At 37.3% G+C, this 102,711-nt stretch overlaps 8 protein-coding genes and 1 long non-coding RNA gene across 14 annotated transcripts; 6 read left to right on the top strand and 3 right to left on the bottom strand.

Moving 5' to 3' along the window:
- Positions 1 to 310: 310 nt before the first annotated feature.
- phkg2 (phosphorylase kinase, gamma 2 (testis)) lies at positions 311 to 6,531 on the top strand. Its single transcript, XM_084134227.1, has 10 exons — positions 311 to 507; positions 1,439 to 1,542; positions 1,619 to 1,794; positions 1,880 to 1,934; positions 2,012 to 2,077; positions 2,173 to 2,336; positions 2,423 to 2,513; positions 2,606 to 2,759; positions 4,879 to 5,004; positions 5,561 to 6,531. Exons 2-10 carry the CDS (start codon positions 1,448 to 1,450, stop codon positions 5,804 to 5,806), a joined length of 1,173 nt encoding a protein of 390 aa, XP_083990353.1. The 5' UTR covers positions 311 to 507; positions 1,439 to 1,447; the 3' UTR covers positions 5,807 to 6,531.
- A 69-nt stretch (positions 6,532 to 6,600) lies between these two features.
- Positions 6,601 to 14,606, bottom strand: cfap119 (cilia and flagella associated protein 119; the record flags this gene model as incomplete). Its single annotated transcript, XM_084134228.1, has 9 exons — positions 14,456 to 14,606; positions 14,314 to 14,348; positions 14,128 to 14,193; positions 13,276 to 13,442; positions 13,089 to 13,159; positions 11,628 to 11,744; positions 11,446 to 11,521; positions 11,133 to 11,249; positions 6,601 to 6,761 (listed from the first exon to the last, which is right to left on the bottom strand). Exons 1-9 carry the CDS (start codon positions 14,474 to 14,476, stop codon positions 6,601 to 6,603), a joined length of 831 nt encoding a protein of 276 aa, XP_083990354.1. The 5' UTR covers positions 14,477 to 14,606.
- A 415-nt stretch (positions 14,607 to 15,021) lies between these two features.
- On the top strand, positions 15,022 to 31,796 carry rnf40 (ring finger protein 40). 2 transcript variants are annotated; one of them, XM_084135776.1, is made up of 20 exons: positions 15,022 to 15,047; positions 15,978 to 16,121; positions 17,283 to 17,450; positions 17,602 to 17,920; positions 20,461 to 20,658; positions 20,786 to 20,907; positions 21,458 to 21,604; positions 21,938 to 22,012; positions 23,614 to 23,733; positions 23,813 to 23,992; positions 24,085 to 24,220; positions 24,517 to 24,638; positions 26,745 to 27,007; positions 27,395 to 27,512; positions 27,622 to 27,771; positions 27,891 to 28,103; positions 28,678 to 28,803; positions 28,935 to 29,075; positions 29,175 to 29,276; positions 30,306 to 31,796. In XM_084135776.1, exons 2-20 carry the CDS (start codon positions 15,984 to 15,986, stop codon positions 30,480 to 30,482), a joined length of 3,015 nt encoding a protein of 1,004 aa, XP_083991902.1. In that variant the 5' UTR covers positions 15,022 to 15,047; positions 15,978 to 15,983; the 3' UTR covers positions 30,483 to 31,796. The 2 variants fall into 2 exon arrangements, with proteins under 2 accessions (XP_083991902.1, XP_083991901.1); XM_084135775.1 differs by having other exon boundaries at positions 27,622 to 27,774.
- A 1,292-nt stretch (positions 31,797 to 33,088) lies between these two features.
- On the top strand, positions 33,089 to 38,116 carry LOC311096369. The gene is made up of 5 exons (XR_014609015.1): positions 33,089 to 33,347; positions 35,513 to 35,626; positions 36,160 to 36,297; positions 36,393 to 36,445; positions 36,523 to 38,116. It is a non-coding gene; the product is annotated as an uncharacterized lncRNA (long non-coding RNA).
- A 1,277-nt stretch (positions 38,117 to 39,393) lies between these two features.
- On the bottom strand, positions 39,394 to 47,632 carry znf646 (zinc finger protein 646). 2 transcript variants are annotated; one of them, XM_084135451.1, is made up of 4 exons: positions 47,494 to 47,632; positions 42,116 to 44,932; positions 40,911 to 41,999; positions 39,394 to 40,812 (listed from the first exon to the last, which is right to left on the bottom strand). In XM_084135451.1, exons 2-4 carry the CDS (start codon positions 44,725 to 44,727, stop codon positions 39,912 to 39,914), a joined length of 4,602 nt encoding a protein of 1,533 aa, XP_083991577.1. In that variant the 5' UTR covers positions 44,728 to 44,932; positions 47,494 to 47,632; the 3' UTR covers positions 39,394 to 39,911. The 2 variants fall into 2 exon arrangements, with proteins under 2 accessions (XP_083991577.1, XP_083991576.1); XM_084135450.1 differs by lacking the exon at positions 47,494 to 47,632 and adding an exon at positions 46,887 to 47,038.
- On the top strand, positions 47,593 to 53,999 carry znf668 (zinc finger protein 668). 2 transcript variants are annotated; one of them, XM_084135452.1, is made up of 3 exons: positions 47,593 to 47,733; positions 48,638 to 51,917; positions 52,047 to 53,999. In XM_084135452.1, the coding sequence occupies exon 2, from the start codon at positions 48,648 to 48,650 to the stop codon at positions 50,592 to 50,594; it is 1,947 nt and encodes a 648-aa protein (XP_083991578.1). In that variant the 5' UTR covers positions 47,593 to 47,733; positions 48,638 to 48,647; the 3' UTR covers positions 50,595 to 51,917; positions 52,047 to 53,999. The 2 variants fall into 2 exon arrangements, with proteins under 2 accessions (XP_083991578.1, XP_083991579.1); XM_084135453.1 differs by having other exon boundaries at positions 47,595 to 47,733; positions 48,647 to 51,917.
- Positions 54,000 to 56,102: 2,103 nt separating this feature from the next.
- Positions 56,103 to 62,259, bottom strand: cd37 (CD37 molecule). Of its 3 annotated transcripts, XM_084134965.1 has the most exons (9): positions 62,052 to 62,259; positions 61,389 to 61,456; positions 61,149 to 61,212; positions 60,918 to 61,045; positions 60,602 to 60,676; positions 60,292 to 60,393; positions 58,545 to 58,709; positions 58,373 to 58,456; positions 56,103 to 56,867 (listed from the first exon to the last, which is right to left on the bottom strand). In XM_084134965.1, exons 2-9 carry the CDS (start codon positions 61,452 to 61,454, stop codon positions 56,796 to 56,798), a joined length of 756 nt encoding a protein of 251 aa, XP_083991091.1. In that variant the 5' UTR covers positions 61,455 to 61,456; positions 62,052 to 62,259; the 3' UTR covers positions 56,103 to 56,795. The 3 variants fall into 3 exon arrangements, with proteins under 3 accessions (XP_083991091.1, XP_083991090.1, XP_083991092.1); XM_084134964.1 differs by lacking the exon at positions 56,103 to 56,867 and having other exon boundaries at positions 58,136 to 58,456; positions 62,052 to 62,171; XM_084134966.1 differs by lacking the exons at positions 56,103 to 56,867; positions 60,292 to 60,393 and having other exon boundaries at positions 58,136 to 58,456; positions 62,052 to 62,179.
- Positions 62,260 to 63,065: 806 nt separating this feature from the next.
- On the top strand, positions 63,066 to 64,402 carry gall (galanin-like). The gene is made up of 6 exons (XM_084134164.1): positions 63,066 to 63,166; positions 63,472 to 63,555; positions 63,638 to 63,692; positions 63,790 to 63,879; positions 64,073 to 64,126; positions 64,223 to 64,402. Exons 2-6 carry the CDS (start codon positions 63,472 to 63,474, stop codon positions 64,279 to 64,281), a joined length of 342 nt encoding a protein of 113 aa, XP_083990290.1. The 5' UTR covers positions 63,066 to 63,166; the 3' UTR covers positions 64,282 to 64,402.
- Positions 64,403 to 67,709: 3,307 nt separating this feature from the next.
- valopb (vertebrate ancient long opsin b) lies at positions 67,710 to 75,606 on the top strand. Its single transcript, XM_084135138.1, has 5 exons — positions 67,710 to 68,786; positions 69,379 to 69,589; positions 70,411 to 70,528; positions 70,717 to 70,956; positions 73,802 to 75,606. Exons 1-5 carry the CDS (start codon positions 68,417 to 68,419, stop codon positions 74,060 to 74,062), a joined length of 1,200 nt encoding a protein of 399 aa, XP_083991264.1. The 5' UTR covers positions 67,710 to 68,416; the 3' UTR covers positions 74,063 to 75,606.
- Positions 75,607 to 102,711: the final 27,105 nt, after the last annotated feature.

The raw sequence follows: 102,711 nt of genomic DNA, 5'->3' as shown, positions 1-102,711 counted from the left end.
AAACCGTCGCCACGGATTGTTTTTTTTTTTTTCCCTACAGGTGACTTCCCGGTCTCCGTAGTACGGACTGGAGTGTGATTTTCTACACATATTTTTCAAAATTACTATTCATTTTCGTATGTAAAACATTATTATTATTATTTTTAAACAGTTTTTAATTATGATATATATAAATTATGATATATATCATAAACTTACTTTTCGTAAAAAAAACGGGGGAAAAATAAATAACATTTTTAGTAAAATAGTCTGTGCCGTTACCCGCTCCGTCCTGTAGGTGGCAGTGATAAAAACCGAGTGTACTGCAGCTGTCATTTACAAGGCAGAGAAGTGGGTGTCGACGGTGTTGTTGATATTGCCCACTGCCGACTGCCCAGGAGCGCTATAAAAGTTCTCAACAGTGATATGGCAGTATTGTCAACCGCTTCAAGTACATGTCTTCAGCCGGACAGTTGAAAACACAGAACCGTCAGATAACTGCATTTCGGCTGATTTGTGGAAGTGGTTGTGAGTACATTCTGTTTTTCAGGGTTGGGACAAGACAGCATACGAGGTCAATGATCGCAACGGCTCGTTTCTCAGAACAGTTAGACTGTTTGTCTTGCTCAATTATTACTGAAGTTAGCTGTTATTTCACATGTATGTTTGTATTACGCTGATTTATTATTTGCATTTTGATGCATTCATTATTAAAAAACTAGGGAAGTGATTTTTATAATTTACTTTTTGATGCATGAATTTACTAAATCACTAAGGAAGTGATTGTATTTTGCTTCAAAACAAGAATATAAATATTCAGAATATATTTTTAAACGATGTATTTTGATAGGGGTACTCATTTGTCCGCTGTAGTCGACACCATTCATTTAGGGTTGAAATGTAAACGTATATTAACCAGTAAGAAACTAGTACAACTAGTAAGAAAGCATGTCCGTTGTAATAATTAACTTGCAACATTTATTTTGAACATGTAAAATAGCATGCTATAATTAATCATGATCGATCCTGAAAAAAAAAGATTGCAGATTGTATCTATAGGAATTTCACACATACACAACCCCCCACCACACATGCACGTGCACACGTCCCCCTTGTGTACGTGCTGTTTCCTGCATGTCCATATTTCTTTATTTGCACAAAATATAATAATAATAATAATACACTTTATTCTATAAAGCACCTTTAAAAGCAGCTTCTCAAAGCACTGGAGGCGCACGCAGTATTGTTAATCTAAAACATTTTTATTTTTAAAAGATATTTATACATTATACTTACAAATACTGGTAAAATATTTGAAATACCAATACTTCTACTACTATTAGTATTAATAATACTTTATTATTATGATTATTTTTAAATAATGATTTTAACAGCCACAGTAGAGCTTAATTCTTTCTACCTTCTCTTCACTCAAGGTAAATAAACATGTCTGTTTTAGGTTATCAGTATGACTCGCGATATCATTCTTGGAGATGAGCTGCCTGACTGGGTTGGGGCAAAAGAGTTTTATCAGAAATATGATCCCAAAGAGGTGATTGGCAGGTGAGTATTTGTACTATTCAGCAAGTGTTTTAATGTAATTCATTGAGATGTCTTTACTAAACTGTCCCGTGTGCAGAGGTGTGAGCAGTGTGGTGCGCAGATGTGTCCACAAACACACAGGACAGGAGTTTGCAGTGAAGATCATTGAGATCACCGCAGAGAAAATGACAGAACAGCAGTTAGAGGAGGTGAAGAGCTCCACGCTGAAGGAGATCCATGTGCTTACTGTGGTGAAGGGCCACCCGTCCATCAGTGAGTCTGACTGCTACTGCTAATGTTTGAAATGATGTGTTCAGCCCTTTCTGAGTAGTAACTGGCCTTATTTGTGCTTTTTCAGTCACACTTATTGATTCTTATGAGTCAACAACCTTCATATTTTTGGTATTCGACCTGTAAGTATATTATATATTATTGTATTTTATTTACATTGAAAATTCCAAACAAAATTCACACACAACTTTTCGTACAGCATGAGGAGAGGAGAACTATTTGATTACTTGACTGAAAAAGTCACTTTAAGTGAAAAAGAAACCAGGTGAGTTTTTTTTTTCTCAAATCTTGTTTAAAGTTTCTATGGTTGCAAATTTTTCTTCTCGTACTATATTTTGGTTGCAAATGTTCTTATTTTAGGAGTATGATGCGTGCTCTTCTGGAGGCTGTCCAGTATCTACATTCTCGAAATATTGTACATCGTGACCTCAAACCTGAAAATGTGCTGCTAGACAACCAGGGACACATCAAACTTTCGGACTTTGGCTTTTCGGTCCAGCTGGGGCCTAATGAAAGACTAAGAGGTGAGAAAATCAACACTGTCCTTTAACAGCGACAAATCGCATCAAACACTGTTTGAACAATGGGCTTTGTCAATTTCCCTTGTTAGAGTTGTGCGGAACACCAGGATATCTGGCACCAGAGATTCTGAAATGCTCCATGGATGAGACGCATGAGGGATACGGGAAAGAGGTTGACCTGTGAGTAAATAACACTCATATTCTGTTATTAAACCTTTCTTTTGGGTCACAAAAGCATTGTGGATGGTTCATCGTCCCATGTTTTCCCACAGGTGGGCTTGTGGTGTGATCCTGTTCACCCTTCTTGCTGGGTCTCCACCGTTCTGGCATCGCAAACAGCTGCTGATGCTGAGAATGATCATGGAAGGCCGGTACCAGTTTAGTTCTCCAGAGTGGGATGACCGGTCTGACACCATCAAAGACTTGGTGAGATGCTTTGCATTGTCTTAAGGCCAGTTCACACCAAGGACGATGACTATAAAGATATCCACAACTTTCCTGCGAGTTTAGCCTAACGCTTAATGAAGCTAGCACACAAGGGATACTCGCATACTGTCTATGGATACTCGCGTCGCGGTACAAACGGGTGAAACTGATTACTGACAAGTAGTAATGCTGACAGATTAAGCAATGGCTCCTTGTGGCTCAACGTGTACCTTTGTCGGGTACACAAACAACACGCGAAAATTGAAGGATTTTATGAATGGGACCTGTTTCCGACATAAACGGACCCTCTACGCAGAAAGAGTGTTTCTTGTACTTAGAAAAAACTGCAGTACAACTGTATATATATATTTTTTTTTAAGTGGTATGTTTATTGTTTTCAATAATTTGAAAATTAATTCGAGAATTAACTTGAATGTGCAGCAATTGTACAAATAGAGAGTATGTAGGCCTACTATATTTGTTGTAGCCATTAAATAAGACCATTTAGTTTCATATTTGTTCAAATATTATAATGTTATTTTTTCCATCTATGTTGATTATGAAAAGTGAACACCATGATAGGATGCATTGGGAGACATAGAGTGGGTCAGACATGATTAAACTTAATTTTCTTCATTAAGTTTTGTTTTGTAGAAAACCTTTCTTTAAAGTCCACATGAAATCAAAATTGACCATATTTACTTTGTTTGCCTAAATTGATCGTTTTGTGGTGAACAATTCATCCATGCAAGTCAATCCACACAAAAAAAAATTTTGGCTTCGTAATCTTTAATCAAAATCTGAAAATGCCCCTCCCCTCTGCATTGGAGGACCTTCCCTGATGACGTAGGTTTGAGGACTTGGGTTGGGAAACGCTTAACCACTCCCCTCAAACCGTTAGTCTGTTATGAGCGAGAGATGGAGAGGAGGAGCGCTAGAGTAAAACCCTGCCCTCTGTTCAATATTCCTTTTCACTGGGAAATGCATCACAACACTGGAGAAAAGTCGTTTGCAACTTCCGGTTCACGCGGACTTTAAAGTGAATTTCGTTTTGTATAAATTCTATCTTAATTTTAATAATTTTTTCATCAATCAATTGCCTGGATTTAATCAGTAAGAAGCAAATATAGCAGACAATATAAATCATGACATGGAGGCGCCAGCGCCGCGGTCACTTGCATTGCACGTGAACAGGAGCGCATCTCATCATAAATTAGCCGAAACTCAGACATGAGAAATATAGCCTATCTAAAGAAAGCTTTAAATGTCTTTTAAACGAAACAATTCAAAATGAAATGAAATAGGCTCTACTCTCTGATTATGTAATCCAAGATGTGCATTTCTCTCTAGGCTATAGGCGCGTTCACTACGGAGATGCCATTATCTGGCGGCGCCCCTGGTTATAACGGCCCACGTATTAAAAATGGTTGGGTCTAAATCGGGCTCGGACTCATAATTACAGTTAATGTGTTGGGCCGGGCTGGGCTCAGACACAACGGGCTCAGGTAGGATCGGGCTTGATTTTTATTTTTTTTAGCCCGATCTAAGCTCTATTCTCATTACCCAAGCAAGTTGTTTGGGCTTGTTGGGGCTCTCTGATAGCAGTATCTTCAGGCTAACGTAAACCGGAAGTTCGTTACCGGCTTGTTCTACGTTGCCATAGCGATCATGGGAAAGGTCAGAGTTTGGGAAAATTGTGAATAGTTCAAAAAATTCAATCTAAATATAAAAGAATAGCCCACACCACAACTATAATGATAATAACACTGTGAAACGATATCGTTGGAATCATTTTCAGAGTGATTTTTTTTTTTTTTTTCTTCCAGCTGATGTATGATAAAAATATTGACAGTCAAATCAGAATCCATCCTGCTTTAAAGAGCTCAAGCATTTAAATATATAAATACATTTTAAATGCATAAATAAATGCATAAATAAATAAATACATTAGAATAAACTGAATGATATTGTCTGCTGGTGTGGATGCTAATATAGTTATCTTTATAGTTATCGTTCTTGGTGTGAATGGGCCTTTAGCATACAAGGCTTACTGTCAATATTGAGAAATGTACCCATGTGTGCGTTACACTCTTTGCTTAATAAGTTGAAATTCCCTTAGATCTCAAGGCTTTTAGTGCTGGAACCCACACTTCGCCTCACGGCCGAGCAAGCTTTAGCTCATCCTTTTTTCCGTCAGTACCAAAAGGAGGATGTGCGGATCTTTAGCCCCAGGAAGACATTTAAGGTGTGTTTTTTTTTTTTTTTTAGAAATCATTCTAATATGTTGGTTTGCTGCTCAGGAAAGGTTTCTTATTACTATTATCAATGTTGAAAACAGTTGTGCTGCTTAATATTTTTGTTGAAGCCACGATACATTTTTGGGGGGATTCTTTGAAGAATACAAAGTTCAAAAGAACAATATTTATTTGAAATAGAAAGCATTTAGAACATTATAAATGTATTTACTGTCACTTTTGATCAATCCTTGCTGAATTAAAATATTAATTTCTTTAAAACAAAATTACTGACCCCAAACTTTTTAACTGTAGTGTATGTTCATTTATTTATTTTTTTTCTGTTTTTTTTTTTTTTTTTTTTTTTGGTTGTAAGAATTCCAAATGAGAGCATACAGTCTGGCATATATAGTATGTATTTTTAAAAATTGTGTCCACTTGTCATTACAAAGAAAAAAAAAAAAGACCTAAATTTTAAAATAGCTATCTTTTTTGTGGACAACAGTATAATTATACTATACAAGTATAATTCCAATTGTAATTCAAAACTGTTCTTTGCATCTTCAGGCCCTGATCTTGACGGTGTTAGCTTGTATACGAATGCAGTGCTGCTACTACCGAGCCAGACCATTAACAAAGGAGCTCCTAGCAAGAGACCCTTATTCCATCCGCGGTGTGCGCAAGCTCATTGACGGCTGTGCTTTCCGCATATATGGACACTGGGTCAAGAAAGGGGAGCAACAGAATCGAGCTGCTCTGTTCCAGAACACTGCTAAAATCATTCTACTGGGCCTTGAAGACTTTGAAAACTAAAGGTCATATTTTTGTTTCTAAAGATGTCCCTCATCTGTCCATTTACAGTTTTATTGTTTGTTGTTTGTTTGTTTTTATGTGGTTATAGCCTGCCTGTCAAAAAGGCACACAAAACACAGAAGTTTGATTTTTATAGATGATTTTTTTTGTCTTCAAAGAGGGATGGTGCTTTTTGATTTTAACAGCATTTTAACCTCATTTTAACCACTCACTGTGGATTTTATTTTTTAAATGTATGGGCGGTGGTATCTTCTAATATTGCTTATTATATGGACCAGCTTGATATGAAGAGATAACGTTTTTTTTAAAAATGACTAGGATTTACAATTAACTATCAGATTGGACAGAGCTTGTTTCCTAGTCAAGCTCTTTAGCCTTTGTCTGTTATTGACACAAAGCAGATTGTATATTTGAATTTATTATTACTGTTATGCTTCGAAAACAATTCCAGGTTGTTCAAGCCTAAACCATAGATGGACAGGGAACATTTAACAGAATTTTAAGACTTTCAATACAAAGGATAACATACTTGAAACATTGCATTACTACTGAGAGTTGTTTTAAAATCCTTACAAAATTGTCTGTACAGGTTTTATTCCTTTTTAACCTCTACATATGTTTTACCACTTGTTTCTTTTTATCACAGTTGACTAGACATTATCCATTCATCATCAAGGTACTGTAGTAATTCTAAACAGGTATACATAAATTAATAATATGATTAATGTATTTTGTGCGTTTTTACTTTTTGAAAGGAGTGGTTTCAAAACTAAAGATGTGGAACATATTTTTTTTTACTTCTTAACTTGAATCTTGGCCTCCAGTTTACTAATGGTATCATTAAGTTGATCAGCACTGTCCTGCAGACGTTGTTGTAGCTGATCAGTCAAGCGCATCACTTCATCCCTCACTTCTTTTTGAACTATGGACCTGAGCTCAGACTTTGAAGAAGAACCTTGTGGGGGAAAAAAAAACATACATAAACATATACTTTTATTTTATTTTTGGTATGCAGTGAGTATTACATATTAGAGCATGCAGTCTGGCATAAATACATAATCTCTATTTTTTTTTAAAAATACTGTGTATATATATATATATATATATATATATATATATATATATATATATATATATATATATATAACATATAATGTATATATACACATTAGGGCTGTGAAATGATTAATCGTGATTAATCGCATCCAAAATAAAAGTTTGTGTTCACATAATATATGAGTGTGTACTGTGCATAATTATTTTGTATATATAAATACACACACATGCATGTATATATTTAAGAAATATTTGCTTAAATATACTGTATATATAACTTGTATTATATATAAATATAAATATTTTATGTATAAATAAAAAAAAAATCTTAAATATATACATGCATGTGTGTGTATTTATATATACAAAATAATTATGCACAGTACACACATATATTATGTGAACACAAACTTTTATTTTGGATGTGATTAATCGTTTCACAGCCCTAATATATATATATATATGTATATATATATATATATATATATATATATATGTATATGTATATGAAGAGTTCAGATGCAAAAGCCTCTAAGTGCCATCTGAAATTTGCTTCTAGAATGATCATTTTTATCAAGCTCGTACATTTCAGTTCAATAATTTCACTTAAATGGCAATGCAAATTACCTATTAATTGTCATTTAAGTGAAATTACTTAAATATACAAGCTTTATAAAACTCTTCATATATACAGTGAGGAAAATAAGTATTTGAACACCCTGCTATTTTGCAAGTTCTCCCACTAAGAAATCATGGAGGGGTCTGAAATTGTCATTGTAGGTGCATGTCCACTGTGAGAGACATAATCTAAAAAAAAAAATCCAGAAATCACAATGTATGATTTTTTAACTATTTATTTGTATGATACAGCTGCAAATAAGTATTTGAACACCTGAGAAAATCAATGTTAATATTTGGTACAGTAGCCTTTGTTTGCAATTACAGAGGTCAAACGTTTCCTGTAGTTTTTCACCAGGTTTGCACACACTGCAGGAGGGATTTTGGCCCACTCCTCCACACAGATCTTCTCTAGATCAGTCAGGTTTCTGGGCTGTCGCTGAGAAACACGGAGTTTGAGCTCCCTCCAAAGATTCTCTATTGGGTTTAGGTCTGGAGACTGGCTAGGCCACGCCAGAACCTTGATATGCTTCTTACAGAGCCACTCCTTGGTTATCCTGGCTGTGTGCTTCGGGTCATTGTCATGTTGGAAGACCCAGCCTCGACCCATCTTCAATGCTCTAACTGAGGGAAGGAGGTTGTTCCCCAAAATCTCGCAATACATGGCCCCGGTCATCCTCTCCTTAATACAGTGCAGTCGCCCTGTCCCATGTGCAGAAAAACACCCCCAAAGCATGATGCTACCACCCCCATGCTTCACATTAGGGATGGTGTTCTTGGGATGGTACTCATCATTCTTCTTCCTCCAAACACGTTTAGTGGAATTATGACCAAAAAGTTCTATTTTGGTCTCATCTGACCACATGACTTTCTCCCATGACTCCTCTGGATCATCCAAATGGTCATTGGCAAACTTAAGACGGGCCTTGACATGTGCTGGTTTAAGCAGGGGAAACTTCCGTGCCATGCATGATTTCAAACCATGACGTCTTAGTGTATTACCAACAGTAACCTTGGAAACGGTGGTCCCAGCTCTTTTCAGGTCATTGACCAGCTCCTCCCGTGTAGTTCTGGGCTGATTTCTCACCTTTCTTAGGATCATTGAGACCCCACGAGGTGAGATCTTGCATGGAGCCCCAGTCCGAGGGAGATTGACAGTCATGTTTAGCTTCTTCCATTTTCTAATGATTGCTCCAACAGTGGACCTTTTTTCACCAAGCTGCTTGGCAATTTCCCCGTAGCCCTTTCCAGCCTTGTGGAGGTGTACAATTTTGTCTCTAGTGTCTTTGGACCAGTGGCGATTTGTTTAAGACTGCAAGGGATGCTCGGCTTCCCCTATAATGTCAAAAAAATTAACGGTCAAATATGTACTATTGTATTAACATTTTATTGACTAAAATGCGTTAGAAAACGTTCGTCTCAAAGACGAGTTCGTTCAGAATCAGTTACATACAGCAGGTCTGCTGACTCGATTTCCTTCTCATACATTCCCGTAGCGTCACAGCCAGTGCATTTCCCTGTTGAAGCCCAGCTTCCATTGACTTCTATGGGGCTGCTTCAAACAGTTTTTTTCAGCGCTTCGAAACTAGACGGTGATTGGATAAATGCTGCGATTATGTCCCGCCCATGGAAGCTCAGCTTCTCTGGGGGTGAACGGGGAGTGGGCTGGCCTGGACTCCGGGCTTCCGCGTGATGATTGGAGGGTCTGTCGAAAGGCTGTGTCTCCTTTTGATTGACAGCGATTTCATACAATAAAAAGTCGCTGATGTTGAAGCTGTTCGAGCTCAGTCCCATCGCGGATTTTTCAAAGACAAACTGCTGCAACCTATTTCTTGGTATTTGCTTGTCGAAATTGCTAGCCAATTTTCAATAATGGTGTGTTTAATGAGCTCCAGTAATCCGCAGTGATGGGCAACGGCAAACTCAGTTTATTCATCAGATTGTGTAAGCATTGTGTAAGTAACTTTAACTTTAAGCTAACTATATTCTTCTCCCAGTTCACCGGCCACTTACTTTCATGTATTTCGGGAGAAGTGGATGAATTCACGTGCTGTAAATCCAACAGATCCGATTCTCTGAACAGTGGCACAAACTAACGCGATCGTTTTAAAGGTGTTTAAACAACATAACACTTCCACTTGCATATATTTGACAATCGGAATATCAAATATTTCATGCCATAGCTAACTTTATTAATTTATTTATTTATAACTTTATAAATTTGTGAATATTTTGAATAAAAAAATGAAATAAAAGCAGATTTGTCACGTGACAAGCAATGACGCGTCACCATGGAAACTCTCAGGGGTCAGCCAGAATATTTTAAATTTACGTTTAAAAGGGTTTAATATGAATACACAGCCTGTTTTTTTTTTTTATAATACATTTCACACAATTATACATTTATACCTTTATTATATTATTACTTATTGTATTTTTTATATTATTATTATTAGTAATAATTCAAAAATAATTTTAAAAATATCTTATTATTAGTAGGCTAGCATTATTATTATACTTTATTATATTATTATTTATACTTTTATTATATTATTACATTCATTTTTCACAGAGCATTTTCTTGAAAAGGAACGTAGAATTTACGTATACATAAATTAATAATTTTTATGATGTAGGCCGAAAATGAGCTTCCCCTCTTTGAAAGACCAGCAGCCGCCACTGCTTTGGACAGCTCTTTGGTCTTGGCCATGTTAGTTGTTGGATTCTTACTGATTGTATGGGGTGGACAGGTGTCTTTATGCAGCTAACGACCTCAAACAGGTGCATCTAATTTAGGATAATAAATGGAGTGGAGGTGGACATTTTAAAGGCAGACTAACAGGTCTTTGAGGGTCAGAATTCTAGCTGATAGACAGGTGTTCAAATACTTATTTGCAGCTGTATCATACAAATAAATAGTTAAAAAATCATATATTGTGATTTCTGGATTTTTTTTTTTAGATTATGTCTCTCACAGTGGACATGCACCTACGATGACAATTTCAGACCCCTCCATGATTTCCAAGTGGGAGAACTTGCAAAATAGCAGGGTGTTCAAATACTTATTTTCCTCACTGTATATATATATATATATATATACAAACAGGATAACTAAAATATTACATTGTGCATTAATAATAATTGGTAACACTATACATTAAGGTCTTGTTAGTTAATATTAGTTCATGCATTTTGCTATCTTTAACAATAGGCAATACATTTGTTAGAGTATTTATTGATCTTTATTAATGTTATTTAATAAATTAAAAAATGCTGTTCAATGTTGGTTCATGTAAGCTCAGATCCATTAAATAATATTAACAGATACAACTTTTGTTTTTAATAATGTATTAGTAAATGATGAAATTAACATTAATTGAGATTTATAAGAAGGGTTTTTCGTTGTTAGTTCATGTTCATTAATATAGTTAACTAATGTTAACAAATGGAACATTATTGTAAAGTGTTACCTAATCATTTGTTAAGTGGGAGGAGAAATGGATGAACTTATACACTGATTTGTACTAACAGAAATATATATTTAGAGCCTATGCCTTAATAATGCATGCTGGTTTGTTTTTTGAGTTGTCTTATTTACTCAAGGAATTAAATTAAACCAGTTGAATTAAAACATAACGGAATATATAACTACCTTGGTTGGGACTGTCTGTCTCTGTGGTCTTCATTTCTGGTAGTGCAGCACTTTGTTGAATTTCTCCATCCATTTCTGTCTCCCTCTCAGTTTCTTTTTCTCCATCTGCAGTACTTTCTTTAAACAACAAATGACAGTATATACTTTCAAATGTCAGTTGTATGTGTATGTATATATATATATATATATATATATATAATTATTATTATTAGTAGGGCTGTCACTTTTGAGAAAAATCAAATTTGAACGGGTATCGGAGAGAGGGAGAGAGAGAGAGAGAGAGAGAGAGATTTTATCAGGTGTGCATTAGTACCAGATTGGGCAGTTTCCTCTGTGTTGGTGTCCTCCTCAGGTATTCCAATATATGACAAGGATATATCCAACTGTACCTTACCATGCAAGAAGAAGAGGTCATAAAGTTAATTGTTCTGTCAACATAAATTAGAATTTAGTGCTAGTACTAAAGTATCTGGCTTGACAAATCCATAAACTCACCTCTGGAGTAAAAATGTATTTGTATAAAAAATAATGTCTCATATATGTGTTGATGAAATAGTATAAAATTTGTGTCATTTGCTCCAAGCCGAAAAGGTCGATACTGAAAGGAGGCCTCTGTGTTTAATAGGGGAAAGAACAAAAGAGGTTTGAGCACAAAAACATTTGTTAACTTCCCAACAGTTATTATTTCAAAGCAGATATATGATTACACTACTGTTTAAAATTTGTGGTTATGTTCACCAAGGCTGCATTTATTTGATTAAAATACAGTACAAAATTAAATAACTGTTTTCTCTCTTTATACATTTTAAAATGTAATTTTTCCCGTGATGGCAAAGCTGCAGTTTCAGCATCATTACTCCAGTCTTCAGTGTCACATGCAGAGGTGGACAAAGTACACAACTTCCTTACTTGAGTGAAAGTACAAATACTACAGGTCAGATATTTCTCCGTTACAAGTAAAAGTACAGAAGTACTCATTTTTAAAAGTAAAAAATAAATGTCAATGCATTTTATTATTGTTGCATTGTTGTATGTAATACTTGCAGTACCTTATGCCTCTGAATCTATGCCTGCCTACCCTCATATCAATATCAAATTTATTTCTAGAACACAGTTCCAGTAGTGGGATTGAATGTGAGATTGAATAAGTGCACTCAATAACGTCCACAAAGGTTTCGGAAACCCAAATGGCTGTTCCCTCAAATACTGCCCTATTTAAAGTTTGTTGGCTTTTAGTATGAATGTGTTAGCCTTGCTGTTATCTATAAGCTAGTGTGCACCATAACAATGACAAAATTCGCATTTAGAAGACCAAACCCAACATTGAAAATCAGGTTGATGTCAGAATCCAACGTCAGATTGACGTTGTATTGTGGTTGAAAATGAAAATCCGGTTGATGTCACCAACATGAAACCAACATCAGTCGGGTTCTGACGTCAACCCGACTTTCATTTCCAACCACAATGGATGGTGACGTCAATATGACGTCGGGGTTCTGACGGGTTCTACTCAAGGACCTTGACAGAAATGTAGTGGAGTAAAAAGTATGATATTTGTCTTTCAAATGTAGTGAAGTTAAAGTAAAAAGTTTCCAGAAAAAAATAACACCGAAGTACTGTACTCAAGTAAATGTACTTGTTGCTGTCCACCTCTGGTCACATGATCATTCAGAAATCATTCTAATATGCTGATTTGCTGCAAACATTTATTTTTTTATTATCAATGATGAAAATCGTTGTGCTTCTTAATATTGTTGTGGAAATATACTTTTTTTTTTTTTTTTTTTTTGGATTCTTTGATAAACAGAAAAAATATTTGAAACACATTTTTTGTAACATAAGTGTTTTTATCAATTTTTTTATCAATTTGATGACTGAATAAAATTCTTAAATTGATTTCTTCCAAAAAAATAAAATCTTACTGACCCCAAACTGTTGAATGGTATATTTACATACCCTGACTGAATGGCAAAGCAGAAGTTCACTGCAGTAGGTCAAACAGTGATCTGTGTTATTGAGGGGTGTTTCTGAAAATGATTTACAAGAATGTTTTAATATTATATAAGTATGAGAATATTATCTTGTACAAAATTATAAAGATATTGTTAATTATACAATAACATGATTACAATGGCTGCATCACCTGTGTTGAACTGATGCACGTTTTTTATAATGGAGATGAGAACAGAAGTTTGTTCCCTGTTGAAATGTTTCTCTCTGCAGAACAGCACTAGATTTGTATACAACTCAAGAAGTACTCCCTGTTTTGGCTGAGGCACATCAGAGATCAATAATGCACGGCACAAAACCCTAGAGGGGAAGCAAACAATGTGCATTCGCGTAAGATCAAGCAATGTCATCGATTATGAATAGCATCATTCCTGTTATGCAGCACCTTTTGTAATTCAGGGTAGATTTTCTATAAAAATGTATTTGGTCTAACTCAGGCATTTAAACTTGTTAATTATAGCTTGGTTATTTACACAATGGTAGGAAAATTAGCAGATAAAAGAAGATAAAAGAGGTAAAATTAGCCACTGTTCAGCGATGGACTTAAAAAATAGTTTAGCCTACATGAGGGTGTCACCTTTAAGTTAATCTTGATATTTTTAACTATTATATTTTATAATGTCACACTAATTTATGTAATAGACTGTTTAAAATTAAATAATAATGTAGACGTTATTCACAGCAGCGCCATCTTTGATTTTTAACGGGAATGAATAATGAAAGCGAGGCTGTGAGGGATAGACATGCATCTCGTCAGTGGTGGGTTTTTGGATTGTTCTGCTGACGAAATCCTGCAAAATATCTTAACAATATGAACTGTGGAAAATCATAAGTGATCTAAGAGCTTTATTCAGCGGATGCTATTGGCAAGTGTATCCCTCCCTCACAGCCTCGCTTTCATACTTGTCATGGCGCTGCTCTGAATAAGGTCTATACAAATTAGCATAATATTATCTTAAGCAATATTTGTAATATAAATGTAAACCTTTCAATCTCAGGTATGGAATTGGTCTTCTCAATCTCTTCCATATCACTGTGTTTCAGATCTGCCCTAGAAATACAGTCAACAAGAATAATTGAGGATGTTTGTGTCTAAAGATATTGAAAATGCAAACTGCATTGGATGTTTTATTTATTTAACGTAATTTTTTTGTGTGGGACCTAACGTTACCATAACAACACCCGTGCTCTTGGAGGCTGGGGCTCCTGGAAAAGATTACAATTAACGTACAAAAATGTATATTTTACATAAATGTATATATATATCAAGTTATTCCCGATCTCTAGATTCCATGAAAAAGTATAACTTTTACCTTAATGTTCTCAAAAGGCATAATTTCTCCCCTCTGACAGCCTCTGAAAACGGCTCTATAAAAAAATTAATCTAAACCACCTGTGTGTGTTACATCGTATCCTAGTAACTACATTTCAACTACATACCCACTAACCACTGATCGTACCTCCAACTTAAAAGCCACGAAAACTTCACATGAGGATGCACGTTATTATTTTTAATATGACATTGAAACGATCAAAAATAGGAAATAAATGTAAATATTGTTTTAATTGCACGTGTTTTAAACAAATCATAAGAATAAACTAATATTAAGAACAACATTTAAGAACTTTTATTTTCACCCTGGGATGTAGAGGAAGTGACGTAAAGTATCAGACTAGCACGAAAGAGTCCACAACCAAACGTTGTTCAAATAGCTCACTTCGAGCAAATACGTCTGTGATCACAACAAATGTCTAAAAAGGTATGAGTGCTACAAACAAAGTGTTTTACACATATGTTAGGGCCTGTCTATACCCGCTCACTTTTATTTTGATAGACAAAAATGTGTCCTGTAGTGTCAGTGTTCACATATCTACTGTTCTTCCTGGTTTCCGGTCGGAGCGGAGGTTTGTTTCTGGTTGCGAAAAAGTCACTAACACAAATCTATTTTAATACACGTTTTTAACTGCGGAATACCTAAAACGTTGTAGTATGACGTGCGACATATAGTTCTAACATAATACAATTTATAATGTAAAAAGCCCCATGCTTTTGACCGTTGTATCTTGCTTGCTAGGCTTTAGCTAGCATCGAAGCTAAACTCACTCAAAGCGCCACTGTTGCCTTAAATTAATTTGAAAAAAAGTTTTACTGCATAAATATGTGGCCTGCGTATTATGACTATAATATCTTATTTATAGTTTGTTTCATTATGTAATAATCCAATGAATATGAATTAGATCGAAGAAGTCCGCCGTGTTAACCAGCATATGACAGAAAATTTCAAAACTGAATTACATCATAAGTGTTTCAGCTTAAATCTTCTTATTGTTATCGTTAAATAATATTTTCACCTTATAATTACCTGCTCAAAATCTCTTTAACTGTGGTCTTTGTTTGATATCGTCAGTACTAATAGCTGTCTTGGAACTATACAATGTAAAATTTAGTTAAAGTGATAATTCACCCAAAACTAAAAAAATATCAATCACTTCCTCTTCCTCACCTTTATGTTCAAATATGTTTGACTTTCTGGTTTACTTTAGAACATAAAAGGAGATGTTGTGCAGGCATCTTTGCTTTTCCCCATACAATGAAAGTGAATGATAAGTGAGGCTGTCATTCTACCTAACACCACTTTTTTTGTCCCACAAATGAAAAAAAAGTCATACAGCTTTGGAACAACATGAGGAGTAAATGATGACAGTTTGGTTGAACCTTTAATTTAACAAAACTGCCTGTGCTTTTTAAGAAATTGATGCTTACCCTTTAAATTTGCGTCTGTTGTAGTTCTGAATAATATAATAATAGTCTATCTAACACTGTGAATTTTGTAGGGAAGCATGTCTGGCACAGGGGGTGGGAAGCGCCCCTCAGGAGGGGATAGTCCTCCTGGCGCACCTGAAAAAAAGATGAAGAAAGAGGAGAAGACTACCACCACTCTCATTGAGCCCATCCGCATTGGAGGAGTTTCTTCTACGGTATGTTTATGTCTCAATTATGGGTGTAACAATACACTCATGTCACAATTTGATGCAATTCACGATACTGAACTCATGACATGATACTATTGTGATACTTTAAGACAAAATAAAGAGGTTTTATTATTATTATTACTTCTAAGACATGGTAAAAAGTTACAAAAACTTTTTTACTGAATTTGGTATTTAATCAGAGGTGAACTTGACTAGGATTAGACTTGGTCTTGGTCCCCAATGCACAGGGCAATGGTGACACCAGAAAAAAAAATTCATGATTCTGAAGCTAAAAATACAGAATTATGTTAGACACATATGCTTGCACTCGTTAATGGAATGATAATAAAAATAATATAGGCCCCTTTTTAAAATCAGACATATGGCATTTTCAGCACCCGCAAATATTCCACCATTGCATTATTATACATTATATTCAACATTATATATAGTAGTTTAATGTAGTTCAGTCACTGAAACTCTGTAAACTTTCATTTTTTTTCTCATGCACTAGTATACTTTCAGTGCAGGCCTTCATTTGATCCCTTACACAGACAAGCAGCGCACGCACAGATACTCCTGATAGTTTCACTATGTCCTATCTCTCAATCCCACTTAAATTATAAGAATAAACGTAATAATTTAAATCTAAAAGTCGTCATACTACAAAAACTAAAAATGTGATATGGTGATTTAAATGATGTTTGTGCTTTCACTTTGAGGAGTGTCGCTCCAGCAACCGCAAAGCATGTCAAATGACTATTCCCCAACTTTAAATTGTTTCTTAATTTATTCACCCTCATGTCATTCTCTCGCGTCATGCACAAGTATGCGAGTACTTTACTACAGCATGTGTGTTGATCAGTTTTATTATCAGTGTTGAAAACAGTTGTGCTGCATAATATTTTTATCGAAACTGTGATACATTTTTTTTCAGAGTTCTTTGATGAATAGAGAGAACAGCATTTATTTGAAATATAAATATTTGAATCTTTTGTAAAATTGTAAATGTCTTTACTGCCACTTTTGAGCAATGCATCCTTACTGAATAAAAGTCTGACCCAATACTTTTGATTGGTAGTGTTTTTTAAACATTCTGTATTAACCTTCAAAACCTTTGTAGATAAGATTGACTTGTGTAATTTTGCCCCAAATATTTTTGTGCAGGAGGAAATGGACATGAAGGTCATTCAGTTCAAAAACAAGAAGCTCTGCGAACGCCTTGAACAGAGGCAGGCTTTGGAGGATGAGTTGAGGGAGAAGATTGAGAAACTGGAGAAGAGGCAGGCCACTGATGACACCACCCTGCTTATCGTCAACCGCTGTTGGACTCAGGTTCACCACTCTTCTTTTCTTCCAATGCTATACAATGACAATAATAACAATACAAAACATGAAAGAAACAAAATATACATTCCATATATGACATCTATTATAACAGATAATAGTAATATTGTAAGGACTTATTTGAACTCTGTTTTCACAGCTTGAGGAAAATATCCATGAATTGCTGCAGCATGTAGAGCCCAAGGATGCCCCAGCTCCTGTCCAGACCCCTGCCACCCCTCCTGTTCCGGCAGACGTCCCAGTTCCTGCTGTAGCTCCATCTCCTGCTCCTGAACCTCCTGCTCCTTTGCCGGCTCCAATGGAAGGGGATGATGGCCTACCCCGGCCGCCACCTGAGGGGGTGGAAGAACCACCACAACAACCAGTGCAAGAAAAGGAACAGACACAGGAGCAAGAGAAGCAGCCGCCTGACTCTGAGGAGAAGCTGGCTGATGTACCAGTGAAGGATGGAATTCCCGGTAAATATACGGAGTTAGACTCCGATGCCATTTGCACAACATTTAAAATAAAGCATTTATTCATAGTTTACTCGAGTCTGGTCTTGGTCTCAAGACTATTTTTTTGAAGGTCTCGTTCTTGACCACATTTGTACTTGGTCTTGTCTCGGACCAAGAGGACTTGATTTGATCTCAACACACATCTGTGTTTCCTTACTGAATCAATCAGCTTCTTCGAACAAATCATTTGAATATATGATTCCGTGACTCATTAAGTGATTTGCCGCCACCTACTGGCAGTTTTAGTTTCATATTTAAAAGTATGATTTTATTTTTCCATCATATTTCTTTATTCAGAATGTTATTTTTAAAACATCTCAGCATTATTTATGCAGTTGTAATTGTACCAATTCAGATGCAAACTTCTGTTTATTCTTACTGTATGTATTGAATAACTATAATACATTTGTCAAGCAGTAAATGTGGACCTTTAAGATGACATTTAGGCGTGCTGGTCTGGTCTCACCCTGTCTTGGTCTTGGTTTGGTCTCGACACACGCTGGTCTTGATTTGGTTTATATGGTCTTGACTACAACACTAGTTTATACATTTATCCTATTAACCCTATAAAACTTACTGTCCAGGAAAAGCTTAGGCTAAAAGGAAGTGAAAAGCTTAGGCTAAAAGGAAGTAAAAAGGCACGATTTGCAATGGATGCAGATGAAATGATAATACAAGCTTTTGCTTTCTGCACCATCTTAAAAGGTCAGCAAAACATTGGCCTCTTATGGCGGAGAAAAAAAGAGGAGAGCCCCTGTTGCAGCCTGGGCATTGAAAAAAATTAATGTAATTGCAGTTGTTGTCCACCTGAGTTGATGTCATTTGCCACTGGTGCTTTTTCAATGATGTACGACTGGCATTGATCGTAATATCTGATCTGTCAGCTTATATGGCAGATGCAAATGCTCGTATCCAATTCATATCAGATTTATTTCCTCTTATGAATGAGGCCTAAAGCCAATCTGAGAATATCAGAATCCATGTGCTTTTTTCCTGCTTAAGGCCCGTTCACACCAAGAACGATGACTATATTAGCGTCCACACCAGCAGACAATGTCGTTCTGTTTATTCTAAGCTCTTGCTCGTCTGCCACTTTAAAAGCTCGAGCTTGTTACAGCTAGGCCTGTCACGATTATGAAATTTGGCTGACGATTAATTGTCTAAAAAATAATTGCGGTTATGCCGATTAATTGTCAGTTTTAGGGCTTTGACGATTAATTGTCTGTGTTAGGGCTTTGGCGATTATGCCGATTAATTGTCTGTTTTAGGGCTTTGTGCTTCATTCATTAAATAATTGTGATGAATTTAATTCTTTGTAAGTTATCATTTTGCAGTGTAAGATTACAGTTAACACCTTTAAATATTAAATAAATATATTCAATAGCTATGACAATTTGTTTATTAAAACTTAGTGAGTGTATAAATCAGCAGCAAAAAGTAATTTTTGAAAACATCTGCACAGTAATTTAATAAAATCTATGTTTTATTAAATGTTAATAAAAACAAACCATGATAATATGATACGCTTCAAAACAGCGGAACAAAGCGCGTATGCGCATCGCGGGTGCAGAATGATGTGCTTAATGCAACATGGAATGTAACCGGACGACGCGCGCTGTTTGAATGCTGAATGGAATGATTGACAGCTGCAGACGAGTTTGTGAACTTTAATTTAACAATGTAAATATACTACTGTCCCTCACATTAAGCTATGGAATGGCTTCAGATGACTTTGAATATATTGCTGGAAAACGTAATTAGTGCTTGTCTATTTATTTTGGTCCATGACTCCCCCTTGTGCCGTAGGCCTATAAAAGAGCGCAATAATCGCGGTTGTCTGAAACAATCGCGGTTAGATCAAATAATCGCGATCAGACGGTTATTTAATTATCGCGACAGGCCTAGTTACAGCAGGATGGATTCTGATTGGCTGTTAATGTTTTTATCGTTCATCAGTGGGATAAAATCGTCCAAGCGATATAGTTTCTCTGTGCCTTTATTGTTATAGCTGTGGTGTGAACTCTCCTATTCGTTAATATTGAGAACGATTTTTAGAACTATATCTTTATTGTTATCTTCATAGTTATCTTCCTTGGTGTGCACGGGCCTTTACACGTTTGTGGGTCATATCCGATCTGTGCCGTATGGGAGGAAAAAAGCGGAATTGGGTCACTTGAACCATGTAATGTAAATGCGGCTATTGATTTACATTACAATTGGTCAGAATTTCATCTTATTTTTTTTTGGCCATATAAATAACAGCAAATGCACCAAATTGCAGATTTTTGCTCAGTTTCGCCCTTTGAGTAAAATTTAGATTCTCTTCGAGTGTGAGCTCCATATTCTCATAACATAATACTTTATAAGCCATAAAAGCCTGATGTATCAAAATAAATACTCAAGATACTCAGACCATAAAAGAAATATAAAACAATAATGCATCTAGTGCCTATAGCAGCTTTTACCATTTACATTTATATTGCATTTAATCTGTTTTGTAGCCCCTCCACCTCCACCACCTCTCAGCGTGAGCGCAAAGGCTTTCCTGGCAACTCTGGATAATAGCAGCGAGGAGGAGCTGACACTGCAGCTACAGGACAGGATGCAGTTCAGCAAAGGTGCTGTGGCCTGCATGGTCTGCATCTTTGACCGCCTGCATAGCAGCATTGACGAGCTGTGTACTAGAGTGGAGTCAGCTGGTAAAATAAGAGTTCATTTGCTATGATTTTCAAAGCACAAAATGTTTATTCCAGAAAAAAAGTTTTAGTTTGATCACTGTTTGAACAAACACTAAACTATCGCTCTTGTACTTTATGTTCTTATCAGTTTGTGAAGATGACAGTCAGCGAGAGATAATTGCCACAAACCGCACACTTCTAGAGGAAAATATTCGACTGCAAGACCTTGCTTCCTCCCTGCAAGGGAAACACCACAAAATGTCATTAGAGGTATCTGATAGCCTAGTTTTGTCTGACCAAATTTTATTTACAGTATATTTACCAAGTTATACACTACCATTGAAAGGTTTGGGGTTTGTAAGATTTAAAAACAAAACAAATTTAAACTATTATTCAGCTAGGAAACGTTACATTTATAATATTATTACAATAAAACTGTTTTAAATAAATGCTTTTTTTTTTTTTTACTTTCTATTCATCAAAGAATCATGAAAGAAATTTTATCGGGTTTCCACAAAAATATTACACAATACAACATTGATAATAATAAGAAATGTTTCTTGAGCACCAAATCAGAATAGTAGAATTATTTCTGAAAGATCATTTGATACTAAGAATGGTCTGCTGAAAATTAAAGTAATAATATTACTGTTCTTACTGTACTGTTCAAATAAATGCAGCCTTAGTGAACATAAGTGACTTCTTTCAAAAACATTAATAAAATCTTACCAACCCCAAACCTTTGAACAATAGTGTAATATATGTGATGTGTGCCTTGCACCCTTTGCACTGTTCTTAAGACCAGTCTTTGCTTCCACAGTATAATGAACTGGTTGACAAAGTTACGAGTTCTGAGACTAAAGTGTCTGAAATGGAAACGGCTGTGGAGGACCTGCAGTGGGACATCGAAAAACTCCGTAAGAGAGAGCAGAAGCTGAATAAACACCTAGCAGAAGCTCTGGAGCAGGTCAGCTTTCCCTTTATCTCAGAAAATCACCGTTTCATCCTATTTAATGCTGAGCAATTTTTATTTAGCTTCCCTGGATTTGAAATAGAACATACATTTCAGTTTTCATGCAATGTATTTCTTTGCCATTCTTGATCCTTCGTAGTAATCAATGTATTATGTGCTGTTTGCTCCTCTAGCAGTATTTCCTGTGAGTAAGGAAATTGTACTGCAGGCAATTAAACTAATCTTGTTTCATCGTTAACTGTAGACACAGTTTAGTATTACTAGCAATAGAATTATATGTTATTTGTTCATTTCTTGAATATGTGTGTTTTATTCCCCCCAAATTAGCTTAATTCCGGTTACCATGCCACTGGCAGTTCTGGTGGGTTACCAGGTGGTCAAATCACACTCAGTATACAGAAGGTAACAGTGTTATTATTTAATCATTTATTTATACTACAGGGCCGTTGAATGCTTGAATATGATTGGTTGACGAACGTTCTAAGGTGTGCATTATTTTCAGGGAAACGCACAGCTAAAGTAGTTCCAGGCAGGTCTTGACCGCATTACAGTTCCATATCACTTCGCGTAAGTCAACTGTAATAACGGAAAATAAGATACAATTCATAACAAGAAAAAGCATTTAGCCCCATGCGCTTGATCTGCAATTTTCAATAATGTCTAACTTCACAATCAATGGAAACATGCAGTTTAATTTTAATAAATAAAGTATATAGTCCCATCTATAATCAATAAAAAAATTAAACTGAATATAGGCTAAATAAATGGATAGTCCTGAAGCACGGATTTTTATTGCAGATAATATAACAAATAAATAATTATTGATAGGCCTACTTGTTAAAAGGGCTTTGTGTTTCATTTATTTGGCTAGTCTACTGTCATCTGTAAATAATAGAAAAAAAGAATGAACGAATGAATTAAAACGAATTGAATAAATAAATAAATAAATAATAATATTGACGCACATGCTTTTCTGTCTCATTATTGCAACATCTCTCTCTAATAACTGCATTAATAACTGCATAAAGCCGGGGACACACTTTAAGGCCGGTTATGAATGTTATTTGATACTTATGACTGATCATGCCCAAACGCGTGTTCAGCGCATTCAGTCTGTGTTCAAAGTCGGTGTTTAAAATCTGCTGCGATGAAAACAGTCAGAGAATGTGTCAGCTAGTCGTGTGTCCCCAGCTTTAGTCTGCTATCAGTGGCTCAAACCTCCGTTACTAACTCTAAAATGACGTTTTGGAATTAGCAACGGAGGCATGGGATTAGATGCGTAAGAAATTAGTCCTACATACAAGAGCGTTTTAATGACAAAAACTTTACAAAAGTCTTGAAATACATAATCTGAACAATGTTTCGAGGTGTGGTAACTGTAGTATAAGCGGAATAATTGACTTCAGGCCGTTGAATTATTAGAAAAATAATGCACACCGAGGTGTAACGGCCACTCCGCTTCGCGTCGTGACCGCATTACCACCTCGGGTGTGCATTATTTTTCTAATAATTCAACGGCCTGTCGTCAATTATTCCTTACATAATGTATATACATTTAGAATGTTAGCTTTTATCTTTTTTATGTATTTTTTTAGTTTTCCTTATTTTAAAGTTTTATTAACTTTGTGATTGTCATTTTTATTTTATATGTCTATTTAACTTTTATTTTTATTTCAGTTTTAGAAAATTTAGTACTTCAACTTAATTTCAGTTAGTTGGCAAGGCAACATTTCTATTTTTCGTGTTTTATACACACACACACACACACACACACACACACATATATATATATATATATTATAATATATAAAAAAAAAATATTTTCTTTTTTTTCTCAATTTATTTCAGTTGTCTAAAAGGATTTATGTTAGTTTTAGTTAACCATAACAAACAATTGTGGGAATATATCATGAGAGATTTTGTATTAATTAGAATGATGTAGGCCTGATTGCAATCTGGGATTTGTACGTCAGTTTGACTAACGAGTAATTCTCTACTATCAGTTTGAATCTCTGAATGCCGAGTTAGAGCAAAACCAGGAACTTGCCAACAGCCGCATGGCAGAGCTTGAGAAACTTCAGCAAGAATTACAGGAAGCTGTTCGGGAGAGCGAGAAACTGAAGGTGGTAGAGTTCAATGAGAGTTCAATAAGAGTACAAAAAAAGGATTTCATTTTTTACTGACCTCTACATCTCTTTGTAGATGGATCTGAGGAATATACCAGAGGATGTGTTGAAGGAGACGCCAGAGTACAAGTGCCTCCAATCACAGTTCTCTCTGCTGTACAATGAGTCTCTGAGTGTGAAGACCCAGCTGGATGAAGCCAGAGCTCTGCTGCTCACAGCCAAAAATGCTCACCTGCGGCAGATAGAGCACATGGAGGTGAGAGGGATGATTGGACAGAAATGATTGCTGGTAGTCATATCTGAGCATGTTTTTTGTGATTGTTTGAATGTCATTCTCTCTGTTTGTAGAGTGACGAGTTGTCTCTTCAGAAGAAGTTACGCACTGAGGTCATCCAGCTTGAGGACACGCTGGCCCAGGTGCGCAAGGAGTATGAAATGCTACGGATAGAGTTTGAACAGAATCTTGCTGCCAATGAGCAAGCAGGTAATGTCACTGATACAAGTAATTTGATTTTATTATTTTCGGTTGCCATGCCCTGCGGGTGAGGTGGGATTCCTTAGTGGTGAATTTCCCAAGGCCCGTTTGCTTTACAGTAACCATGACTGTAGCGAGGAAGTCTGTGGGGGTGGTGTATCCTGTCATCACTTCTCTGATTGTTCAGTTTTGGCTGGTGTTCACTTTTTATCTAAGCATCATGAACCGAGACGTCTGTAATTGTATTAGAATGACTATCAGCATCACCAACTCTCTCTCTCTGTCTTTTTTTCTTTTCTTTTCAGGCCCAATAAACAGAGAAATGAGACACTTAATCAGCAGTCTGCAGAACCATAATCATCAGCTGAAAGGGGATGTGCAGAGATATAAAAGGAAACTACGTGAGACACAGATGGAAATAAACAAGGTATTTCTCATGCTGGTCTTCGTTGACAGTTTTGCCATGATCACAGAATTTTGAGTTGGAAACATTCAATTACAAATATTATTTTATACCACTATATATATATATACACTCACCTAAAGGATTATTAGGAACACCTGTTCAATTTCTCATTAATGCAATTATCTAATCAACCAATCACATGGCAGTTGCTTCAATGCATTTAGGGGTGTGGTCCTGGTCAGGACAATCTCCTGAACTCCAAACTGAATGTCAGAATTGGAAAGAAAGGTGATTTAAGCAATTTTGAGCGTGGCATGGTTGTTGGTGCCAGACGTGCCGGTCTGAGTATTTCACAATCTGCTCAATTACTGGGATTTTCACGCACAACCATTTCTAGGGTTTACAAAGAATGGTGTGAAAATGGAAAAACATCCAGTATGCGGCAGTCCTGTGGGCGAAAATGCCTTGTTGATGCTAGAGGTCAGAGGAGAATGGGCCGACTGATTCAAGCTGATAGAAGAGCAACTTTGACTGAAATAACCACTCGTTACAACCGATGTATGCAGCAAAGCATTTGTGAAGCCACAACACACACAACCTTGAGGCGGATGGGCTACAACAGCAGAAGACCCCACCGGGTACCACTCATCTCCACTACAAATAGGAAAAAGAGGCTACAATTTGCACGAGCTCACCAAAATTGGACCGTTGAAGACTGGAAAAATGTTGCCTGGTCTGATGAGTCTCGATTTCTGTTGAGACGTTCAGATGGTAGAGTCAGAATTTGGCGTAAACAGAATGAGAACATGGATCCATCATGCCTTGTTACCACTGTGCAGGCTGGTGGTGGTGGTGTAATGGTGTGGGGGATGTTTTCTTGGCACACTTTAGGCCCCTTAGTGCCAATTGGGCATCGTTTAAATGCCACGGCCTACCTGAGCATTGTTTCTGACCATGTCCATCCCTTTATGACCACCATGTACCCATCCTCTGATGGCTACTTCCAGCAGGATAATGCACCATGTCACAAAGCTCGAATCATTTCAAATTGGTTTCTTGAACATGATAATGAGTTCACTGTACTAAAATGGCCCCCACAGTCACCAGATCTCAACCCAATAGAGCATCTTTGGGATGTGGTGGAACGGGAGCTTCGTGCCCTGGATGTGCATCCCACAAATCTCCATCAACTGCAAGATGCTATCCTATCAATATGGGCCAACATTTCTAAAGAATGCTTTCAGCACCTTGTTGAATCAATGCCACGTAGAATTAAGGCAGTTCTGAAGGCGAAAGGGGGTCAAACACAGTATTAGTATGGTGTTCCTAATAATCCTTTAGGTGAGTGTGTATATAATATAATATAATATATATATATATATATATATATATATATATATATATATATATATATATATATATATATATACACACATACATACACACGCACACACACACAGTAGAACAATAGACAAAGAGAAAGTCACTCTTTGCAACTTTTTTGTAACAAATTGTAAGCATTACTCTGTATTTATTTTTACAATGAAGACTTTTCAGTGTTATTTATACATTTGATTGCTTTAATTTCTGTAGTATTTCTTACCCAAATACTACCATTAGACTCATATGAAAAACTTTAAGCAGTGTTTAATTTTTCCTCTTTTTTCAATTGTACTTATTTGTGCTATCGTTTTGTAAATTTAGTGCATTGTTTCAAATAAAGCCTCCCTGTGCTTTGTGTAAGCTCCTGCAACAAAATTACCCAAATTATCAAATTACCATATTTATCAAAGCCAATCTTCCCCCTTTATTCAAATATATTATTACATTTTTTTAAAGATTTTGTAAGAATATTGCGTAGTTGTGAAGTCAATTGTTTTATTTGTGATATCACAAAGAAATTATTAACACGTGTAAAAACAAAAAAAGAAACCAACAAATATGTGTGTGTGTGTATATATTTATTATTATTTAATATTTTTGTATAATAAATTACCATTCTTCATTCCAACCCCCCCAGAAAAAATATTTTACTAGCTAATATACCATTCACTTATGTTATTGTATATGTGAGCTGTTACTTTCCTCAAAGTAATTGAATTTTCACTAAATATTGTTGTTTTTCAGTTGAAGTGCCAGAGTGGAGATACAGGTGCACTGATGTTGGAAGAAAGCGTGGGTGATGGAGGACTGGAGGTAAAAAAAGAGGAAGATGAGGACCAGGAGGAGGAGGAAGAGAGGAGGAGAGAGCTGGAAAGGCAACGGGCGCGGGAGAGAGAGAGGGAGGCGGAGAGAGAGAGGGAGCGAGAAAGAGAACGGGAGAGACAGCGCAGTGATGAGCTGAAAAGGAAGGACTCTGATGCGCTGAAGATGCTGAGAGGAGAGCTCAAGTACATCTTTCAGCCTTAACTATGATTCTCAATACTGCTTGATTTAATATTATCTGCTATTTTATCAATCTTGCTGGATATAAATGGACAATCATAATTAATATACAGTGGCCCCTAGAAGTATTTGCTCTTACCTAAAAATTCATTGCATTACATAAAAAAAATCAATGCAAGTCTCACACACACACACACACGCATGTTCTTTTTTTTTTATAAATAATTAATAATAAAACATACTATTTCAAATGAAGACAAAAAGCATTTCACTTTGTGTTGTATTTTAATGTGCTTTATTTTTGGCAACTATAATATAATATTATATATAGCATTTAAAATACAGTGCAGATCTGTCACCTTACCCCCATATAATTTGCGTCACACCAACAGAAAAGCTCAGGAGTCTCAGAAGGAAATGAAACTACTGCTAGACATGTACAAATCAGCCCCAAAGGAGCAGCGAGACAAAGTGCAACTCATGGCCGCAGAAAAGAAGTCCAAAGCAGAGGTATGTGAGCCCACAAAGCCTTGCTGTCTTTCTGTGAGGCAAAACCATTAACATGCAGTTCACTTGGGGTGGTCCTTCTCTTAATTCTAATATCAACATCCTCTGGTAGGTGGAAGAGTTGAGGCAGCGAGTGCGGGAACTCGAGGAGAGGGAAAGGAAAGAAAGCAAGAAACTGGCAGATGAAGATGCCCTCCGCAAGATCCGTGTGGCCGAGGAGACCATTGAACACTTGCAGAAAAAACTGGCTGCTACTAAACAGGTGGTGTGTCTAGTTGGTAAACCTAGTTATTGTAAACAATTGTGTTAGAATCTTTCTAGTTCAACAACCTCTGTAGCTTTGAAGCCAGTGCACTGACAGTGCCCGTGTGGACCTTTCAGGAGGAAGAGGCTCTGCTGAGCGAGATGGATGTGACGGGTCAGGCGTTTGAAGACATGCAGGAGCAGAACAGCAGGCTCATGCAGCAGCTCCGAGAGAAAGACGATGCCAACTTTAAACTGATGAGTGAGAGAATCAAATCCAACCAGATTTACAAGCTTCTGCGGGAGGAAAAAGAGGAGCTGGCGGACCAAGTGCTCACTTTCAAAACTCAGGTGTGCAAGAAAAAAAAGCATTTCCTCATACAATCACCATGTGTCCAGGCAAGAATTTACGGATGAACAAAAACAAACATGTTCTCATAATCTACTAGTTGGTGGGTTTTATGAAAATCTAGTCTACTGTGGCTGCGGCCAAAAGCTTAGAAAGCGAACTGTTTTTGGACCGGCCTCTGAAGCAGTATAATGGTCTAATGATTTACAAAAACAATTTTTGCCGTTCTTTTGAATAGCTGTAGGGAGCACAACAGATGTCTCAACTTTTTTAAATTTGCAATATTTTTTTTAGCTTTATGTTCCTCTTTACTCAAAAATACACAAATCTGTCCTTAAACCTTAAAGTTTTCAAAATGGAGACCAAAGTACTGCAACTAAAGCAAAAATCTAGATAAACTAATTGACTAGTTGGTTTATAGTCAACTAGTCGGCCCATCCCTGCTAGAATGAAAGCTAAAATTGATGGGCCTTTCCATTTTTGAGGGAGTAAACCTGCATGTAATATGTTTAATAACTTCTGTTTTTGCAATAATGATTTAGTTGCATCATCTGCTCTTTTTACTGCCCTTCCCAGGTGGACGCTCAGCTGCTGGTAGTCCAGAAACTAGAAGAGAAGGAGGGTGTCCTGCAGAGCACACTGGCCACTCTGGAGAAAGAGCTGGCGCTGCGCACTCAAGCACTGGAGCTCAACAAGCGCAAGGTAAAACCGGAAAGATCACAGACGCCCACCTCTGTTCTGATGTCCATGACAACCATGACTCAGCTTAGCCAACCATTAGCATGTATTTCCAGATGTGTGTTTAATGCTGCTTTTTCTGCACAATGGCTCAGGCGGTGGAGGCGGCCCAGTTGGCCGAGGACCTTAAAGTGCAGCTGGAACACACTCAGACCAAGTTGAGGGAAATCCAAGCCTCGGTACTAGATAACCGCACTGCCCGTGAAAGGGAGAGTGCCAACCTCAAGAGAGCACAGGTACATGGGCACGTGTGTTGTAGATATGTTTTGGGATACAAATGAGTGGGAACAGTGTGTGTAACTCTTGTACTATGCTGTTTTTTTTTTTTTTTTCAGGAGGACTTGTCCAGGCTGCGGCGTAAGCTGGAGAAACAGAAGAAAGTTGAGGTGTATACAGATGCTGATGAGATTCTGCAAGAAGAAATTAATCAGTATAAGGTGAGGATTGGCTTTTCAAAGATTATTTTTATGTAGACAACCAGTCAAACATAAACTAGTTCCCTCAGCTAGTTCTTTTACTGGGGTCAGTAGGATTCTCTTTTATTCAGCAAGGATGCATTAAATTGATCAAAAGTGACAGTGAAGAGATTTATAATATTGCAGAAGATTTCTACGGAAACGTTCTGCTTTTATTCATAGAATTCTCAGCAATATTCAGCAACACAACTGTTTTCCACATTGATAAAAATGTTTCTTGAATGCCATATCAGCATATTAGAATGATTTCTGAAGCATCATGTGACACTAAAATGATATAATGGCTGCTGTAAATTCACAGGAATAAATTACTTCTTTTTTTTTAATTAATTAAAATGGAAAACAGTTATTCAAAATTGTGATATTTCACAATATTACTATTTTTACTATTATTTTGAGCAAATAAATGCATCCTTGGGAGCATGAGACTTTCCAAAACAAAGAAAAATCTTACCAATCCCAAACTTTGAACAGTAGTGTATATAATATTTATGAATTTAAATATATCTGTGTGTGTATAAAATATATTATTATTATATTTATTTTAATTGTATGTTGTAAATTGTTTTTTTTTTTAAAAGAATAATAGTGAAGTCATCAAAATACTGAAAATAGAAATGGAAGAATGAGAAATTTGTTGTTACCAAAAAACGATCATATAATTTTAGCTTCTTCAAAGTAGGCCTGCATTGTGTAGATTACACACTGTGGCCATTCTTTCAGCCATTCTTTCATCTTGAGGAATCCAACTGGGATGGTGTTTTTTTTAAAGGAGTTCCCATGTGTGCTGGCCACTTGTTTTCCTGTACTATTTAGTCCAACTCATACTTTAAAAATAAAAAATTTAAACAATTTTTTGGTTTTATGGAGAATTTACATAAGCAGAATTTGTGTCTATGAAATCATTTTCAAACATTTGAAATTTTGACTGGTAGAGTAGCTTTATAAGTGTATTATTTGTGCCTGACCTGACTGTTGTCTCCATTCTAGGCTAAATTGCGTTGTCCCTGTTGTAATACACGAGATAAGGAGACTGTCCTCACCAAGTGTTTCCACGTCTTCTGCTATGAATGCTTGAAGACTCGCTATGACACTCGCCAGAGGAAGTGCCCCAAATGCAATGCTGCATTCGGAGCAAATGACTTCCACCGCATCTACATCACCTAATTTAGAGTGGACTTCTTGATGGACTGAAAACAATAGATGAGAAAAGAAGGGATGAAAGTGGTCTTGAAGCACAGGATTACCATGCTGTGGTATTTTAAAATGCTCTACAGGGCCACTTTTGCCCATCTGTGATAGGTGGTGCTAGTGACCAAACAGACAGTGACAGAATGGAAACAGTTGTGAAGTAGTCATGGTCTATAGCACACACGCAGTGCTCCTTCATTGCAGAGGAATCCATTGAGGTGTTTTTTTTTTTTTTTCTCTTACTTTTTTCTGTTTTATACTTGCATTTTTGAATCTTCATGAAAAAAAAGACTGTATCTGCTCAAATTTCTAAATATCATAAACGTCATAATCCCACAGAATATGACATACTTTTAAAGTTCACAGAAACTGTTTTGTTTTGACAATTATGGCCTTATCCGTTTGAGTCATACAGTAACTCTATCCAGTAATGTAGTTAGTCAGTCAGTCAGTCAGTCAGTCAGTTTCTATGGTGACACTCAATGTTATTGAACCCCTTAAAGTTAGTAATGAACAGATGTGATGGGTACTGGGTGGACAGAGGAGAGCTGCAGAATTAGAAACATAAGATTGTGCTGCAGTGACTTTAAAAACACAAAACAGAGAGACCAAGAATTATTCATGCAAAAGAAAAATTGTCTCATCTGATTCAGCTTTAGACAGGTACCATTAATACCCAAACACTCAGCAGATAATACATCACCAACATGTCAATAACTATTGCACAATTTCCTTTAAAAATAAAAACTGGATACAACTATTTGTGAACTCAGCTCTTTGCTTTGATGTCAACCTATACACATCTTATTGTGCACATTCATTACGCAATGTGTTTAAGCATTGTTTTCCTTAGGCAGTTAAAGCTATTAAGTTTTTGTTTTGATTTTGCAATGAAGATTGATTGGGTTAAGCTGAGTTTTCATTTTAACAGTGATGTGAAAAAGATGAAACGGGACTTTCCATGGACATACCCTGTAATATTGCAGTCCATATGCTTTCTGCCAATACAATCCTATTTCCGTAATGCATGTTGATTTAGTAACTTCAGATGGTTTAGATATGCATAGTTGCATATGATTAGGCATCAGAAGAGGATCACAGGAGATAGGAAAAAAACTACCCTTTGTGTATGTTTTTTTTTTCTTTTTTTCTTACTGCAAATTCTTGCTCGGAATATGTATGTAAATATTTTCCATTATATTGCGCAATTGACCTTATGTTATTCCCCACACCCATGGTCTTGCTGTTCTGATCGTATTAATAATAACTGTCTTGCTGCTTTTCCTCTCAGTCTGCGTTGTGTGAGTCTGCCTGCCAAACACCGAACTGTTTGTTTGCTCCCTTGGACCAGAGACAGTGAATTACGTAGTTGGGTGGGGTGACTTTAATGTGCTCATTTTGCCCAAACATACTTTGCACGGGGAGACTGGGGTCTCTCGTTTGTGCTTTTACAGAAAGTACTTATTTTTCACATATTGTCTTCGTTTAAACTCTTATTCCTTGAAGTAGTTTTTCCTGGTAGGTCTGACATCAAATATTTACGTCAGTAAGATCACCAATATTATAATGGCGGATATTTCCTAGTAATACAGAGTTGTACTCTTTCACGTAAATGTTGCCACTCTTGAAAGTAAAAACGAAACTGTTGGCAAGAGAACATGCTGTGTTGTTGTGCGTCTCTACCATCATTGACTGTTTCATAATCGTCGTGCTGAATACAGAGATTCAGTGGCTGTGGCCGTGTTTCAAAACCTAGCAACTACCCAGCAAACAAAAACTATGTTTTAAGAACGTTTTGCGAATCTTAAGTCATGAAAACGTTATTTCTTAATGTTCTCTGAACGTTCAAATCTTCCAGTTAAAAAATAATAATAATAAAATAAAAAATTATTGGTTGTGCTAAGGTTAAACCAACGTTCAGTTGAATCATTTTGCAAACATTGTGAGAATGTTACTTTTGAATGTTCTCTGAACATGAATTTTTTGAGAACTGTCTATCTATTACGTTACTGTAATAATGTTTGTTCATAACTTACATTAACAGTTAGGCTACATTAAACCCATTAACAATTTTTTTTCCTTTTTTTTTTCAGGAAGAAATATTTTGGAATTCTTATTACATCCGATGCGATGGCATCAGCAGTAGGCTAAAGTTAACATTTTATTAATTTTGATTAATTCAGTAACAACTGCGCATTTTGATTCAAAGAGAACCGATTTATTTTGTAGGGAAATTCGTTTTGGGAATCTGATTCACTGTATGACTGGTGGTCAAGCAGTATGCTTTTGATTCACTAAAACAACAGACTTGGTGTCTTTCCATGCTCAAAAATGCCAGGAACCGGCTCTAGGTCGCAACTCGAGCTGAATATTTCGCGTGCTCTGTAGGCTAGGCTATGAATTAACAACAAACCGAAAGTCATGAACAAATCAAATATTTTCTCAATAATTGTTCTCTAATAAATTCTTAGTAAAAGTTGTCGGATCTCAGCCCTGATTTGAATTCACACGGATGTCCTAAACGCGGTCTACATAGGCAGCGCACGGGCTTCTAGAGACACAGCCACGAATCTCAGTACAGTACATAGGAAATGACTCATAGAGGAGTTGAACCCAACGCGTGGGTGTGGGCGCTATTAAAACAAGACTGAAAGTTTGGGGTGGTTCATTCACACGCGCGCTCTTGCTATGCTATAAACCCGTTTGTGGCTTTTAATCTTTTGAAGAAATCTTTTTGATTTCAATATAAATAAAGATCAATGGATTCCGGTGCTCTTCGTTGCATCTATTGGATTACTCTATTGGTCGCCACGGTTATTAATGGAATAAACGCGGATAAAAGTAAGATTATTCACATTTACTTGCTTAATATCTTCATGTTATAACATATGGGCTAGGCTAGCATATGTATGACGTATCTTATGGATTTTCCGTGGCCGAAGAAAGTTCCAAACTTTTGTCTCATTTGTCCTCTTGCTATGAACATGGGAAGACGTGGAGTCAGTGGAGTTAATGACGATGAACTGCCTCATTCGTAATAGCTTCCTTTACCAGTTGCAGTTCCCACCGGTTCCGCATTCCAATGCTCTTATTTCACTCCCACCCACTCCATGGGTTGTATTGTGCCCAGCTGAGAACAGTGCAACACAAGAGGCTTCAGCTTTCCATGAGGAACATGAGGCTTGTAGTGTCTTTGTTACTTTGGCATGTGTATGTTACTGCTGGAACAGTTTTAATTGTAAAAACGCTTGCAGGAAAGATAAAAAAAAGTGCATTGTCTGCTATGGGAAAGTATTAGGCAATGCATTGGAAAGCGCCCACATGCCCTTGTTATATTCAGTGGCTTTAGTTAAGCAGTAATTGAATGCAGTCAGTAAACTGTTTCATGTCATGTCACAGTTACATTATAAGGAGAAAATTGGATTTAAAGTCTTATGGATTTAATCATGCACATCAAAACATGGTTGGATCATCACAGAACTACTGTAGTAGTTCTCTACAGGGGGGGTCTGAGGCCCAATAGGGGGCCTCAGTAAACTTTTAAGGTGCCCTCAAGATATCAGCATAGCTATTTATTTAACAAATAAAACATGAATTATATGAATACATTCAGGAATTTACACATTTCTCAGCTAACCACCAGCTATACAAACTTAAACATTTGTCAGTTTTGTTTTCTATTTCATCCCCACAAATAATTAATGTTTTATTTAAAATGGGATTGGCTGGAGCAGTGTGTAGTGAGTATAGCCTATACTTTATACAGATATGTCATCTTCAAGAAGTGAGAAAAAACAAGCACCTCTCATTTCAGCAGAAGAACAAGAGGAAGAACCATAGCCTGGGGGCCTTCAAATATTAACTTTGACAATGGGGGTCCTTGGATTACAAAGGCTAAGAGCTAAAGACATTGTGATCTGAAATTCAAGTTTATTTTTACTGATAATTAAGCTTGCTATGCTAAAACATGCAAGGCTTTGAACATATTATTCTATTTCTCAAGTGTGCAGTTGTGAGAATGCCTCTAAATCTCCAAAGTCTATCTTCATGAGCAGCCCACTTTCTCAACCTCAACCATCTGATAAGAATGCACTGAAGTGTAAATCACTATACCCTGTACAGTTTTTTTAAAAATTTAATTATATGCAAATGTATGTGCTTGGATGTATGACATGCATGCAGTGAAACACTTGATGAGTCATGCATCCTTAAAAGTCTCGAGTCAATGTCAGATTATAAATCAATGTGAGCAGTGCACATTGTTCTGTTATGTCCCACGACACCTCAAGAAAAGATGTGACATTCAGTAGGCTATGCAGTTTCACTCATTTTAATTTGGTTGCTAATGCCAATCATTTGCATTTGATGGCATGTAATCAATGGCTACACTTCACACGGATTAGACATCAAGACGTCCCGTAAGAAAGGTCTTCATTAGAATCTTCAGTCACGTCACATTACTGCAGCAGGTGATATTAGCTTGCAGATGTGTATCATCTAGACCGCAGCTTTTTCGTGAAAGGCTTTCTGTGGTACCTGCCTTGCCGCATTTCCCCTATAGCCTACCTCCCCTGATTGCAAGCATGTGCGCAAGACAAACTTCAACTCTCACTGACGACACACCGGCCCATTAATTCTCTTAAAGTCACTTTTCCATGTCCTCAGTTCTCGCAGTGGGACACTTTGCATGCACTCAGGGCCACATCATTGTCTGGCCGCCAGCTTAGACTTGCTTACGCACACAGAGCATGAGTAATATCGTTTCCCCGCGAGTGCACCACCACATCACTTCAACGGAATTTCCCATCTCATTTCATATGAAAAAGAGGCCGAGCGAAGAAAGCTCTTGGATGTTTTCCAGTCGTAAAACATTATATTTTAACCATGTGCAAAACCCCGAACACACCCCAAGTTATCAGGAAACCTGTGCAGAGGTTGTTTTCGACCGTTTCATTGTAATGTGGTACCGCTACCTGACACCCTTTTGTGTGCGCTTCTTTGTTCAGTTTTGTCAGGTTCAGCCCCCTGTCAGAAATCTGAATTCTGGAATAGAGATGTCGCAGTGTGTGTACCTTGTTCTGAATGCAAACAGTACCCGAAAACTCCATCATGTGACACATGTGAGTATAATGTAGCCTGTCAAATTTAAAATGGTTCTGAGAGTAGCGATATTTATCGCGTTATCACGTGCGATAGGCAAATGAACGAACGACTCATAATTTATCATAATTTATATTTGGTTGCATTATGATTTCCCTAATTCCTTATATGATCAAGATTGCATATGAAACGGAATTTGGCTATTTAAAATAGGCTCAAGTGATTCAAAGTTGGAAAGCTTGTTCAAGTTGGTAATATGGTCTGATCTCCACATTTGGCTATTTAAAATAACTCCACTCAAATGAATGAGATAACTTGAATAAAGAGGAATTTATTTTGCTGAACAAGACTCAAAGATCCAAATCAGTAAAATGGTCCATCCTTCCCATTATGAATAAGTTTGAACACTCATGAGAATGAATATGTAAGTAGCCTAGGCCTACATGGTTTTGCAATAGGTCAAAGCTAACATACAGAGAAGGAGTGGCCAGATTCTTTCTGTATGATCTGAAGAGCTGGAGGACTTCCAGTAACATTGTTCTGTGTTTTTAAGGCCCACCCATAGAGCCTTCAGATTCCTGGAGGGTGGCAGCAATTACCAGTTTGTCTGTCCTGGCAGCCGTAATTGTTTTCGGAGCCTTGATCATAGGAGTTCTAGTACATCAATGCAGGTCAAGGAGGACCTTACGTGGTGAGATGTTAACATTATATCCTCTTTTTAACAACAAAAACACTCTTTCAGAGCAGGACTCAGAACTTACCCAACTTTTTCTGTCCACAATTCAGAGCCGATTGAAGAGACAACAGGACCCCTCTATCCAGTATAGGTTCTTCAAGAGGTAAGAGTGGAAAAATGCAACGCATTTTAGTATGTTTTGAAATGCATTAAGGAAATTAATTTTCTAAATGTTTGCAGCTCAAGGAAGTCAAGCTGACAGAAAATGGACTGTTACTCCAGTGAATTAATGCTCCAGTTGCTGGAACACTGGCTGGTACCTCAGCCACAGAGTGTTCTGAGTAGCATCTGATTTGTCTAATTTATTACATTAGTAAGCTATGTCATGTATAGTGAATGCTTATGCACAAAAGCTGCACTGAGACATTGTCGTTCACTGTGCAGAATGGGTTTGCAAACCTTAGGTGCTAAGTGACATCCTATGGACAGCATGATAGCATATTTTATATTCCATTGTTGGAACCCTTAAAATGCTACACTGTTTTTGCAGAATTTTGTTTGAGGCCATTAATGTTGCACCATTGTAGATGCATTCCCACTTGAATATCCATTGTTAGTTAGATTTGTGAACGTGATAAACACAAATAACCTTAACCTGTTTAATATAGTAAGATGATCCTTTTTACACAATTATGCCTCCTAAACAGATTTAGTATGGCACATAGCCATTTGAATGTATTTGTAATAATCGTTTGTACAGTTTATCTATTTTTATAGTGTTGGAATACTACGCACTGTATAGATGTAGCCCTTATAACAATGTTGACACCGACTGGCTCAGCACAGCAGCCTGTCAATGACATTGATGAACATTCTGGAGATGTGGGGACACTGAAGACCATCAAAGACACAGCAGCCGATTACCTGAAAGAGAAGAGTCGCCAGCTGACATTAACAAATTTTCTAAGAGCCGCAGGTGTCAGATTAAATTTCCCTGCCTTTATGCGCATAAGAGATTAGATAGTGTAGAGAGATATTTACATACTTGTATATCAATACATTTAATATCTAGTGTCTAATCAATTTATCTTAGTAAAACATTGCTAAAGGATAAAATCACCAATTTTAGATGAAAAGCGAGCAATGGGCATTAAGAAATGTATATATTAATATACAGTGGATGCTAAGGAGAAAGTTTCTTGTTTGAATGACTTCAAGCACATTTAGCAAGAGTAAAGGGGTGAATCTCACCAAACCTGATAAGAACATGAATATTTTGCTTAAAGAAATTATCTATTTTCTTTGCATTGTTACATTGTTTCCAGGAAAACTAAGCACATTTTACACCCCAATTCCCAAGAAGACTACGTACCTCATTGCGAATCACTGCCATGTTTGTCAGAAATCTAGAACATCAAGGCCTGGTTTCACAGACAGGGTTTAGATAAAGCCAGGATTAGGCCTAAGTTTAATTAGGACATGAGTAGCTTTTATAAACATGCCTTTAAAAAAAAAAAAACATTACTGATGTGCATCTTGAGATAAAACAATAGCACTGACATACCTTAAGATATGTCAGTGCAAGTTGCTCTCAGTTAAAACAGCTCAAACATGCATTTTAATCTGGGACTAATCTTAAATCTTGTCTGTGAAACCGGGTGCAAGAAACTAGTCCAGAATCTTGCTAAACATAAACCTGTGAAGCATGCACGACGCTGACACAGTCTTGAGAAAAGTTGGTTGTGTATACGCCTTTACTCGTTCACGATTACTCCAACAAGACTGCAGAGGAAACTATGCATTGTAATGCAATAAAGATAACTAATGTATTTTATGAATGTGTTGACAATTTATTTTTCCTAAATGTGTTCTTGAAAGCATCTAAGTTCAGTATTCACACTTTAAGAGAAAATATGAAAGCAAAGCAAACTCATTTCTCATTTGCATATTCTAAAGGAATCATGTCATGCTCTGCAACTGCAAGGGATTCAAGGGTTAAAATAAAGATAAGGGAAGGCAGAAAAAGAAGCCAAAACACACTTATATTGTTATATTGTTTTTATTCAGTTCAAGAAAGTGAGGGTATCAACACCTACAAATAAACATCATCTGCTTATTAAGGTCCCTACTTGAGAAAGAAACATTGATCATGTGAACAAAAATAAATAATTTATATTTAAGATATATGCATCTGATTACAAGGAGTCTCAATTGTCAGTTTAAGTTCTAATGAAGCCATTAATACATAAAGGTTTGCAACTCCTACTCTTAAATAATCAGTAAGCACTGATCTATAGGTTTAAAAGGAAACCATCTAACAAATAATTCTAATCCAAGTAGGGTGGTGATATGAAATGGCACATTGAAATTCAATCTGGCATTAAAGACAGACATAGAAGCCTTGATGCCAGAAGCATCAAGCTAAATGTATTTTCTTACATTGCGTCTAGTAAAGTTGCAAGACCTGAGCATTTAAAACAAACAAAAAAACTGTTGCAAAACGTTTAGTCTGTGAATTCCTGCCCTAATTGAGCCCGACCGATCATGGATTTATGGGTTTATTAATTTTTTTTGTGCTCCAATATGTTGTGAAGAATATACTTCCACTTCATAAAACATTTAGTATAAAAGTATGCGCTAAGAAAACTGAAATATTTCTGTTGTTCTTTCAAATACACTGCTGTGAATGCTTTTAAAGAGGTAAAGAGGTATTTCTGAAGTGTTTACAACCATTATCTAAAATACCTACATACTCAACCAATCTAGCATTTATCACACATTTAATACCATGCATAATGTGTACCACATTTAACAGTAATAAAGACAAGAAATATGCTTAAGGTATAAATGGTTATTTTTAAATAAATAAATATCTTTGAGATTTTCTACAGGACAGGCCTTAGGGTAGGTTGCTGTTTGACAGCTTTACCAGTGTCATCCATTGTGAAACCGCAGGAACATCATGTGTACAGTGGTCTTAATGAGAAGATGAAGTGATAACAGCAAATTTACCATGAGCAGTACGATAACCTGAAAAAACGGAAGCACTTAATACAAACATAATGAGAAGGATAGCACATATCCTTTTACCCCCATAATACCTTTCTTTAAAAAAAAAAAAAAACTAAAAAAAACAGAACACCGTATTCTGTTCCCCCTCCGATTACGCCAACTAATCGGTCGGACTCTTGAAGGCAGCACTGGGTAAGAGTTTGGACAGAAATACTCATCCAAGCTCTCAGTCTGAGATCTATCATAGTACCATACAATTTGTGCACTGTGTGGGAACACAAAACAAATGAAATAAAAAAAAAAATAATCTAAAATGGTCTCTGACAGGCACTGTCACTTATTCTAAAATGTCTACAGTATTACTGTCCCTACCAGAGGTAGTATCTTATCAATGCCAGCTTTAAGTGTCCTTTGAAGAACTATATTTAAAAACAACAGTAAAGGAGGCAAGCCTCGCCGAGATTAGCATCTGTGTGCAACACCATCTGGACAAGCACAGCAAAAAACCTGATGTTGTACGATTATTGGCAATAGGCCTTGGGTGGAGAGTCTCTTCCTCTTGTAATAGAATATTGTTTTGAAATTTTCCCTTGGGGTGACAAGACTGAAGTGAGGCCTCAGAGGAAAGGGTCCACACCCAGTCCGATTAATGCATTATCATCCATATTGAAGGAGGACTCGTAGGTCTGTTGGGTATTCTGATGCATCTTCTGATGGTGCCGGAGGTTAGACTTGCTAGAGAAACGTTTGTCGCATAGGAGGCAAGAGAAGGGCTTCTCTTTGGTGTGGATACGCCTGTGGCAGATAAGCTGGGTGGAGACCCGGAAGGCTTTGCCACACTCCAGGCACTGATAGCGTTTGGGTTCTGTGTGAATGCGCCGGTGATTCTTCAGTGCCATGAGATTGGTGAACTCCTTCTGACAGACCGAGCAGAAGAAGGAGCCGGTCTTGTGGCTGTTCTTGTGGTTGAGCAGTGAACCAGCGTGGCGATAAGTGCGCCCACAGTGCTCACACACATGACTCTTCTCCTCCCTACCGTATTCTTCACTACTTTCCTGCTGGTCTTGCGGCTCAGGGAAGCCATGTACTCGGCTGAAAGCTGAATCGATCTTAGGAAGGCTCTGAATTCCTATCTGCTGGTCCAGTGTAGAGTCCCAGTCTAAATCCTGCTGCATCTGCATACCTTGCTCATGGTGTGACTGCCCTTGTACGCTGCCATGGAGCTCCTGGTGCTGCTGAAAACTAGCCAGGTTTGGGAAGTTCTGTTGACATATGTTGCAGTAATAGGGGAGTCCCTTACTATGCACCTCCATGTGGCTCTGCATGTGTGAAAACTCACAGAAGGTTTTCCCGCAATCTGGGCAGCAGTGGCGAGCCATTTGAGAGTGGCTCTTTAAATCCAGAGGATCTGTGAATGTTTTGAGGCAGAGAGTGCAGTGCAGGAGGTCAGCAGAATGAGTCTTCTTGTGGTTGAGAAGGGAACCGGCATGTCTATAAGAGCGTCCGCATTGATCACATCTGTAACAAAGGACAATACTAGCATAAGATACAATGAAATTATGAAGGATTGAAAAGGATAGGTGTTTAGATAACATTTAAGAAACAATCTGACTCACGTATAGCATTTGTCCACACCATCTTGATTTACAGTAGAGTTCGGATTTCCGTTTCGGTAACAGCGGTGTCTCTTTAGCCCAGACTTTCCCTGGAACCTTTTACCACAAGTTTGGCAGCTGTAATGAGTTGCTCCCCGTGCATGGATTTTTTGATGGTTGTACAGGATACTGGAGAGACGAAAAGCTTTACCACAAGTAGGACAGACATACTTTTTCTTCTGCGTGTGAATGCGTGTGTGGTTTCGTAAAGCCATGGGATTGGAAAAGGGCTTGGCACAGAAGGAGCAGGTAAAATTGCCTGTTTTGTGAGTGTTCTTATGGTTCAACAAGCTACCGGCGTGACGGTAACTTCGACTGCAAATGTTACACTTGAATGGTCGTTCCTCTTTTCCTAGGGCCATACGGTCTACATTTCCTTTTCCTGGGGGGACAGAATCAGAGACAGTCTCTTTGCAACAGGTGTGTCCTTGAAGTAGTTCGTTATCTGGAAATACAAGACGGCAATTCTTGCATTTTAAATCCTTTTCTTGTTTGTGGCCCCTGACCTTTCTTCTTGCTGCTGCATTTCTTTTAGTGGTCGAACAAGTGTGATTGAGTAACTGTTTGTTTCCTCTGAAGGCCTTTCCACATTCTTGGCAGCGGTATCTTTTGACAGCAAAGTGTATCCGTAAATGGTTCTTCATTGCTAGCTGGTTGGAGTAAGTGTTGTTGCACAAAGCACAGTAATATTCACCTGTCTTGTGCGAGTTTTTGTGGTTGACCAAGCTTCCCGCATGCCGATAACTTCGCCCACATTGATCACAGACAAAAGGACGAGGGTCCTTGGGATCTCCTATCTGGCCCTTCTTTTCTTGGCTAGACTTATCACTGCTAGAGGTCTGCCGTTGCTTATGGCGTCTGCTCATTCTCTTTCTGCCGAAATTAAGTGCCTGCATTCCACTCCCTGAGGCATTTCCACTCATCTGCATGAGTGTCTGAATTTGTTTGTTGAGCTCTTCAATCTTAGCCTTGTTTTCTTGATGTACCCTCTGGTGGTTCAATAGTTGTTTATAGATTTTGAATGCTTTCCCACATTCTGTGCAACTATGCCTGGTAGAGAAAGAGAACAAAAAAATCAGATAAACAAGAACTTGGCTAAAAAACAATACAGATGAAGTATGATACTTTTTACAAAGCAATCAAATTCTGAAATTTTAAATACTTACTTCTTAACATCGAAGTGTGTCCTCTGGTGATTCTTGAGGGCCAACAAATTATAAAAACGCTTTTGGCAAACAAAGCAGCGAAACACTCCAGTTTTGTGAGACTTCTTATGATTGAGCAAAGATCCAGCGTGTCTGTATGAACGACCACACTGGTCACACTTGTACTGTCGTTCTCCATCATGTGGACTCTCATGTAAAAGTTCTTGTTGAAATGTATTTCTAAGAAGCGGTTTCTCCGCGCATTTCTCCCCCACTTGTCCATCTCGTTGTCCTGTGCACTTGTGGTTATTGAGGTGATAAAGATCGCTGCAGCTTATGCCACATTTCCCACAAATAATACCTTCCATTTCCACTTTTGGTTTGAGCTCATTCTGGTGGTCTGTTACAAATTGATCTGGCATATTACCTTCTATATTGCTATGCAAGAGCTGGTGGGCTTGTAGGTCTTTTTTCTTTGTAAAGCTCTCTCCACAAGTGCTGCAGATAATCAGACTGCATTCACTCTGCTGATTTTCACTCTGTTCATCTCTCTTGACCTCTAGAGAAGACACAGATGACGGGCCAGATGCTGAAGGTGCAGCATGGGTTTGAGTGTGACCTCGGAGATGGCTTCGCAGTGCACGCATGTTACTATAGTGATTCCCACAAACTGAGCACTGATACATCTCTCCATCATCCTCTTCACACTCAGCTTGATCTTCACTGTCACTCATTTGTCCATGAATGTTGTCATGAAAGGTCTGCTGTCTAAAATAGGCCTCAGCTGCACTGCCATTGTGTTCCTCAAAACCAATATCCTCACCCGACTCTCCTAAGAAATGTTGATGCTTTGTGTTTTGAAAGTCCATGTGACCGGATGAGTCGTTCGTCATGGTCTGATACTGCTGAATCAGGAGGGGACATGTGTGTGACTTGATTCCTGCAATATCAGTAAATGTCTTACCACAGTCTGCACACATGTGCCTCTCCATGAGGTGTTCATCCTGAGGTAGGTGCTCATCTGGGAAGGAATTGTCAAACTGCTCATGAAATTCAGTAGCATTTGTCTCGTCCACATACTCCTCGTCTGATTTATGCTGCACAGAGTCTACCAAGTCATGAGGAAGGCCTAATATTCCACTTACATCTCCCTCATGTGATGAAAAGCAGCCCTGTTGGTTCTCATGTGTTAAGGGTTCTGAGGAAAGCCAGTCGCCCTCAGAACTAGCAGGCAAAGATGTGGGTCTTCCCTTATGAATCCGAAGGTGGCTTCGCAGAGCCGCCAAATGTGGGTAGCTCTTGCGGCAGATGGAACACTGAAAGATCCCGGTTTGATGGGATCGTTTGTGATTTATAAGACTGCCTGCATGCCTGTAACTTTTGCCACAAATGTTGCACCTGAAGCGGCGACCAGAACCGTCATCATCTTCTACTTTGATGTTATCAGGACATGCTTTTGAATGATCAGGGTTGAGGTCCTCTGATGGTAGGGCCATAGGCTGTCCCTGAGCATGTACGGTCAATGAATTGTCATCCAAAGAGTTAGGTAGATACATTTCCCCATTTTCCATTGGCCCATCTGATTGGTCATAATCAACAACTTTATTGAGTAACTGAGGCAATGGTGGAGTGTCACTAGTGGGGGGATAAGGATTAGAATCTGGGGAATGAGTAACACTTTCATTGTATGAGAAATTGTGCTCCTCTGACAAATTGGTAGGGAGCTCAAATGACACAGAAGAGGAGTTGTGCAACAAAATATGATTTTGAAACTCATCATCATTAGCAAAAGTAACCTGACAAAGGTGACAAAAATGTATATTAACGTCACCATTCTGTGGCATAACTTGCGGGGCAGGTTCTTGCTTGCAGTCTGTGAGGGCAGCTTTAGAGTTCTGTCCACTCAGACGACCTCGGGTTTTACTATGGATTCGCTGGTGACTATTAAGGGCAGCAAGATTGTTGAACTGTTTAAAACAGATTGGACACTCAAATATTCCCATTAGGTGAGTTTTCTTATGATTTATGAGGCTGCCATGATGTCTGTATGTCTTGTCACACGAGTCACATTTAAACGGCCTGTCTCCAGCATCATCTTCAGCTGCTGTGTCACTTTCTGGGGTTGAGTTTGAAATGTGTTCGGACTCTGCATCATTACAAAGGCTGCTCAATGGAGCAATATTCAGCTTCATGTCTGGCTGCAAATCTGGCATAATGTCAAAATCCACATCATCTAGATGCAGCAACTCGTCATCTTTATAACCACTTTCAATATGACTTTTTGCAACATCGTTCGTCATGACATGAGACTCTTTATTGCGATGGACCTTTTGATGGGTAACCAGCTGAGTTGCCAGACGAAAAGCCTTTCCGCATTCTGTGCAAGAATATTTCTTTCTAGATGTGTGGATGCGCAGGTGGCTTTTGAGAGCCAATGCATTGGAGAGCTTCCTGGAGCATATATGACACTGAAAAGAGCCAACCTTGTGTGTTTTTCTGTGGTTAGCCAAGCTACCAGCATGCCTGTAGCCTCGTCCACATTCCTCACATTTGAACTTGCGTTCCTCTTCTGACTGATGAAAAGTGTCTATATGCTCCAAACGACTGGGCATGCCTAGCTCTTGCATAGCCATAACGTTATAGTATAATGATAAGAAATGTCAACAAGAGCCAGCTTGAATGAGTGTGAGGGACACACCTGTCCTAACTATTATCAAAATGGCTTGTTCGGTGAGGCCTGAACGTGAAGGCAAAAAATTAGCTGAGAATACATTCTGTTCCATTCCATTGAAAAAATGTCATTGGGAGGATGGTGCAAGTGCAGGCAGTGGATGAAATCTGTAACAGGAAAACCCATACATTATTTACTATTAAGTTCACACAAGGCAGTAGTGCAACAACAACAAAAAATAAATAAAATCAATCATGATAAAAAGCAAACATTAGCACTGCTTTCTCAAAAGCTCAGAGTTGACAATCAATGAGTCATTATATAAAACAAGTAGGCTAATTAAACAAAATTAAGTATTAACATTGCTGTACAATAAAACACTGCACTGATTCATAGGGAAAATACATGCAAACATTTAAAAAAATGTCTCAGTTGACATTCACTTTAATTGTATGGACTAAAAATGCAATTAAAGTAAATGTTGACTGAAGCGGTCATTCTGCCTGACATCTTTCTTTTTTTTATGCTGTTAGGAAAAAAATCTTTCCTACAGGTTTGGAATGTCATGAGAGTGAGTAAATAGGACCCTATGATTTAAATAACGCACCCCCCCCCCCCCCCCACCACCTAAAAAAAAACACAGATGAAATTGCGACATCCAGTCATTAAATATACAGTAGTCAACATTTGAAGTGATCAAAAAAGTTAATCAAAGTTGTCCTAAGACAAGAACAGGTAGTTCAAAATGAATGTATAACTTTGATGGAAGGTTTTGATCCACTTCAAATGTTGACTACTGTATTTTACTGTGCAATGTCAAGCACCTTGGCAAATTGAAATAATTATCAACTGAATTAATAAAACAAAAGTAGGCCTGTAGAATTAATTAAAAGTCAAACAATGTTGTGACTATGACTAGTGCAGGGCTCATAAACTTCGGTTCTGGAGGGCCACAGTCCACAGTCATACAGAGTTGAGGTCCAACCCCTAACAAACTCACCTTCCTGTAACTTTCTAGTAATCCTGAAGGCCTTGATTAGCTTGATGTGCTTAATTAGGGTTAGAGCTAAACTCTGAAGGACAATGACCCTCCAGGACAAGAGTAGAAGAGTCCTTGGCTTGAGCCCTAGTGTTTGTGATTAAACCACAAAGAGACAGCTGTTTAAATATAAAGTGTGAATGATATGTGCAAATTCATCTACACATACTCAAAAGAAATTAGGACAGAATTTGATTTCCACAGTTGTTGACAATACGTTTGTATTACATAATGAAAACACCAAATAACCAAAAATGGAATATTTGAAAATACATAAATAAGATTTTATAGGCCTCTATTATTGTCAAAACTTTTAATGAATTATTAATTTTTTAAAGTTTTAAATGGAAAACAATTAAACCACAGAATTTGGGACAAAATAAAATACATTTCAAAGGGCTCTTTGTAAATAATGACTTTTCATGTCAGGGTGAATTGCTCCTTTATTAAACAAATATGGTTTAATTTATAAAAAGTGTATAACACAAAAGCATAAAACACAGGCAAAAACACCTGATTTTTTTTACAAGCAACAATTAAACCAACTTGAGGTGTTCTATAAAATCAAAATACATGGAGGGGTTTCTATATCCATAAAGACCATTTACCATCCATCATGAATCTTTAACGTTAAGTTAGTTGGTCTGAGTTCTAGTTTTTAATCTAATATTAGGTCTAATTTTAAAATATAACATCATTCCACAAAAATAACGCGGTATATCTGTCAGGATCCGAAAGCATGAAGGATCAACTGACTGACGGGCTCCAGCAGTTAGATGACAGTCTGTCTCACACAATGGAGCTCTATTGACACACTAAACACTTCTCCAGTACATTAGCTTAACAGCTAGCTACGCAAGCACAATCTCGACAGTGTATTAATCGATCGTTGTAATAGTCATCTAGTAGTTGTCTAATTTAATATATGAGACAAAACGCTGAGATAAGCGGAATAAAATATATTTTTGGGAGAGGCAGTAGCATCCCATTCCACTGCGAGCTTGTTAGCAATTGGCGGCTAGAAACTGCGGCTAAATCTAGCCAACTGATACAGCAAAAAATAACGTTAGGAGTATACATACTGAATGTTGAGGTCTCCCTATGTGGTGTTGGTGCGTGTAATGTTGGCACTCCGTCCACTTTATTTTAGTTTCAGGACGGGCGTGTTCGTCCCCCCTTTTCTAACAATTGTCTTTTCCCCATCCCACTCTCGACTCACTTCCTGCTTTTGTTGCTAGGGAACAGGAAATGTGCATCAGTGAAAAAAGTCCGTACGTTTTCCTCTCAAGAGCGGTTTTCTTTTAACATACGTTTTTTAAATAGTTAAACGTTGCTTATTATATTATTTATACCCCATCCGCCACTTCTAAAATTTGTTCAACCATTAACATGAGCCTTGTTTGTTCATTCTTTAATGCTGCCATTAATTTTAATGACAGCTTGCATTTTTAAAAATGTTAAATTCGCCTGTATTTGGCAACTCTTACAATAAAGTAATAGCAATTATTTTTTTAACAAGCATAACCAGTTACACGTTATTATAACCACACAATTTTTTTTTGTCCCATTCACATTTTTGTTATGTAACTTTATGCACAAAACAAATGAACATCCACACTGAAGTGAGCATGCATAATTTCCCCTCCCACATATTTTTTTTTTCACTCCACCCCATTCTTTCCCTCTTACCATGCACTGACTGTAGTCAGCAGAAACTCTTCAGCAAGAATACCAAAAGAGCAGAGTGATGAATGCGAGTTAATGTTGTAGGCATTCCCCAGGTGGAGAGTGAGGAAGTCATGAATGCTAACATCTACGCGTTCGCAGGGTAATTTCGTCGTGGTCCTAAAGCCGCCGACCTTCTCCTGAGATTAAACGATTTGCAATTCATTGTCAAAAATACAACCGTCTCTCCTGGTAGCACAAAAGGTACGTAACGTAAGCCATTTTTTTTTTTTTAGAAATACTGACGAGATATAAACGGACACGTATTGTTAAAAATGCAGCTATTATGATGAAGTGACAGAAGCATCCGACTGCGAATTGCTTCGCATCTTCAGCGGTCCTAAAGCCAGCCATTTTGTGTTATAGTGCATGCTGAATAGTAGTTGTATGCGTTAAAGGCATGGTTATAAGCTCTTTGAATTGCATTTGCATTGCTTCAATTTGATCATGGTTGTTATGTTTAATTTTGGTTTACATCGAAATGTAATTCAGTTTTGAACATTAGCAGTCCAGATGGCAACTTCCTTTGAGAACGAGCGTCTTTCCTATTTGTCCCTGAGGTCCTAATGCCGGCCATTTTGTGTTGCCTTCCCCATCCTTTATATAAAATATTTACCGTGGTAATAGTTTCTGCCAAAAGGCTATATACTAGTTTTACAATAAATATGTTATCTTGTCATTCGCCACCATTGTAATAAAACATTAAAGAAAAATCACAGGGTATAATGTATTTTTAAAACAAAATCAGCAGTATAGTGACCATGGAATTGGGAAAGAATTGATTACCATGGTGAAATTATGTAATAGATTACTTACCTGCAAGTACAAATCACTTTTTTTCAGTCAATTGTCAAGTGCAATGGTCAAGTTTAAGAGTAAAAAGAGTTGAATATTATTGTTTTTTTGCAAATTCTTTGTTATTGTTTATAGAAGTATTGTTCATTAAAAGAAAATAATTAAAGAGATTGGGAAAAAATTAACGACAAAGTATATAAAAATATAAGTTACAATAAATAAAATCATCTGTCAAATGCAAATTTGAACTCTAAACTCTAAATTAAAATATAAATCCAAGGCACTCATTTGTGTATTTTGTTGTTCTCCCCAGCATTGTCAGGATGGCTTCACCGCAACCAGGTAGCCCACCGACTGCAGAGCAGTATACACCACCTCCTTCTGAGACCGAGCCCAACAAAGAACAAGACAACATATCAGAACAGCCTACAAGAAGAAGAGGCAAAGGGAGACTGCCAAAAACTCTGCACACTTTTAAATGCTCGACCTGTCAGGAGGTCTTTGACAGCCCTTCAGCTCTACAGAGCCACAAGCTGTCAGTACATGGTAAAGACAAACAGCAGCAGTACACATGTGGTAAGTGCACTAAGACGTTCTCCAGCCGAGCACAGCTTTCCAAGCATCAGCGCTCCCACTCTGTTCAGCGTCCGTTCCAGTGCCCACAGTGCCATAAGGCTTATAAGACTCACTCAGAGTTGCGCAACCACAGCCGTTCACACACAGGGGAGAAACCATTTGTTTGTTTTGACTGTGGCAAGGCATTTATGCAGGCCATTTGCCTGCGTATCCACATGACGCAACACAGTGGCGAGAGGCCCCACTCCTGCCCTCATTGCTCTAAGAGTTATCCCACATTATCGAAACTCAAAGTGCATCAACGATCACACACCGGGGAGAAGCCTTACTTTTGTTCCGAGTGTGGGAAGAGTTTTGCCGACCCTTCAGTGTACCGCAAGCATCGGCGTAATCACCAGGGCCACCGGCCGTATATTTGCAGCGAGTGTGGTAAATCATACACTGAGCTGAAGGACTTGAAGAACCATCAGCGCTCGCACACGGGCGAGAAGCCTTACCTGTGCTCTGACTGCGGCAAAGCCTTCTCCCGGTCGTCCTCTTTGGCGTGCCACTTGCGAATCCACTCCAAGAGCAAGCCATACCAGTGTGAGCAGTGCGGCAAAGGTTTTACTCAGCTGTCTTCGTACCAGTCCCACCTTCGTACCCACTCCGGCGAAAAACCCTTCTTGTGTCCACAGTGCGGCAAGATGTTCTCAGATCCCTCTAGTTTCCGCCGACACCAACGGGCGCATCAAGGATTCAAGCCGTACCCTTGTGATAAGTGCACTAAGAAGTTTCGGCAGCCGGCGGACCTTGCTGTGCATCAGCGTGTGCACTCCGGTCAGCGGCCCTACAAATGCCAACGTTGCGATAAAGCTTTCGTCGCTTCTTGGGACCTGCGGCGTCACATGCTAGTGCACTCCGGGCTGCGGCCTTTCTCTTGCACTGAGTGTGGCAAGTCGTTTACGGAGCGCTCCAGTCTGAACAAACACAGAAGGGTGCATTCAGGGGAGCGTCCTTACAAATGCCAGCTGTGCTTCAAGTCATTTGTTGTGTCATCAAGTTTGCGCAAGCATGAGAGGACACACTTATCCGAGAGGCCGTTACAGGTCCAGGCCACTCCTGAATCAGCTCAAATGTTTCCCACCACCCTTCCTCAGTTCTCCTGCTCTCACTGTGATATGATATTCGGGACGTGGGAGGAAGTACAGGCCCATACCAGCCTTCACACTATCTCTCCACCGTCTGATTCTACAGTTTCGGCTTTACCTAACGGCCCTTACGTTTGTGTGACCTGCCAGGCAGAGTTTGCTCAGGTGGCTGATTTGCAGGCACATGAGAAACTGCACCCCAAGCCACGACCCCACGTTTGTGACCAGTGCGGTAAGGGTTTTCTGAACAAAGCCGGGCTTCGCAAACACCAGCGCATCCACTCAACCAGTCGGCCACATTGTTGCGCTGTTTGCGGAAAGGCTTTTCTTTTTGCCGCCTACCTACGCAAACACTTTCGTACCCACCGTGACACAGACTCGTCATCTTCCCTGCCTCAGACAGACATAGCGCCCAGCCAACCCCTGCCATCCCCACCAAGTGCTGCGTCACCGTCGGAATCTGAGCCGACTGCTATTTCCCTGACTGTTCCAGTGTCTGTGCCGGTGTCTGCATTTCAGACAATGCCAGACCATGTATATATGGACAAGGAAGAGGGGCTCTAAATGTATTGCTGACTGTGTCGGCTGCTTTGAACACCTGGTACTGCTGTTCTATAATAACACAAAAGAGAATCTTGCAAAAAGCCTAAACACTAATAAAATTTCATTTTTAAGTATGATTAAATGCATCAGTGCATTAATAGTTGAAAAAAAGATGCCTTTAATTTGCCTTGATATTGTAGGAAAATGTATTTATCTTTAGATTTGTGCCAAGATTGCTGAAAGGATTTATTTTTTATTTTTAAGGTATGTCTTAGGTATGTTTAAGGTATGAACTGAATCAAAGTGTCAGTTCATGTTGCTCTTCAGTATCATAATCACAGATTTAATCTGATGTCATGTTTATACACTTGAAATCAGTGAAATATTTGAATGCTGATTTTAATCACAAGACCAATGACTTTAAATCAATAAATGTTTCTCCATAAACTGACCATTAAAGTTTATATATTATTTTATTTTTCTTAAACAGTTAAGCAGCTTGTATTGTTTGAATTTAAGCAATAAGCCAGTGTATGTGGTGGTAAATATGACAGTGATTCTTCTTGGACATGCTATAATGCTCTTATGGTATACAGTAAAACAACAATATCACCTCTTGTTCTTCTTTATCTGTACCCCCAATGTCCTATAAGCTAAATTATAGGCTACTTCGTGGATTTTTGGCAGTTTGGTGTATTTTGATATTTATGATAGGCCTATTTAAAAATGGTTTCATTTACAATACCCAGTCACACTTGACTAAAGTTTGGACACACTTGACTAAAGTTTTGATTCCTATTATTTAAAAAAATGTTTAATCTAGTTTTTTTTTTTTTTTTTTTGACAAATATAAGTAGGCTAGTACCTAGATATGCTTTCTACACACAATTTAAATTTTCTAATTTATTTATTGTAATTACTTTTTATGATTAATTAAATGGATGAGTAGGCGTGGGCAATGAAAGAAAGCAGCCAACAAGTTCCATATTTTAAATGACTTTGTATTGTTTATATAAATTGTGGGGAAAAAAGTAATTAAATTAATATTATAAACAAAATAGTATGCGTGTCAAAAAATGTAACCAGTGATGAAAGCCCTTGTATTCAAAATTTGTATTCAAAATTGAACATTTAAAGTGTGTTAAAATTATAGTTCTAGACAAAAACTTGCATTTCAGATCTTAGGCCCTAACCCTAAGTGAAGAAACAAGTTAACTGTGGATAAATGTGTGAGAAACAGTTTTTGATGACACATACAGTTTTGAAGGCTATATATATTCAGCGAAGCTCAAAATGACAGCAACTTCAGCATTGGACAAACTCTACATTCCCTCTAAAAAAAAGGTATGTTTGGTTTATGTTCTTTTAAAAAATTCCACACTGCTGTTTTGAAATCATGTTAATGTTGTATCACACAATGTACCAAATAGAGTATTTGTAATATGACTGAAAGTTTTCCTATTTTGTGTGCAGATACATTCTTATTTGCATTGAGAAGAATCATCCACCCTAGACAGCAATGGCAGCGATAGTTACCGGGCTCATCCCAATCCTCCGCACTGCAGTGGATTCCACCACCTCCTATAAAGGTCGGACCATGTGGTTCGGCTTGCTCTGCATCCGCCTGGTGACCGTCTTTCTGGCTCAGTTACCATGGAGAAACCTAAATGAGGATTTCCAATGTAACAGCTCCTTAGCGTTCTGCAATAAAGCTTGCTTTAATATACACTTTGACAGTTCTATAGTGATGGCATGGCATTTCCTCTTCGTCCTTCTTGTGCTCTCAGTCCTTCTCATGGAGCTTTTTTCTTCCCATCTTCGATATTCATTCCAGAAGAAGAAAGATAGAGAAATGGCACCTCAAAGCGAGCAGGGAGGTGTCGAAGGTGATCCCACCATGACTGTTGGTGGTAGGATGGTGATAGACCTCCACAAGAGCAAAAGCAGTGTGGTGGTGTACCTGTTGACCGTGATGGTTCGGATTGCAGTGGAGGTTTTCTTCATATATGTCTTACTCTTCTGGGTTCTGCCTAAATTGGATCAGCAGTCATATATTTGTAATGCAAAACAATTTCAGGGATGTTCAGTACAGCAGTGTGTGGTCCGAGGAACAGCAGAAAAGAAAATGTCTGTCCATGGACTGCTGTTTATATCTGCCCTGGTTATTATTACAAGCAGTGTGTTTTGTCTCTACTCAATAGGCCACTATCTCTGTAATGGTTAAAAAAGGTTCTTGGTGAACACAAGCATATTTGGTAGCATTAATGCAACCATTTATAAATTATGCCCTTCTAATTTTGTTTTCTGAAATGCTTTATTATGGCTTACTGTGTCCGATACTGTAATTAATATGATTGTATTTTTAGTCCCACTTTATATTAGACGTCTTTAGCTATGTACTAACATTTAAATTAATAATTTGATACAATGCACTTGTGTACATACATGATTTTACATTGTACATATTTTAAAAAATACCTGCATGTAATTACACTGTTGACACTTCTCTTCGCCCTTAACCCACCCTTAAACCACCTAACCTGTCCCTAACCTTACCCGTATCCCACCTCAACAGCAGCGCAATACAATATGAACAGAGTAAATTGTACTTATTTTTTTAATGTAACTTCATGCGTATTTGAAGAAATAAGCAAGAACTGTTCACATAACTTAATTTTTTCATTTACGCATGAAGTTTACTAAGTAATAATTTTAAGGCAATGGTTTTTCTCACTTTTCTTAAGTTAAGGAAACTGATCACTTTAATATAAGTGTGACCGTATTTTTATTTAATGTGATTGAATTTGTAATTTTGCAATAACTTTGGAATAAACCACATACATTTAAAAAAAAAAAAAAAAGAGTTGAGAGTTGTTTTCCAGTACAGATATCTAAACATTCTTAAAACAAGATCACATTTGGAGAAGCAAAATGACTTGATAAGTATTTCTTTCTGAAAAAATTATCAAAATTATGAGCTTTTACTTCAAAAAAACAAAAATATTTCCCAGTGGGGTCAGAAATTAGTTTTGTTTCCCCTTTGAATTAATTTTATTTTTCTGACCCCACTGACTGATAATTGTTCTTGTTTTAACTTGTTTTAAGTAAAAAAAAACTAAAAAAAAAACGACTTTATAGTAATTTTGCTTAAGTAAAGGCATCTTGATTTAAGAATGTTTAGATATTTCACTGAAAAACAGAAAGGAAAAAAAAATTGAGTAAGAAAAATATTTTTTGCAGTGCAAGGACAAAAAAAATGTGTTAAGAAATAGCTTTTTGGTTTTGCATGCGTTTCTGTGTCTGCAGTTTTGTGTTGTTTGGGCTGAGAAGTCATTTTTTATGCATTGTGTGAATGCTGAATGAGCTGTTCTGTTCAACTTGTTCTTTTCAAATCTCTGACAATACACAACAAGATTAAATGTTTCATAAAACACAAAGAGTCATCTTTGTTTTTTCCGCTGGTCAGAATTTATTTCTTTATAATATATCTAATGACATATATATATATATATATACTATATATTATATTAAAGACCATTAATATATATGCTAGCTGTATGTTTTGAGCATTTTAAGTATAGCATAAGATAATCACAGACCAAATTGTGTAAAATATATATGCTGATAGAGCAGATCAGTTGCAGAGGTCTGTTGTGCAGCAGCTTATCTCCACCTGAGGAGGCACATCTGCATCACACTCCTTAGCTTTGGCACATCTGCGCACCTCACCGTCTACAAAAAGAAATACACACAATAGCTTTCACAAAAGGCTTGGGTTGAAAATAATACTGTCAGTAGACTTCATCAGTTTATCGTTAAGAGCCCCCTGTATCTCAGGTTTAAACATGAACTGTAATCTGCAGTACTGGCACTATCCTATATTTTAGCAGCTGAGAAAATGAATATGGTCAACTCACAGGCTGGAGCGTGCATTTTGATCTTAATGCAGGAATCGAGACCACTGCTGCATTCTATCTTCTCGAACTTATCACAGTCGGGATTCGTTTCGTCGATCTTGTTGCAGAAGTTGCACCTCAGTGCCTGTGCAACTAATAGGATCACAATTTTGAAATGTATCTTTGTTATCATTGTGATGGGAAAAATGTTAAGAAAAGCTTCTGTTGTGTGCTGAATTCATTGCAAAAAAACTAAACAAAAAACGGCTAAGCCAAAAATAGCTAAATATTTAGTGACCTTTTAATGGTCTTAACCATTTTAATCACAAATCACTGGTCAGGAAATGAGAAAGAATTGTACAAATACTGTAGATAAAGTAACTTAGAATAGCCTTCCCTAACTTGCAGACAGCTTTTTACTGGAAGACGAGTCAGTGTTGTTCCACTCACTGTTAATGGCTTCAAACAGTTCAGTTGTTGAAAAATGTCTCCCAGTCAATCTGGACTCTGAACAGGACAAAAAATGAGCTTGATGGACTTGTTCTCAAGTTCCCGGTTTTCTTTGCAGTGTGGGCAGGAGCATTGTCTTAAAATAACATATGATCCTCATTCCTCCTTATGAAACAACTTTTTTATTTATAGGAAGCAATCATGCAATATTCTCATGAACTCCAAAGCATTAAATGTCTTTTCACAGTTAAGTAGCTCACCAAAAGGCTCCTCACACAATAACACCTCTCCCTCCATGCTTCACTTGGGTAGAAATGCATTTATTATTATATTTCTCACCAGATTTTCGAAGACACCGTTCTGGAGCATCACCATGCAACTCGTGTTTCATTGTGATTTATCACTCCACACTAAATTCCCATATTCTGCTGAAAACTTCATTCTGTCTTTGATGTTTTGAGACCGCAATGGCTTTTTAAGTAATGCATTTGCTTAAATTTTGCTTATTTCCTGACCAATAATTTTTGATTAAGACGATTAAGGGCTTTAGCCACTTTATGGAAATCATATAAATATACATGTATATGTGTGTGTGTGAATGTAAGAATGTATATGTAAATGATGTTCTATCTAAATTACATACATTTAAAATATGTACATGTATTTTAACATATATATTTAAATATTACCTATTACCTAATATTATAAAAAGTACAACCAGTTTACTGTAATTGAGAAATCCGGAGAACAATGATCTGAAAACAGTCAAAATGCACTCACCACAGAGGGCACCTAAAATCATGATCAGAACCAATGTGTGGGATCCCATCTTTCTTTCTTTATTAAACTGGCATAAATGAATGATAATGAGTTATTAAATGCGAAAACATAAATAAATGTAAAATCATTATATTTATTTATGCATTAAGACTAAAATTACTGTAATATCTGATAAAATATCTTTCTTACCTTCTTAGTCTGTATAGTGTTGCTCAAGAACTAATCAAGGAGATGAATACAGCATATATATATATATGTGACACCTGATAACAAGTGTCCTCCTCCCTGCCCTCTAACAATAACTTGCTATGGGGTATAACATGTCCTATGTAACCATTTAGATCCTCAATTTAAATAAACACATAAATGCAGTCATTATGACAATAAATGAAAATCAACTGTATAATATAATAGAATGTTTTATTTCTTTTAGCAACAGCAGTTTTATTACAATTACCCTGTGTATTTGGATATTTAATTTACTTAAATTTAAATATAGGCTATTTTAAAGTTTTTTTTTTTTTTTAATTGATTATTATGTAATACTGGTTGTCATCTTACATTAAAAACAGCATATAATTAAGAACGATTTGAGTTTTCATATTTTAGATATGAAAGACATGAATTATGAGAACAGTATCTCACACATTGCCTCAGTATTGAGGTCATCTGCTTTGTGTGCACAACAATAGTGAAATATAACACTGTCACACCCTAATGTTCCATGTCCTTTCTTACCCAATGGCTAAACTGAACAAATGAGAAAATTCAAAGTCACATGCACAAATTCTGAGAATCAAATGAAAGTTTATACCATTTAAAAATTATAAGAACAGGTTCAAATTAACTTAACTTTTCATAAACAATTAAAAAAAAATTTTTTATAACACATCTGAATAACAAGGAAAATCAACAATTGAATTGAATCTTACAGCATTAAAAAAAAAAATCTGTATAAAACAATCAAATACCGTACAGAAAAAATAATAATCTCATTTAAAAAGACATCAACAAAACATCAAATTTATGAATGAGAGAAAATTAACACGTAACACAAGTGAGGGGGACGTTTTCCCCCTCACTGATCCTGGTCATCTTAGTTGAAAACTTTGTTGTAATCCACAGAATCCTGTTTAAACAGACACATCGAAAGGATCATACCACATATCTGCAAAAAAGAAAGAAAGATATTTTTCATAAATGAACCATCCATGGTTCAACCATTCAGTTAACCATTAATCATTTAGGTCTGATATCTATGCCAATGCCCTCAATTAACGATTTCGGTCAAACATTGCAGATTCAAATGCTCGGAGTCTGGGATCAAGGATGCATGAATCTTAAAAACCATACACTAGGCTACTATTATAACAACACAAACAACATCTACCTTGCCAGTATTCCACAGTGAAATCTCTGTGAGGGAAGATACAATTAAAAGTAACCACTGAGATCTTTGTACAATCATATTCCGTTACTCTGAGCTCACAAAACAAAGTCACACAAAGTCAATCCTGTTAATTAGTTGCTATGTCATTTCCACACCAAGTAGTATCATGCATTAACTATAACAAAACCTATTACACAGCACTCTAGAATGCTCGATTCTGATCAATCGCAGCATTCAGTGGCAAGAAATTTCTTAATATACACCATCGTCCATAGCAGCTCAGTCCTCTCATCCGGGTAACTAATTAAGGTGCGATCACAGTCATGTCAACAGGAATCCATTTTCATGCAGGGCAAAAGTTTTCCTGAGAAGCTCTGTTGTTCATGCGCCGCACTGAATGCAATTCGATTCCAATGAGAATACACAATGGATCTTTTTTACCCATGAAATTCCACTAATTTGATCACTCTCTCTGTTTATTTCAAACAAATGCAACTAACGAAATCTTGAGACGTAACAGTTAGGAACTTCATTTTAAAATAACTGTACAATTCATTGCAGTGTTCGTCTTACTGCTAGGCCAACTGAGTTCCACACTGTAGTGTACTTATTTCCCTTAATGAAAGATTTAAGATAATATACAGGTATAAAATTATTTTTAATCAATAATTCATGTCCATGCATTTTATATTTGCGAGGAGCTGTGTAATAAGTGTTATGTTTTCTCAGTATTTCGTTATTGCAAAATAAACCCATTAAGGCTGGAATACACTGTTGTATTCAGAACGACTTGAAAGTCTGGTAATCTGGCTTCATATGATGCTCGTCGTTTAGTGTATGAAGTCCAGTTTTTCTCTGTAACCATTTACAAAGTTGGCATGTGTATGATGCCTATTGTTTTAAAATTGGTGTAGTGTATTCCAGCCTTTATGGGTGATACAAGTGCCGACTGTACATTATTCCTCCATGCAAAAATGAAGCACTCAACCACACCACACTAGTCACAAACAGAGACCTGGACAGCTGAACATGGCTGCCATGTGACTTTCTAGGGCAGCAACGGTGTGTGCGATTAAGACAACAGTAAGATACGAGGCAAATCCACTGTAGACACTATGAGACAAATGGCCAGAGGTGGTAATTAAAACATTCAGCAATTACACCATCAGTTCCTCCCATTACACTTAATTTATTCTCATTAACACTAAGTTTGGACAGTAAAAGCTTGTACTAATTTGCATTATCTGAATTGGGTTTAATGTGTTTGGTGACAGCTTGTTTACCTCCGCCAGAGAAATGGCCAAAATAACCGCCAAAATTAAATTAAGATTTTCTCCCAGCCAATATGTTATAACTTCTCCGCAACCCTTTGAGAGAGAGAAAAGAGGTACAACTCAATTCATTTTGTTGGAACACAATTTATAAAATGATTACAGGGCAGAACTGAAACCGTACCTGCTTATAAATCCTGCATGATGTGTAATTTGAAATGGAAACATTTGAGAAACATGCGTGACATGTTTTTGCAGATGTCGTATTGTCAGTGGCATTGCCTGTGTATATGCAGGAGCACGGTAAATCCGTCCAGTCCTCCATCCCATTCCAACCACAGCATTCTTTCTGCAAAGATAATAATGGAGGTGATATTTTGTTTCAAACTTCCCAATGTAATTGTCAAAGTTTGCTTTCAAGTTCTACTGATATCATGGCATATACCAGGCATGTAGCATGCTTTATGCATTGCACGTGGCATGTATTATGCTGATAATTTTATCTAGAGCTTTTCTTTAGAAGTATTGCATCTTCATGAAATCTACTTTTGTAGTCAAACACCTTCTCTTAAAATGTTTAAAGCTGAATGGAATGTCCTATTATCCAAAACTGGGCCAAAACTGTCCGGATCCCTATACACTGGGAAAAAATATTTTTGCTGCTTGTTTGCTGCTAGAGCAAAACAATTGCTTGATTTCATTGTTTAGCCCACTTACATATGTAAAATCAATTTGTGTTGGGAATACATGCATAATCTTTGTCAAATTAAAGGGTTAGTTTACCCCAAAATGAAAATGTCGTTCCAAACCCGTAAGACATTCGTTCATATTTCGAACACAAATGAAATATGAAAGCTTTCTGTCCCTCCGCTACAGTAGGCTACTACCATTTTCAAGCCCCAGAAATGTAAAGTCATGATTCCAGTCATTTAACCTCAATTTTATGAAGGGTGAGTGCTTTATTTGCACAAAAAAACATAATTTAACACTTTATTTACAAATTATTAATCTCAAACGCGCGTTCAACACGCGTCAACACAACACGCGTGCGCGTTCACGAGAGCACCACGACGCATGCGTATCGTGTTGACGCGTTATGTTTTTTTGCGCAAACAAAGCACTGACATGGCTTCATAAAATGTAAGTTAAACCATAGACTGTTAAAAAAAAATAGGGTTAAACCACTGGAGTAACATGGATTACTTGAATGATGTTATTTACTACCTTTGTGAGGCTTAAAAGTGGTAGTTTACTTTGATAATACTTTACTACATTTCTGGGCCTTGATAGTGGTAGTTGCGTAGGCTGTCAATGGAGGGACAGAAATCTCTTAGATTTCATTAAAATGATCTTTATTTGTGTTCCGAAGTTGAACGAAAGTCTTACGGGTTTGGAACGACATGAGGGTGAGTAATTAATGACAGAATTAAAAAATTTTGGGTGAACTAACCCTGTAACTGAAACTGCATGGGTTGATCTTTAGTTCCCAGCATGCTTTGACTGGATTGGGAGAGTGTTGAAATTAAGTGTTATTTTATGCAGTTTTGAGTAAAGGCAAAGCTTTGTTCGTGTTTAATGTTCCTGTTATGTTGGACATTTAAAAGAGTTTCTGAAGTTGGAAGGTTTTGGTTACCATTGTGCTGAAGAGTAAAGCTTGTGAATAGGCCTAAAATGTCTGGTGTTTGTTGCTACATGTAGTGCACACAGTTGTGATAATGTCAGTTAAGTGACAAACTATAACTGCCTAAATTTAAGATAAAATTAGAAAAAATAATACTTATTCAGTTTGTTACTTGTATATTACCTAAATCCATGTGTGAAATGTAGCCTACTTGAAAAATCTGATTGCAAAAAAAATAATATTTGGGTCAATTTTACATCTTGTTTTCTCATAGTTTTCTTTTTGTTGTGTACTGTACTGTTTCTCTCACCTCCTTCTGAATGTAATGAAGAGTCTCGTTGAAACCCTGGAGACTGGAGTCATTAAATGTCTTTATTAGTGTAAGAGTTTGATCCTTTAGTGAAACGACCAACTGATTAAGGGGGACAAGTTAAAGATGTTTTGGTCATGATTTTATCTTAAGTATTTGCTTCAGACATATAACATTTCAAAAACAGAAATCAATCAAACTGATTAAAAACTTGACACCAAAGAGGATTATTTATAAGTAATGTGCTAGATCTGTATGAAAAACCCAATGCCAAACTGGGTGGGACTGCAGATCTGCATGCTTGAGTTACCTCAGTCTTCATGGTGTAGAAAAGAACCCCACCCACTATCTGAGCCGCAAGAAGAACTGTGAGCAGGATGAAATACTGTAGATAAATAAAGGTTATTTTAATACTGTTACAGCTCAGTGGAGCAGATCAACTTACTGCTGCATTACAAACACCAGTACCAGGAACATGCACAATTCTCAAGAGGTTGGTGACTAGTACTAGACTCTTAACATTTTAGGAGTTGTCCTAACAAACGTATGTTAAATGGCGCAAATCTCAAATCAGTCACATCAATGGCTTTTAAATCCCATCAAGTTTTGTTTTTCTGAAAACTCACAATTGCCAGCAGGCATTTGACAGTCTTCAGAGAACCCAGACATCCTATGAAGCCTAGTACCATGGTCACAGAGCCACTGATGATCAGCAAGTAGGAGAAGAGAGAGATGGAAATGTAGGGATGGGTAACTGTAGAAAAACATTGAAACAAATGCTTTAACAGTTTGCAATACACGAAGAATCCAAATAGAACTGTCTGTGATTTCCATACACAAATAAATATAAAACTTACAGAAAAGTCTGTTCTCTGGAAATTGTACCCATAGTCCCAAAGATAAGAGGAGGGATCCTAAGAGCTAAATGAGAAAACCACAGTCCAACAGCATTCTGACATATACAAATGTAAAAGTTTTGCCTTGTTAATCCAAAAAGGGAACATATATTATACAGTAGGCTATATGACTGCAAGGAAAGTGCTGTTATATTTTTATATTCATTTCATTTTGGGTCTTAGGACTGATATGCAACTTACAAAGAATATCAAGTTGAAGAGAAAGAGGAAGTATTTGGTGAGACTGATACAGAACTCAGATGCCATATCTGTAAGCACAAAATCAAAAATAAATGAATATTGAAATCATCTACTGAGAACCATTGAAAACAATATAGAGACCAGGCTGGTGTGTTCTATTTGTTTTCGTATTTGTTTATATGGATTTGCTGCTAAAAAAAAAAGCACAAAAACAGAACGGTACAGGAAGTGTCTTGTATTCTCGTATTTCCTTGCCTTTGGTAACGAAACCAAAGATATCGTTTTACACAGGCATGCATTAACTATTCAAGGACTAGCTAACACATGGGACAAAAGTGCTTTGTTTGCTGTTATGAACATTTGAGAATATATCCTTCGGGGGTTAGGTAAATTCAGGGTTTTTTTAGGACTACATCATGTTAGACGGTTCAAACAGCCAGTGATATATTTGTATTTATAATGTTTAAACAACAGAAACAATTATTGTTAACATTTATGCAATAAAATCTCGCTTTTTTTTAAGAAAATAGTATCTCAGATAAACAACGTTTACATAATCACCATCTTATTGGAATTTATCAAAACATTTTAATGATTTGACTGATATCTTATAATGCTTTAGAATAAATGGTTTCACCAAAGAAATAAAGATGTAAAACTTACCTTAAACAAACTGGGCAAAGTCAGTAAGATTACACGGTGGGTAAATAAAATGTGGCAGCCTCACATGAGATCATTTGAAAAATAAATTTTGCATATGTAAAAGGTTTAAATCGGATTCGCTGTATTGCTTGAGAGCTCATGCCTGTAAGCAAAGCTTGACTGACGTCTTCAGTAGAAAGCAGGTGTATACAGAACACCCACCATAAATAAAATATCAGCCCTAGTCACTACATCCACATATCCCCACTTACTTCTCTGAATTAGCAGCATTTAATTTAAAATATGTAAATTATTTGTCATGCTATGACATTTTGTGATGTTTTCATGTTTTACACAGTCTGCAATATTTAGAAAATATAATTGAGTTATATAATTGCTGCCTAAGATTTCCAGATATCGATTTCTGAGAGGGGACGAAAGAAGTGACCTCAGAGCATACCTGCCCTTAACAGTAGACGAGTGCATGAAAATAAAACACAGGGGCAGAGATCGAGGTTAATTCATCTGAGGTCACTGTAATGCCTCCCACAGGAGACTGAAATTTCAGCTCTCATTCCCTGTTTCAACAAGCTTCCTCATCGGCCTGTTCCCCCTCCCAAACACAATTAGTGGTAGATAATTAGGTGGAATGTTTTAGGGCTTCCCTGTTAATGGATAGAATGGGACAGAAGGTGCTGTAATTATATCGAGGGCAAAGTGCTGTTATTAAATGGAGGAAAGCATCATGAATTGAAATGGATTTCAATATTACCTCATGTGATCAGATACACAAGATAGATAGGCAGATTGCACCATTCCTTCTCTCTCCCTCCTGTATAACCTTGCTAACAGTCTGATTAATTCTGTCTCATCATTCTCTGTCCTTCCTCCCTCTCCCGTCTCTGTAAACAGCACCAGTAATTATGAGAAATGAACAAATGAACATCGTACTAATAGAGTTTCATTATGTTAATATGCTGTATGCTGCTGGGTGTATAAAAGACAGACTGTCCCTCATTCAGACACACACCTGCAGCAACCCTGTTATTTGAAGGTTATACAGGCTCATTTCCCACCCCTGGAATTCTGTTTTTTATTTATTTATTCATATTAAACAGCAACTGTTCTCTTAGAAGGTAAGGATTATTTGTGTCGTGCGTGTTCGTGCTTTAACCACTGTACTGTTTTCAGGATTGTGTCTTAAATGTTCCTCATAGAATAAGGTAGAGTGAAATGTTGTAAAGAAAATCTTTATTTTTATTTAAACATATATAAAACATCACCTGGGTAAAAAGTAAGCTCAGTCAGTCTTGCTATTACACATTGGTAAACAACTAACACTACCTGCATACAACAGCAATAATTAAAATAATTTTTCCAAATTACGTTTTTGTTTTACAATGCTTGGATGTACATGTTACATGCACTGTTTTTTATACAGATGCAGACGAATTGTGCTCTACTCTGTATCTCACTCTGTGTATTTACTGCACATCTCTCAAGGATCCATGGCATGACCCTCACGGTACATCTTCTATTACCTCTTCTCTAGCTGAACTAGATTGTTTTTTCATCGTCTCTTTTATGGGTCTTTGTTAATCCCACAGAATCCAGAGAAAAAAGGCTGGACTCTACACAGTGCTGGGTACCTACTAGGACCTTGTAAGTGCATCGCATTCAAACAATTTGACAGCCTGTGTATTTTAACTACATTTAATATTGGTTTTATTGCAATAATTTTGTGGTTTTCCTCTTGCAGATGCTCACAGAAGTCTTAATGTAAGACACAGAGCTATGGGCAAAAAAAACATGTGGAACGAGAGTTCAAGCGTGCCAACGTCTTCATACAGTCAGTCCTTAAAGCATTTATTACTATTTTTATAATTAATAGACAACCTTAAAGTGACTTTAAGTGATATTAAGGAATAATCTGAAATATTATTACATTTTTATTTTCCATCCTGTCCCATTCTTAAATGTTATTCTTCTTTGTAAAATAATATTTTTTCTAAAGTATAGTCCAATTTTTTCCTGTTCCATAGATGATTCTTATCTTCACTCACTGCTGGGTCATCTTGCATATCTGCGATTAAAAGGTAAATTACATAATAGTTTAATTGATTTGTTTCCTTTCAGTAGTAACTGAAAGAAATCTGATTCTAGGCAAGTAAAGTACTATTTTTCTCTTTCAGAAATGGGAATGACTGAAGATTTTAGTGGCTCTTTAATTAATGGCCATATGAAGCAATAACAGAAATATCCCTGTTTAACTGTTTTTCAACAGTTGCCCTCTAATAATGTTTTGCGTTTCATCCTTTTTATTATTATTTATTATGTAATAACAACTAATTAAATTGGTAAAATGCATAGGATTAATAGGCTCACCAATGCATAATTTCCTGCTTCAGAGTTCAAATAAAGCAATTCATGACAAATGTTTTAAAAAGCTCTTTATGTTTATTTCATATAAAAAGTAAATTGAGGTAGCTAATCTGGGAGCAGCAATTCACTGTAAAAAAAAAAAAAAAAAAAAGCTGCTGCCTTAAATTTTTTAAGTACAATCACCTTGGATGTTTAAGTCATTTCAACTTATATGGCATTAAACTGACTTAAAAATGAGTTGAATATTGAATAACTTATAAAAAAAAAGTAGAAAATTGCTTAACCTATTTTGATGAGTTAATGTAAGCAATGAGCAATGTAATAACATGTCATAACTTATTGATCATATAATTTTTAGTGTTGTGTTAGTTAATAAGAGGTGAAAACTATAATGAAACCTGTTGATTTCACCATTGCCATTTACAAATACACATTTTTAAACAAATAGCTTGCTGATTCCAATAAGCATTTTATGACTTAACACAGAGAAAGAATAATAATAATAAAAAAATTGGTAACACTTTATTTTACGGTGTCCTTGTTACATTATGTTACATGTACTTACCGTAGTAATAACAGTAAATTATGCATAATTACATGCAACTAACTCTCAACCAAATCCTAATCCTACCCTAACCCAGTTGCTTAATATTACTCAGTACTTAATTATATAATTACACTGTAACAAGGACACCTTAAAATAAAGTGTAACCAAAAAATTAAACGTTCAAAGGCTAATGGGAGTGTATATATTTCTATGAAGTGTAATAAAGTGACATTGGGTCAAGATTCATTTAAGACAAGATTTGTTGGATATGTGTCCAATGTGTTTTGAATGTCATTCTCTTCAGTCGAAATGTAGCATAATGTAAGGTAGAATCAAATATTTAACACTTGGCGCCATATTGTGGCAGAAAAAGGAAATTACATGGTTTAGGAACGATTTTCACTCAGTAATTGCTGGTAAATTTCACTGCAAGTAACCCATTGAATTAAACGTGAAATTTTGAAGTGCATTTTAAAAATGACATTTTGACACATTACTTTAAGTAATTGATGCCTAATGCATCCATGTTTTTTTTTTTTTTTTTTTTTTTATCAAGATAAGTTTTAGGTTAAAATCTATATGAATTTAACTATTACACAATAGTGGTGTGGTGTAAATTACTTTTTCAAATGTAAACTTTCATATAATATGAGGTCATAAATCTCATGCTTAATACTAAATAATAATAAATGCTAAAAATAGTTGTAGGAGTAGCATGTCACACTGTGTGTATTTATATAAAGTGAAAAACAACACCTAAAATGTTTCACAGATTGCAATGTATATTAAGATTAAATCTATAAGCCATCTCTGACGTTGTTGTAACAGAGAGACATCAGAAGAAAGCTGGAGGCTGAAAGAGGCAGATGGGAATGGGGTGATTTAGGGCTTGGGGGGGCAGATGGGGTCCATGGAAGGATGGCTGCCTACTTCCACATGGTGATTATAACAACATCTGAGCTTTTCCAGGAACTAGCCTATTTTAAACATTATGCCTCTGCTAAATATGCTCTATCCCATCAATCCAATGCTAAGGCTTTTACCACTCATAATAAATGGAGTTTTCTAAAATAGCGTATTACTCCATATTTTTGTGGTCAAAGAAGTAATTGATTTGATGATTGGTGATTGAGACATCAGGAATTCACAAGATAATGAGATTATGTGAGATTCAATCAGTTGTCTTCCTAGAAGATGAGCTGACATTTTTCATCTTTATGGTAGAAAGGCCAACCAACTGTGGATTGTGCGTGTAATGGTTCTGTAGTGGAAAAGGTTGACTGACAATCACTGTGTTTACAGAAATTCTTGCACTCAGCTCACTCATAGCTCCAATATGAGCTCAATAATGCTCAATAAATGTCGCTTGGATTTGTAAAGGTTATATTAGACTTATGCAATACCAGGTGTTTGCATTAAGCTGCAATTGTTTAGTTTATTTTTTGACAACTGCAAAGTTATAAAATTAGCAGACCACTTGTCATAAATGCCACAAATGGCAAAAAAACCCCACCAAAACAAGAAAAAGGTAAGAACATGAAAGAAAATAAGTGAGTAGTAAATAACTCAGGTCAATTCCAGACATCACAATAATCCATTAACCAGAGGGTCACGGTAATGCCATGATTTAAATGCGCAGGTAATAATTAGGCCATTCTTATATGACGGACAGCCTGTCATCTGCAGCGCTGAGCCAGAATACTGATAAGAAGGTCCAGGGTAAATGAAAATGTTTAACTGCTCAGCAGGACTAGGGTCATTTTAATGCCACTGCTACCAAGCATATGAAAGAGTCTGCAGCTGTGAAAAAAAAAAAAAAAAAAATCAGACGGCTTTTTTTGACGTGTCCCATTATGCTGCGAAAGGTCGAGAGAGCCGTATGACTCAAATAGGAATGTCACTAATCGACTAGTCACAAACCGAAATTAGTACCACTGGAAATCAAAAAGTTGATGACTGTGGCAGACACACACACACACACACACACACACACACAAACACACATATTCTATCCTCAAAGAGAAGGATCCATACTCAAAGATTCCTTGCACTGGAACCTAATCAAATTAATTAAATTTGCTCAAGATCACTTGACCTTTCATTACAGAATAGCAATTAGGATAAGTTGAACTCCTTTATTTCCCATCATGCCTGTGGTTCTGTGAAACGTAAATCAACTATTGCTGTTGTTGATCGATCCTCATAAGATACATAAATTGCTTACATGTGCAAGGGCAGTGCGTGGTAGTGTGTTGTTTCTAAATGTCTGAACAAATGTCTCAGTTTCTTTGCATTTCCTATTTGCTTAATTATTTCTCCCTTGGAAAGCTGCACAGGTAATCATGCCGTTTAATCTTGTAGCGGATGAATCACTCCTGATATTTTTTCCTCTTGTCAGTTTGAGGCAGGAGACATTTCAGACATTATCTGTGGAAGAAGATCATGAAATAATCTCGTATGTCAAAATAGTTTGCAGATCAAATGCTGTGAATTTTTAAAATTGATCTTTTGCTCAATATTACTTTTTTTAAGGAAAACTTTGCATTAAGAATAATCATCAGTGCTGAATTTTGATGTATACAATAGCCTCACTGCCAGTAATCTGTTTAGTTTAATTGTGCACTTTTTCCATTTATTGGCCTATTTATCTGGCTTTATTTTAGTTCCCAGTGTTTTTTTTATTTTTTTTATTTGCTAGTGGATTTTGACTCTATACTGCCACCTATTTTATAGAGCAGGACATCCCCATCAGACAGATGCATGAAGTGAAGTGCATATGATGCATACCCCATTTTTGCACCTTTTTAATGAGAGCTGGTCATGTGATATAACTATGGCGGTGCCCATGAGGGGGCAACCCACTCCATGTAGAAAAAAAAAGCATTTTCCTCTATCTTTTTAGCTTTTTCTAAAAGACCGATATGTCTGGAGACATCATCTCGTGTGAATGTGTATCATTTAAGTGATAGTTTACTGTAAGTGGAAAACTTTTTTTATTGGGTGAAAAACCCCGACTGCGTTCAGCTTTAAGAGAGTAAAGCGCGTGACGCCGCTCTGAAATGTCTCAGTAAACTTGGAAAATGGCTTTTCTCATTACCTCGAGGGATTTAGATGGCCATGCCGACGGACTGTAGGCTATATAAAGGAGAACAGCACGAACATGCCTTTGCTCAGCCGTGGACGGAAAGCGAGCGGACCTGTGACGTTTCAGTGCAACCTTTAGGCAAAGGCGCTCTTCTTTTTAAGGACTGCTGTCTCCTCAAGTGGATTGTTGTACTAGAAAATATTGTTGTATTTTCGAAATTAAAAGCATTAAGAAACCGTATACCATAATTATACAGGTGTGTTTCTGCACATTCTGTGTCGGTTAGTAGCCTATAAAACACCTGTCTTGGACTTTCAAGAAGCTCCCAAGTGATTATTTTATGAACTTTTCTTGATCGTTTTTCCCCCCTCAATGTCAGCCCTAAACGCTGTCATGGAATCGTTTGTGTCTTCAGTCACCGAGTCCACCGACATCACCCCACCGGACGATCCGTTCACGGGTCCCATCAAGTCTATTGCGCCCTGGAATTACACTTTCCTCGCCTGTCTCATGTTCATAGTGACTTCACTGTCTCTAACAGAGAACTTCACCGTTATGTTCGTGACGTTTAGATACAAACAGTTAAGGAAACCGTTGAATTACATCATTGTTAATTTATCTGTTGCCGATTTTTTAGTTTCACTGACAGGAGGCACTATAAGTTTTTTAACTAACGCACGAGGCTACTTCTTCCTGGGTGTCTGGGCGTGTGTGCTGGAGGGATTCGCTGTCACTTTTTTCGGTGAGTTATTATAACTGTACCAAGACGTGTAACATTTATTCCTTTAGTTTAAACGAAATATTAATTATTTTGTGTTACTAAAACAATTTATTGTATTTTTTAGTCATTTAAGTATATTTACTTAGCCCATTTGTTATTCCTTTGCTAGTAGCCACTCCCAGTGACGATAAGTTATTTCATTGTTATTAGTAATAAATTGCTTTTTTTTTTTCAGTTCAATTCTGTTGTAGTATGTATTCCACTTTTTGCTAGTGCATATTCGAGTTTTATTCATTAAATATTTCTATTATTTCTTATTCACTGCTTACCAGAAACTCTCCCAATAGATTTATTAGTAACCAGTACTTGTCACTGTTGGGCTAGCAAAGGAAAAATTTGTATTTGAAAAAGAACAAATAATAGTTACTTATTGAATAGATACTAGTCACTTTTTTTTTTTTTTTTGTCATATTGTTTATCATTTATATTACCATGGCTTTACTACAAATAGCCTATCAATGTTAAAATCCCCCATGATACTCATTGTTTGTGTGTGACGTAATTGCTTTTCTGAAGAGTAAACAGTACATGGGTGTACCTTCTTGCATTCTAGGGATTGTGGCTTTGTGGTCTTTAGCAATCTTGGCATTCGAGCGTTTTTTTGTGATCTGTCGTCCTCTGAAAAATGTCCGTCTGGGAGGCAAGCATGCAGCTATGGGTCTTATTTTTGTTTGGACCTTCTCTTTCATCTGGACAATCCCGCCAGTTCTGGGTTGGAACAGTTATACAGTCAGCAAAATTGGCACTACCTGTGAACCCAACTGGTGAGCTCAAAATACAATTTCACTGAATGTCCCTTCCTTCATTCACTCTAATTATCCAGTATTTGTTCTTCTAAGACTCACACTCACAGTCTTTCAAACTCTGTCCGTGTTTCACTGCCATGCACGTGTATTAACAGAACAACATCCACAGTGATACAATATTACATTATTGATGAATACCAAAATGCACATGTTCCTGAAAGTAGCATAATTTGGAATCAAACAAGTAGCTGAAGTCAAGGCCTCTTCCTGTGTGTTATATTATGACAGAAAAAAATAAACCACTTATAACCCCAAGGCTCATGCCATGCAGCCATCAGTTGAAAAATTGCTTTCAAGAGAGTGGTGGCTTGGCCTTGGCCTTGGAACACAAACAGTGCAAAAACATTTGAATAGGGAATGTGCACTGACACATAGATGGGGGAATATTTTTTACCATTGTCGGGCATAGTTGCATCCACATTGATGTTCAACATTAAGAGTAATGTAGTTTCTGCAGTTGAGATCTCTGACAGCAAAGCAGTGAATGTAAGGTTTCTATTTATTCTCAAGTGATCCAAATTTTGGCACTGCCTTGAGCTTGCAGTGGGAGCTTAGTACTCAATTGTTCTGTTGCAATGTTTTTTTGGACCAACAAAGCACTCAACAAAACATATTATGCAAGTGTCTAACATACACATGACCTCTTATTGTTAAAGATTTGTGCACAACTGATTACCTAAGCATTCTTATCCACACTAATTTTTTGTGCTCAAAGTACCTGCTAGATGTCATGTAGGTAAGATTGAGGAGGTCTAAAGTCTCTGTTTTCCTCCTTTAAGGTACTCAACTGATTACTATGACCACACCTACATCATCACCTTTTTCACTACATGTTTTATCCTTCCTCTTGGTGTGATCATTATCTCCTATGGTAAACTTATGCAGAAGCTCAGAAAGGTTGGTCAAATACTCATATCTTGATTTTCATTACTTGCTTCATAGAAAATCTTTAGATGTAAATGAATAAAGAGCAAAATAAAACTAGCAAAAAACTAAAAGCCTTTTGAGATTCTGTTTGGTTGTGTATTGTAATTAACATTTGATTTGGACTGTAATTAACCTTAGAACTTTATTATGTCTAATAGGTTTCGAACACTCATGGAAGGCTGGGTAGTGCGCGTAAGCCTGACCGAGAGGTGGCGAGGATGGTCATTATAATGATACTTGCATATATGGTTGGATGGACGCCTTATGCAGCATTTTCAATTATTGTCACAGCCTGTCCCACAATTTATATTGATCCTCGCCTGGGCTCAATACCGGCCTTCTTCTCAAAGACTGCAGCTGTATACAATCCCATCATCTATGTCTTCATGAATAAGCAGGTACATTTTTGCCATTTGTCATCCTTATCTGGCATTTTCAGATCACCTACACATCTTATAAAAATAATACCTCTGAGTTTAGGGTGTCGTGCTGAGAAAAAAACAAAGAGGATTTTATATTTTATACATTAAAAATCAATTTCTGGTGTTTTATGCCATCGATCAATAAAGGAAGAAAAGCAAGGAAAAGCAAAGGCAATGCATCTTAGCACTATGGGAATGTTGTGATTTATGGTTATTATAGCTATCCTGTCGGAATTCAGTATTCTTTTCAATAAAAGTCATAGAATGAGCATGAGGTCTGAACTACTAAACATTTTTCCCCTCCATTATATGTCAGGGACAAATGACAGACATCTGATGCTCTTTACTCTTGACAGTGTTGGTTGAGGAGATTCAGTTTTTTCTTACTTCAAAAAAATATTACATTTTTAAAAGTTCAAATCCACAGAGGTAGAGTGGTCCATGTATACCCAATGAAAAATGTAGCATATCTCTAATGTTGGTTTAAACCTCTTGACTATTTCCAATTGAATGATATTCTGCATTCTTAGTGGATTCATGCGTAATTAGTGATACAGTCTGCACTGTTGCTCCATGATATCCCAATTATTTTTTAACATGGTTGTAGAGGGAAATTTCTCCTCAGTATCCCTGTAGTGTGTCGTTTGATGTAAAGAATGAAGCAATGATCTTTTGCAGTCATGTGACACTGATGACCACCCCTAGGATGTGGGTCCCAGGTGGTTTGGAGCGGAGGCTGCTGGACCCCTTGAGCTGTGCACATCTTCCAGAACTAACCCAGGTCCTTCCCAGCTGTTCCCAGAATAAATTCAGAGCAAGGGTCACAGCCAGGGTCGCACATTTCTCTGATGTGTGAGAGAGAGACAGACTACATTATAGAGAGACGAGAACAAACACTTGAGATTAAGAATAGTGATGGTTTCTTTACCCATATAGCATTGGTAATGCTGCATTGTATCACAAGTGTGAAAGTTTGCTGTTATTTGGCGTATTCATTGAGGATGCAAAGTTTACTGTCTGTCTTTTCTGAAATGGATCATATATTGATTTGAGAAATCTGAACTAGAACATTTGCTGCTAGATTTAATTGTCTTTTTTCAATTGTTCTGGTAACATTAATATACAGCGGCTACATTTGTACAATTTATGTTGGTTAATGCATTATGCGCCTTGAACTAACAATGAACAACACTTTTTCAGAATTGATTCATCTTTTAATGTTAATTTATGAATATACTGCTGTTTGTATTTTTCATAAAACACTGTTAATTTATGTTAAAAAAAAAAAAATCTTAAAAGAGATATTGTAGAATTCAGAAGCCCTTTTTTATTAGCGAAACTGCTGGCCATTAAGTGAACTGCTGCCAGCAACTTATTGCTCGTGCTCGCACTTGTGCACACATAACGTACAAGAGACTGCATGCGATTCAAGGCCCCGATATACTCACGTCACAGCATAGTTCTTTTTCGTTCTTTGCTTAGGAGTAAAAGGAAGTTGGAAATACCGTTTCAGCGATATACTGTTAGTGAACATCCAATGCCGTCCACGCTGCTGAGAGCGACATTTAGATGAATATGTACACTGTAGATGAATATGTACGCTGCCTTCAATTTTTAAGTACATTCAACTTGGATGTTAAAAAACATTAAACTGGCTTCAAAAAATTTGTTTAATCTTATATAACTTTTCTTAACTTATTTTGACAAGTTAAAGCAATGTAAAAACTTATGTTGTCATAACTTAATGATCATATAAGCATATGTGCTGTGTGCTTTACTCTCAATAACAAAATGTCAGTGGTGAGAAAACAGCAGTTACGAAAGCATCTGATAATAGTGATGTGGATATGTTTGCACCACCATCATGTCGACAGTTAAAATGATACTATTACGATAGTTTGATTTTGAATATGTGAGACTAGACTATAGATCTGGCTATGTGAGACAATAGTTTAATCCCTAATCCCTAAGAATTAATCCCTTTTCTTTACATGACACTTTGACATTGCAGTACAGACTGGCTTTTTCGACATTATCCTGAACATTGTATAAGCATTCGCTTAATGTGTCAAGAGAATGGAAGAGAGGCTCTCGGGAATGCACGTAAACGTCACATCCTTTTGATTTTCCTAGGGAAATGTACCTAGTCCTTTGCATAAAAATCAGTCTACAGGCTGTCAGAGAAGGTATCGTTTTTTAAAGTTTTGATACAAGCTGTTCACACATTGACAATAAAAAAGCGAATAATACATGAAAATTATTACAAAGGCTATAGCCCCTTTAAATGAAATTAAAAAATATATATTATTTATAAATGAATATTGTTTTAGACTAATAAACACTGTAAAAGTATTGTTATAAGCAGGTAAAGCTTTCTATGACTTTCCGATTGGTCTTAGTATGTTCTGTCTGTATTGTTCTGTAAATGTATCCCCACTGTAGTGGCTCTCTGCATTACAAATTTGTCAGAGAGAGGCAGTAGCTGGTATTATAATTACCCAAGGTACCTCATTTTCATCCACTCCAACCAAAACCTTGAGGAAATGAATATATTTACTTCCCATGACCTTATCTGCTTTAATTAAGGCCAAAATGTACTTGTTTTACATAGAATACATCTTGCTTAATGACCTTTTCCTTGTTTCAATGCAGAGGTTGTGCAAAGGGCTAACTGCTGAAAACATCTCTACATGGTGTCACAGAGACAGAAAACATTAATCAAAGCTTTTCTTTTGTGTCTTGAGTTCATAACGAGCATAATTACTAGCAAAATTAAAGTCATGATCCTTATAAACATTCAATCTAATGCTTTTTCTCTCAGTTCAGGAAGTGTCTGATCCAGATGTTTGGAGGAAATGTCGCCAGTCTGGAATCCACCAATCTGAACCAGACATCAGACAAAGGGGGCATCACTGCCACAGCAGACAGTCAACTTGGAGAGATGTCCACCATTGCTGTTCGTGTGCCCATGTCCATGTGCAACCTGGAGAAGTGTAAGGATGAAGAGGAAGAGCCGGAGCAGAGTGGGAATGGAGGTCCAAACCAGCTCCCTTTATCAGATAGTCAAGTATGTCCTTTGTAGAGAAGGACTAGTCTGACTGAATAAATGTATACCTTTATTGTCTCCATCCAGTAGTCTAACCTGTTGTCTTACTAAAACATAAATCCTGCAGTCATTACCTTTATTGGAATGCAAATGTTAGAATGTATGGTTTGTGTTTTCATATGTTCTTGGTTGTTGTTCGTATTTTTTATGTTGTGGCGATTTGCAGTCTTGGCATATCTGTTCTTGTCAGTATCGCATTATTACCTAACATGAAGGAGGCAGGCAATACATTTCTGTAAAGTCCTCTTTTCAGATCTGTGCATACTCTCCTCTCACTATATTGCTGATTGCACACTAGTATCAGTGCAAATGTAGTGTTTTTTTTAAATGGCAATAATATTGCAATAACTTTCAGTTTCAGAGTTGCTAAAGTAGATTTTATATTAAAATTCAGACTATTTTGAGGTCAAAATACAGACTCGCACTTAATAATCATTAATAGTCGACTTAAAAAAGAGTTTGGTTCAAAAATCAGAAGATAAAGTGATCGGTTGAACAATACAAACTGAAGACAAATGCAAGACATGGCGCTGGAACATAGTAATAATAAAAGAAGCACCGCGCAGAACGCAGGGGTCTCAGCGCTTTTCCGAGACGAGCTCAGGAAAAAAAAAAAAAAACTGGAATTAACAGAAATAGCCGAACAGCAGAATTAAAATCTGCTGTTTTTGAAAGTCTAAATAAATAAATATTTTTATTTATTTAAATAAATAAAAAAATCGCCCTGGCTTTAGCTAATCGTCTCTGACATTCTGCCGATACAAAGGTTGCTGCTCTCCCTGGCATTGGGGTGTCCAATCCAGCTCCTGGAAGGCCACTGTCCTGCAAAGTTCAGCTCCAACCCCAATTAAACACATTTGAACCAGCTAATCAGGGTATAACTAGGCATACTAGATCTTCCAGGCAGGTGAGTTAAGGCAAGTTGGAGCTAAACTCTGCTGGAACGTGGCCCTCCAGGAGCAGGTTTGGACACCCCTGGTCTAGTGCATGTTTACATAGAAAAACGATTTAATAACGCGTGTACAAGACTCAGAATCTAACATACTGCTGTATTTGATATCATAATTAATTTAGTGAACTAACAGGTCAGACATGACTGGTTTGGCAGCATATCTGCTTTGCAATACAGTAATAAACCATGCAATTAATGTCTTCATCTCATGAAATTAGATCCTTGTCTGTTGTTGCATTTTGCAGTCTTGTTTTGAGAGGTTTAATGAAGCAAAAATGTTTATTATAAATTGTATTTGTTTAGTAGCCTATACTGTATACTTTGATATATGAGTGCTTGTGAGTTTGAGTGAACAGTCTGGATGTCTTATTAGTCTATAATGTTTGGTGTTTCCTCACGGTTTCTGTCCAAAATGAATATTGATATTGATGTTTGTCTGTGGCATGCCAGTGAATGCTTTACTTATGTATTTATTTGTCAATGTCTTGGATTACAAAAATCACGTTTCTTATTTTTAAAAACATGTCAGCATTGTAGAACATATACATAATAAAACAACCTGCAATAAGAGTGGTCACACTGCTTATGAAAGTTCAACACGGAGGCACATTGTGAAACCGAATATCAAAATTGTATATTGCAAATCCAGTGTGTTTATTACATCACACGGAGAACCTGAAATAACACAGAATCTGGACTGAGATATGAGGTTCCCTTAAGCTCAGAAGCACTCTTTCAGCATTGCCCTGGTAAATGAAAACATCTGAATTCAATTTCTCCTGGCCATGGTTTGTTTGTTACACCCTGGCGAGAGGCACATAGTATCAGAGTACAAAAGAAGAATATCAACAGAGGGATTTCACTCGTAAATTGAAAAGTCAGGAGGTAAACAATTTCCGCCTGGAATGTTAGACAACATTTTCAAGGCTCTTTGCATCATGAATGTTTTTCAAGCACTCTTAAAATTGAAGGTCCAGAAGGTTTTCACAGTGATGTCATAGAAGAGCAATTTTTGGTTCACCAAAGAACCTTTCAGTGAACAGTTCTTAAAAGAACCATTTTTTTTCTTGGTGTGAAGAACATTTTAAAAATCTAAAGAAGTTTTCCACAATAAAGAACCTTTTGTGGAATGGAAAGGTTCTATGGATGTTAAGAGTGTATGTTAACTACATCTGCAACAAAGACAGTGTTTTCAGAGCTTATGGTAAAATAAGGAAGGTAATTTAAAATAGTTGATTTAAACTAAATTGAATAATTAGCAATTACAACCTCAATGCTTTCAAATTAATTTTAATGGTGGATACTAGATGAAAGTGGCACTTCAGCAAAGATGCCTTCTGAACAAAATGTGTTACCTTCCCCTGAAACATTTGCAGTCATTCCAAGGCATTCAGTTGGACTTGCGAATTTTATTCCTACAATTCTGTGTGATCAATGACCATTACAAAAGCCTTAAGATTAAAGTAGATGGGTTTAAAGGATGACTTTTTCCCAGCTCTTTTGAGTCTCTCTATGTGTACCAGTAATGTATCCATTAAAATAGCTCATGCTGTGTGAATGCATCATGCCCTATAGCATATACATTTTTATAAATGACATATACATCCAGGACATGAATGTCAGCATCTTCAGGGAACATGCCGTGTGTTTTTGTGTGTATGTGTGTGTTAAACATTAATGCAAACAGACAGAATAATGATATCCACCTAATTTTTTTATGTGCAATAACATGAGCACTGTGTATTTTTTCCGTTGTAACTGCAGATTCTCATTACAGCTTTACAAGCATGAAATTATTATTTAATTGCTTTAATTGTTTGTAATGAAATCTTTGCTTGGTCACAGATGAGTGATGACGTGATGCTGTTCTCTTTGTCACAATATCATGAAAATCACATGTGAATGTTGGAAACTGTGCATATATTATTTGACATGCATTACTCTTGAAAAAATATCTTGTCTGTTATTTTATAACTGTTATTTTATAAATTATTACATAATTTCTTGCTCCGAATGCCGAATTTTATCGGCCTTTGTCTAATTTCTATGTTAATTTTCAGAGCCTGTATTTTTCTATAAATACACTCAGATTGGTGAATTTCAGTATTGCTTGCTGTAGAAACCTGTGCTGCCTGAGGTATTCTGCGGTTAGAATTCATCAGGCATGCTAAATCGAATAGGAAATCTCCAAAGCAATGTGATAAGAACAGGCTTAGCTCGGTCATGAGGCTAATATGCTTGTTTACACAAACAGCAATGAGGTGACCGTATGACTTACTTGAAATTAATTACTTTATGCAGTTTTCTCTATCATTAGATGCAAGTGGAATGTCATAAATGTGTATTTTTCCATGCTATGTTTCTTTTATCACTATTTACACATAGAATGCACATTGGTTAAATTCTCAATAATTTTTTTTTTGCATTTTCAAGACTTTCAGAGATCCTGGAATTGATTTTGAGACTTGCAAAATTATAAATGTTTGTTTACAGTATATCTTAGAAGTTAATTTTCTATATAGAACCTTAAAAGTTTCTGTCCCCTTTTAGAGGTTCCCATTATGGGATCGTTTTATGAATTTTGATTTGATTTTGTTTTGATTATTTTTTTCATTTTGATGTAATTTTATCAAATTAAACAGCTTGTAAACATTTTATCACTAGACAAATTAAACATGAAAGTATTATGCATTCATTAGACATTTCTCCTTTTATAAAAACCTTTTGGCAAAAACAATTTGGGTCTTAAGTAGCTTTCAGCTCTTAAAGCAGAACAAATAGAAATTTAAAACTAAACCGTGGCTTATTTTCCTCTTTATAGTAGTCCAGGAACATTGAATTTGCACAGAAATGGCCCTTGGGTTCCCCATCCAAGGAAAAGCACATCTGTCTTATATAAACACACTTTTAAATCTGTGGAGTAAGATATGAGGTAAAATCAAACTACAAATGTGCACGGCCATATACATGGCAATTCCAATCCACAAAAAAAGAAGCCAGCAGCAACATAATCCAAATATATATATATATAGCTGAAGTGCACCTAAATTTCCATTGATGTATGGTTCATTAGGATAGGACAATATCTGGCTGAGATACAACTATTTGAAAATCTGGAATCTGAGGGTGCAACCTATAAAGTTGTCCAAATGAAGTCCTCGATGTTGCTGCATCCACTCACAAATATAAATTTTATATAATTAACAGTAGGAAATTTACAAAATATCTTCATGGAACATGATCTTTACCTAATATCCTAATGATTTTTGGCATAAAATAAAAATTGATAATTTTTGACCCATTCAATGTATTGTTGGCTATTGCCACAAATAATACCTGTGCGACTTATGACTGGTTTTGTGGTCCAGGGTCACATATTAAAGTTCTCTCTGAGGTCATTTTCACTACAATCAAAATGTTTGTATGGTGTGATGCAAGAGATTTAAAAGAAGCACCGGTTTCAGTGACACAGATGAGTGGACTGATGTACAGCATTGCTATAGACTGACCAATCAGAGCGTCTAGGTTACGAATGTAACCCCAGTTACCTGAGAAGGGGAACGAGACGCTGCATTGTCATTCGACGCTATGGGAATGCTCAGAGTGAACTGGTGTCTTAAGCATGTGTATACATGCCAGTCTTGATTGGCTACTGCAGTCAGGTGACTCGCATGCGTCGTCTGACTATAAAAGGGAAAGTCTGAAGGAAGAAGTGCAGGCATGCCTAAAGTATGGCAACGCGACATACGTAACCTAGACATTCCCCTTTGAAGTGGAACTACATTGCTTCATCAGTCGATACTATGGGAACAACAATACCCACTGCACCATCCTGAACAAATGCCTGCCCACTGTGCTGTGAAATCCCCAGTGAACTAAGCCGTAGCCAGAACATTGCCAGATAATGCACCTAGTGACCAAGAGCTTTAGTGCCTGTGGTCGAGGTCCACAGCTCAATACCCTCAATAACTGTATAACTGTCCCAGGGTAGAGCAAGTTAGGGAGGCCGCAGCAAATCCTTAGCCTTGCTCTAAGGGGCAACCTCACCAAAGGGAGCCAAAAAATGTTTGCATCCCATCCAAAGAACTGGGGAAAGGCCTCAGTTGAGAGAGCTATGCTCCCTCAACTGCCGCTTTATCTAAGGAAAACATCCTCTAAACTGAATTTGCTTTCGCAAAGTCTGGTGAGAGAGTACTGAGAATGGGGTGCCTAAAGCAGCTTCCGCACCTTCTACTCTCTATTGTAGACCATCAGCAAATGGGGAGTTGACCCTACTGACTGCCAACCTCCACCATACAGCGGGAGCAACAGAGAAAGAGGGGCACCCTTGGCAAAGAGCAAAGACCCATTATTTTTTTCAATTGCTCCATGGGACGCCAGTAGAGGTATTGCCCAATCTCCTATTGTGTACTGCAGTCACATGTAAACGCATGGGGTGCCAGATAGGAAACTGGGATGCTGTTAGCAGTGATGCCCATCTTTCCTAATCTGTAAATTGCCCTTTCCCTCCCAAGGGAAGTAGCATAATGATGCCATACTACCCACACATACATATGAATGTGATTCCATAAGAAGTGTATCTTCCTAGGACTCTAAATACCAGAGAAGGCAATAGATGAAGAAGTGGGATGCAAGTGGCGGTATTGCCATCCAATCATCTTATGCGGATACAGAAAGTGCAAATTGCTACTACCTTCGTACTCTCTGTACAGGAGACGGTGAAATGAGGCAGTTTGACGCATGCGACTTTCCCCTCTTCAGTGTCAGCCTACCAGAGAGGGAGCACATTTGCTGCCACCTCTGATCTGTCAGTACTGCATCATAAGCAAATACAGGAGCATAATGCTACTACCTCCATACTCACCATTACTGGAAGGTGATAGATGAAACAGTTGGACACAAGTGGCGGTATTGCCCATCTGCTTCATCTATACCAGCCTAATATTTATGATTACAGAAGGAGAATATCGCTACTTTATCCAGCACTAATGCTCACCCCCACTCCCCCGCAGGCCCGGCTACTGGATCAGAAGAGGGGGCTGAAGGACGATCACAGCAGGGGATGTAGCGCTCGAATGCTGCCAACTTAAAGCTTCACCTCTCTGGATGTTTGGACCATGGGCGTCGGAAGCAAAAAAAAAGTGGGTGGGTCCTCCCCCAGAAAAATGTTACTAATTCCATTTCATGTATTCTGATGCCTTTTAATTAAACAAGTAAACTAAACTCGCCTCCTCGTCATGCATTAAATGCACAGCTATCCGTGGATTAACCTGCTGATACCATGGTCATTTGCCAGCATTGACAAAAAGCTGTTATTGATGTTTGCAACACAATATTTGACTGGAAGGGTACAACGGACGTTTTTTTCGTCATTTGCGGCTCGTTGAGAAATGTAATGTAGCTATTTCAGTGGAAATGGAGTTTAATTCATTAGGGCATTCCTCAAGTGGAATGGATTTGACTGACGACGCTCTGAAAAGCGAACAGAGATATGCGCTGAATGTAAAAGTGAGTGGGTCCAATATCATTGGTCTTAAAAAGTGGGTGGGTCTTGTCCCACCCATATACAATGGTTCCGACGCCCATGGTTTGGACCACCGTCTCAATGGTGGACGGCACCACCTGCCTGGCCCATCATCATGTATGCCTTGCCTATAAGCCATGATGTAAACTGACAGGGCTTTGAGTGCAAGAGGGAAGCCTTCCAGGAGGATGCCGGTCCTGAAGAGAGGTAACCCGGTAGAGATTCCTGTTTTCTATTTCCTCAGAACTAGAGCAGGCCAATAACATGCTCTCTGCCGAACCAGAAGAGGCAGAAGAGCGGGCTTCCTGGTCTGGCCTAAGAGCATCAGAGCTGGCGAGCGAGGCTTGAGAAAGGGATAAACCCATCTCAAGCTCCTCAGTCAACTCCAACTGCGAACTCCACAATCTCTGCAACATCGGGACCTGACCAGCGGGATGTAGACGCCTGGCTCCCATCCCCCTAAAGAGAGCCAGGTGGGAGTGAAGCTTCCTTACTGTGAAGCGATCAAAGAAAGGACAGACAGCCCCTCAAGGGCTGACTGAGCGTGCTCCGATCCTACAAACACAAATCATGTGTCATTTGGTGTAATAAATCTCACACATGGTGCAACACATCCCCTAAATTGTCATAGTTGAATTATTTAATAATTCCTGACACAGAGAGATATTCACACGCACACAAACAAACGGCTTCTTGAAGATAAAGAAGCTGAAGACGTCTTCTCTAGGCGACCTTTAAAAGTCAGCCGGCGCGGCTTTTGACTGCAATAGCCATTCAAGATTGGCATGTATTCACACTTGCTTCAGACACCGGTTCACTCTAAGCATTCCCATAGCATGGACTGACGATGAAGTTTCACGAGTTTACACTTACATACAATTAGAGGGAGTAAAGTTGAATGCGTATTTGGCGTGCTGGCCGGGGGGAGGGCTACGAGCTCGGAGTTTGGCCCAAACTTAGAGTACTCCCCCCCGTATGTAAATGGTTAGGACTAGAAGTATGGAGAAGGGGTGGTGGAGGGATGCTGCTAAACTGTCAACGAACTGAGGTGAGACTGCTGAATATATATACACCTCTTATCGTTGATTGCTGAGTGCTCTCCACTCGTGTTAATTATCTGAACGTGCTCCTCCCGAACTTTGTTAATAAAACATCATGTAGTTTGCTATTGCTGTGATGTCATGTGAGTGACAGGTTGTTCCACCCTCACACCAGTAAACACAATCAGAGAAAAGAAAAGATGTTGCTGCAGGAGGGAGAGAAAGTTATTTTATTTATGAGGGCACATGAATTTAAAAAAAAAATATGTGCAAGGATAAATAATGTATAACAAATACTGCAATATCCAATAAAATATAAGAATTGTCGATTTTGATTTTCTGGTGACTAATGGAAAGATTGATGATTCATTAATATTTGCATTAATATTTTGAGCTGCACCCTCTGCTGTACAGGTGTGACTTTGCATTTCCTTCAGTTCATTTCCTTATTCATTTCACTTATGGTGTGAAAAGACCTTTACTTTTGCCAAAAATAGATCTAGCAAGCCCAGTCCAAGTGAGAAAAAGTAACGCAAAAGTAACGTAATGCATACTTTCCATACAAAGTAACTCTCTGACTTTCTTAGTGTTAATAAAGTAGGCTAAAGTAACACAATTATTTATTTTTATGGAGTTATGCAATAATGTAATGTATTACTTTTAAAAGTAACTTCCCCCAACATAGCAGATCAGGAAGTTTAAGAATTGATCTGTAAACGCCCAAAATTATCAGATAATCTGGGCCAAACATCGGAACCAACAGATGCCATTGATGCTGAATGTCGGTAGGGTACATAAATCGGCCTTAAACTCCTTTAGTCTGAGCCGGCTTAACTTGATACACTGAAAAAAATGATTCTGACCCCTTGTAAATGTTACATGTTTTTATCTGGTTAATTTCACTGATTATAATGTGTTATTTAATCCTACTTATTTTTTATTATTAATTTTCAAATTCACTGCTCTTGTTTAAAACAAGTTAATTTCATTCAATTAAAAGTAATTAGAAAAAAATAAGTTTAATTTAATTTCCATATACACTGTCAAATGAATACGCTATATCTACTCAATAAAATTGTGCAGATTACAAGCAATATTATTAATTAAATTTAACACATTAGAATTGAGTAATAATTAATAAAATTAATTCCTTAAAAGTTAACCATTTAACAATTTTTAAACAAAAATATCTGAATAACAGACAGACGTCAAAGATGAATTAAGAACTATTTATTTTGTATTGCCAACATTGAAGACACCTGATGTCAACAAGCAGAATCACTGAAGGAGAAAACTGTAATGTTACAACCGTAATTTTAAGTTACCATCATGGGGATCAGTGTGTGTTTTAGTTGGGCTCTTTATCTTGAAACCATTAACTTTAGATTTTGTTTGGCTGCTGTACCTGAGTTATAACAGCCTATGAACAAAGAGAAAAGGTGATCTGATGGTGTTGGTTGTGTTTTAACATAATCATTATTTCACAATCATTTGACCTGAAACACTGAAACCGATCACCTCTGAACATAAGCTCATTATTTATTCATGCAGCAATGCATGATGGGAGCCATGAAAGAGTTTTGATTGGTGGCACCCAGAATGCACTGCAACATGCTTTATAATTGTCACCATTGTTGAGATTCACAGGCTGATTCTTGTAAATTCAACTTAAAATAGTTTAGCTAAAATTATGAATATTATTAATCTGAAATTACTTATAAAATATAAGTACAACCAATTTACAAAATATAAGTACACTCAACTTAAAAAATATATCTGGATTTAGATAAATTTATTTCGTGCAACCCCTTGACGTAATAAAATTAAGTAAATTCAACATAACATTTTTTTCAGTGTAACACTAAAAACAATCAGTAATAAATTAAGGGGCAGGTTACACATCACCGTTTTCAACTAAAAACTGAAAACTTTTATATGCATTAGGGTTGCCAACCGTTCCGTATAATACGGAATCGTTCCGTATTTGACACATAAAAGTCTTCCGTATTGAACTGATACGGAACGCACTTTGTTCCGTATTTTTGAGAATAAATTCAGTGCAAATCCATGACAGACACATTATAGCTTCTAATATAGCCTATGTCAGACAGACTATATGAACGAAAACATTTGTATGCTAAGAAAAAAAAAACCCTACTACGGTGCGGTAACATATAGGCTACTAATTTCTCCCCCTGTTTGTCTATGATCAGCGTAGCGTTTTTAACATCTTGGAACATCATCAGAGAATCCCCTTTTAATTGGTCGTTTCAGTCATTGTGAGTCACGTATCGTAGCAACGATGACGACAAGTGACAACAGCGGGAAATGTAAAAATGATAGCCTTTATATTTCACATCTATGTGGTTCAGTCTTGTATATTGATTAGGCCTACTTTGCTATTCTATAAATATATAGGCCTAATAAGTTGTATTATAATATGCTATAATGTATGAAATATATTTATATAAATGTATCAATTAGTTTCCACAATATTCACCAGAAGTCATCATTTCAGGGGTTATTTTTCAAAATTTTCTTCCGTGGGGGCCAGGCACGGCGTTAGTTTTCGGCCCACCCAAAACTAAAAAAACGAAACTAAAAAAAACGAAAAAAACAAAAAAAAAACTTTATATATTCTAATTTTGTCAAGAATTATGAGCATTATGAATATGAGCAATAATTATTTGTCAATAAGCTCATAATTTGTACTAAAATAGTCTAAATGTTTAGTTTTAAAAAAGCTGGCTATGTCTATTTTGATGTTTCTGCGCAAGTTCAGCAGACAGTGGTTCGGGTTCGATCAGAGCTCGTGAGTGGAGAGCGCATTTCTGAATATTCCGCTCCTCTCACTCATTCCGCAGGGTCGCTGGATCGAAAATATGGCCTGCTGGATCGAAAATATGTGGAGGGCTGCCTCCGACTAATTTTTTTTTTCTAGTCGACTAGTAGTTGTTCATTTAAGCCATTTGTGGACAAATCGCCCCTTTATATTAATTTAATTACTTAAATAGGCTGGTACAGGATAATAAGCGTTATGACCGCACGCATAAAGCTTGCCACAAAGAACCGGTTAAAGTAATGATTATGAATGTGTCTAAATTAGCAAGGAGACATTTATTTGTTTAGTAATAAACTGGTGTTTTCTGTGTCGCTGCAGAGAGAAATGCACATTTCATATGGATAATCAGAGAGTAGCCTATTTATTTTGGTTTGAATATTTTCGTTTAAAAGTAGACATTTCAAGCTTTCTGTAATAGATAGCCTATATTTCTCAAATCTGTGAGGCACAAGCTGAGTTTCGGCACCCTCCAGTTCACGTGCAATGCAAGTTGTGCTGCTTGGCGCCTTATTACATTGCCTGCTATATATTTGCTTCTTATTTAATAAATACGGGCAATTTGTTGATAAAACATTGATCAAAATTAAGATACAATTTATACAAAACGAAAATCTTTTAAAAAGAGTTTTCTACAAAACAAAACTTAATGAAGTCGTCAAAATCATGTTTTACCAAAAACAGCGTCGTTGCTAGGAGGGCGCCAGCGCCTCTGCCTTTCAGCGCCTCTGCCTCGCGAGTGGATGATAGCCCTGAAGACGCCTAGCAATGGTATACCTTTAGTGGTAGTATACCTTCAGTTAAGTTATACCTACCTTAAGAGTCTTCGTAGTGCGGCGCCGCTAAGAGACAACGTTATCGGAAACGCAGCCCAGGTATGATGCGTATGATGCCTAATGGAGATTCCAAAGCGCTCTTCTTTGGTCAGAACCATGGAGAGCGATCGTGGATACAGGTCGTCCTATGCACCGAAACTTTTAACAATGCAACAAAATTTTTAAAGAGCATCAAGCTATTAAAATCTATATTATGTATACGCACAGATAATATAACAGTAGGCTTTATTAGTCAATATTTTTTTATTAGGTTAAACAGTGATTGGATAACGTTTTTAATTTAACGTTTTTCATTTAAGGCCCACCCACTATTGGTCTGGCCCATCCAAAACTGGAATCCTGGCGCCGCGCCAGGTGGTGGTGGTGGTGGTGGTTCACCCAACCCAACACACTCCCTGCCCCCATCAGCTTGACATAACGTGAGGTCGTATTTATTTTTTAACGTGCGAACATTTCGGCCGAGAATTTCAGTGTACAAGGAGGACCTTTACGTGTTCAGTCTATAGGCGCATAGGCCTACTTTTTCTTTACGAAGTGACCTCGCCAATTATAGCCTAACAGCTGGCCTGGCCTGGCATGCATAATACAGTAATCGTTTTTGCAGATCATTTTGAGGATAATTTTTACACTCGTTGTCGTGTAAACGTCGCCTGAGAATCAGATAAAAAAATATTCTGATAGGCAGATAAATGAGGAGTAGGCCTAGCTCATGTAAATTTCCCTTTTTAACTTGTCATTGAACTTTTCTGAGGAAGTCACGGAGGACATTATTAGTGCTGTCAATTCAATTACTCCCTCATCATAACTTTAAAAAAAGAGAGACATGGTGAGAATAGGCTAATTAGTCCAATAATGACAGTATGTGTTGAAATGTGACCTGAATGGATGATGTGATACGATGATGATGTGATAAGAAATTAATGCATCTTGACACCAGCAGTGTTACTGTTTTTCTGTTTGTTTGTTTTACTTGTTAATTAATCCATTCTCTGCTTCAAAAGGAATTATAATTTACATAGCTGGTGTTTTTATTTTTTCTATGCAATCCTCTGTTGGCTTTTTCTACACAGGACTTAAAAATCTCCTCCTATGTACAATCTGGCCATTCCACTGTGGGATAATTAGCTCCAAATTGTCGACTTTAAAAATGTATAAATAAATGGGATGAGAATCCTGTGGAGAAACAAGCAGGCATTGTAATGAGGTTAGCTGGGACGTGAATCAGCATCGGCATGCAGAGATCTGTGAATGAATGTCGACGTGAGCCTGTGGTGGTGATGGTGCATATATCAACACCATCATCATTGAAGAGGTCAAAAGATAGTCTTGGCTTCAAAGACAGTTCATAAGTAAATAAGAATTAAAAATAGACGTAAGGCGCATACATCTAAAAGCAAGGATGACATTTCAGTATGTCTCCTGACCTGTCATCGGTGATTTTGGCAATTTGTTTGTAGTATCTGAAAGTCAGTACAAATAGCAGACCAAAGGGTGAGAGAACAACAAACACCAGTGGGATCAAAGCTAATCCATCAAAGTGTGTTGGCCAAGTAAATTAGTCTGGGACGGAAAGATAACTTCATATGTCTGTTCATTACTCTCTGCCTGCTCAGTCCTTACATAATTGCAAATTCATTCAGTTTTGATTTAAAATTATGCATGTCTCTTCTAAGTTGTTGTGGAAAGTCTGTGGTTCATTTAGAATGTTTTATTTGATTTATTACATGGTTTTGCAGTAATTCTGCTTGAGATCTGATTGGATTTCCTGAGACCAAAGAGGTTATGATTATTATTTTTTTCATTACTGTAAAAAACATTTAAAACATTTTATCAAAATCAGAAATGCTCTAAAAAGCATACATGATACCTAGAGAGGATCTATAGCAGCATTAAGTCTGTGTAAATCAGTTTCGGATGTCCTGAGCAACAGATGTATCTATATATTTTTACAAAAAAACTAAACAAATGAAGGTACAGGTCAAAGTGTCACAGTTTCATTAGAATTATATATATTTTTTTGTCTTCATTTAATTCTATTCTTGCTTTTATGACACAATTTTTAAGGCAACATTAATTATTACTGCTTAGTTTTGGTTATACTTATAATTGTCATTTAATGTTTGCTTCAAAAATGTGCTTTATGGTACTAAAAATAACTTTAATCAAATAATTGCTTTGTATTTATTACTATTACAATAATTTTTGATGATGATGATAATCATTTTTATTTTTTATTAAGTCTACTAATAATGATAGTGGAATTTTTTTAACTAAGGCTGTGACATCTCAACAACACCCAGCTAAATCATTCCTTTTTATTCACTATAACAGTAATTTTGATTATTATTATTTAAAATAATATTTTTAATAGTAACGTTAATATTAACGTTAATAATGGCTAGGCAATTGTGTTAGATTAATTTAATGAAAGGTTGTGTGAATGTAGCCTTTTTTTTTGTTTTATGATTCCTTTTCAGTCCACTAGAGTGCACTGTTACATCACACACAATGCATTAGTTTCAGCTTTATTCTGCAGCATGTCACATACCGTCCGGCCATCGCTCTGTTCTCACGAAATTGAATAACAATTACACGTCAGACATTTATTATGCCACAATAAGCCATTACACGTTTACACACAAAGCATAACATTTTCAATTTCAATAACCACACACTGCCTCTTTGCTGTATAATGAATGCATCATGAGTCAGTGAATCATGAAATCAAAGCATTTCACCGCCAGCAGAAGAAAGGCTTGCTCAATAACTCACTATGCCCATAGTGAGTTTCAGTTGCAGTTACCAATTTTATTTCTTTATTTATTTTGGCTGAAAGACGGTCCTCGAGTGTATATCCGGCACATTCTGAAAAAGAGAGAAAATCCAACAGCATTTTACATCTAACAATCTCACAGTAGCCTACTATGATAAATAATTCACTGATTAGAATCAAAGACAAACTTAGATGCCCTAAATGAACATGAATACATTGTGACATGCATATATAATAGGTGGAAAAGATGTTTTTCTCAGTGGGATAGTGTGTCTGTTTCAGCTGTTTTGAAAATCTGGCCTACCTGCTCAAGACACCAGTAGGCCTAGACTCCGCATGAAACTGAAGTTGTGATAGTCTTTTCGCCCCATTTGTGACGTGAAACAGTGAAACAGCTTTTAGAACCAGGGGGCCAATGTTTCAGAAAACACTGAAGCTTCCCCGTTGATTAGCAGACCCTCACCTGCTGTTAGCATTCCATTGACTCCCATTCATTTTGGCGTCACTTTGACAGCGAATAACTTTACATCTGAGGCGTTTAAAGACTCCATTTGTCCATTATTTATTTCTAAAGAAACACGAAAATGTATAAAAGGCTCCATTACCTTGTATCTTACGTTATGGCCCCGCCCCGTAGAAGCAGTTTTTGTAAAAATAGGCTAACGATTGCGTCATAACCACACGACTCTCTGTCGCACAGTAGAGAAATTACCGTATAGGACAGGAGGAGAAGCTTGCGGGCAATCGGGGGGACGTGGAGGCAAAATGACACAATTATTAATCAGAATACTTAGCAAAAGTTTCTCCTGCTCCTAGCTCATGGACAGCTCCTACTCACACTCTCCGTCTCTGCAAGTTTCGGAAGGGAATGATTCAGATTTCTCTTGGCACAGCTACTAGAAGACAGACGGGTTACTCACGTCACATCTACGTCGTCAAGCTCAGCTTGAGTCTGCGCAGTACGCTCAGCCATCAGGAAGTGAGTGCTTCTAATTGACTCCACTTTTCTCCATTGAATCCAATGGGGTCGCTGTGTCCATTAGAACAAGAAAAAATGTAGGGCGTGACTTGATTTTATCCATCTGGAATTAATTTGATCGTTGGGTTGTTGTGGTTTGCTATTGCTGCGATCTCATGAAAGTGACAGCTTGGTGGCGCTGTCACAAAAAAAAAAAAAAAACAGGGTCCTAGAAATGCAGTCCTGAAACTGCAGCCTTTTGCATGAATCTGTGTCCTCCTCAGTATTAACAGAATGAGACGGTCCAGGACAGGGGTGTCCAAACTCAGCCCTGGAGGGCCACTGTCCTGCAGAGTTTAGCTCCCTCAACACACCTGCCTGGAGGCTATTAGAATGCCTAATACCTTGATTAGCTGGTTCAGGTGTGTTTAATTGGAGCTGAACTCTGCTGGACAGTGGCCCTTCAGAAGAAGGATTGGACACCCCAGGTCTTGTAAGTGTGCTACGTCATAAATGTTCCCGTCCCCATGGTCAAGGTATGAAAATAGTATTAAAACTTAATTTTTGGAAAATACTTTGTATTAAAAATCTGTATATCAACTGGCTTTCTATCAATACAATACAGTGAATGACATCCATCTGTCGTCTCCCAGCGGCTTACATTATCGGCTTACATTATTTAGTGTTAAGTAATTAATTTACATCAAAACAAAAGATAACATGTATGCCTTGATTTTTGTCTTACATTTCATAATGAACTCCGACAAGCCCAGTGCCGACTCGTTTCCATCGGTTCTTTTCCTTGTGTGCAAAGGATTGTGGGTATATTCAGATTTTTAGTATGCCCTGTCCGTGTATTTTGTGTGTTTGTGAAAATGAAAATGGAGAACAGGAGTGGGAGACAGAGGCGGAGGCGACAGAGAGAGATTCATGGCTTCGAGTCAAAACGCTGAGCCCTCAGGGATGGAACGGCCTCTCACGCCTCTCTGGTGCTGCTTTATATGCGCTCAACTCATTCATAAGCCAACGTGCTGCAACGTCACATGGTGCAAATTACCAGACCTGTCCCCATGGTTCACATTAACTTCAGCACTAATAAGTGGTTGCTGTCTTTTTTGATAGTGTGATTGAGTGTGTATTTAATGTGAAACACAGCATCTGCAGAATTGTTACTACACTAATTGAATGGTTTCATGCAGGTTGAGAAAAACACATTTTCATAACACATTTGTAAAGCTTTTGGCAAAATTACAGTACAGATTGTTTCAGATTACAGCACGTCATCAACACAGTTGTCCAGCCCACAGACTTGCCTTGAGGCATTATAATGTTTTTTTCTACCTGCAAAATACGTAGCCTAATTTAATATGAAACCATGGGATTATTTATAATAACATTATACCATGATTTTGCTGACAAAACTGATTCAAACAAACACTGATGAAGTGGCTGACAGGAAGAATTCTAACCTGGTTGGATTTATATTTAAAAGTAATTTGTACAGCAGTAAAGTGCTGCAAGTTGTTCATGTTCATTAAGAACAACAAGACAGAGACACATAACCTGCCATTTAAGGACAATTTCATGCTTCATGCTTCATGTCGTGCAGAATGCACACATTGCACTCAAATTGTGTGCTTTATTCCGTCATATCCCATCAATTTTATTTAGTGGGCTTGTAAATGGTTTAATTAAAAAATATATATATTTTTAACTTCAACACAAATTTACTTAATCAATATTCAAGATCGTGACCAAAAATTGATGGAACCTCTTGATGGAAACAAATGTTGTGATATTATTTCCATCAAGAGGTGCATCAGTTCTTGGTCAAGATCTTGTATTGACAATGCAAGAGTCCATCACTCTGTATAGTCTCCTCAAGCACATCCCAAAGACTTTCAATTAATTTAAGGTCTGGACCAAACATATATGAAAATGATTCTTCATGCTCCCTCCAAACCAATCTTTCACAATTTGAGCCTGATGAATCTTGGCCTTGCCATGCTGGAATATGGCCATGATGTGTCTTCCTACATGTTTTTTTAAGAAATGAAAAGCTACACACTCCATCATTTAGGGCTAAAAGAACTGGTCCCAAACATATAACATGCTAGAAACATAATGATCAGAGCAATAATGAAGTATTTGCCTATTTAAATCCAAACAGCGATTTTTTGTTGTTGTTTTTTTGGCCGGGCAGTGTGTGTATATATATGTGCAGCTATACAAAAGCAGACTAATGATTTTAGGTTTGGTGTTGAAGAAGCCCTACTGACAGAATATAGTATAGGCTGTATAGGGTGTTTTTAACATAGTCCTGTCTGCTGTAATGAGATCTGCCGGTTTCAGCATCTACAGTTACTCTTCGCCAGGGGACATTTTCATTTGTTGTAAATAATAAACCTACTTCAACCCAGATAGGAGTGATGTGACCGGTAGATAGCACTGCTAGCTTCTTGAGTGGATCATAATCCTGTTTTCTGAACTAGCACTTAGACAGACCCAGTCATACTGTATGTGGATTATCCAAACTCTTGAGACATCCTCTTCACTGCAATGTGGCCCATGGTTTGAGATGAAAACCCTTAGATGGTGGCGGGAACAGACAGCATGAGGAATCAGCTTATGAGGTGGGAGTAGAAGCCTATCATCGACCCTGTCTAAACCCATTAGTCTTTATCAGGAGAAAAGGTCTGAAGTTCTCCACTGAGATTGTAAGAGAAATAGCCTGAGGATTTAATGAAAATGACGAGAAGTAACAGAAAATGGTCTACCGCAGAAAGCAAACTACAGGAAGCATATACAAACAACACATAATTGGAAACAGGTTGAGATTATTAAGACAGTCATGACTCCAAATCTCAATAGTTCAGTGATTATGACCTCTGGTGTTGAGACTGTAATATTACATCTATGACATTTCACTAATGCTTAGATCTGTAGCACTTTTTGAGTGTGGTGTGGTTCATATTTATGCACTGCTTTAATACATTAAAAAATCTGGTCAACAGTATAGTTTTAGTTTTACTAGAGATGTGTCCGAGGGAAATATGGTTTAAGGTCTATTGAATACTATACTGTAATGTGGTAAGTCTTCCACATTTCCACAGACAATCTTGAACAGTGTAACTGTGCAAGGCTTAATACATACATTTAATTGTGAGCATGTGAGCCATAAATCCAGAACAATCCTCCTGCTCATTCATTACATAATGTGTCCATAAAAATTATATTCATCTGTCAAAGCTAAACTGACTCTACAAACAATTCAAAGTGTCTGTTTTTCTAAACGATTACCAACTAATCCAATTACACTAATTCACTCATATAAATACTGCTAAAAGCATTAGTGAATGCCTGAATTTATGATTTGCCAAGCTGATATAACAGAGATGTTATACCAGTTCAGTGAGACTCCCTCCCTATAAAAATTCTGTGCATATGCATAAATCTGTTTGAAATTAAATCAGGAGGCTTGGATGGATGCCAGTGCACGCTATTGCACTGATGGTATTATTAGACATGTAATTGTTGAGAAGACTATTTTCTTAAAGGCTGGTTCACAATGCCCTAACAAACACCAACAGGGTTAACAAGATGAAAAAAACAAGATGTATAACCAGACACTAACTTCTGGCAGCCTTTCTGAGGAATCTTAGCCCATTCCTCATGAGCAATGGCCTCTAGTTCAGTAATATTCTTGGGTTTGCATGCTGCAACCGCCTTCTTCAAATCACCAAAGATTTTCTACAGGGTTCAAGTCAGGGGACTGTGATGGCCATAGTAGAATCTTTCAGGAGTTCTTCTGCAACCAAGCCTTGGTGGAATTTGAGGTATGCTTGGGATCATTGTCCTGTTGGAAGGTCCAATGACGCCCATGCTTCAGCGTCCTCACTGACGGAATGACGTTTTCTCTTAGGATTTCCTGATACTTCAATGAATCCATCTTGCCTTCCACATGCTGCAGGTTTCCAGTGCCAGAGGATGCAAAGCAGCCCCAGAGCATCACCGAGCCACCACGCTTAACTGTAGGCAGTGTTCTTTTCAGCATATGCTTAATTTTTCTTCCTCTAGACATACCGCTGATCCATAGAGCTGAAAAGTTTTAATCGCTCCACCGAACAGAATCCCAAAACATTTATATGATTTTGAGCAAATTGGAGCAGGCTTTTCTTGTGCTTTTGGGTCAGTAGTCTATCTTTTTGTATCCTGTTCTGTGTTTGTGAAGGGCCATGATATCTTCTCTTAACCTTTTGGACCATTCTTTTGACTTGTCCATATTTCTAACATGCAGTCAAACGTGACACTCAACAAACCTGGGATGCGTTTACCATACAACGATGAAACTCGCTGCTTCACTACCATAGTATGATGCATCGTTGAAGAAATCAGCTTGCTAGTCACGACTGTTTCCTGAAACCATATTGTCGCAAAGTGGTCGTTCAACCACGCTGGTTTTATGATGTCACGTACGTGTTGGAGTAATAACTACTTTTAATGAAACTGTTTGAGATTGAATTAACGCTATGTTTTGATATAAATTACAGACATGGCATCTGAGGACTATTTCTCATTTTTCTCAGTTATTTTGCTTTATTTCCAGATTCAATCATAGGCTCGTTCTTACTTAGGAGAGCATGTTCGCACATGCGCACTCTTCAAAAACTGTGCATTAAATCTGTCGACAAACTAACTGACGTAAATGACGTTTGGATGTATTCTAAATAAAAGACACAGGTTGTACTGAATGTCAGCCTGTTTATTTTGCTTAAGATAAGGATTTATTAAGTCCACATGTCATGCAAACTAGAAACTATGCTTCTAACCACAGGTCGAGAGCTGTCGTTCCAAACACACAACTTTGCGATGCTGTTTGCGAATGTTAGTTGGAATATGGTTTCGGGAAACACTGACTCGTTGAACTATGCTGATAACGATGGAACTTGCAAAATATTTGGCTAATGATGCTTTTGGGAAACGCACCCCAGGAGAGTTCAGATATTTTATGTGTTCTAGCTCAAGCACACCTGGTACAACTACTGAAGCCCTTGATTAGTTACATCAGGTCTGCTTTAGACAACACCTGTTTTGCAAATTTGTGCTGTTGTGAGGGATTCTGTTCAGGGGGTTGAATAATTTTTAGACTGCAGAAGTCATTAAAGGTTGCATTTACAGTTGAATTTGGGGAAACCACTTGAAATATTTGTTGTGTTGAGCTATTTCAATTACTTTTGTTTGATTTGTTCATTGCAAACAGCTGAAAGTTTGTATGATTTGTTCATTGCAAACAGCTGAAAGTTTGTTCATTTTGCCATTAAACCTGATTTGCAATGGGGGTTTAATAATTTTGATTACAACTGGGTATAGTTCAGTGCAGGGCCGTGCACAGGACTTTTGAGGGGCATGTGTTGAAACTGAAAAAGGGCACCCCCCTCCCTTTTTTACATTAAGATTATTTAGTAAGCCTACATAAAAAGAAGAAATGGTCACATCTTCATGACAAATTCAATAACACAAAATAATAGTCTCAAAAGCTTTAGATTCATTCACTATTAATAACAACCATAATAATAAAAGATAATATAGCTGCGAGCAGCGATTGCGGGCCCAAGCCGGTGGCACCGCCACCCTGGTGCCTTCAGTTACACTAAAGGCACCGGGGTGGCGGTGTCACCGGCCTGGGCCCTCCATCGCTGCTCGCAGCTATATATATATATATATACATTATATATATATGTAACAAAAAAAAATATATATATATATATACACATTATATATATATATGTAACAAAATATATATATATATATATAATTTTATATAGAAATAAATGGTGTATAATTACATTTTTAGAAGATAGGAGGTTTTTAGTGTTTCCTTTTTTGACATTAATTTAATCCCTCGCCATAGCAAAACTGTTTGAGATATTTATTATCTGTTTACAATTTAGCATCTTTAATGTATTTTCATCATGTTAAAAAAAGTTTGGTGGGAATAAAATAAACCACTTAAGAGGAGTGGGTAAAAATACAGAGGCTGATTTTGCAAAGAAATCCACATTCAAACCAAAATATCTGACTTCCTGTTACTCGGAGCTAATTACTGTAAATTAGAAAATTGTCCGGCTCGATGAGACCAATATAACAACCCATAATAGCCGACTTCCTGTTGGGCGGAGCTAATAACTTAGAGTGCGGAAGTTGTTCGGCCTGATGAGATCTATATGTGTACCGAGTTTCATATTAATTCATGCAAGCGTGTTTGATTTATGGACCAAGTTTTCGGACCCCATTCCAGGGGGCGCTGTCGAGCCCCCCTGCCACGCCCCGGTACCAACTTCAGCCCGGCCCTGATGGCCGCAGGTTCTGACGTGTGTGCAAAATTTCAAGAGTTTTTGAGCATGTTAAGGGCCCCAAAAGTGGCAAAAAGGCACACAAAAAAAAAAGAAAAAAAAAAGAATCCTTCCGGAAACAATAGATATACAGGGCTAAAGTCCTAAAAAATGTTTTACTACATTTATACATGTGAAGATGAGCGGAGAGTAGCCTAGAGAATAGGCCTACTATAGATTCAAAAATTAGCTAGATAGCGAATACGTGCATATTAACAGCCTTGAATTAACCATAATTTAATATTATTACCTTAACATGATTAAATATTAATAAATTAAGTGTATCAGCAATCATAAATAAAATAAGAAATTTCTTAGAAATATATATTGCCTTGGTGACGAGGATCACTCAGTGATCACTCGCTTTGTGCAAGTTCCAGTACGAAATCGATCTGTGCTTATGATTTTACGATGGCAAAACAAATTAGATGTTGTATTACTTATCAATATATTGTTAACATTTTACAAAAGTCAAACTCAAATGCAGTTACGGGGTTTCTGACCAGCGAATGTGTGCAAATGTCAGAGAATGCTAGTCTATACATGTCTCAGTCAGACATCAAATAAATAAAATATGAGCCTTTATAGACATAGTGATTAGTACTTATTCAAACAACAAGATCTTTGTTTACCCTTGCAAAACTTCGTTCAGCTGCTGTCTGCTATTAGCCTGGAAATCCAGACCTAAATCTGAAAGATTAATGGTCTGGCATCAACTAATGAAAATCGGCCAGCTCGAGGGGCGGCACCAAGCATGCATTTGAAAATCTCACTGCACACAATTGGATAACACTACGACCAATCACAACAAGCCCCATATGCTTATAGCTACCAGTGGAGCTAACTGGTAGATTAGACTCTTGCCGTATCCGGGCGGCAAAACAGCAAAAACGCCCTTCTTGCAAAGGAACGATTCGAGCGCTGTCTTCTGTTCCTCTTTTAGATAAAAAGCAAAGTCTAACTCGTTCATTGTAGCATTTCAAACAACTGGTGTTCATCCATAGTCATCTTGCAATGTTTACTAATGACTTCGACGTCACAGCGCTGTCGTCATCTATTTATCTCGCCTCTGGCCCGATGTGATTGGTGCAGCTCGGATACAAGGGCATATTTAATGAGCATCATTACTCGACGCCAGAGTAAACTCGCTGAGCAAATTCAACTTGTGCTCTCGCGATTTCCAGGGTAGTCTGCTGCGGAACTTCAGTTCATTCAGTCAAGATAGAGGGGGCGGAGTTACTGACAGTTTGAGGATCGAACAAGATTTACACAAGATCTTTTTAAGAACTTTTATTGGCTAAATATTTGTAAAACAGACAGACAGACGTAAAGGGTGACCAATAGCACTGATTTACTGAAGAAGAAAAAAAACACCACCACCAAAAAAAAGGGCACTTTGTGCACGTGCCTGGTTCAGTGGTGTTCAGAAATGAGGAGGCAAAGTCTTCACTCATTTTTTAATATATTTTTTTAATAAATCAAATGCAAATTCATGTCCCAGTTACACTTAATGTTGTAATTGTCCTGGTTAAATAAAAATTTATTTTACATTACATAAAAAAACATTTTTACATTAACAATATAATTAATGTTCTATTTATTAAAACCAAGTATAAATCTAACATATGATGTTCAGCTGTTCTTTTTAATAATGAATTAATTACAAAAATGACATGACAAAATGCATCCTGTATAAGCATATACAGAGTTGGCAAATGAAAGAGCTAAAACGCGATCACCTGCAGAGTATGTTTAATGTGTTTTAACCAGTGTATTGGAAAGTTACTTTTTAAAAGTAATGTGTTATGATATTGTGTTACTCCTTAAAATATAACTAATTGTATTACTTTGTTACTTTTTATGGAAAGTAATGTGTTACGTTACTTTTGCTTTACTTTTTCTCATCTGGACTGGGCTTGCTTGTTTGTTTTTTAATAACAGATAAAAGTTATATTTTTGGCAAATGTAAAGGCCCTTTCATAGCAAAAGTGAAATGAATAAACCTCAGACAATTCAAGTGCAGGTAGGTTGGCTAGGTTGGGTGAGAAGGGGTGTCTCACAAACAGTTGTGATGTTGTGATAAAACCAAAGAGACACAGTATTTACACAGACTTTTCAGACATAACAACCTACAAATGGCTTACTTATAGCTGTCTCTGCCTATTAAGCCGAGATAGGAGAAAATATATTTACATCGAAAAAATTACACACTTCAGCTTTTACAAACCTCTGCTCTTGGGTCCATCGGGATGTTTGCAGCAAAAAGAAGTGTGAAAAGTGATGATGCAGTAGATGTGAGACTGGATAAATCTCACCCTGTGGCTGATGTAAACTTCATCTCTCTCAGAAGAAAATGCACTGTGCTGTGAAATAATCATCAAGAAATGCACCACTACACCATAATAGGTTGTGAAAGCAATCATTGCCCTTAAGCATTAAACTCAGGTTTTCACAGAGGAAGTGTAAGGGAGAGAATGCTGACTGGAGAGCTTAGAATGAATTAGGGCCCGTTAGCTCTGTGGAAACCACTGAACTGGATGTGATAATTTTTCTTTAGCTAATTTAAAGGCTTAGAACAGGCTAAACTCAACCCAGGACTTAAAAAGTTAATGGGCCAAGCTAAAGGTAAATCTGCCAAATGAGAAATCGGGCCTGAAAGTGTTCAATCTCTTAAGGTATAATTCCAAAGATATATCAGCAAACCCTAAGGAGTCAAGTTTTGGCTGATTAGTAAAGGCCAGTTAGCCCATGCATGCTGGTATAGATGCTTTAACTACAGTCTTCTCTACTGACAGTTAATCCAAAGTAGCCATGCCTTCTACATTTCAATCAAAATTGAACTTTAAACTTTATTATTTTGCAAAATATTTTATTAATTTATATAGAACTTGCTTTAACAGTGAAATCTTTTAAATGTGAAATTGAATTATGTTTTCCCCAGTCTTCAGCATTTGACAACAAACAGGATGTTTCTTAAATCTGATCAAAAACCTTGACAGACAGAGAGTTAACTTAAAAAGTGAAGACAAATCCCCTGATTTCTTTGTTTGCTCTTTACAGAGCCTAGGGCCAGTGACTTTTCTTTTGTTTTTAACATTGCTATTGTGTGGCAATTATTTTAGAATATTCTAGAGTATTTCGGCTTGCTATTGCTTGGCCCCGGTGGCACAATGACCACTTTGCTTTGATTTAGTGTGAAATTGAATGGTGTATAGATTAGTCCATAAAAGTTGATCTTTTACAGATTGAGGAAAAGGAACTAGTAGGAAATGTCAATTTTATTGACGTTATTTGATCATTCTAAAACCATATTGTTGTAAGTGGTAGTAGGAGGGCACCCCCGTTATCTGCTTTTTAGTTAGTAATTGATGTCACCCGTCATCGAGCTTTCGTGTCTGTTACTGTGGGCTGGTTTCATGCTGAGCTATAGCCTACACATACTCCTCCCTCCTGCTTTTTGAGACATTGTTCTTCCCCATGTAATGACAGAATGAGGAGAAACATTTCTAAGCATCGATCCTGACAACATATCACATCAATTTCCCTTTTGCAGTTAGTCTGTTGTTGTGAAGTATTTGTGGAACCAGTGTAGCGTTGTATATAAATCGCTTCATAAGCTCATCCCCCCAGGGAACTGGCCAGAGAATGAGGCAGGGTCGTGCATATTGCATGCTGTCATCGGGCGCTGTGGCGGCAGAGGGCACGGCTGCCAGTCGACAGCATGCTGGCACCAGATTCTCCTGAAACCTCATGCCCTCTCCTGATTCATATTACTCAAAGGCCCAACTGAGGGCACTCGCTCTGTCACATCCTTATGTAAGTCCGGAGTGTTTTTGCCCTATACATGTCAGAACTGGGCTTGAGGCTTTACCATATGGTGCTCTCGCGCTCCGCAGTCTATACGCTCAGCCACGGGCTTCAGGCTCTAAAACTTCAACATACACATGAACTCCTGTCCCCCACAATGAAGGGACTGCCCTGTGTGGTTCGAGCAGACAGACAGCAACAGGGATGCCGCAGACATTTTGTCAAGAGAATGGCACGGCATCGAGTGCATCGTTCCATGAAGCTGCCAGGACAAGAGTGGGTGGCACTAGATTGTTAAGTGCCTGACAGATTACTTTTAAGCTTCCTATGAGCTTACAATGTTAGAGACCGGTCTTGCCATGTTAAGATGATGGCAATACAGTGTTGTATGTGTTGACAGAGCAATGTTAGCAAGCCTGGGCTGAGTTTTAAACACAATTTCTCTCCCTCCTCTCTTTCACTTTCTTCTTGACAGGTCTCAACCAGGGACAGTTAATAATTCATACAGTTGTTGCCTCAGTTTCCCTTTGCTGTTATCATATGTAATCATATGATTATGTAACATATCAATCACATTTCCCCCCTTTCCCCACTTCTTTTACTATGGCTCATTGTTTTTTCAATTTGTGTCCCATGCGTCTTCACATGACATCAGCTCTTGCACAAGGCAAACAATCTGTATATTTTAGGCAATTTAAAATGGGTACTTCGCGCCCTTTAACTTTTTATTCAGCTGAATTATTTAAAAAAGTGTGTGCAATTCAAGTGAAATCATTGAAACAACATTAAAACAGTACTTGTGTAATTACATGTTTTATATAATTGTATAAAATGTAAAATCAATTATTCATGCATACTATAATTAGTTATAATTAAGGCCAGGTTCAACTTAACAGAAGGCATGGCTTCCTACAATTAAAGATTTATCAAACAAAATGAGGAACTGTCCCAGTGGACTACTTGCAGCCAATTTAAACTTAAAAAAGCAGTGTGTAGCCTGACATCAGGCAGCAATGCAAGAGGCGCTTGAATAAAACATTCATTGCACGTCTTTTTAGTCACATTTATAAGTTTGAATTTGGCAGTAGGCATCCACTTCACAGCTTGCCTCTCCCCGGGAAGTGCTGTATGAGAGATACAATTTTTAATAAATTGCAACCAAGAAACAAATATATGGTAATGTTGTAAAAAATATTTGGACATAGTTTCAAAACAGTGGCAGATTATTATGGATTTGCTGTAGGTTATTTCAAGAAACCCTTAAAAATAAATAGTTAATGCAAAATGACTGCAGATAGAGCTCTCTCTCTATCAGTTTACATTTTCAAACATTCCTTTTGACATTAATTGTAATAACTGAGTGAGATGTTTGTATGCACAAAGAGTCTGACAACAGTCAGTGTGCTCCACTGAGATTAGTCTCCCCAGGTGTGGCTTGTTAGTTCCCTTGGTTACCATCCTGTGTTCCCATGACAATTAGCCACTCCCCCTTGTTATCTTGTTAACCTTGTTTTCCCTTTGTGTATACCCCAGTGTTTCTCTTGTTGCTTGTCTAGCATTGCCAATATATGGTTGTATTGTGTGCTCGTTTCTTGTGGCATCTTGTTCATGTGCCTGGATTTGCCTGGATTTGTCTTGTTCCTTGTCTAGAGTTATTTCAGTTGTCCTGTTTCAATAAACGTTTACTGCACTTGGATCCAATGCCTCTTGTCTGCAGCAGCCACATTACAGCTAGATAAAGCAATAAATTAATAGATTCAATCAATTAATTCAGATGTTACATGATGTCAGGCACTGTGCAGGCTGTAGTAAGCGCACAATCACGAAGGATAACCAAATGAATCTTTAATAGTAAATTCCACTAGTAACACGTATGGGAAAATCGCAGGGAAGAAGCTCAGGCAATAACTACACTTAACATGAAACAAAGGGAACTGAGGGCTTAAATACAAGGGAGAGAAATCAACTGAACAGAAACAGGTGCATAGAACTAATTAACAACCAAGGAGACTAACTAAAAATAGAGGAAATAGAGGTGTAAAGACCACGGCTGTGTTCCAGTCCACTTTAAGGCTATGTTTACATGGAAACGATCTGAAGAGAAATGCAAAAGTGGCGTTGCGTTATCACTTTTTATTCTGCGTTTAGACGAGCGTTATGGGGGGGAAATCTGCGTGCATATGGTGACGCAAAAGTGTGTGAAATTTGATGTAGTATGCACTCCAGGCGGCTAGGTGGCAATGCGAAGCACTGCCACACAACAACACCAAGTCCGCGTGCCTGCTTACAACCTTCACTGTCTAGCAGACTTTTGCGTTTTTACCCTTTAGACGGGAACGCGACGGTGGAGCGTTTTTAAGATTTCCACTCTGTAGGGTGGTTTACTTTTTTGCGTTTTTAAGCCCCAAAAACACCGTCGCCGTCTAAACGAAAGGCACATCTGATAAAATATTTTTACGTTTTCACCTGCGAGCGTTCTCGTGTAAACAGGGCCTTAGACACGCACTTGCAAACTCCTCTAAGCACTTCCCCTCGGGGGAATCCCTGCCGCCATTTTGAAGTGCGTTCCATTTCGTGAAGTGGACGAGGGAAGTTTATATGAACAGACCCTCGTTCCCTCGATTTTGACAGAGGGAGCGAGTCTACTTCATATGTACACTTCAGGCACCTATATGTCCCACAATGCAGTACGATTGTGACGTCACCACAGATCTCGTCTAATCACCACCACAACAAACAACTCTATGATATATTAATTATAATTGTTTTAATTTAAAACAACCCAAACACACCTATATACATTTGGTTGCTGCATTAAACAAATTCTTAAAAGGAAGAAAAATTTAAATAATAAATAAACTCCATAGCTGATTCCAAGTGATCAAGGGCTTAGGATGTTCCAATTCAGCCCATTGCAGTTTCCGCCAGTAGTGGGCACTCGTGCAACGTAAGCAATGACGTACGTCCAAGTGAACAAGACGGAGGGAAGTTAGCGAGTGAAGGGCATGACAATTTTGGACTGGAACGCAGCCCAAGTTCAGAAAGTAAAAGTCTTTTTTACAAAAACTGTGCATTAAATCGTTTAGTTTGAAAACAGAAGCAAAACACAATGAAACTAAACAAAAACAGAACATAGGTCTACATGTTACACATGAAGCACCTTTTTAAGTTTAATTTTTTTAATGTACAAAAACTAAGACTGGCAAATCTAATCCATGCCACTGTGGTTTAGTACGATTTATGTGTTCTTGCATATTCAACACGCAACTATGACCAGATTTGAATTCTTTGTTATAGAAAAGATTGAGAATTCTCTTCTGTATGAGAATGTGTCAAAGCAATTAGCTTTGTATATTTTGCCACCCATAAAATTTACACGATTAATGTCTCGTCTATTTTAATGTAGTATACATTTTGTCTGAAGTCACGCTTTATTTTGAATAATTAATTAAATCCTTCATGGGTTCACAATTCTCTGCTACACTAAAGGACATATTTAAATGT

Source organism: Abramis brama, assembly GCF_963993115.1.
Source record: "Abramis brama genome assembly, chromosome: 14".
Lineage (NCBI taxonomy): Eukaryota > Metazoa > Chordata > Actinopteri > Cypriniformes > Leuciscidae > Abramis > Abramis brama.
Note: the sequence above shows the minus strand (reverse complement) of the source record. Positions and strands in the feature narration are given on the sequence as shown.

Bases quoted from the DNA above. Each gene is read 5' to 3' on its own strand.
- znf668 (XM_084135452.1), top strand. From the start codon at position 48,648: ATGGCTTCACCGCAACCAGGTAGCCCACCGACTGCAGAGCAGTATACA.
- valopb (XM_084135138.1), top strand. From the start codon at position 68,417: ATGTCAGCCCTAAACGCTGTCATGGAATCGTTTGTGTCTTCAGTCACC. The intron at 68,787-69,378 runs GTGAGTTATTAT...CTTGCATTCTAG, and splicing joins ATTCGCTGTCACTTTTTTCG to GGATTGTGGCTTTGTGGTCT. The intron at 70,529-70,716 runs GTTGGTCAAATA...TATGTCTAATAG, and splicing joins TTATGCAGAAGCTCAGAAAG to GTTTCGAACACTCATGGAAG.
- znf646 (XM_084135451.1), bottom strand. From the start codon at position 44,727: ATGGCTATGCAAGAGCTAGGCATGCCCAGTCGTTTGGAGCATATAGAC. The intron at 42,000-42,115 runs GTAAGTATTTAA...TTTCTCTACCAG, and splicing joins ACACACTTCGATGTTAAGAA to GCATAGTTGCACAGAATGTG. The intron at 40,813-40,910 runs GTGAGTCAGATT...CCTTTGTTACAG, and splicing joins GGTGTGGACAAATGCTATAC to ATGTGATCAATGCGGACGCT.
- phkg2 (XM_084134227.1), top strand. From the start codon at position 1,448: ATGACTCGCGATATCATTCTTGGAGATGAGCTGCCTGACTGGGTTGGG. The intron at 1,795-1,879 runs GTGAGTCTGACT...GTGCTTTTTCAG, and splicing joins GAAGGGCCACCCGTCCATCA to TCACACTTATTGATTCTTAT. The intron at 2,760-4,878 runs GTGAGATGCTTT...AAATTCCCTTAG, and splicing joins CTGACACCATCAAAGACTTG to ATCTCAAGGCTTTTAGTGCT.
- rnf40 (XM_084135775.1), top strand. From the start codon at position 15,984: ATGTCTGGCACAGGGGGTGGGAAGCGCCCCTCAGGAGGGGATAGTCCT. The intron at 23,734-23,812 runs GTGGTAGAGTTC...ATCTCTTTGTAG, and splicing joins GGGAGAGCGAGAAACTGAAG to ATGGATCTGAGGAATATACC. The intron at 27,775-27,890 runs GTGTGTCTAGTT...TGGACCTTTCAG, and splicing joins TGGCTGCTACTAAACAGGTG to GAGGAAGAGGCTCTGCTGAG.
- gall (XM_084134164.1), top strand. From the start codon at position 63,472: ATGCAGACGAATTGTGCTCTACTCTGTATCTCACTCTGTGTATTTACT. The intron at 63,693-63,789 runs GTAAGTGCATCG...TTCCTCTTGCAG, and splicing joins TGGGTACCTACTAGGACCTT to ATGCTCACAGAAGTCTTAAT. The intron at 64,127-64,222 runs GTAAATTACATA...TTTCTCTTTCAG, and splicing joins TGCATATCTGCGATTAAAAG to AAATGGGAATGACTGAAGAT.
- cd37 (XM_084134964.1), bottom strand. From the start codon at position 61,454: ATGGCATCTGAGTTCTGTATCAGTCTCACCAAATACTTCCTCTTTCTC. The intron at 58,710-60,291 runs GTGAGAGAAACA...TTATCTTTGCAG, and splicing joins TTCATTACATTCAGAAGGAG to AAAGAATGCTGTGGTTGGAA. The intron at 58,457-58,544 runs GTACGGTTTCAG...TCTCTCTCAAAG, and splicing joins CATGCAGGATTTATAAGCAG to GGTTGCGGAGAAGTTATAAC.